The sequence below is a fragment of the Pipistrellus hanaki genome, assembly GCF_964339955.1.
Source record: "Pipistrellus hanaki genome assembly, chromosome: 6".
NCBI lineage: Eukaryota > Metazoa > Chordata > Mammalia > Chiroptera > Vespertilionidae > Pipistrellus > Pipistrellus hanaki.
Genome location: NC_140508.1, coordinates 8,169,137 through 8,302,857, shown reverse-complemented (window position 1 = coordinate 8,302,857; position 133,721 = coordinate 8,169,137). Strand labels below are relative to the sequence as shown.

Genomic DNA, 133,721 nt, shown 5'->3' with positions numbered 1-133,721 from the left:
AGGGCCAGGAGCCCGAGTACTAGCTCTAAAAGCCCCACCTGCTCCACTCTGGTGGGTGGAAAGGAATTTCCCATCATGCCTCTCTCCCTGCAAAGACTGGCGTAGGTTCCATCCACTGAGGAGCCGAGTGCGGTGGGGCGGATGGCTGCATGACCCCCGTTACCTGGGGGGCTGGGGCCAGGGCCCGTGGCCGGGGCGTCGAGCAGGGTCATCTCGTTGCCGTGTCCCAGCTGCACCCGTCTGAGCACAGAGTTGTCTATGTGGATGTCCTGCGCCCCCCAGGGTCCAGCCGGGGGCTCCTGAGCCTGGGGACCTGCTGCGGGTGGTGAAGGGAGGCAGAGGGGAGCCTCGGAGCCTGGCAGGAAACACAGCACATGACCTCTGACCCTCCCTACACCCCCACACAGAGTGCTGGCCGGGTGGAGGGGACAGGCCTCCTGCCTCTTCCTGGGTCCATGGGAGCGGTGGGCCCCGCGGGACAGTCGGCACGGGGCCCCAGGGTTTGGGGTGTCACTGGGGCACTTGAAACCCAGACAGTGAGCCCACCCTCCGCCCCCTCGTCGCCTCCGCCCTCGGAGCCCTCGGGAGAAAGTCCCTCTGGTGTGAACGCGTCTAACCGGCTCAGAGCCCCCCACGCTTCTCTCCGAGTTTCCTCCTGGTTTCCCACGTGAGGTGACGCTGCACGATTTACTCAGAAGTGCATTTGAGCAGAATGAGAGGGAAACCCATGTAACATGGAGTCTGCGGTCAGACACGGCACAACTGGAATCGGGGGCGGCTCGGAGGATTGACGCTGGGCAAACGTCGCTCTAGATTTCCAGACAAAGTTCTCCTCCGTCTCACAGTTGGGGAAACTGAGGCCCAGAAGGGGGAAGGGTTCTCTAGAAGTCGCAGGGAGTGTTTCCCCCGGGCTGAAGTTCTCGCTGTGTCCCACGCTGGGCTGAGGGGTGGCCCGCCCCCTCTCACCGGCCCGCGGGCCGTGTTTCATCGTAAGCAGGCGCCGCTGGGGAGACGCCTCCCAGGGCTGAGGGTGATAACGCGGAGAAAACCGCGTGGCTCGGAATAAACAAAAGGCTGCTGTGACCCCGCGCCTCCTGCTGAGGAGAGTGACCTGAACTGCTTCTCACGGGCAGCGATGGGGTCTCCTGGAGCATGAGGCTCTCAGCATTGGAATGAGAGGGAATCAGGAAGGGTTTGATCCAGGCACGAGAAAGACGTCCCCGTTCTCGGAGGCCAGGAAGGAGGACCGTGGTGCTCCGAAAGCCGCCCTTTCTCCTCGGAGGGTGGATTGCCCTGACCCTCCCAGTCAGAGCAGCCGCCCCGGCCCTCCTCGGCGTCTCAGGAGGACTCACCGCTCTCCGCAGGGGCCACATGCTTCACGATGCTGTTCCCGTGTCCAATCTGGACGGCGTCGGAGTTCCCGATGGAGATGTGGTTGTACGGCCCGCTCTGGCAGATGGTGACGGCGGTTTGCTGGTAAAGGATGGCGGGGGGCTGACTCCCTCCCCTGGGAGTCCCTGTGGGAGGACACGCCACTCAGCCCCTCCACACCTCCCCACGGAGCAGGGCTCCCTGCCCCCCGGGCACCATGGCTCCTGGCAAGCCCGGACGCAGAGTCCAGTGCCCGCCGGGGCTGGCCGGAGCCCAGCTGGAACTGGCATGTCTGACAAATGCCACCGGCATCTCGGATGACCCTCCCATGGCAGGTCACCCTACCTGAGTGTCCTCTGCTCCCCAAGAGGGTGGGGGAGCGTCCTGCTCGCCCTGCCCTCTGCCCCTCTCCCTTCGAGCAGCCACACGCTGGCCGTGAGCGCCCCCGGCCAAGGCTAGGGCTGTCCACAGGCTGCTTGTGGCCACCAGAGAGCTTTGCTTGCCTCCCAAGGCATTTGTAAGAATTTGCCTTCGTGACAAGTGTTTACAATCTGACGGCTGTCACATTAAAAATATTATTTTAATTAAAAAATATATTTTTTTAATTACATGTTACGACTGCATTGGGATAAAGACATATAATCTAGGCAGGAGTCGTTATTATGATTATAACATTCACTTTTTTCTTCTGGTTGTAAGAGAAAGGAGGACATTTCCGTGGGCCTGTAAAAGGCTGTGGGCTCTATGCCTGCGGCTGCTGCACCTGGAGGATAAGGCGCCCTGGGACCCCGCCCCCCGCTATCTGAGCCCAGCCCGGTCTCCTTCAGCAATGCCAACTCCAAGTTGGGCCAAGTGCCCACAGAAAACTGCCAGCAACCAGCCCTGTGCCCAGGCTAGTACAGTCAGGAGTACCCGCCCCTCCCAGCCCCTGGCCTTCTGCAAATACAGCCTCGGGCCCCGCCTCCAGGAAGCCCTCCCTGGTTACTCCCCCGCCGTGCATCATGCTCCACCCTCCTGGAACCCCTTCCAGTGACTGGTGAGCAAGACAAGTGCAAGCTTCTGGAAGGTTCTGAAGGTGGAGCAGGCAAGAAACACATGTTGAGTGTCTCTTTCCCTGCCCTGCCCAGGTGTGGGAGCACATCAGGGCCTACCTGGTTGGTAGATTTCCCAGATCTTTGAATTCTTGTCGAAGTTTAGCAGGTGATCTTTCTGCATGTCATACAGGTATCGTTTGACATCGCTGGATGCAGTCATCCCCAGGGCCCGGGCGATGTCGATGGCCCTCATGGGCCCCCGGCCGGCCAGTAGCCTGCAGATCTGCTCCTGCACCTGCACCGGCCCTGTGGGAGGCAGGCGGCGGGTGGCTAAGGGGGCCTCCGGAGAGTGTCCGCTCCACTGCTGACTATAACCGCGGCCCCTCTGAGCCCATCCTCGTCCACCGGACGCACGTCATCTCCGTGCCCAGCGAGGCTGTCCTGGGCCGGGATGGGCACCGAGCTCCGGGCACGCCTGGCACACGGGGCTGCACACTGATGGCGGCTCTCGCCCGGAGACAGTGATTCTCGGGCAGTTAGCTTCTCCTGCCGCAGAGCCTGAGCTGCCTCTGGGGGCCTCGTGGGACCCTCTTAGGGGGGTGCGAGGGACCCTCTCAGCACCCCCTGTGGCTAAGGAGAGCTGGAGGTCAGAGGAAGGGCCCCTGTCCCAGGAGCTGCAAAGAGGCCGGTCACCAAGCGGAGGGCCCGGTTTCTGGGACTTGCACCTGCTCCTTGCAGGGGCCCCTCTGCCGGAGAGAGAGGCCAGGGGTGGCGGGGCAGGAAGGGGACGGGCCTCCACGGGTCGCTGGGTCGTGAGCTCTGGCCCTGCCCTGCCTCCTTCCCGCTGTGCGGCGCCCTGCTGCCTACCTTCTCTGGGAAAAGGGGGTGAGTACCGCCTCTCACCACCGGGGGAGCCCTGGAGCGCCCGGGCCCATTGTGAGTACCTGACAAGTGTCAGCTCTTTCGGTCTGTGGGCTACAGAACTGGCTAAGGGGATCTCGTGTGATGTGAACTTAATTCTATGGTCATCACCATCGTTGTCATCGTTCCTTTCGGATGTTATCGTACTTTGCTGAGCACCTACTATGTGCTGGCGCCAGGCTGAACCCTTTGCCTCTAATCCTCCGGAAACCCCACGATGCAGCCCTGCTCCTGTCTCCATTGGCCGGAAGAGGAAGGGAGGCAGGATGAGGGGACAGTATGCACCCCAAGGGGCAGAGCCTGTATTCACACCCAGGCCCCAATCCAGGCTTGTCCGTTGCCAGGACTGCTGGTGCCGGGTACACCCCCCCCCCCAAGGTTGGCAGTTACCAAGGCTGAGCTGGGCAGGCGCTCTGGGAACCAGTGCTCCAGCCGCACCCTCTCTCAAGCACCACGTCGAAGAGCCAGCGTCATGCACTTGCAACTTCTCCTTCATCCGGTAGAGAGCTTGGTTGATCTTCTTCTTGGGCACTTTGCATTCCTTTGACAGCTGGACAGCCTTCATAGGGCTGCCAGCATTCTTCAGCGCCTGCAGGATCCTCTGCTCAAGCTCTGGGAGAGGAGAAAGGGGCAGGGAGAGGACTGAGTGCCAGGGTGGAGCCTGGGCCAGAGGCTCTGGGGTAGGGGAGGCCACGGGGGAGGGCCCGGAACAGAGCCCGAGCAGCCATCCACCAAGGACACTTCTGTTCAGTGAGGGCTCGTGGGCTGATCAGAAACGGCCTTGGCTGGACAGCCTGGTGGCCAGGGGGGTGGCCAGGCCTTCCAGTGGCCTCCACTCGCTGTGAGTGGCCAGAATGCAGGTGGGCGCTGAGCTCTCAGGGGTCCTCTGAGCAGAGGGGCGTGGAGTGAGGGCAGAAGAGCAGGAGAAGGGGGGGCAGGGCAGTGGGCCAGTTGCCACTCTGTTCCCAGATCCCAGCCGCCTCCTCCCTTCAAAATCTGCCCTCCTGGGGCCCGCCATCCCTGCCTGTGTGGTCTGCCCTGGGAAGGCCGTCCCTGGCTCCCGTGAGGCCCCTCATTTCCTCCTCTCTGCTTCCGCCTCCTCGGGGCAGGGTCCCCCAAACCACGGGGATATGAGTTCAGGATGCGGAGGGAGCTGTGGGCGGCAGCCCCACCCATCAGCAGGAAACCTGGACCCCAGGAGCCCCGAGGGAAATGCAAAGCAGGGCCCTGCTCGGGAAGTCGGGTCCCCTTTTGGGGAGGTGACCCCAGGCTAGCGGGTCCTCTGCCTGCTGGTCTCTCTGGCTCTGCGGTGGCAGTGCTGGTGGGGATGGGCCATCCGGTTCCGGCTACAGCCCGGGCTGCAGCTCGCCTTTGTCACCACGTTTTCACCTGCCGGCAGGTGAAGCGCAGCTAGGATCTCTGGGGGTGCCCACTCCTTCGCCCCAACTCTACCCCAAGCAGTCATCAGCCACCAGAAACCCTCATCCAGTCAACCACGGGCTCTGCCTTGTCCTGAAAAGAGGTTTTGTTTTTGTTTTTGTTTTTAAATATATTTTATTGATTTTTTTACAGAGAGAAGGAGAGAGGGATAGAGAGCTAGAAACGTCGATGAGAGAGAAACATCGACCAGCTGCCTCCTGCACACCCCCCACTGGGGATGTGCCCGCAACCAATGTACATGGCCCTTGACCGGAATTGAACCCAGGACCTTTCAGTCCGCAGACGGATGCTCTACCACTGAGCCAAACCGGTTTTGGCCTGAAAAGAGTTTTGATTCTTGAAAAGCCAGCCCTGGTAAGCCTCCCCCCGGCCCCTCCTCCCTGACTGCAAAGGCCAGTGAAGGGCTTGAGCCCCAGCACCTGGAGGCTGTGAGATGGACGAGGTACAAGCAGCCGTGACGAGGAGCAGAAGCCCCAGAGAAGTAGCCCGGGGTTACCCAGTGCCCCTGACAGGTACCTGCGTGTCCCCCTGGGGAGCTGACAGGAAGCTGGGCCACACCCTGCCCTCCCCTCTCTGCACCCCTTTGCCTCCTTTTTGTTCTCTGAGGCTGGCTCCCCAGCTCTGCCGCCTACTGGCTGTGTGACTCTGGGCCCCAGTTCGCCACCTGTGAAGTGGGGTAATAGCAGCTATTTCCAAGATTGTGGTGAGGATGAAATGAGCTAATGAGAACAGAAACAACAACTAAAAGCCAAAACCCCACCGCAGCCCGCAGCCCCCAGGGCACCCTGGAGCCCGGCGATGGCTCAGGGCTGGCCCCTCCACTGGGGCCTGGGCGGAGCTCTCAGAGGGAGAGGCAGCCGGAAATGTGTGTCTCATCCTGTATTATCATAGTGGCTTGTGCTGCTCTCAAAATGGGTGTGAATACGGCACTCAGCATCAGCGACCCCCTGAGGTTTGGCCTCTGGGGGCCTTGGCGGTCTCATGTGTGAAATGGGAACATCGCGGTGCTCAGCACTGAGGTTCCTGTGAATGTATGGGGCGTGGGCCAGGCACTCTCTTCCTGGGCGCCATGTCGCTATCACTGCTATAATCAGCCCCCCCCCCCCCCGAAAGTCCCCACCATCCCTGGGAGGGAGTATTAGTACCTGCCTCGTCGATGTCTGCAGAAGCCTGGGCCATGCTGACAGCGTGGCTAGGGGCCCGGGGAGATCTGGGGGCCTTGAGAAGGCGGGTTGGTGGAGGCTGGCGTCCCTGCGAGGCCGAGGCTGGGGCTGCCGGCAGCTGTGGCGGGAGGCTGGCTGCACAGGCGTGCACAGGCGGCACCAGCTGTTTATACCCCGGAAGCAGGCCTAGGGAGCCGGAACTGATCGGCAGTGTGGAGAAAAAGAAAATGAAACTTCTGTGTGTGGCTTTCGAAGGAAACGATATCGAAAGCAGAATTGATAAGTAAGAGGAAGTGGGCTAGCTGTTGGAGGGAAGAGCAGAGTAACTTCCGAGTGCCCACCGATGCCCACCCTGACCCTCCACACACAGAGGCTGGGACACTGGGTGCCCACGATCCTGTACACTTCAAAATGACAGCTCTCTTTAGTGAGCAGCTACTGTGCTTTCAAACCTCATGGGCCCCTCCAACTCACCGACAGGGTAGGGACTAGCACTGGCCTCTTTTCTCAGAGGGAAACTGGGGCTCTGGTCAGTGCGGCCACTTGTTCAAGGCCACAGATGTGCCTGGGCCCTAACCCAGCCCCTCCCCACCCACACGCTTACTGGCTCTGTGACCCTGGGCGAGTTGTTTAACCTTTCTGTGCCTCCGTGTGCTTCCAGCTTCACTTACAGTCATGAGCACAATTGGGCACCAGCATGTTCCAGGCGAAACACCCCATCGCTTTCCTAAGTGACCCTCAAGCAATCCAGAGCCACGGTTCTCTTTCAGGTCACGAAGGGGAAACTGAGGCCCACAGAAACGAAGGGCGTTGTGTGAGGCAGCCAAGGGGACCAAGAACTCAGGCCCAGAAGCCCCTGGGCCCGAGGTTCAGCGCAGAGGCCTGGGCGGGCTGGCAGGCGGACATGGCCACTCCCTCGGGGCACTCCCGGTCAGCCTTGCTGCCAACACAGGGGTGAACAGCGATGCAGGAGGGGATGGGCCCGGGGCTCGCCCAGAGGCTGCCTTCGCAGAGCAAGCAGCAGTCCTGGTCCCCAGCACATCCACCAGCTCCCACCTCTGGGGCGGGGCCGGGGTCCCAGTGATGGCATTGGCAGGGTGCCGTGTGGAGAGTGACCACTCACTAAAACCAGGGAGCCACAAGGCCGGGTGCTTTTGTTCTCTTTCACGTAAAACTGAAGATTCACGTATCTCTATATGAACTGACTCTATATGGACTTTAAATGCAAGGTGGTTACGGGTGTTGAGGAAGATTGTGGGAAGGGCCATGGGTGAGCCCCAGTGGATGCTGGGAGGCTCCGTGCCGGGGCCGGCCACCAGGTGGCGCCCGCTCACCAACCCGGGCGCGGGGGCCCACCTCGGCCTGGTCCCTCTGATTGAGGGAGGACCTCCCACCCATCGTCTCCCCAGGGAAGATCTGGCCTGACCTCGGCCTCTCCTTCTCAGGCTCCTTAACTCCTCCCAGGGTGGAAGCAGCAAGCCCAGGCCTTGGCTGCAGGCATGGTGACCCAGCACTGACTGCTGGCCTCCTGGGCTTGGGGGCCAGGCGGAGGGCGGGCTTCACCCTGAGGGTCCGGTTGGCTTCTGGAAGGACCGCTTGTGTCTCCGTGGTGACGGCTGGCCACCGGGCAGTGTTTGGATTCCCGTTCCCTCTGCCCCGTCCTGAAGCCACGTGTGGCCTCGCCCTGCTCTCTGAGCGGCCCGGAACCTGCGTCAGGAGCCACCGCGCGGGAAAGGCCAGGCGCCTGGGAGTGCCGCCTGGGCGAGGCCTCCGTCTGGCCTTCTTCTCCAGGGCGGCCCTGCCTCTCGCGGGGGTCAGGACGCCCTGAGACTCAGTTTCTTCAACGGTGAAACAGATACTAAAGAAGAAGAAGCGTGTCTGTATGATACTCGGTAGGTTCTCACACATTGGAAAACGTGCTGGATGCCTCTCTGCCAGGAAACTGTGGGCACTAGGCAAAAGAAAAAAAAAAGGTGCGAGAGAAAGAGAAAGAAAAACAATTAAACATGTGTGGGTTCCAACTTCCCTCGCTCTCACAGCACGTCTAGAATTCAGGGGAGTCCTGAGCCTGCTGTGAGGGTCTCGCCGCGCTGAGTGGGATTCTCACTTTTAAATAACCCAAAGGATTATCTTTTATTTCTCTTCTCCGTTTAAGAGATTTTCAGGGTAATTTTGACTTTAAAGATTGCCTTTAACCCAGATATCAGTGGCTTACGCCAGCGTTTTTCAACCGCTGTTCCGCGGCACACTAGATGTTGCCTGGTGTGCCGTAGGTGCAGACAACACAAGAATTTTATAATTTTTCACTATTTTGTTTACTTAATATTTCATAATAAAGTAATTATAAAATACTTTCTTTGTGTTTATTTGATTCCTATTCAAGAGAATTACTTTATATATAGTCAATCTAGGCACAGAGTTAAATTTTTTAACATTTTCTAATGGTGGTGTGCCTCGTGATTTTTTTCATGAAACAAGTGTGCCTTTGCCCAAAAAAGGTTGAAAAACACTGGCTTACGCCATCCAGGCGCTTCTTCCCTTTTTTCTCCTCAAGCAGTCTGTGGGTGGTCCAGGCGTGGAGTGGCACATCACGAGGTCAGGACCCAGGCTCCTTCCATCTTGTTGCTCTGCCATTTGTGGCCTCCATCCCAAGACTGGCCATGAGTTCCAGAGCGGCTGCTTCAGCTCCGGCCATCACTTCTGCCTTCCTTCCAGCGGGAAGAAGGAAGGGGAGGAAGGGCATGCATCTCCCTTTTAAGAAACTGGCAAGTTGCACACACATCCCACTGGCGTCCCACTCATCTCCTCGCCCGGCCAGGGAGGCCCGGGGGCAATGGTCTTTGTTCTGGGCCGCAATGCACCCCGCTGAAATGGGGGCCCCTGGTGCTTAACAGTACGGGGCCACAGATATTGGAGGATACCTAGCTGTCCCTCCCATTGAGGGGCGCAGGTGTTCGTCCATGGAAGGACCCGAGGGGCCTCCTCTGTGGCCATTAGGTGTGGGCATTCGTGGGCCTATTTATTGATAGGTCCGCGTTCCAGGGCAGTCTCCATGCTCTCAGGGCCTGCCGCCAGGGGGGAAGGCAAAAGGAGAGAGAAAGGGAGACAGGGACACCGGGGTCCCCTTACCCGCCTGGGAAGGGCCTCACAGGCCATAGGAAATCCCAGATGGCACCGCTGACTGCTGGATCCCGAACCTCCCTTTGCCCCGAAAAGCAGGCTCATTTTCTATGGCTTGTATTTTTCTAGAAACTGTTAAGAACTCTCCGCCCAAACCAGATGATAATAACACGTTACTGATCTGAGTCTTTAGGCTTCTCCCTCACGCTCTTTGTGAAGAGAGATATTTTTACCGCACACAGTGTTGTCGAACCCAGTCTCCTTCCTCCCAGGCAGCCTGGGTGTTATCTGCATTTCCCTGTGCATCCAGAAGGCACCCAATGTGGGAAGTGACATGTCTTTGGTCAAGGGCAAAGGTCAGAGAACTGGCGGTGGCCAGAGAGGATCGCACAAGGTCCCAGGAGGCAGAGGAGGAGGGAGAGAAACCCAGACCAAGCAAAGCTGCTGCGTCGAAGGCTCTGTTCACTGCCCTTCAAGACAGAGCTTGGCCACCCATGCCCCCAGGGTCGGGCAAACCTGGGGCTCTGGTCCTGGCACCCCCACCTTCTAGCCACTACTCCTCTGAGCCTCAGTTGTGGGGTTGCTGTTCAGTGAGGTCATGGCTGACGGTGCTAGCAGAGTACTGAGCACACAGCATGTGCTCATGAAATGGGAGCTGGTTATATCACCATCATAGGACCTCCAGCTGTCCCTCTCTCTGGTGACAGAGCAGTCCCATTTATCCGGCCGGTCATTCACCAAATGGCTTTTTGTGCCTCCTTAACCCCAGGCCACACGTGGAAGGGGGAGCAGGAGAAAGGCCCCTCACTGGTTCCTGGTCCTGCTTCCCACTCTGGCTGCAGAATAGGCCACATTGCCCAGTCCAGGGCTTGCCCGGGGGTTCAGGTTGAGTCCCGGGCCCTCCGATCCCCAGCTCTCCGCAGGAAGGGTAGGCAGGCGGACCGGCAGGTGGTGCTGAGTCAGGGAGCGGGGCAGGCCGGGAGTGAGCCCTGGTAGGAACCTGAGATGTTTCCTGGAGGATTTCACCCCAGGGGGGGTGGGGGTTGGGAAAGGTGTCCTGGGGCTGGAGGTGGGCAAGGGAGAGGGGCGTGGCCGGCACTGGCTGCTCGGGCTCCTTCCTTCCCACCAACTCTTTTCAGAAAGCCCAACAAATGCACTGGGATGAACTCACATCTAACTTTTACTTTCATAATCACATGATTTCTAAGAATAATTTCACCTCTAAAATTATTTGCCTACAAGAAATTCATTTAATTACAATTGGCCACCAATTCTTCACCGAGTGTCTGGGAGTCTCAGGAATTCTCTCCAAGTGGGGCGACTTTGCCTGTAAATTTGTTTCAAATAATGAAATGTGATGCAATTTTTAATGATGATTAAATGGAACAATTGGTGAACTTGACATGTTAGGTTTTCTAGGCTTTCAGTTAAATACATATGGATTCCAAATTTGCGATGTTCCCCCGCCCCTATATTTTGCAGCTCAAACATGTTCAAAGGCACCTGGAAGCCAGAGGTGCTAGGACTGCCCCGTCCCAAAGGGAAAAGAAGGAAATGGGGAGACACATCATCAGAGGAGGAGCCCCCGGGACTGTGGCCCGGTGAGTGCGGGAGGCGGTTTCAGAGGGGCAGGATTAGAACCTGGAGCAGGCAGCCACGGCGCCAGCCCAATGGCCTCATGCTCCGTGGCTCTGCCGGCCACCCCTGAGAAGAGCAGACAGGAGAAGCCGAGCACCGTGGATCTAAAACAATCCGGTTTTAAACTTGTTCACTCAATCAAGTTAGATGCTTTTAGAGACAAATTTAATTACTCTGAGCTCAATGAAAGCCTTTTAATAAGCTGAACACCATGATTTCAACCTCAGCCTGCAGCACAAGGCAAGGAGGGAGCACAGAGGGGAGGGGGGAGCTGGTGGAAGGGGGCTGGGAGGAAATGTGGGGAAGGGGCACAGGGTCCCAGCAGGCTCACGCACATGCTCACGCACGCACACAGACACACGTGTGCACACGCAGATGGGCATTTGTTTTGGAAGTGTATTTGCACATTTAAACCCATCATTTGTTCCAAAGCGTCTGATTGTGAGGCTTTTTATAATATTTTGTCTTATTTTTAGAAGCAGCGCTTTTTCTCGGGGACAACTGTACAGAGTGCGAAAGGAAACGCCAGCCGCTTGGCAGACGCCCTGTGTGTGCTGCCTCCCTTGCTGGCTCGCACATTCTCCTCGCTCCGAACGTTCCGTCAATGCCTGCGACAGGAAGCCAGACACACATGCTGAAATAATTTCAACAAATATCAACTCAGAACCAGTGCGGAGGGCTGGTGCAGGCGCTGCTGCCTCCCCTCTGGTGCAGAGGAGACAGCTCGGAGGCGCAGTGCGAGAGTTGCTGTGTTTATAAACAGCTTTCTTTGCGGCATTATCGCATTCACTTGTCCAGTGTAATGGCTTCTGCTGCTTTTGATTTTATGATCTACTTTTGTTGATTTCAGAGAGGAAGGGAGAGAAAGAGAGAGATAGAAACATCAATGATGAAAATCATCGATTGGCTGCCTCCTGTATGCCCCCTACTAGGGACTGAGCCCACAACCCAGGTGTGAGCCCTGACCAGGAATCAAACCAGAACCTGGGTCATAGGTCAATACTCAACCACTGACCATGCCAGCTGGGTGGCATCTGCTGTTTTTAGCTACCCGGTTTCCCCGAAAATAAGACAGTGTCTTATATTAATTTTTGCTCCCAAAGATGTGCTAGGAATTATTTTCAGGGGATGTCTTATTTTTCCATGAAGAAGAATACAGTACACATTTATTGTTAAATGAAAATAAAGGAAATTTATTACCTGTATGCGGTACGGTAGTACGGTAGTTGTCAACACAAACCAGACAAACTGTGAATCCTACAGTATCAAGAATTTACTCATTTATTCAATGACAATCATGTCATCATCTTCTGGAACATCATCATAACAATCCAATTCCTGAATTTCCTGGTGAATTTCTTGTGACTCCATTTCTTTCAGAATCAGTGGACCAAATCTCTCATGTTTAGCCTAGGGGTGGGCCTTATTTTCGGAGGGATGCCTTATATTTCACTCAGAAGGAAACCTATAAGTAGGTCTTATTTTCGGAGGATGTCTTATTTTCAGGGAAACACGGTACCTAGCACCCAACCTCCTTCTTCTGGTAAAATTGCTCCAATTTTCCTTTTCTATTAAAAGGGAGAGAGGAGAAGTGGGGGTGGGGGGAAGAAGAGAAACATTGATCTGTTATTCCATTCATTGGCTGATTTTGTATGTGCCCTGGCCAGGGATTGAACCCACAGCCTTGGCAAATGAAGATGACACTCTAACCAACTGAGCTACCCGACCAGGACTCCCAGTTTTCCTTTTGAGAATCACCTCTCTCCCTTCTCAATTCATGTGGATGGAAGGGAGCTAACCCCACTTTGCTCTGATTGGCCAGGTTTGGGCTACATGCTCTGGAGTATGTGACCCAAACCTGGCCAATCAGAGCACTAGCTTCTTGTGGCATGTGCATATCTATCTGTACCTGTTGGTGTGTGTTCTAGCCCAGCTCTGAACTGTTGCTTTTAAGTTATAAAAGTCAACCTTTCAGACCTAGTAAACATGTTCATCAGGATTGCAGGATACAAATTCCTAATATATAAAAACCCTGGGTCCGCAATGATCGGGAGGCTGGACCAACTGGAAGTCAGTCCTGCAGTCAGCACTGGGTTGCAGCAGCATGGTGGCTGCAGGCATGGTGACCCAGTACTGACTGCTGAGGGGTCTTTGAACCAGGCCCAGAGAGAGGCCTGAAGAGAGAAGCAGGGTCTTATCTGTTGATCAGCTCTTGCCTCTTTCGTTAGCTCTGGGCCTGGTCAGCAGCTGTGCCTCCATTTCTCTCCAGGCCTCCACTGGCGCTGCTGATCAGCCCCGCCTTTCTGATCAGGTCCCTTTGATAGGCCCAGAGATGCTGATTGGCATAGAAACCGACCAATCAGAACCCAAACTGGGTCAACTATTAGGAGCCAATGGCTGCCTAGGAGGCGAAGCTTTTGACACTGACTGGCACAAAAACCAACCAATCAGAACCAAATTGGCCAGCAGAGGAGGGAAGTTGGGGGCAAGAACAGGCCTGCAGGGGAGGGAAGTTGGGAGCAATCAGGCTGGCAGGGGAGGAAGTTGGGGGAGAGATAAGGCTGGCAGGGGAGGACAGTTGGGGGAGAGATAAGGCTGGCAGGGGAGGGCAGTTGGAGCAACCAGGCCAGCAGGGGAGGGGAGTTGCGGGGGAACCAGGCTTGCAGGGGAGAGCAGTTTTGGGGAACCAGACCAGCAGAGGAGGGCAGTTGGGGGAGACCAGGCCAGCAGGGGAGGGCAGTTGGGAGCAATCAGGCTGGCAGGGGAGCAGTTAGGTGTTAATCAGGCTGGCAGGGGAGTCGTTAGGGAGCAATCAGGCAAGCAGGCAGGCAAGAGGTTAGGAGCCAGCAGTCCTGGATTGTGAGAGGGATGTTCAACAAACGGCAGTCAGACATCCCCCGATCTCGGGGTCCCAGGTTGGAGAGGGTGCAGGCTGAGCTGAGGGACACTACCCCCCCCCCCAGGGCATGAATTTTGTGCACTGAGCCTCTAGTCATTATATAAAAATCAACTGCATTCTTACAGACTAGCAGTGAAAGATTCAAAGTAAAATTTTTGGGGAAAAATTCCATTTACCAAAGAATCATAAAGAACAAATTACTTAGAAATAAACTTAGCAAAAAATCCCACCACCAATAGTTCAAGACCATCGCCGAAAGTAGTTGAATAAATTCTCCCTAAGTGGAAAGGCCTCCTGCACTCGTGAGTCGGAAGACTTAATCTCCTGAAGGCAGCCATAGTCCCCAAACTGACCTCTACAGATCCAAGGTCATCCTTATTGATACCCACCTGGCTGTTGTGCAAAAACTGAAAAGCCAGTCCTCAAATTCATAAGAATCTTGAGATATGCAAAACGATCTTGAAATATGAGAACAGAATTGGAGGATTCGTGAAAGTTCCTGCAAAGTTACCATAACAAGGACTGGGTAGAGCTGACGTAAGGGGTCACAGCTCAGTGAAATCGAATGGAGAGCCCAGAAGTAAACCCATACCGTTGTGGTGGGTTGATTTTTGACAAGGATGCAGAGGCAACCGAACAGAGCAAAGAAGAGTCTTCAACAGATGATGCAAGGAAGACGGGACACCCAGGTGCAGAAGGCAGGGTTTGTACTGCTACCTTGTGCCAAGTGCAAGAGTTAACTCAGAACAGATCGGAGACCTAAATAGAAGAGCTAACCCTAGAAACCTCTTAGAGGAAACAGGTGTAAATCTGCATAAAAACCAGGGTTTGGGCAATGGTTTCTTCAATATAACACCAATAAACTAATGAATAAATAATTCATGAAAATTAAAAACGTTCGTGCAAAGGAAAACACGAAGAGTGGGAGCGTTTTCTGTATCTAGGAGGGATCTAGTATCCGGAATACAGACATATTACAATTCAACAATAAAAGGCAAGTCACCCAATAGAAAATGGGCGAAGGGCCTGCTGCGGCTCAGTTGGTTGGAGCGTCATCCCTGTTAGGGTTCACGAGGCAACTGACCAATGTTTCTCTCTCTCTCTCTCTCTCTCTCTCTCTCTCTCTCTCTCTCTCTCTCTCTCTCTCTCTCCTTCCTCTCTTTAGGATCAGTTTAAAAAATGGGTAAAGAGCCAAAACCTCAGAGTGTCGGCCTGTGGACTGAAGGGTCCCCGGTTTGATTCTAGTCAAGAGCATGTACCTTGGTTGCGGGCACATCCCCAGAAGGGGGCGTACAGGAGGCAGCTGATCCATGTTTCTCTCTCATTGATGTTTCTAACTCTCTATCCCTCTCCCTTCCTCTCTCTAAAAAAAACCAATAAAATATATATATTTTTAAAAATTGGCCAAGAGTTTGAATGGATGTCTCCCCAAAGAGGAAATGCAAACATTCAGTAAGTAGGTGAAAACATGCTGGCCATCATTCATCCTCAGGGAAATGCAACTCAAAACCACAATGAGACGATACCTCACGCCCACCAGATAGCCTTAAACGTAATAATTTTAAGAAAGGGATCCTAACCGGTTTGGCTCAGTGGACAGAGCGTTGGCCTGTGGACTGAAAGGTCCCAGGTTTGATTCTGGTCAAGGGCATGTACCTTGGTTGTGAGCACATCCCCAGTGGGGTGTGTGCAGGAGGCAGCTGGTCGATGTTTCTCTTTCATCAATGTTTCTAACTCTCTTTCCCTCTCCCTTCCTCTCTGTAAAAAAATCAATACAATATATTTAAAAAAAAAAAAAAAAGAAAGAAAGAAAGGGAAAGAGCGAGTGCTGGTGAGGATGTGGGAATTGGGGCCTCATTCATGCTGGTAGGATGTGAGTTGGTGCTGCTGATGAGGAAAACAGTTTGGCAGATCTTCAAACAGATAAATATAAAACTACCATGTGACCCAACCGGCTAGTTCCTCTCCGAGGATAAGTGAAAACATATGTCCGCACAGAAACTTGTACATGAGTGTTCAGGGCGGCATTACTCAGACTCACCAAACGTGGGGTCTACCCCAATGTTCACCAACTGAGCAATGGATAAACACCTGTAATAGTCCACCCACACGATGGAATGGGACTCACCGAAAAGTGTATTGATGCTCGCGACACCATGAACGAGCCTTGGAAAACATAGGCTGAGGAAAAGCAGCCAGACACACAATCTAAGAAAAAGGTCACAGATTGCATGACTCTGCTTATACAAAATGTCTGAAGTAGGCAAACCCACGGAAACAGGAAGAGGACTGTGGCTGCCCGGTGCTGGGGAAGGACTGGAACGGAGCAAAGTTTCACTGGGGAGATGGGGACGCCTGGAATTCGGCCCGGGGATGGGGGCACAATGTTGTGCCTACACTAAGCCCACTGGGTGCTACCTGTGCGTTCCATAGGGTGTAAGTCTAGCTCACCTTCTAAACAAAGAGAACTTTTATTTTTACAGGGAACTTCTGTTTCCAGTGTGAGGTGCAAACAGCCTTGAAGTCATCATTCTCACAAGAAGAAACAAGTGGACATACTAAAAGCCAACGTGCCGGAAACTGTTTGACTCACTGAAAGGTCCCGAGTTCGATTCTGGTCGAGGGCATGTACCGTGGTTGTGGGCACATCTCCAGTGGGGGTTGTGCAGGAGGCAGCAGATTAATGTTTCTCTCTCATCGCTGTTTCTAACTCTCTATCCCTCTCCCTTCCTTTCTCTAAAAAATCAATAAAATATATTTTAAAAAATAATAAAAATAAAAACCAACAACTTCTCTTCACCCACCAGAGAATGGAGGCCACGGGACAGCCTCCACCGGAAATCTGCCGACAACGGAATCCGGACGGTCACAGCTGAGCCGCGTCCCGGGCGCTGGCATGGGGGCTGGCCCGTGGGACCGGCTCTGAGGGCAGGAGGGCAGGCTTCGGCCCTTCTCCCGGCCGCATCGGGATGGCCTGGTACGTTCCCAGCCATGTGCTCGGTGCCCCACTCCATACAGGCCTCGCCACGCCCTCCCTGGTCGCTGTGCAGTGCGGCTCAGCCTCTCCTCCAGGGCGCCGCTTTACGGGTCAGCGCGGCCTGCCGAGGCCCTGGCGTCCGGTGCTCACGCAGCCGCCGGCTCACCCTCTCCCTCCTTTTCTTCCTCATGCCTCTGGGCGCAATGACGCAGCCTTCCCCAGCCGCCCTCTCCTCTGACAGCCCACTCTTGCCCTCTCGGGCTGTGCTGTGGTCCCAGTGAGTTCCTCCATGTCTGGAGTTGGGCTTGATGCACGGGTACCCCAGGAGCCTCCTCAGCACCCCAATGAGCAGCCACCTTAGCATCTGCTTGCAGTCTAACAGATGCTCCCAAAACGCCAGCTGTTCTGAGGTCAGCCACTATTCTGGACCAGTGGTCAACAGAGCCAAATATCAACAGGACAGCGATTGTAAAACTTAAACTTCTTCTAACGCCACTTCTTCAAAATAGACTGGCTCAGGCTGTGGTGTTTTGTGGAAGAGCCACACTCAAGGGGCCAAAGAGCCACATGTGGCTTGTGAGCCGCAGTTTGCTGACCACAGCTCTGGACGGACACGGCTGTACTGCTTGGGCTATTCTCAAGTGTGTGGGGGGGGGGGGGAAGGGGGGGTCTCCTTCCCATTGGAACCCAGGCTCCCCTCCCGCTGGGAAAGGCTCTTCTGTCCTGACTCCCTGGGGAGGTGCTGCCTGTGAGCTCAGCCCCAGACCTACACACCGGCCCAGAAGCTCCGGGGGCACTGGGTTACTGGAAACCCATCCTTGGAGCCCGTAACTAACTAACAAAAGTGGCTCAAATTTGCATGTGACAGGCACCCTTTCAGACACCAAGCGTGACCAGCTCACAGGTACCGCCACCAACCCATTCTACAGATGAGGGGGCTGAGGGTCAGCGAGGGAGCCCTGGGGCTCCAGAGACAGCGCTGCGGTGCCCGCCCGGCTCCTGCCCTGAAGCATGAATGAGCTCTTCAGGTTTCCCCCGAGCCTGTGCGATCGGAGGCTTTGGTACACCGGAGGGAGATCCGTCCCCACACAGCGGGGCAGCTGTGTGAGCCTGTGGCCCAGACGCTTAGGAAACCTTGGGGCTGAGACCAAACTGGTCATCGTTCGGGTTATGGCCTCTGTTTGGGCTGATTGAAAAGCAGCCCTTAGATATGAGAGAAATAAGCAAGTTTCTGTCGTGGGCACTGTGGGTGCCCCACTCAGACCCCTGAGATCCCTTTTGGGTTTCTGTGATCCACTTCCGACTCCCTGGTTTCCCTGGGAGACAACTGTGACACCTCCCTTCACCCAGAGGCACGTCTCAGAGTTTACTCCTAGAAGAACCCCACCTCAGTTTCTCGCAGACCTTATCAGAGCCTTTGTCACGCTTTGGTGATTTAAAAATTTCCCAAAGAGGAAAAGTAGGTAATGTTTTGGAAATTCCTTTAACCCAAACACCACCTCTCTTGCTAAAACCACCCGCCCGAGCTCGCGTTGCACGGGGCCCCCTGCCCTACAGCAGGGGCAGAAGGAACTGGCCAAGGTCTCCGGCAGCTCTGTGGGGCAGCTCCGCAGGGGCCGGGGGTTGTTGCCGAGGGCAAAGGGGGCAGGGGAACGACCAAAGAACTAAACCAGCCTCGTTCCAAAGATTGTAAAATTTATTGTGTAAGTATTGCAGCTCTTCAGAATGTCATCCTCGTCACTGATTATTGATAACAAGCCATCATCGGGCCCGTGGCCTGGCGTCGAATACAGAGTGAGCCCGGTCCAGTCCAGTGACACGGACAGTTTGCAGTTTGACGGAGTCGGGACACAGGCGGCAAAGGCGAGCATCCCGGTGCCAAGGACACCGGTGGGAGCCGCCATCGCACACCGCTGCGGGGTCCGGCGGCCTTCGCCGCCCCACGGTCACAGCAACGTCTGAAGCCCAGATTCCGGAGGAGGACAATTCTTCCCTTGTCACAGGGATGTTTTATGGGCCCGGAAGCTTTGCGTTACATGTAGAAACGAGGAATCTCTGAAACACAGAATTCACAGACAAGACGGACAAGGACGGGGACGGATGCGGTGCTCGCCGCCCGGGGTTGGGGTCGCTTAGCTCTGAGCACAGACCCTGGGCTCTGAGGACGTCGACGGCTCACCGTGGATTTTGCCGAGTCCGTGTGCCCGGACCAGGCTTGGTGGGAACGGGGTGCGGGGATGTGATGACTGACAGGCAGGAAAACAATGAGCATTAGAGACAGCCGAGCTCCACCCCTTTTCTGAGCCCAACCCGGTGGTCCCCTCCAACCAGCACTTCTAAAGACCCCCCAACCCTCTACCGGCAACAGGGGGCCTCCTGAGGGTGCGCAAAGGCTTTTCAAGGGTAACAGCCTGACAGTGGAGACCTAGAGGAAATCGTGCCCCCCGACCCCCACCCCAGCTCTGGGGTTCAGAGAAACCCAGAGCTTAGCTACGGCGCCAATTTCTGGGAACACACACCACTGTTCTCTTGCGATGCATGCCCCAGCTGTCACCTGCTGGGCTCGAGCCCAGGGACAGGCCCGCATGGCGACCTGGCCTGCAGGACCAGCACTGACTGGGGCTGATCAGAGGAGCCAGCTCTGCCCTCCAACCCGCTGAGGTCGGCTGCCAGCTTCCTCCTCACTCCGCAAGTACAGCAGCTCGGACCAGACCGGTAAGGAGGTTCAGAGGACCGGGGGCGCTGCACGCTGGCTTTTGGCTGATGCCGCTCACACAAACGAGGCCCACTTCCAGGTTTCCGCCCTAAGGGGATGGGGGGCAGTAAGCACAGTACTCGGCCAGGGAGGATGGGGCAGCAGGGGCCGCCTGGCCCAGGAGGAGGCAGGTGGAGGGCAGTGGGCTTGGATGAGGGAGGGCAAAGGGGGTGTGAGAAGCAGCAGCCCTTTGCGGGCCAGGAGCGGGAGGTGGGTCCGGGCGACCGGAGCCAGTGCTTCCTCAGTAAGGCACTAGGGGGCTCCCGGGAAACGTACCTTTAAAACCGTTCCCTAGAAACTGTCCCTGTCCTGTCTGCACAGGTGGCAGGGCGTCTGCGCGGCCCTAGAAAAGAACCCTCTCGGAGGGCAGCACGCTCCAGTAAGACCACGGAGAGGTGGGTGCTGTGAGGCAGGCGCCCCTGCCAGGCTGGCCGAGGACAAAATGGCCTTGCCTGGTGCTCGGCTGTTTGTGAAGTGTGCCTATAAACAGAGTTCAAATGGTCAGAACGTCAAAACTGTTCCCCGGTTTTCATTTTTCAAGTAATAAAATAGTTGCTTAAAAACAATAGTTATGGCCTCATCTCTCTCTTACGTCTGCCGGCTAGTTGGCATTCTGTCGGAAATGAGGACACCTCCGTGGGTGGGGGTGGGGGGTGGGGGTGGGGGGCTGCCGGCTGGGGGGTCACTTCTCATGGAGATTAGCGAGTCCTCACCGGGAGAAAGGGCTCCAGCTCCAGCCACCGTCCTCGGCAGACACCAAGGGACCCCCAACTCCACTTCCTGCCATTCAGCTCCACTCGCACACACGTGTGCCCACGCACACCCACGAGGGCTCTCCCCACACCCCAATCTACTCAGTGGAACCCGGTAAACAGGAATCACGTCTGAGGAAGATGCTGAGGGGAACACAGGGAGAGAAACACATGGAACAGGACTGCGTCCAGGAGGAACGGGATGGAGAGAAGGCGGAGGACCCGCTGCCAAGCAGGGGTGGGGAAGCTTTATTCATCCGCGGGCCATCCAAAATCACCCCTGCTCGGTCAGACATTTAACTCGCTCACCCCTGAGGCCTTGGCAGGGCCAGACCCAATGACTTCCCGGGTCTTACAGGGCCCCTGGGCCGATGTCCCCAGCCCGGGCCCACAGCCTCAAGCGCGGGGTGCAGAGGCTGTGACGGCCCCTCTGCTCGTCCTGGGAGTGTCGCTTCTTCACTTCTGACCTTGTGTTTGGCCCGTTAAGTGGGAATCACACATGGAGAGCAAGACAGGGAGGAGCACAGGACTAAGACTCTGGGCCTTTCCTGTAGCCAGTGGACTGCACAGGCCTTAACCGACCCATTATGGGGCCACCACTGAATTCTGCACACCAAGTCATCTGCCCCCTCGGCGTGTCCATAGCAGCACCTTTGCCCCCGCCTACGGGGACCTTCATGATTAAAAATGAAAAATAGGAGGGAAAACTCAAATTCCTTCAGTAACAGTTTATTTCATTTGGGGAAGCAAAGCCACCACCTGGAACTCGGTGCCTCTATTTCATGCGATTCAAAGGCTGTTCTGACCCCGAGGAGGAGGCGTGTCCCCCTCGGGCGGGAATGTGTGAGGAGGGAGAGCCTGCCCCGGGCGGGACGGCTGCACTGTCCCAGCCTCTCTGCCCGCCGCAGTGCGCGACATCTCTCCCTCAGAGTCTCGACAAATGCGATAAGTTTCCGTCCAACAAGCACTGACATAGTTATATTAAAAAATAGTGCAAAAGCTCAACATTTATATAAATAACTCTAGACCCCTGCTCTGTCATCGCTTTCTTTACAAGGTGAGTACACACGCTCGGAGCCGGCCCTCCGGGCGGCCGCTCCTCTCCTCGCGCAGGAGACGGCCTGTGTGTGTGTTCAATAGGACTCTTCTAATACAAAAATACTCCTGCCCTCAGACATACAGCTTTTCTTACTTTATATAGACTTTTATATATAATATTGCAGATCTTTAAACAAAGGTTTTGTGCAAATATGTTTTTCTTTTTAAAGTTAAGTGAGATCGTCATGAACAAACGAAAGGAAGCCTTCACGAAGCTGGACTAGCAACAGAAAAAAAAGACTAGGGTAGAATTGTTTCTTCTCTTTTTTTTGCCTTCAAGACGGGGCTCAGCAAAGAAACATGGTCTCTGTGTGTGTGTGTGTTGGCTGTCCTGCAAGCTTTCGGAGCTTGTGCATCCGGACCAGACAGACACGTGACTATTTATACACGGGGAGGGGGAAGGGGGCCTCCCCTCTCTCCTTCGAAGTGCGAGTGTGTGCCTCTCACCCACCACGGCTGGCGCCGGGCCTAGAGGGGGTGTCCCTTCTGCTTCTCCTCGGGGCTCCAGGCGGCGAGGTGCGCGGGGTGCAGCCGGGCCCCCTCCAGCAGGGCGGCCGGCCCGCTGCTCGGCTGGTGCTGGAAGGCGGCGGCGCCGGGGTAGTGCCCGATGACCTCGCTGTAGGTGGGGGGCGGCCCCTCCATGCGCCCGCCGCCCCCGTAGCACGTGGCGCTGATGCCCGAGTTGCTGCTGGGGGGACAGGGGCCGCCCAGCACGGCGCTGTCCATCAGGTCGCTGTCGAAGATGGTCCTGTTTGGGGGCGCGCGCACCGACTCGCGGTTGAGCTCCAGCTGCTGCTCGGGGTCCCGCAGCTGGAGGGTGCAGGGGCCCTGGTAGGGCGGTGGCTCCTCCCCGTCCGACAGCGAGATGGTGGGCGGCAGGTCGATCTCATGCTGCAGGTAGGGGTAGGTGGGCTGGAAGCGGTGGAAGCGGTCCCGCTGGGCGAAGGGCGGCGCGGCCAGGCGGTCCGTGGGCCTCGGCGGGGCGTAGACCTGAGGCTGGAGGGAGCGGAGCAGAGTGAGGGTCCCCAGAAGCAGGACCCGAAGCAAGGATGGGTGCGCGGCCCTGCTCTCTGGGGAAAGGGAGGGCGGGGTGAGCCTGGAGCCTGCCTCCACCTGAGCACCGCAGCCTCCTGCGACCCTGGCCTGGGGTCCTCAGAGCGGAAGGGGCCGCCTGGCTGGTCTGGGGCAGACACGGACTGCTCCCGGGGGACGGGCATCCTGTCCGGGCAGGGAGGACAGCCACCATGCATCTCTTCAGAGAAGGCAGAGGGTGAGCCTGCGGCAGCCGGCGGTTCAGGCCCGGGAAGGGCACCGCTGGACTGGGGCCTCTGGTCCGCTGAAGCACTTTGGAGGGCAGGTATGGAGGGCAGGAGGGGGAGAGGGTGGCAGGCGCACTGCATGGGGCTCACCTCGGGGATCCCACTGCCGGACACGGTGCTCTCCGAGGGCCAGAGGCATCCTTCCTGTGGGAGGAGAGAGGCCGGTCAGTGGATGAAACAGCTGAGAGCCAAGGGTCCACCCGGTTCTGACCCCGGGACCTCCGTTTGGAATGAGACCTCGCACTAGCCACCTCTCTCCAACCCCACCGGGCCCCGGACACCTCAGACACCCATTTCTGGGCTCCCCCTCTGTCCCCGAAAATGCATCCTCCAAACTTTCTAAAACATGCACTGACCCTCCTTTCTCTGAACCTGCCAGTGCCTCCTGCAGACCTCAGAATAAACCCAAAGTCACCCAGCTAGCTGCTAAGAAAGCCTGGCTGCATCCAGCCCTCCTGGCCTTGCCCACCCCCTCCTGGCATGTGCCACGTTGGCGAGAGGCTGGATTCCAGCCTGGAGGAGTGGAGCACACAAACCGCTCAGAGTGCACGGCGCCCTCTGCGAGCACATGAAAACACTGGACCCATCACCAGCTGTCTCCAGCCCTGCTGACTGCTACCGAGTGCAAAGAAATGCCGTGTGCACCTCAGGGCCTTTGCATGGCCAGCTCCTTGTTTTTTCTTTTTATCCTCACACGAGGATATGTACATTGCTTTTAGAGACAGGTGGGGAGAGAGAAAGGGAAGGAGGAGAGAGGGGGAGATGTGTGAGAGAGAAACATCGATCTGCTGCTTCCAGGATGTGCCTGACTGGGCATCAAATCTAAGACCCTTCTTGCACGGGACAATGCTCTAACCAATTGAGCCGCTCAGCAGGGCTCCTTGCTTTCTGATCCCAGTGTCCCCTGCAGACTTCCTCTGAAACCATACCCGGGAGGCCCTCACCCATCACCAATCCTGTCCTCTAATGAGCTCCGTCACAAGACATCTCGTCTGCTTGTTTATTTAGCTCTTGACTGTCTTGGCCTCCCCGCTGTGAGCCCAGGTTACAGGTGAAGGAACACAGGCTGTAACCAGGGAAGCCCCACCTCGCTGCTTTGCCATGACATGATTCAGTGAGTCAACAGACGTGGATGTGGCCCCACTTCTGTGCCAAGCTCCGGGCCAGGTGCCAGGCATGTCGCTGCCACCTCATGAGGCTTATGCCCTCTGCCCTGAAACTCTGGGTGGGGCTGCAGCTCCCCCGGGGAGCGGACAGGGCTGGCTCCAGACTCCAGTCTGCGCACAGGCAGCCAGGCTGCACCGGCTCGGTGTGAGTTCCAACCATGCTGCTGGCTCCCTCATCCCTACTACCTGCTGTGGGCAGCGTCTGTTCTGCTCAGGCCACCCTGACCTTGGCCCGTCAGGGGTTAGACAGTGAGCCACCTCAGAGGGCCCGGGGACAGGAAACAGCATGCTCTGCAGACATCGGGGCCTTGGCTCCCAGCGAGCCGGAAACCCTGCCCCAGGTTCCGGGTCCCCTATCCTCTGACGAAAGACCCCTCCCTCTGAACTGAGATCCCTGTTTCATGAGGAGAGGCCTGAGGGCCAGGGAAGTGGGATCCCCACACCAGGATCAGTTCATCTGAGGGGCAAAAAAATCTAAAAATTAAAGCTAGCTTTATGGAGATGTACCTGACATATCATAAACTGCACATATTCAAAGTATATAACTTGGTTAAGTTTTGGCATATGTATATACCAGGAACCCATCACCACCATCAAATACCAAACACACCCATCATCCCATTAATTTCACTGGGGGCACTTTTTCTGGAGGGGTTTCAAGTTGAGGGTTCCCTGGAGGGCTTCAATTTCCGACATGGCCACTAGCGGGCCCTGTGTCCCTCAAAACTGTCCCAACAGGAATGCACTGACTAAAACCATGAAGACACATTGGGGCCTAGCATGTTCCAGGCATGGGGGTGCAGACAGCAGACATACATGTTACTGTTAATACGGTCGTCAATGGCCATCTTGGTACTAATATTAATTAACAATGCCATCTCAATTGCTGCCTTGGTGTCAGGCACTGTGATAAGCTCTTTAAACATCATTTCAATTCTCCCACTAAACCAACCACCTGCTCCCAAGTGGAGTCAGGAGCCCAGGGGAGGAGTGCAAGCAGCCTTGGGTTCTTGGATGAAATGTGACCCATACAAGCCTCCCTAAAAGCCTCCTGTGAGGCCCTCCAGCCAAGCCCCAGCAGGACATGGCCACCAACACCTTTCCCCCCACTTCCAGCCCCACCGACGGAGCCCTAGCCCAGAGGTTCTCCACCTGGCTGCAAATGGCACCACCCCGGGAGGTTACGAAAACACCCATCAGCGCCTGGTTGCCCCACGGCAGACCCAGAACCACCCACCATCCTTGCCACTGACTACGCCACTCGTGCACCTGGAGGGCACCTACTCCTTCAGAATTCCGGGAACCGCCCACCGGCCAGACGCCTGGCTGGAGGTTCCCACAGCACCCCAGCTCCTTACCAGCCTGGCCCTGTGCACAGTAACCCACTGCCAGGGCGGCCCTGCACTCAAGTAGAACCCCTGCCAAGCGGCCATCTTCCTTCCTCGCCTTGTTCCCCAATTCAGTGAATGGCCCCAACATCTTTCCAGATGCAAATGCCAGACTCTCAGGGTTGTTCCTGACAGTGCCCCTCTCCCATCCCCTCCACATCCAGGCTCCATCCTTTTTTTTCTAGAAGCTTCCCTGTGGTGAGCCCGTCCAGCCTGGCATGGCTTCCCCATGTAGAATCAGGGGTCTGCAAACTGTTTCCTTAAAGGGCCAGAGCCCTAACCGGTTTGGCTCAGTGGATAGAGCGTCGGCCTTTGGATTCAAGGGTCCCAGGTTCGATTCCAGGCAAAGGCATGTACCTTGGTTGCGGGCACATCCCCAGTGGGGGCTGTGCAGGAGGCAGCTGATTGATGTTTCTCTCTCATCGATGTTTCAAGCTCTCTATCCCTCTACCTTCCTCTCTGTAAAAAAAAAAAAATCAATGAAATATATATAAAAAGTAAATAAATAAAGGGCCAGAGAGTGAGCTAGTTTCTGCTTGGTGGGGCAGACGGTCTGTTACGTCACTAACAGCGTTGCTCTGGGGCAGACACAGCCACCGGGGAAGATTCCATGGGAATGGGTTTGACTGCGTGCCAGTGAGGAAACAAATACCCAGAAAGTCACCCCGAAAAGGGGCCACGGCAGGGCAGCCAGGCCCAGCCCCAGGCAGACGGTGGCAGGGTTTGGGTCTCTCTGGGAGGTTGCTGGACCAGAGATTCCTCAGACACGCCCTGTCTGGCAGGGGGTCCCCCGGGGAGCTGCCACCCTTTCATCAGGCCTAACAAGGCTGTGTTTACCATCCAGGCGCCCCTGGGGACCCGTGCAGGTGGTGGTGGTGGGGGGCGCCTTTCTTTTTGCCCCGGGTACCCTGAATCCTGAAGTCCCAGGTGCTGCCACAGAGCTGCCTCCCCGGAGCCTCTGCACCTCACACTGTGGCCAGCTTCACCCTCCAGGACCAGAGGCTGGGCCACGGGGCGGCGGGAGAGAGGCCAGCTCCCCTATTGCACAGGTGCGCACCCGGGCTAGGTAGGAAGGGGACCTGCCTGGAGCAAATCTACAGGGTCAGCCTGTAGGGCTGGCGCATTGTCCTTTGTGCCAAAGGCCCTCACGGGCTCCAGCCCCGAGGGAATGACAGGGAGGAGGACAAAGGGGCGGTGGGCTCTTCCAACCTCTCAAACGGCCGCCGAAAAGCCGTGAGGCCTCAGAGCTCCTTGCCCTGGCGACCTGGTGGCACACGGAGGCTGCGGCCTCATGGAAGTGGAGATGCCAGCACCTGCCGGGCCAGGCCTGCCTGCGGGCTTGGCTCAGCCGGGGACCCAGGAACCGGAGGCCACACCAGCGCCGCTCCTGTCCCCTCGCTGTCCTCCCGGAGCCCAAAGAACACCGCTCAGATGTGCCCGTCTCCGGCTGCCTGTGCGCCGCCTCCTTCATTCCCAGCTGCCCTCGGACCCCAGCGTCTGCCCCATGCTCTCACACGGTGGGACTGAAGCCCCGAGTCATGAAGGAGGGACTGGTCCACGGGCACCCGGCCAGGACCAGGGACTGGGATTACACTCGGTCCCGGAAAGGACCCTTCCCCCGTGACCTGCTGCCTCCAAGGTGCCGGGTCGCTGCCCGGAGGCGCTGGCTGAGAGGAGGGCTCTCCTGTCTGGGTCACCAGCGGGCTCGGCACCTGAGTCCCCGCCCGTCTGCCCAGCCTCTGCCTGAGCCAGGAGCTCCGTCCCCTGCAGGTCCCGGGCCCGGCGTGGGCCCCCGCGCCCCGAGGGCGGCACTCACCGAGGACAGGGCGTCTTCCCTCCGCCGGCCCTGGCTGTGCCGGCCGATGAAGGAGCGCGCGGACAGCTTGTAGTGGCTGAGCAGGCACGTGATCACCACCACCATCACCATCACCACCACCACGATGATGGTGATCTCCACGAACTCCAGCTCCGCTGCAAGAGCAAGGGGACGCGTGAGCCCTGGAGCCAACCCCACACGGCCCCCACACCCAGCCCGCAGAGGCCCCGGCTCCTGCAGACGCCCCCACGCAGAGACACACACAGTCACACCACACAGTCACACCACATGGTCACACCACACACACTCACACCACACACACAGTCACACCACACACACACACAGTCACACCACACACACACACAGTCACACCACACACACAGTCACACCACACACACACACAGTCACACCACACACACACAATCACACCAGTCATACCACACAGTCACACCACACACAATCACCCCACACACACAGTCACACCACAGTCACACCACACACACAGTCACACCACACAGTCACACACCACACACACACACACAGTCACACCACATACACACACACAGTCACACCACACACACACAGTCATACACCACACACACACACAGTCACACCACACACGGACACACGGACAGGAGTGCTCAGAACAACCAAGAGGCTCAGAACCACCAGTCACCGCGACTACAGGTACTGCAATTCTTTTTTTTTTTTTTTTTTTAATATATTTATTTTTTTTGCAGAGAGGAAGAGAGAGGGATAGAGAGTTAGAAACATCAATGAGAGAGAAACATCGACCAGCTGCCTCCTGCACACCCCTACTGGGGATGTGCCTGCAACCAAGGTACATGTCCTTGACAGGAATCGAACCTGGGACCTTTCAGTCTGCAGGCCGACGCTCTATCCATTGAGCCAAACCAGTTTCGGCGGTACTGAAATTATTATTCCGGGTTTTGTTTCGTTTCCCCTCGTAGACAGAAAACCCCTCAAGTTCTGGGAAAGGAAGGGTGTTTTGATCTTGCTGGAGGTTTCTGCTGACTCAGCAGGTCCCTGTTGAGGGGTTTGGCAGGTGGCCATGCTGGTGCCAGCAGAGCCTCCCCCTCACCCCCCAGCAGGTGACACTGGTGACAGACCTGCCGGGACTGGGTGCTGACATGCAGAGGGGCCACCAGCCAGCAGGTGCCAGCCTCCCCAGCCTGCTGGGCAGAACGCCCTGCCCAAGAAGCAGAAGATGGTGCCTCCTGACCCAGACGGACAAGGAGACTCCCCAATGCCACCGGCACTCCAGAGCCACTCTCTGAGGGGCCCCAGGGCAGGTTCAAGCTCACAGCCACTTGGCTCAGCGTTTTCGCCTCCAAGACAGAAGACAGAAGAGTGAGTGGGTGGGGTGGGACGGGCTGCAGTGAGGCGTGGCTGTTGCTACAGGTGAGGCGTGGCTGTGGCTGCAGTGAGGGGTGGCTGTGGCTGCAGTGAGGGGGGCTGTGGCTGCAGTGAGGGGGGCTGTGGCTGCAGTGAGGGGTGGCTGTGGCTGCAGTGAGGGGGGCTGTGGCTGCAGTGAGGGGGGCTGTGGCTGCAGTGAGGGGTGGCTGTGGCTGCAGTGAGGGGGGGCTGTGGCTGCAGTGAGGGGGGCTGTGGCTGCAGTGAGGGGGGCTGTGGCTGCAGTGAGGGGTGGCTGTGGCTGTGGCTGCAGTGAGGCGTGGCTGTGGCTGCAGTGAGGGGTGGCTGTGGTATGGCTGTGGCTGCAGTGAGGCGTAGCTGTGGCTACAGTGAGGGGAGGCTGTGGCTGCAGTGAGGAGTGGCTGTGGCTGCAGTGAGGGGTGGCTGTGGCTGCAGTGAGGGGTGGCTGTGGCTGCAGTGAGGGGTGGCTGTGGTATGGCTGTGGCTGCAGTGAGGGGGGCTGTGGCTGCAGTGAGGGGTGGCTGTGGCTGTGGCTGCAGTGAGGCGTAGCTGTGGCTACAGTGAGGGGGGCTGGGGCTGCAGTGAGGGGTGGCTGTGGCTGCAGTGAGGGGTGGCTGTGGCTGTGGCTGCAGTGAGGCGTGGCTGTGGCTGCAGTGAGGTGTCGCTGTGGCTGTAGTGAGGGGGGGCTATGGCTCTGGCTGCAGTGAGGCGTGGCTGTGTAGCACTCTGTCTCTAATGGGGCCCACCCCAACTCCAAGCCCTGCAAGGCCAGCCCCTCTGGACTCCAGTCTGTTTTCTGGAGGGTTCCAGCGCTGAACGTTGCTGTTGGCCCAACCACGGAAGCCACTCCACACACAGCCACACCCTCTGGGAACCCAGCCCATCCTGCGGGTCTCCAGGGTGCCCACCTCTCCTTACATATCTGCCCACTGGCACTATTAGCAAGTCAGTCAGGCAAGTCTGCCCCCTCCTCCCAGGGGACATGTGGCAATATCTGGGGACAGTCACAACAGAGGTGCCCCTGGCATGTGGTGGGCAGGGGTCAGCAGTGCTGTGCAACCTCCTGCATGCACAGAATGCCCAGCGATGGGATGACCCGGAGCAGTGGCACGGGCATCCCTGTGTGGGCCGAGTGCAGCCCAGGCTCCTTTGCCAGCCGCCTCGGAGGTCAGGTGACAGACTCCTGTAACCCAAGGGTCCAGGAGTGGTGGGCCCTCCCACGGTCACTGCACCAGGAATTTAATCTGGATTTGGGCCTTGGCGCTGGCCTGTGGATGGGACCGTGTCTCCTTTTCGCTCTGGGGGGGCAGGCGGGAGGATGGCAGGGGCTTTGGTGCGACACAGATCCCTGAGAAGGCTGGGGCCCCGCCAGGCAGACTCGGCAGCCGCCGCCGCCTCCGGACACCCTGAGTTCCTGCCAGGAGGGCGGGCCTGGGTTGGGCAAAGGCCAGGCGTCTGGCCTCAACTCAGTCACTGTGGCCACACCTCCTCCCCCCCAGACAGGCTGGTCCCGGGCCTGGCCGCCTGGCTCCATTCCACAGGGCCAGGTCCCGGCGGTTAGGACCCAGGATAAAGCACCCATTCAGGGACACACAGGCGGCTGTGTGCAACGCCATGGCCGCCCCCGAGGGGCCTGGGACCCGCCCCCCGCCCGGCCCACTCTGCCCCCCGCCAGACAGCAGCAGTGGCACCCGTCTCCCTCCCGGCTGTCTCAGGGGCCCCGCCCCTGCTGGGCCTGGAGGGGTGTGGGCTGCCTTTGTCCCTGCCCGGGCGGCCCGCAGGGCCCAGGCCCGGCTCTGCCCTCCTGCCGGTGTGGCCAGGTCTGGATGGCGACAGTGGCTGCGGCACAGGACCATGGATGGGCCCCTGCAGACCGAGTGGACGTGAAGAACCCCCACAGCTCCACCGATGGCCAACACGGACCCAGAGGACCTGGTTTCTGGGGTTCCGTGTCCAGAGAGAATCACCTCCAGAAATGAGCACAGGGGCTCCTGACAGCACTGCTGTGCCCACCCAGGTGCCAGCCACAGCCCACGAGGGCACGGGCCACAAAACCCCCGTGGCGGGAGAGGGAGAAACTCTCAGAAAAAGCAAGTACGGCTGGTTTGGGCTCATATTCTAGAAGCCAAGGCATGGGGTCTGCTTGTGAGAGTGCATGGGTGCTGTCCAGAGCAGGGGGGAGACTGGCCAGGGTCCCCGAGCCTCTCTGTCCGGCTCAGCCGCTGGCCATGGCCTGGCTCGAGTCCATCCCTGCTGCCCAAGCTGAGGGGAGGGTGAAGGGCACTGCCGGGAAGCCTGCGGGTGGTGAGGTGTCCGCTCAGGGAGCGTGCCCTAGGGTGACCGTGATTACTGGGGGGCTCACTAGCACCCCAGCGACAGCAAAGCAGGGGCAGCCCAAACCTACCAGCCCAAGGAGGAAGAGGGAACCTGATGCCCAGACCCCGCCCAGCAAAGGCTCGGGCTCGGGCGGGCAGAGTGTGCGGGAGCCCAGCAGCGGCCCCGGGGCCGGAGGGCACGCCCTGGCGGGTCTGGCCTTGGCGGTGGGCGAGGGGACTCCGGTCCTGCTGACAGCGCCCATGCGCTCTCACAAGCAGAGGACATGAACCCCCTCTCTGGGACGTGCACCCCGAAGGCACCTGCCGGGAGAGGGTGCACCCACAGTCCCCTAGCCGGGTGGCGGCCACCCTCTGCACAGGCTGGCCCATTGCTGGCCCAAGCCCCTCCCGGCCCAGTCACCGGCCTAGCCACTGCGGTAGCTTGGGCCTCAGCGTCGTGTGACCCTCACTCTGGCTCCCTGGAGTGTGGGAGGGGGGGAGCACTCACAGCATGAGCCCTCTCCCAGTCCACACACCCCTCCGGAAGGCGCTGCTGCTGGGACCCCATGGGCCAGAGGGGACAGGGCCCAGGCGGCTCCCCAGGGGGCACCTCCCCATCCCCGCAGACCTAGGGAGCCTCCAGGAGGCTGCCCGCCTCTAGTGCCAGTGACTCGTCCGAGAGCTTTAAAGACACCGGGAGGCCAACACAGGGCGGCGGCTTCAGGACCTCCAGCCAAAGCGGAGTCCCAGGTCACTCAGCTGCCAATGGTTATGTGCAGGGCCCTGCCTCAGTTTCCCCAGACTGACAGTCCTCCCTTTACCCGGACAGCAGGCCAAGTGGCCTGGATGGTACATGCAGAGGTGGGACCAACCACTGACGTTCGACTTGAGCCCCCAAATTTCCTGTGGCCTCAGGACTCAATGCCAGGGCCCGGTCACAAAGGGAACAGAGCGAGACGGGGCGGGCGGGCTGGTCCACAGCCCCACCCGAGGTACTCATGGCAACTGCTCGCTGTAACCACGGTGATGGTGCTATCAGCTGCAGCACGGCAGGCCAGCGCTGGGCTCTTTCCCCCGGGGGATGAGGTGGATGCCATCCAGTTTGCAGACCAGCACACTGAGGCTCGGGGAGCAATGCCTTTGGCCAAACCTAGAAAAAGCAGGGCCAGGCCCTGAACCCAGAGCCTCCCTGGGAGCTAACGTGGGAAAGGGCCTCGTCCTGCCCAGTTCTCCTGGCTCTCCCACACGCCGAGCGCCTCCGAGGACCTGGGTCTGCCAGCTGCGAGGTGTGACCACACCCGGGCACCCGCACCTCTGAGAGCCCGGGACAATGGCACCCCGCCCCCAGGCTGGTGCCCAGGGGGTGCTGGCTCTGTCCCAGGGTCCAGGGTTTGGGGCAAGGTCATCCAAAGGCCGCCCAGGCTGGCAGCTTGGGCTCTTGTCCCTGCTGCGGGGACCGGCAGGGAAAGGAGCCCTCGGGAAAGACCACACTTCCTCACTGTGTTCGGGCATCAGGTCTGCTGGGTGGGCGGCGAGAGTGGCTGTTCCTTCACTCTGTCCCCGCCTTGGGGTGGGTGACGGACGTGGCAGGCTCCGGGGTGACCTGGCCCTTCAGAGTAAGGCCACTCTAGTTTAACTTAACATCCTCTTTCCTTGTGAGGAATTTCAGACGCCCAGCGCCCTCTGCGGCCCCGAGTGGTAGACCTCCCGGCTTTTGTCTTCTCTGCCACAGACAGACGCAGTGGCTGAGACGGTCACACACACCTCGGATCCCCTGGGTGTCTGTGCGGCCCGAATCCCACGGACATCGCTTTATCGAATCCTTTGTCACTCTGTGACCTCCCCCGGTTACTTGGAGGCGGAGAGGTGAGGGGCTGGAGGAAGGCCCTACAGCCCACGGGCCCGATGAGGCCGCCTGCCCACACCCAGGCCTGAGTCCATGGCTCCAGTGTCGCCAACAGCCGGGCTCAAGCAAAGGCCTCGTGTTAACGGGCTGGAGCGCCACCCACCACGTGGTCCTGGAAGCCAGTGGCTGTGGCCGTGGTGCCCGTCTCTCTCCGCCAACACGGAGGACAGCGAGGGCAGAGAGGAAGAAACTGTTTGCCCGGCACAGGGAGCTGTGGGCACCACCCCGGGCATTTCATAAAGACACTAGCAGCTGCCCTCTCCACTGCACTGTCTGGGTGCCAAGCACCTCGCCAGGACAGGACTTGCCCTTTAACTCCCACCACCACCCGGGCGCACACCAGCCCCTCACAGCCAGCGGCCGAGACGGGAGCGTCCCGAAGCCACGGCTGCCAGGATGCTCTCTCAGAACCGGTTTTTAAGGTTACATTGAAATCGTGGCTTAAAATCAATTATTTCAGAATGGTTATGAAACACTCAGCCAGACCTGTGACATAGGAAGAATACGCAGGGATACATTTCCAACACGACCGCGTTAAACTGGGGCTGGCAGGTTTCAATGGGGATCGGACCTGTGCTTCCCACTGACCACAGCGGGTGTGGTGGCGCCACTGTGGTCTGGAGCACGTGTTCCTGAGGGGTGAGTGAAGGGAAAGATGGGATTTTCTTGAGTCTGAGTTTATGGTCTCCTGTTCTTGGTGACAAGAGTTGTCACCTGAATTTCGGGCAGGAGCCTGAGCCACTTTCCAGCTGTAAATGGGGAGGGGCTGGTGTAGGATTTGCTAATCTGTGCCAAGAGCAGGCCTGGCTATGCAAGTATTATCCTACATAATAAAAGCCTAATATGCAAAGCAACCAAATGGTGAACAACTGGTTGCTATCACTGGTTGCTATGATGTACACTGACCACCAGAGGGCAGACACTCACAGTAGGAGCTGCCCCAGCCTGCAGGCCCCAGGCCAGCCAAGGCAGGTGCCAACAGGGGGCCCTCCCCCCATTGCCCTGCTGGTCACCCGCAGATAGGCCCTGGTGGCTGGCCAGGCCTGGGGACCCTGTCCATGCACGAATTTTGTGCACCAGGCCTCTAGTATATCCTATCTAATAAAAGAGTAATATGCAAATTAACCATCACTCTGCTTAAGCCACGCCCACCAGTCACACTCACCAGCCAATCCAAGCAGGTATGCAAATTAACCCCAACCAAGATGGCTGCAGCCACAGAGAGCAGTTAAGAGGCTTGGGTTTCCTGGGCAATGGAGGAAGCCAAGCTTTCCACACACCCTGGCCAGTCTAGGCCTCCACTCAAGGATACAAAGTTTCAATTATAGAAGATATATAAAACCAATTTATAGAAGATAAATTCAATTATAGAAGATAGAGGGGTCCCAGAAAAATGGCGGCAGCCACAGAGCTGGAGAGAGCAGGATAGAGTTGCCCCCGGCAACGGAGGAAGCAAAGCTTTCTACCTGCCCTGGCTGACATAGGCCTCCACTCAAAGATACAAAGTTTCAATTATAGAAGATATATAAAACCAAACAGAAATGGCAGCTGCCATGGAGTGAGCATGGGGTTTGGCTCCACTCCAGGCTACGAAGTTTCAATTGTAGAAGGTAAATAAATTCCAGATACTAGGGCCTCTGCTTGGGTTGCCAGGGGGTGTGGCTGGCCTGCAAACCACCACAGGCCCCTTGCTCAGGCCGACCCACACCCCAAAGGAACCCCCACCCTGATCCGGAACACCCTTCAGGGCAAACCAGCTGTGCCCCCACCCATGCACCAGGCCTCTACCATCACTCCAACACACAAGATGGCTTCTCCATGTGGTCAAAGATTCTGCCCCCATGTGGACACAAGATGGCCAGCAGGGGAGGGCAGTTGGGAGGTATCAAGTCTGTAAGGGAGGGCAGTTGGAGGTGATCAATCCTGAAGCGGAGGGCAGTTAGGGGTGGCCAGGCCGGCAGAGGAGGGAAGTTGGGGGCAAACAGGGTGGCAGGGGAGCAGTTAGACATCAATCAGGCTGGAATGGGAGTGGTTAGGGGGTGATCAGGCTGGCAGGGAGAAGCGGTTAGGGGCAATCAGGAAGGCAGGCAGGTGAGCAGTCCTGGATTGTGAGAGGGATGTCTGACTGCCCGTGGGATCGGGTCTAAACGGGCAGTTTAACATCCCTTGCGGGGTCCCAGATTGGAGAGAGTGCAGGCTGGGCTGAGGGACACCCCCACCCCCACCCCATGCACGAATCTCATACACCGGGCCTCTAGTATATATATGGGTGGGAGGCCATGGAGATTTTGGACAATCATTTGAGTGGAAGTGGGGTGCTGGGGCTCATTTCTCTCTCCTCAGCTGGGGAGCTGAGCCAGAGTTCACTGGCTCCTGCCAGCCCACGGGAGCTTCCAGACCAGACGACCCCCCACCACCCGTGTCTGCTCCGGGCGGAGGGGCAGCCCACACGCTTTCTGGCTGACAAGCAGCCCGTGCAGGCTGCCCCTGTCTGGCCTCCCGGCCGCACACCGAGGAATTAGGAACTGTCACTGTCTGAAACGTATGAAAATCTAATCTTGTTAGGCCTGCCTGGTGAGACCCACCAGGGAAGGCCTCATTGTCATTCCACGGCACCTCAGCCTGCCTGGGCTCCAAGCCACTCCATTTACTGTCCCTCCTCTCTCCCCACCACCCTGCATTTGAATGAGAATGCAGCCCCCCCCCCCCCAAATTTCAAATAAAATTAAACCAGACATCAAAGAAATAACTTTCCAATCACTCCCGGCACCTTTTCTTTTCTTTTCTCTTTCCTTTCCTTTTCTTTCTTTCTTCCTTTCTTTTTCTTTACTGAATTTATTGGGGTGACATTGGTTAAGAGAATTATGTAAGTTTCAGGTGTAGCATTCTTTAACACGTCATCTGTATACTCCTGGTGCCATTCATTTCAGACTCCTCTACGGCAGGGTAATTTCATGGGTAAGATCACTTATAGGTCACAAAGAAATGGCTACCTTCCTCGAGTTTTGGGGGTGAACAACAAACCTGAGCCCATTTTCTCTCTCTCTTTTTTTAAACAAAATGTTTAACACCGGCCCTCGCCGGTGTGTCTCTGTGACTAGAGTGGAATAGAGCAGCCCACACACCGAAGGCTCTTGGTTGGATTCCCAGTCAAGGGCAAATACCTCGGTTACAGGTTCAAGTCCCAGTCCTGGTTGGGGTTCATTAGGGAGGCAACAAATCAATGTGCCACTCTCACATTGATGTTTCCCTCTCTCTCCTTCCTCCTCCCACTCTCTTAAAAAAAAAAAAAAAAAAAAAAAAAAAAAAAAAAAAAAGCAATGGAAAAATATCCTTGAATGAGGATTAAAAAAGAAATCCTATATAATAAAAGGGTAATAAGCAAATTGACCCTAACAGCGGACAGACCAGAATGCCCGCTGGACCAGTCACTATGAGGAGCACTTGGTCCCTTTCCCTGGCCGCAGGCTCCAATAGCCTGATGGCGAATGGGGAACTGGGGGTGGGTGGCACCAGGAAGGCACACAGAGGGCAACCTGTGGCAGGGCAGGGCCAGTGAGCAGGCGGGCACAGCTGATCTCTCCGTCCCTTCCCCTGGCCAGCAGGCTCTGGTCACCCGACGGCGAACAGAGAACTGGGTGGCAGTGGGGGGCCAGGGGCCGGCTTCGGGCACCTGGGGAAGACGGCCCTGATCACAGGCCAGGCCCAGGGACCGTACTGGCACGCGAAATTCGTGGACTGGGCCTCTAGCAATAACAATAAAAGAACAGACTGTTCTGCGTATCAATGCTCACTCCGTGCCAAGCACACAGCTGAGCGTTTGGCCCCATTGGTATTTTCCGGCGTATAAGACGACCCCCCTAATTTTACAGTTAAAACATAGGTTTAGGCCTATATTCGCTGTATAAGACTATCCCCCACTTCCGAGGCAACACCAGTTCTTTTTTTAATAGACCGCCTCTCTGACTCTGGCCAATCTGAGCAGGCTTTTTTTTTCGTTTCAAAAGTCGTCTTATACGCCGGAAAATACGGTACCTGAGCACACAGCCTGAGACGCTGCCTGGTGTGCTGTGTCCGGGCGGGAGCAGGTCATGTGCCTGCTGTGCCATGCCTGGCACCAGGGCCGAGGCTCCTGCCCGCTGCTCACGGCAGAATTGAGGGTGCAGGTTCAGAGCATGAGGTTTGCCCCCAAGGCCCACGAGTCTGAATCCCAGCCTTGCCACTAACTGTGACTTCAGACCAATGGCGTCTGGGGGGGAACGGAGGGCTGACGCGGTCCCCACTGCACACCGCTGTGCAAGGAATACACGAGCTCCTTTGGAGTCAGTGTCTCCAGGAAGGCGCCCGGATGCCCGAATCCACCCGCTGTGGCTGGAGAGGCGCGGAGTGGTGCCCTCTGCCAGGGCCGGGGCTGGCGGACAGCATGAGCTGGGGCTCGTACCCCTGCAGAGCAAAACTCTCCTGGAACCTTTCAAGCATGAGCCTTGACCAGGGAAAGCAACTTCTGGGCTCCACCCCATGCACATTTCTCCTGGAATTCTCTCCCTTCACTCCACGCTCTGTGACAGGGCCTCCCCCAGGCAGACCATGGGGCCTCGGCCCTGGCCCTTCCTGCTCCCCAGAAGGACCTTTCCCCACATCCAAGTGCTCGCTGCCTCCTCCCCTCGGCCTCTGTCCCAACGTCACCTCCCCAGGACGTGCCCCTGAGCGCCATGTCTGACTGTCCCAACCCCAGGACCCACGTCCTGGGCCTGCCCTGTTGTCTGTGGCACTAATCTCAACGCCATCTGTGACCGGTCTAACCGCGTATTTCCTGCCGCCCCTCCCGGGACATCTGTCACCTGGAGCGACTCAGCCTCTGCAGCCCCAGCACCGAGGACAGCGCCTTCCCCGGAGCAGGTGCACGGCACAAACCCAGCCAATGATCCGTTATTCCCTCAGGTGCACCGAGTGTCCAGAGGCCCACGCAGGTCTGCACGGAAGGACAAACTCACTGGGAGCCCCGTCACCGTCCCCCAGGGGGCGGCACAGCCAGGGAGATGGCGCACCAACTCGAAAACCACCCGGCTCTGAAAGAAGCCACCAAAGAGGACTAGCCCGTTTTTGTTTACGGAAGTATAAATATATAATATATATCTTAACATACAAGTGAGTGCTGCACACCCATGTCTATGGGTATGTAGGGACTGGGGGCCAGCGGGCAACACTCCTTCACGTGGCATGCATGTTGTATGCGCACGTAATTCCACTCCAAGTGCAAGAGACAAGAGCTGAGCAGCTCCTGTCAGTATCCGGGACAGACAGAGGCCTCCCACGTGACACTTCCCCGCACGTTGGGGGTGGGAGATGGGGGGTGAAGGCCTGTACCTGGCAGCACTTTGGGGGGATGGGGAGAAGCCCAGACACTAGGTGGCCTCTGGCTGGCCCTGCCCTCTCGCTGGAGGGGAGACACATGTGGCCAGACTCTCCTCAACCTGGGCTGACTGGCGGCTTCACAGGAGGCAGTGCCCTCCCTCCGGGGTGTTCCTGGAGAGCCAACGTGACAACCGGAGACAGCCCAGCACACCCCATCCCTCCGCCCCACGGCCCCTCCCAGACTATCCTCGCCTGGCTGGCCGTCTGCCCCTCCCGCCTCCCCGGTCAAACACACGTGTGTGCACGTGCACACACTGTACTTCCCTCCGGGCTCCCAGCACCTGGGCACCACGGTGAATCCTAACTCATCTCCCCTCGGTCTGGGCGTCTCAGGATGGGCACCCGGGACTCAGCTCAGCACTCCCGAGGCCACTGAGAGAGAAGGTGCCACTGAGGCTGCCCCAGCTCAGCTGGAAGCCTGCGGAGCCCAAGGGTCCAGGCACAGTCCAGATAAGCGATGAGCGACAGCATGGGCCCTAGACCAAGGACTCTGAAGGTAAACCATTCCCTCCACCTGTCCGGCCTGCGCATTCTCCTTCCCCCCAGGGGACACCTCCCTCGGCGGGGAGGGACCACCAGACTGACACTGACGCCCCAGTGGCAGCTGTGCAGTCACCCATCTCTTGGGAGGTGGCCCTGGAGGGGGCGGAGGGCGGGGGTGGGTCCGAAAGCACTTGTGGGAACTGGCTGGTGGGCTCCAGGGACCGCAAAGGGCTATGTAATCATTTTAGAACCTCATGATTAAAAGCTCCTTCAACAGGAAAGACAAAGCAGTGCTTTTATCTTTCTTGCTATTATCCAAATGGAAAGAACTAATGGGGTTTTTTTTTCCATTGTCACCGACATCGAACATCTTTAAACACCCACTGTCAGCAGGATATCACTCACCACGCGCGAGCTATCGGCAGAACGGAATGAACTTGCAGAGAAACACCTGGTTCCGTCAATGGACCCGCTGGGGGTGCAATGGAAAGTTACTTAAAAGGCCTCAAACAGCCCAGCCCATGTGGCTCAGTGGTTGAGCGTCGACCTATGAACCAGGAGGTCACAGTTCGATTCCTGGTCAGGGCACATGCCCAGTTGCAGTTCCATCCTCAATGTGGGGTGTGCAGGAGGCAGCCGATCAATGATTCTCTCCCATCATTAATGTTTCTATCTCTCTCTCTCCCCATTGCTCTTTGAAATCAATTAAAAATATTTTTAAAAACAATAACAATTAAAAATAAAGTATATCAAATGCATTTTAATTCAGGAGAGTAGGTAACAATGGGAGAGGTGGGTGGGTTGGGGCGTTATCTGCCGTTGGTAGTATTGGCCATAGTAATCTTCTTTGGCGGTACCTACCAAAACTGCCCTGGCCAGATGGCTCAGTGGGTTGGAGCATCGTCTGGTGCACCAAAAGGTTGCAGGGTTGATTTCCGGTCAGGGCACATACCTAGATTGCAAGTTCAATCCCCATTTGGGGCACATGTGAGATATTTCTCTCTCCCTTTCTCTCTCTAAAATCAGTAAGAACCTATCTTTGGGTGAGGATTAAAATTTTTTTAAAATACATGCTACTTTTCTAACCCAATGAATGTCACTTCCACGACTGTATCTAACAGAAAAGTCACAGAGGGACTGGGAAGCACGGGTGCACAAGGCGACCACTGCAGCATTCCTTACGTGAACAACCAGCGGCACCTCCATCCTACAAAGCACACAGTGAGTCACATGACAGATATGACGGGGCCACTAAGAACGTGCAAACCTACAGCATCGGGGCTGGGCCCCTCCCCACGGGGGAGCCGCCCTGTGCCTCACAGGGTGCTTAGCAACACCCTGCTCTCTGCCCTCCGGGGCCAGGAGCACATCACCCCCACGGTGTGACACCCCACAATGTCTCCAGACGTCGCCCAGGGTCCCTGGCTGAGCACTGCCCGGCTGAGGCCCACGGGTCCACCGGCTGGCGGTGGATGTGCCTGAGATCACTGCTGGGCGGAAGGGAGGAGACTGGAACAGTGCGTGTCATACAGACCCACTTCCACAGCAACCATGACGGTCTACAGCCAATGGTTAGCCATGATTCTCCTGGAAGAGGGGGACTATACTCTGTATTTCTACAGTTTGCATGTTTGGTCGTTTTGTTTAAAAAAAGAAATCTTAATTAGCATAGGCGAAAGACCCAGGCTGCGCGTGCCTGTGTGTGAGTGCGTGCGGCTGAGGCCGACAGCGCGAGGCACGCTCCCCGCACGCCAGCAGATGTTCCTCGCTCTCAGTGACCCCTCCAGGAGCTGGTGTTTCCCCACATGCGCCAGGAGGGGAGCTGGGCCGGCCCCGCTCCAAGCCTCTTGACACAAAGCGAGCGCCACTCGGAGCCGGCGGCACAATGCGGTCCCTATTGAGTCCCTTTTCAATGGCTCCTCAATCAGCCGCCACGTGCTGGGCGCCGCCGGGTCGGCCCGGCGGCCACCATCTGCAGGGCCTCCTTGCTGACCCGGGCTGCCCTCCCCTTTCAGGGCGGAGAGGGGCCCAGTCATCTGGGTCTGAGCCAGGGCAGAAGCCGGGAGGTGGACGGATGGCCAAGGTCAAAGGTCAGGAGGCAGGAGAAGGTGGGGAACAGGCTCCCTAGGCCCCGGAAACTGGGCGGCCGGGACCCAACCCCAGCTCTGCCAGTGGCTGAACATGTGACCCGAGGAATGATGTCATTCTGTGCCTCAGTTTCCGCAGCTGGAGAAGGGGCACCACGAGCACACACCTCTCTGGCCCGCCTCCCACCGTCAGACCCTGGGCTGTGCTGGGGGTCCTTTGTGAGACTCGGTGGGGAAATGCGTCTCGGTGCCAAGCGCACAGTAAGTGCAGAGGAAGCCCGTTAGTGAAGGCGGCTCAGGAGGCTGCTGCTCGCAGAGCCGCCTGCAGGGCTGGCTGCTCTCACTGCCTCCCAGGTCCCCCGCCTGGGCCTTGGGAAGGGACCTGTGTTGGGGACCCCGAGGGTGCCTGTGTCTGGAGACAGGGCCGCTGAGAAAGCAGTGAGGCCGTTGGGGTGAGCGCTGACCCTGCAGGGTGCGTGTCCCTAGAAGAGACGCTGGCCGCACACATCGAGGGCAAGCCTCTGACTGCCGACAAGCAGGGAGCGAGGTCTCACCAGAACCTCAACGTGCTGGGCCCTGCCCTTGGACTTCCAGGCTCGGCACAGGGAGGTCAAGCTCTGCTGCGTAACCCCGTGCGGTGTTTGGCTGGGGCAGCCCCCAGCAGACTGGTGTTCCTGGAGAGACAGACACAGGAGCTCAGGCAGGGAGAGCACCTGCAGTCCTGGGGGAAGAACCCAGTGGGGGCAGAAGAGGCCGTCCTTCGTCTAATCTACCCTGGGGACTCCGCAGTCCCGCCATCACTCACGCAGCACACAGGGGCTGTGCACCTACTGCGTGCCAGGCGCTGGGCTCACAGCGGACTGGAAGCCGAGGTTTCCATCTTCCCAGGACTGGTCTCCTCTACGGCACGAGATTCGAACCCGTGCCCCTGCCAGGGTTTATTTCTGGGTGGACGCTGGATGTGGAAATCTCCCAGCGCCATTCTAACCAGGAAGGCCTGACAGGCACCTGTGCCCTCGCCCTGTGCCCTCCCCGGGGTCAGAGGTCTCTGTCATTCACCAAACCTTCCCGGAGACTCTCCAGAGGGTCCTTGTCCCACTGTCCCCGTTTCAGGGACGAGGAATCTGAGGCTGCCGGAGCTCACACAGGGTAGGGGGCTGGCCTGGTGTCCTGACCTCCACAAACTCAACACAGAGCCACACCATCACCTGCCCCTTTGGCAGCCCCGTGAGGACAGCAGGGCCAGCGCCTCCTCTGTCCGCCCCCTCAGCTCTGAGAAAGAGCAGCGACAGAAAGGCCCGCGTCCCCCAGAAGCCAGCTGGGCGGGAAGGCCTGTGACAGAGCCCCTCACTGGTCCCTGGGCCGCGCTCAGCTCATCCTCCACTGGGACCCCGGGTCCCTCGGACCGTCCCCCGCCCGGGCTGGGCATTCCTTCCTGCCAGTGTGTTTTGTGGGGAAGGTTCTAGGGGACAATGCTGGATACAGTGGCCCCGGCCCCTGCATGGCACCTGGCCGGGCAGGAACAGGGAGGCTGGGGGAGGCGCCCAGCACTGCGGGGCCCCGGCCCCGGCCCCGGCCCCGGCCCCGGCCAGGGGAAGTGAACGTTTTTCCGTCTGCCTGAGTCCGGGTCTGTCCCCGGGCATGTGTGTGCCTCCCCTCTGCCTGTGAACGGGTCTCCTTCTCTCTCGGGGTCCGTTTTCCTGGTGTCTCCGTGTGTGACCGGCTGGGGTCTTTTCCTCACACCCTGTTCCAGTCTCTCCCCCTCTTTTCTCCAGGTGACAGGCACCGCGAAACACCCAGAGAGCAGTTACGGGCCTCCTGCCCTGGCGCCTCTCCTGGTCCCCCCTCCCCAGGCTGAGACTTGCAGCCTCGGTATCACTTCCCCTGGACACGGCACCTTCCAGAGGCAGGAGAGCATCTTCCAGCATTTCCCGGGCCAAGCGCTGGGAAGCCCCGGCTCCGCCGCCTCCTCCCGGAGAGAAACAGCAGCTCGCGGGGCCTCTGCTCCGAGCTCCGAGATGGGGATGTGACAAAGCTGTGGGCCCGAGTGGCCTGGCTCCGGATTCAAAACCTGATGTGAGACCGTGGTTCCCCTGCCTTAGTTTCCCCATCGTAAAGCATGGATCCGCCACAGCATGACCCCCAGGACTGCCGAGCAGCCACTGAGCTGGTGGGTAAACCCGCGCTGCCGACACCAGCTGGTGCACAGCAAGCGCAGAGCAGACGGCGGCCACGGAGTGCTAAAGGCAGGCACGGCTGCAGGGCACCAGCACACGCTCATTCAGGATCGATCGGACCGGCTGATGCCACCCAGTGAGTTCCATTCCTGTGCAAACAACCGGTGTGGGCAGAGGGAGAAGAGCAGTGTGTGCAGAGGGAGAAGAGCAGCGAGGCAGGAAAAGCCGAGAGACCAGGAAAATCCATCAGGGGCAGACCTCCTTGGGAACACACGGTGAGAGGCTGATGACCGAGGTGGTGGGGCCGGGTCTCTCTCAGTCCTGGCAGGGCAGAGCCTCGGATGGCAACTCAGGGGCCCCGGCCACAGAGAGACCTCACCCTGGGCTCTACTCCCAAGGGACGTGGGGTGACCCGGGCTGAGGCTGGGCAGACGCAGCAGCCATCCTCAGGAGCAAAGGTTTGATGGGCACAGACAGCATGGTGGAGAAGGCCTGGGGGAGGGAGGCCGGGCGGAGGAGGGCATCAGGGGAGGTAAGGGAGGACGTCTGTAATATTCTCAGCAACAAAGATTAAAAAAAAAAGGCAAAAGGTTTGCCTGCGTGTCCTCTGTCTCCGCCCTGCACACTGGTCCCCCTCCCCCATCTATTCTTTTTGTTAATCATCTATTGAATTACTGACTCGTGCTCAGATTAAAACTCTACAAGGCCCACTCAACCTCATTCTTGTACCTTCCGCCTCCTTCCCGTGCTCACCACTCTGGTGAAGCTTGCCTTTTTCCTATTCCTACCCCAGGACCTTTGCACATGCAGTGTTGTCCTGATATCTTGGCCTGGCCCACCTCAGGGATGCCTCCTGGTCACCCACCCCAAATGTACTCGCCTCCCACCTCACTGCCTCTCCCGCAGGCCTGTCTTGCCACAGGGACAACGCCGTATGGGGTGAGGAGCTGGACTGGGCCGGCTCTGTATTCTGGCTTTCAACACCTCTGCTTTTTCGTCTGCACCGTGGTGGACATTAGCCCCGTCTCAATGGCCTGTGTGAGGACTTCAGGTACCTAGAAAGTGCCTAGAGTACAGGAAAGCGCTGTGTGCCTATTGGCTACTCTGAGAAACTACCCTCTTTATTAATTTGTTTGCCTGTTTATTACCGACTTCACCGGACCAATGACAAAACGCCCCGGGAGGGCCCTTGCTTCTCCTGGTCTCACTGCACCTCGGGTGGTCAGCACCGCGCCTGGCACAACATGCTGCCCTCGGTGAAGATGTGAAGGCAGGAGAAATCCAAGTCCCGGGCCCACCCACCAGGACGCACATCTCTACCCAGAGGTCAGAGGACACAGTGGTGCTGACAAAACCAAACACCCAACAGCCGTGTAACCCGGCCACTGCACACCGGGGCTCCCTCCCAGAGAAACGAGACGGGCGTCCCCACACACCTGGGTGCGGGCTCATGGCAGCTTTGTCAGCGACTGCCCCGGCTGGAAGCAGCCTGAGGCTCCCCAGCAGGCGAGTGGGCAGACCGACCGGCACGGCCCTATCGAGTGTGCTTGCCCCGGAGGAATGATAACCCGGTGGGGCCGTCCATCATGCTGAGTGAAAAAGCCCACACGAAAAGCATGCACAGTCTAGGATCCCATGTACACAATGTTTTTGAAATGACAAAATTACAGAGATGCCAGTCGCCAGGGGGTAGGGAGGGAGTGGGAAGGAGATGGGTGTGGAGAGAAAGGAGGGATCCTTGTAATGGGGCTGTTGTGTGTCTAGTCTGTGGTGGGGCCACACAAATCTACATGTGATGAAACTGCACAGAACTGAAGGTATGCACACACGTACGCACTCAGTGAGCGCACGTGAAGGGGCACCTGAGTGAGGTGATGCCAATTTGCCGGCTATCACCACCGGGAAGGCTGAGTGATGTGCACAAAAACTCTCGTACAACTGCACGCAGTGCTGCAGAAATCCGAAAATAAAGGCGTGTTTTGTTTATTTAAACAAAAGTAATGAGTCTGGAGGGCCCTGTCCCTTGGGGCCTCGAATCACACTGGCAGAGGGCACCGCCAGCGGCTTTGAGTGAGCCGAGGGTGCAGCCCGGGCCTGGCACTGGGAGGATGGAGGGGGAGGGAAGAGCCGGGACAGAAGCAGCTCCCCCCCCCCCCCGCCACTCCCCCCAGCCCCCGCTCCGGCAGCTGCCACCTGGCCGCCGCAGCCAGCCAAATGAAACCGTCTCTCGGCTGTCATCTCTCCACTTGCTGGTCTGGCTCCAGGTTTGAAAATTACACACACCATTTAAAATGTAGAAACGAAGAAAGAAGATTTTAAGTGACCTCTAAACATTGCTCCTACTGGCTCCCCTTCAGCAAGGAACCCACGCTTCTTTCCCAAGGGGAGGAAGAGCAGCTGGGGTTCCCTAACATCTCGTATCACTATATCCCGATACAATCAAATATCCTATACAATGATCAAATTGTCCTTCTATCCCTGATACAATCCAACACCCCAATGTATCCAGGTGTCCCTGTGTCCCCAACACAAACACCCCACTACAGTATGCCAAAGGGTCCTTCCATCAGTGTCCGGTGTCACACCTTCTGCGGCCACGGCCAGCACAGGCCCAGCAGTGGGCTGCATGGGCAGCTGAGGACACCCGCGCACCCTCTACTTCCATACACACTGCTCCCCTGCCTTCTCGGAAACCTGGGCTGAGCTGGATTTGGTCTGCCATGAGTACGAGTCCCTTCCTCTGCATCTGGGGGTCCATGCCAGGGCCCGCGCTAGCTTTGGTGAGGGCGGGGGGCACTAACCCTAGAAAATACACAAGTAAGCGCTCAGTACCAGTGGCTCTCACACCAGAAAGGTGATGCCAGAGGGGCTAAGCGGATGTTTCGTGAGAGGGCCCCTCAGATGGGCTGGCAGGGTTGGCAGGTCTGAGGAGGGGGCCCTGACACGGAGACCTGAAAGCTGGGGGAAGATGGGGGCGGTCCACTCCTGGCCAAAGGAATGGCCAGTGCCAATGTCCTGAGGTCGCAATGCCGGCCACATTCAAGGACGAGAAGGAAGACGGATGCCCTGGGGTAAGGAATGAGGGTATGAGGAGGAGTTAGCTGCTTCTGGGCAAGTGTACATCCGACTCCGGTGCCTGTGTGCCAGCGGAGGCTGTGCAGAAAAGGTGCGTTTGAAAACGATCCAGGTATCACTTTCCAGTGTGATTTCCAGACAAGGCCGCTATCAAAACCGAAGGGGGGTGGGGGGGGTCTCCTTAAACACAGCACCCTGAACCCCACGGCCTCTGCATCCAACAGACAGAGGACACCTTTTGGGGGCCGGTCCGGGGACCTGCTGGATTTGGTATTTTTTGCAAGTGGCCGGCTGTGGATCAAATGATCTCTGGCAGGCTTTCACTCCTTCAGTGGAGAACCCACCAGCTCAAATAAACTTGTATGTGCCGTAGCCAGTTTGGTTCAGTAGCCAGAGCATCAGCCTGTGGAGTAAAGGGTCCTGGGTTCGATTCTGGTCAAGGGCATGTACCTCGGTTGCAGACTAGATCTCCGGCTCTGTCAGGCATATATGGGAGGCAACCAACTGACGTGTCTCTCCCACATCGATGTTTCTCTCTGTCTCTCCCCCTCCCTTCCATTTTCTCTAAAAATCAATGGGAAAATATCCTCCAGTGAGGACTAACACCAACAAAAAGAGCCTCTTACACTGCAGCCCCAGACAGAAAAGCGAATGCTGGCGTCTGACACTTAAACCCATTCGGCGGGTGCCCGGCACCTCAAGTGGCTCAGAGACCCCTGGAGCCAGGGCTCCTGCACAAACCTGGGCAAACAGCAAGCGACTGGGTGCTGGGTGTCTGGGGGAGGCAGCAGCTTGGAAATCCCCTGACACGGGTCAGATGCAAAAGGGATGGGACCAGAGAGGGAAAGACAGCTGCACAGAGTCACAGAGCCACCCGGCAAAGCTGGACAGCCAGGGCCAGCCTCTGGTCTCCTGGGCAGTGGCCACCCACACGGGAGCACCTAGCCAGGTCCAGGCGAGAGTCTTTGTGAGGTGGGTCTGGCCTGTGGCGAGGCGGCTGGAAGTGAATGGAGGAGCAACTTCTGCCCCTCAGACCTCAGCGGGGAGCGTTCCGGCCACTGTGGCTCAGCCAGGCTGTGCTAAGAACTCTGAGTGCATTCTATCATTCAAGGCTCCCGACCGGCCTCGGTGGGGAGTCTGTCATCACGCACATTTGACAGATGAAGGGGCTGCCGGCCTGCCCACACTCACAGCTAAGTCAGGCAGGCCGGGGTTAGAGCAGTGTCCTCCCTGGGGCGATTCTGTCTGGAGACATCTGTGGTTGTCCAGCTGGGCGGGGGCATGACATCAGCTGCCAGCCCCCTCCTCCCCCCGAATCTGAGCTCCGTGTGGCTGGCCGGGGCCTCTCCTTTACCACTGTCCATCTCAGCTCCTTGTGGCACAGAGCAGGAGCCTAGCTATTGGACGGACAAACAGGTGACAGCCGAGTCCCTGAACGCCCGGCCCACCTCTTTCCCTGCACAACCGCAAGTCCCTGTGCACATGGCAGCACAAAGCTGAAGAGGGCAGCGGGGGGTGCCGCTGGGACTGAAGGCTGAGCAGAGCCTGGTGGTCCGGGTGCTTCCTGGGTCCTGCTTCCAAGACAAGCCCAGCCCTGCCATCAAATCGTCACATGGCCTTGGGGCAAGGTGTTTCTCTTTGAGCCTCGGCTTCTCATCCATAAAATGGGGCAAAGACGCCCAGTTCCTTTGCAAACCAAAGCACAAACACCCCACTGAGGAGGGGCCCAGGTCCTGGGTCTTCCTGGAGAGTCCGGGGTGCCACCTGCCTGCCCAGAGGGGTTCCCCCACGTTCACCCTCCTACTGCTCCTCCTGGCAAAGAGGTGCTAACGCGATGGGAAAACAGGGGTCTCTAGCCAGCACCCCACAGGCTCGGAAGATGAGAAGACCCCCGAGAGGTGAAGCCAGGAACCCCATTTCCCCATTGAAGACTTTCCAGCCACTGCAACAGCGCCCACTGCCTATCCACAATCCACGTTCCCGTCGCCACAGCAAGCAGCTCCTCCGGACGGGGACGTGCCGGGGACGAGCTATAAATACTCCTGCTCGCTGCGGGCTGGGCTTTCCGCATGAGCGGCCCCGCGCACGGGAAGCGGCGCACAGATTTGCTTCGTGTTATGGAAATAGACGTTGTCTCCTGGACACATCTGTTTTGTCTGACAAACGAGCGGCAATTTGCCTCCTAAAAAAGGCAGCACACCACGGCCGCCTTGAAAGTCTGGCTTCTCCAACTCCTGAGAAAAGAGCAAGGAGCCCAGGCCCCCCGATGGGAGCCCTAGAGGAGCCATGTTCCGGCTCCACAGCGAGGCCGAGGGCTGCTGAGCGGTGCCATCCTTAGCGGCTTCAAAGTCACATCTTCCCGGGGGGCCCGAAGCCGCTGGATTAGGGGGAATGGGACCCCACTGCTCTTTCGAAAGAAAAAGAAGTCCAGGAGATACGCAATCAATTATTCTAAAAAGAAAAGTCTCCCAAACTCAAGCGGAGAGCACGTTTTTTATGTGTGGAGAAAGGCCAGCTTTCGGAAGGAAAAATCAATCCCGGTGCCACTCCTCCCTCCGTGCTGCACCGGCGTGGTGACGGGTTCGTGTCACCATCTCCTTTAATGACTCCACGCAGACCAATCACCGGGCAGACGGCCCCTGGCCGGAGGCTCCATCACGCAGGGCCCATCGCTCCTGCCCGGAACCTGCTAAAGGCCTGGGCCAGCACGTGCCCCATTCAAACCTGGCAATGCTGTTTTGGGCTCTCTTAAAAAAAAAATATATATATATATGTGTGTGTGTGTGTGTGTGTGTGTGTGTGTGTGTGTGTGTTTGGTGATTTTAGAGAGAAGGTAAGGGAGGGACAGAGATAGAAACATCAGTGAGAGAAACATCGATCGGCTGCCTCCTGCATGTTCCTTTACTGGGGATCGAGCCCACAACCAAGCACGTGCCCTCACCAGGGATCAGATGGCGACCTTCTGGTTTGTGGGCCACACCAGCTGGGCTCCCTCTCCTCTTTTTAAAAAAGATCCTTATGGCACATTTGGGACGTTTCTCCTTAAACACGGGCATCGCAGAAATGGGGGAGGGAGAAACCTTACTGACTGTGTAACTCAAAATATTAGACTCAGTCGCCGACTTCTCCCTTCTCAGGCCAGGAACTGCAGGCTTTCAGGCTAAAGCGATGGAACGGCTCAGCTCAGAGCCCCCAGAACCCAGCGCTGGCCTCGGCTCCGCGCTGAGGGCCCACACGGAGCCGGTCCTGAGCCTGTGCTGGGCCTGCACTCGGGAGGATCAGGGTTCGGACTGTTCTGGGGGGAAACCCGAGGTCAGGCCCAGAGCCAGGTTTGGAGGGGGTTCCTCGGCACCCCCTCGCGCCGGTGGAAGGCCGGGTCCCCAGAGCCGGGCTCGCGTGGCCGGGCAGAACTGAGACGCAGCGTGGGGCTCCCTCGAGAAACCTGGGCTGCCTCCCCCCGTTTCGTGCCCTCTGCCATGTACACCCCTGGAGGGCAGGTGGATGACTTGGGCGGGGGAGATGGAGTGTGCTGCTGGGTCAACAGCCAGGGCTCTGTTGTTGAACGGGGAGAGGTGGTCTGGCCGGGGGGCAGCAGGCCCGGGCACCTCTCCGGCCGCAGCTCCTGCTCAGAGGGCGCGTTGGCGGGCCTGACACCCAGTGGGACGGGAACAAGCCAGTCCCTGCTCCCGGGGGAGGGGAGGGAGGCTCCCCACACACTGCGGAGCCGGAAGAAGGCTAAGCAGTCCCTTTCCTGGTCACCAGCGGGCCGGTGCGTACCTGAGGCTCAGCTCCTGCAGGGACGGCGATGGGGGGACTGGGCCCGGCGGGGGCCCTCCACGCCCCCTTTTCACCGGGCAGCCGCCACCTGGCCACTCAGGCAGCAAGGTTAATGAGGCACCTACAGTAGGTCCTCGGTTACCTCCTCGGAGATCCTTTCCCGTCGATTTTCACCTTAAGTCGGAACCCACCTCCATGAGCACCAAATCACCCACATGGAGCACACACACAGAAGTAATGAAGTGAGTCAATAAAAAAAAAAATTAAAAGATAGCATTGCCTAACTTTTACTTGTGGTAAATAAATAATAAAAAACATAAAGCACATATGTACATACGTTGACATGACGGAACTTTTTTTTATAAATAATTGGGAGATGGCGACATAACCACAAAAGGACATAGGTCGAGTCCGCCGTAACCCGAGGACTGCCTGTATTTGGAATAACTCAGACCTCAGACCCATTCGGGTGACCCCAATATTATCTGTAAAAAGCCAACCTCTGGCGCGTTAGCGGTCTACGTGGGCCACGGAAGAAAAAGACTGCAGAGGGACAAAAAGGGGGAGTCTGCGGAGGCCATGAGGGTCTCTGCGGTCCTTCAGAGAGACACTTTCTCTCTTTCTTGGTGGCGGATAAAAGGCGCTGTCAGGGGATGTGTCAGCACACAGGGCGGCTGGAGGAGGTGCAGGACTAGCTGCAGGGCGGGACAGCGTGTGGGGGTGGGGATGGTCCGAAGGCTGGAGGGGCGGCGTCTGTGCCCCTGTCTGCGCCTCCGCACTGGGTCCCCTCGGAGGAGCCCCTGAAAATGCACATCTGCGGGGTGTCTGGCCGGGCAGAAAGGGGACAATTAGAGAAGAAAGCCGCAGCCCAGCCGCCCCTCCTCTGCCCTCGCAGGGCACCCGGCCGAGCCGCCGGACCAGACGCGAAAGGCCAGGGCAGCTGGGGGAGGCCGGGGCCGTCTGGGCCGAGCGGTTTATGAGCGAGTGTTTTGAAATTCTGCTTTAAATACGCCGGTAAATGAATTCAACCTTGTCAGATCTTTCTCCCTCGCGCAGACCAAATATCCCGCTGGCGTGCTGTCTAGACACAGATAACAAAGGACTTTTTACAGCGCCCAGAGACCGCTGACAAAGTAGCCATTTAAAGACGCAGTATTGCTCTCTCCGTCTAGAACGATTTGTCAGATGGACTTAAATGAAAATGCTAAGTTATCGGTCTGGTCTGGGGGCTGCCGGGGGAAGGGAAGGGTGGGGGTTGTCGAGGGGCTGGCTGCCGGGGGGGAAATAGAAAACAGATCGTCTCTGATTGGGCTGCACTCCAAGTTGCTCTTAAAATAGGACTGTGCGTGGCTGACCTGCAGACAATTCTCGCTCTTCTTGTTGTAAGAGGTCGACTGTTAAAATGTTTCTAGCACCTAGTGTAACTCTGTTCCATTTTAAAGGGGTTAAATTAAAATCCTTAGGGATGAGATTTGTCTCCACCTGTGGGGGGTGGGGCACTGAGAAAAATAACCGGGAGAGCAGGAATTCTGTGCCACTTCCAACTGTGCGTTTGCAGGAGGGCCCCTGCTTTCACAAAGGCACTGCGAAATGGCCGTTCTCTCTTTGGGGGTGCACCCTGGGACACACTCACTGTGACCCCAAACATGCCCTGAAGCGGGGGATGGGCCTCTACTCGGCCAGGTCAGGCAGAACAGAGGAGGAAACACACCCGTGAGCTCATGGGCCTCCCCCTGGCCAGGTCACAACCTGGAGAGGCTGACAGGGACAGTCCCTTGAAGGGGGTCTCTGTGCTCTCCATTCGGGGTTGCCAAGGCCTGATAAGCGCCCACCAGGGCCATTCTTTCCACCCTTCACTGCTGCTCTGCCAGGGTGCGGGCTACACCGCCACCCCCTCTCCAGCACCGCGCCCCCCCCCCCCCATGCTGTGCAGTCAGACACTGGAGCCAGACACAGCTCACACTCCAGCTCCATCCCTTCCAGGCACCCAAGCCAAGTCACCGCCCTGAGCCTCAGTTTCCCCAACTGTGAAGGGTGTCCCGGTCACTCGCCCTGACACGCTGTGCTAAGCATTCAATGCCTGGGCGGGCCCACGGCAGGCACAGCCCCTTGCCCTCACCTGTGAATGGGTAGTGGCGACAGACAGCTCCAGGGGCAGAGCTGCGCTCGGGGCAAACACCAGCGGGCAGGACACGAACTGTCAGACCTCATTACAATGACCCCGAACCACTCAAACAGGGGGGGCTACAGGCTGCCTGTCAGGACCAAGGACCCGAGTGCTCCCCGTATTCCTTCCAGTTTCTTGCTCTCGTTTTTCGTAGCTGTGGGGGCAAGGCCGCTCCTCCCGGGCCAGTGCTGCCTCCTACCAGCCGACCCCCTGCCAGAGGGTGCCGCTTGCCCAGGTGACCCAGCAGGAGTGGGAAGCACCCACTGGTGACGGCCTACGCCCACCGGGGCAGCTATCCCTGGCAGCCGGGCGGGTCCCCTCACCCATGGGCGCGCTCCCTCTCGGCTCAGCGCTGATGCCCCCACCAGCCAGGGGACGGCTGCCCATCAAATGAACGAACGTTCTCTTGCCAGCTCTGGCCTGCGGGGAGGTGAGCGAGAGGAGCCTGAGGAGGTACAGAGTCCTGGGGACACAGTCTGCGGCCCAGGTCACACCAGAAGAGGCTGGCTCCAGGCCGCCCCACCATCCACAACCACATCCAGCGCCCACACCCCTGCCCACACGGGACTCCACCCTGCCTGCCTTCCTGGGTCCTGTTCTGCTTTCCCACACTCACCCAAACCCACAGGCCTCCCAGACAGCTCGCGGGGCCTGGGTTCTCTGCCAGTCCCTCCTCGGGCCCCCATGGCCTCTGGCCCTGGCCTTTCCGGTTCTGTGTCTGTCTAGCTTCCTTCTCAGCTGTGAGTGCTGGGAGGTCAGGTCTGCTGCTCCAGTCCTACTGCAACCTGTCTTCACCACCTTGAACCCACCTGCCTTCCACTGATCTAGCACCATCAGCAGTGCCCTGGACCCTGGCAGGGGCACCCCTGCTGCTGCTCTCCCTGCCTCCAGCCCCATCCCCACAGTGCCCATCGGGCCCTGATGCCCCTCCCCTGCTCCACACCCTCACAGGGCTCCCCAATACTCCAGCACCAACTCCAAATGCCTCCACACCAGGCACCTGCCTCTGCCGGCCACGCCTCACCCATCAGCGGCAGCCACTGGCGCTTCGACGGTCCCGGAGGCACTGCCCGCTCCCTCTGCCTCTCCTTCCGCCAGGCTGGTAAGGGCCACACAGCACCCCATTCTGGGGGCTTTCCCAGGACAGAACTGGGAGGGCCTTCTGGTAGAAACCGGCCACTCACAGAGGGCAGGCGACTGACCACATCGCAGAGCAAGGCCTGGGCAGGGTCCCCACACGGTGCCCGCTGCACTAGCTTCGGCCCGTGCTCTCTACTGAACTCCGCAGGAGTCCTAGACAGAACAATGCCAGTCATCCACATCGGGAGTGGGGCACTCACTGTGCCAGGCGGGATGGTGGCTTGGCTCAGGAAATCACCCCGTCTTCCCCAATGGGGATTTCCGGTGGCCATCAATGTCCCCGTTTCACAGATGTGGCGACTGACCTGGAAGCAGAGCGCCCCAGTGCACAGCCTGCATCTCTCCTTGGTCAGTGCCAGCTCCCGGGCAAACAGCCACAGCCAGGGGACCAGGTGATTCTGGGGTTCCCCGTAGGGAGGTCTGTTTGCCCTGCCCTTTACAAAGCACCGGGCTGTGGCAAGGATCCCCGGGCGCTGAGGTGGGGACGTGGCACAGCTGCACCCCTTCGCACGGGGTTTCCTGGGCTCCGGCCTGGCTGGGCGCTGCCTCTGGCCCAGACCCACTGGCACGGGCAGCGGGTTTTATTTAGATGTGTCAGCTGAGCGGCTCCGGGCACAGGCCTGCGTGGGCGTCAGCTGGATTGGGTTTCACCGGCATTTCTGCCCGGAGCTGCCCGGTCATTACCATCAGCACATGCTCTGCTGGGCGGGCTGGGCGCCGGCCGCCTCCTTGGAGACTGGTGTCCTTTCACACCCCCCCTCCGCCCCCCACCTTTCTTCTCTCGGGGAGGTTTCTTCCTGCGGGGCCCCAATCCCACTCTCTGGGGCCACTCCCGACCCCTGACCCTCCAGCACAAAAGGGAGCGTGAGCGTCTAGACCACCCGTCTGGACGTGAGAGGGGGCATTGTGTGCGCACCGAGGCTGCCCTCCCGGGGAGAGGTCGGGCACAGCGGTGGGCGCCGGAGGCTCTGGCCGGGCCCCGTGCCCTGCACTTCCTGCCTCTCTTGGGACACACACGGCTAGCCCAGCTCCCAGAATCCAGCCTGGGCCACAAAGCTGGGCACATTGAAACTCGGGGACTCCTGAGCCGCCACTACAGCGACGGGCGCCCAGGAAGCCCTCAGGAAGTCCGGGACCCCAGGGCCCCAGGCACATCTGTGAACTCTGCCGTTTCCTTGTCAGATCAGTTTAGTAGCTTCGTGTGTGTGTGTGTGTGTGTGTGTGTGTGTGTGTGTGTGTATGTGCGTGTGTGTGTGTGTGAGCAATGGGGTCTCCTGTTTCTGGAAGGCCCTGCTCAAGTCCCTGGCACATTCCTGGACACGTGCCTGGCTGGTGGCTGTGTGGCCCAGGCCTGCCCACCCTCTCTGGACTCTCAGACCTGTTTTACCAGCAGAGGCTTTCAATATACCAAATGGACCGGGAAGGGAAGAGGGGAGGGGGTCTGCACCCATCTCCCTAACCACTGTGCAGCCTCTGTCAGCCTTCCGCTCAGACGCCTGGAGGCAGGCCTGTGGGAGTGATCAGCCGGATAACCGACCTCCCGGTAGGACGGCAGGCATTTTTACTTTTGTCTTTGCCATTTATCAAATTCTTTTGGATTTTGGTTAAATAAGGAGCATCTATCACTTCTTACAATCAGCAGAGTCACAGCATTTTCATTGTGACTCAAGAGGCAAAAATGCTAGGGGTGGTGTCCGCAGCCCTGGGCACCTGTTAGTCCTGGGGTCCCGGACCCACTCTCAGAAACAGGCCAGGCTTCCAGGGCACCCCCAGGACCATCGCACCGCGGGGGCCCCAGCCGACAGGACCCAGGACCTACAAGAAAATGGCAAAAGCGCAGCCCCTGGGCCTGGTCAGCATGGCGGGGGAAGCCGAGGGCCGCCTGCAGGTGCGCGTCCCGCTCAGAGCGTGGCCCTGGTGGATGCTGTGCAGCCACAGCTGGGACCCGGCTCGTTTACAAGCGGCGTCCGGCCACCTCTCCCCACTGTGCCCTGTCTTTCTCACGGCTGCACGTTTCCAGAACCCGAGGCCCAACACAGAGTAGGTGCTTCATAAATGTGATGAGTTCGCGAGTGAAGGAATGAAACAGGGAGAAAAACTGTCCATCAGTGAGGTCCCCAAATTAGCACGAACGTACACGACCAGCCCGGCCTTCCAGCCCCAGGTCAGTCTGGGACAGGGACCCCCCTTCCCTGGCCCGTCTTCTCAGGAGCCGGGCTGGGCTGGGGGCCCTGGGCAGGCGGAGGGGAAGGGTGCTCAGGGGAGGGCAGGGAGGCCCAATGGGACGGCAGCAGCTCCCACCCCAGACCCCCTCTTCTGGTCACTCGGGCGGGATGGGGCGAACTTCTCCCCAGAAGAAACACTGCCCTGCTGCGGGGACTAAGCAGGGTGAGTGGAGAGGGGCAGGGGCAGGGGAGGGACGCTGGGTCTCCTGGCCTTGATTTGGTCCACCGCACCTGCCCCCACTTCCGGTGCCACAGCCTTGGTGACCTGCCCTGCCACCTGGGAATGGAGAGCAGGCTCTGCGGGTGATGGGGAGGGGCTGGTACTTGTAACCCCACTCAGCAACCTCTCCCTCCGGGGCAGAACTCCTGCTCCAGCCTCAAGGCCCAGCTCGCGTCCCCCCCGGGAGCTAGGGGCCCCAGCCCTCCCTCCCCGCCTCTCCCAGGGGATCCCGGGGCTTCCGGAGTGTGGCTGCCTCGGTGGGACCATGTCTTTGTAGCAGAACAGGTGGCATTTCCTGGGCATGTCCGAGGCACTGGCAGGGAGCCAGGCTCTATTCTCTCACTGATCCCCGCTCTGAGCTACGAAGCAGCTGATTCTCAGGCCGTCCAGCTGACAGACAAGGCAGCAGGCTCACAGGGAGAGCAGCCCCAAGGACACTCTCCGGGGTGGGGGGTGGTCCAGGCTGCTCGGCCCATGCCCGCCTGCCTGCCGCCATCCCCGCTGGGTCCAGGTCCCCCGCGCCTGCTCACTCCTGCACGCGGGCTGCCTCTTGGAGGGTCCCACAGGCTGGGCTAGATCCCCATCAGGGCACCCATGAAACCATGCGACAACGGGGCTGCCGAGGCCAGCGGCAGGAAACCACCCACAGCCAGGAGAGGGGAGGGGGCCCGGGCTCACCATCCTGGTGCCCGGCTGTCCCTGGGCCTGGCCCTCCTCCCCAAACCCTCTGCTCTGCTCAGCCCTGTTCCTTCCCAGGAGCCGGGTCTCTGGCTTCAGCTGCAGGGGACACACGTTGCTCCTGGCCCAGGAGAATTCCTTGAGGGCAAAGGCTGCCAGCTGGAGAAGAGGTCAGCACAGGAGTCAGTGCGGCCCGGGGCCCTCTGTCCACCCCACCTCACCGGACACGCAGGGTGGGCACCCCTCTCCCACGGACGGACGGCAGACTGGCAAGGTGGGTCAGATCCGTAAGGGCCGCAACTGTCCCCGCCAAGCCCACAGCCCACACTCATACATCGGAGCCGGGCAGCCCTCCCGCCAGGGTGGGAGGCCGGGCTCTGCCACGACAGCCATGAGACCAATTAAACCTGTGAGCACATCTGTACAATGGGACCCACCGTAGTATCGCAGTAAGTACCACCAGAGTACGAGGACTCCATAGTGTGTGTGTGTGTGGGGGGGGGGGGAGGGGGAGGGGTGTTAGGGACACAATGGGGCTGCCTGGGAGCTCTGACCCTCAGGCCCACTTTCCCGGCTCTCACACCTCATCCTATCAACTGCTGATCCAGTCCCCGGCGTGAGCCAAGGTCTCCGGGAAGTGGTCAAACCCAAATCTAACCGGAACCAGCCAGGCGGAGTTAAACACAGAGCCCAGACAGTCCCACAGGCAGAACCACGGCCACCTGCTGGGCCAGGAGCCTTCGCATTCCAGCGGGGCTGAGAGGCCTCTGTGGGCTGCAATAAAAATTCCCAGACAGGTAGTCAGGCAGGAGGCAGGCCCAGGAGCTGTGTCTCCCTTACCCCACAGGGAAGGCCAGTGGGTGGAGGGAGGCACCTCCTGCCCTTTCCTCTCAGTTCCGGGACCAGCCCCAGGCCAGCATCGGAGGCCCAGGAAGGTCTATGAGTCAGGAAGGCGGCCGTCTCAGCTGGGCCAGGCCGGCCTGAGGCCGGTTCCCCAAGGGGGCTCTGCTCCTCTCAGAGGCTCCACTCCAGTCTCACCAGGGGGTCTTCAAGCAGCTCTCCCACCCCCACCCCCACCATTTTGAAAATAGCAGAAGTAAGCAAGTTCTGCCAACCCCCGTGCCAGGCGGTGGCACGCACAGCCCCGGTGCCACACCGCCATCGCCGCAGCTGCAGCCGGGACGTTCCCCAGCAGCACCACTGATGGGGGGACCACCAGGAGGCCAGAGCCGGGACAGACCTTTGCTCACTCGCTTCCCACCGTGTCTGCTCTCCCCAGAGCCGAAAGGTATTGTACATGAGGAAGCCGGCTAATAAATCACAGATCTATCCTGTGAAATATCAAACCATGTCAGGCACCGAGGCAATTAAATAAAGGTGATTTTTTTTCCATTAAAAAAAAAAAAAAGGGAACGCAGAAATCTTGGTTAAAACACAGAGTCCAGCCCTAGCCAATTGGCTCAGTGGATAGAGTGTTGGCCTGCAGACAGAAAGGTCTTAGATTTGATACTGGCCAAAGGCACGTACCTCAGTTGCAGGCTCGATCGATCCCCGGCCCTGGTTGGGGCGTGTGGGAAGCAACGGATCAATGTGTCTTTCTCACATCGAAGTTTCTCTCTCTGTGTCCCTCCCCCTCCTTTCCACTCTCTCTGAAAATCAATGGGAAAAGACCCCTCTGATGACAAAGAATCCACACCCAGAATCCAGACGACACAGCCGTGACCGGGCAGGTCACAGACCCCCGAGCCTCAGCGGAGAGGCCAGTGGGGCAGAGAGCTGGTGTCTTGCCATCAGTGCCATCCTGAGAGGGAAGCTGGACCCATCGCTGCGGGGGCTGCTCTGGGCGGGGGCTGGAGGAGGCGCGGGAGAGAGAACCTGCTCACCGGAACCGCTGTCCACGGACTCTCCCCCTGGGTTTCAGAGGGCGGCAGCATCCCATGACCTTGATGCCATTAGAATCGAGTTGACCCTGACCTTCGAGTTGACCCTGACCTTCAAAGGCCCAAGAGTGAAGCGCTTCCACGCTGTGATTGCTCTCTGAGGCCCCCGAAGACGCCGTGGAGGCGCCCTGGACGCTGCTGCCCACCAGCCTTCCCCATGGCTGCCGTTTCCAACACCCACGGAAGGAATTACAATTCCTCAGTACGCTCATTTTACATCTTCAAAAAATATTCAACCAACTCGCTTTGGCTACTGAGCTCTGTCTTAAACAATAACATTCAGGAAATCAATGAGGTGCCTGTTCGGTTTTTTCCTCACGTACATTTAACACTCGAGGGCGTGACTATTAAACGTGAAAGGCCTTCCAGAACTTTCTCACGGGCTACAGTTCACTTTGGGTCACTGGATGCCTCCAAACCTACAAGGAAGGGTAGTTATGATGCAGGTGCCAGCTCAGCCAATTACCATTCACGTGCCCTTGGGCAAGTGACTTCTATCCTCTGAGCCTCAGTTTGCCCATCTGAAAAATGGGCTAGATCCAGTAGCTCCCGCAGGGCTGGCATTCAGCAAGAGCAGTGAAACAATGTTGTCTCATAACCTTCCAAAGAAGTCAGAACACATACTGGTATCTGTTTTATAGATGAGGACTGGGGACCACAGAGCTGGGAAGCAAAGGAGCCAGGATTCCAGGCACCACAGCCACCTGGCTACTGTGTGTTCTCCAGAGAATTCTAGAGTCGAGGAGATGGGGACCACAGCCTCCAGCTCCTCGTGTCCCAGAGGCAGCCCCAACCCCCACGTCACACGCTCCCTTCCGAGGTCCAAGCCGACCACCAGCCACAGGAACTAGGTCCCGAGCTCCCCGCCTGTGAGTAACCACCTCCCCCAGACATGATTCATACCTGTCTGGAGTCACCCACATCCTCATTCCCCGAGAAGGAATGCAGGCCAGGTGAGGCGACCAGGCGGTGGGCATGAGCAGCTGGGGGCCCCGGCTGTGGGCTCTGTCCCCACCCTGAGACTCCCGGGGGGGCCTCGAGTGCCTGGGTTTGGGCCCAGAGTCAGGTTACAAGACCTTTCCCCATGGAAGCGCCTGGATTCCCACATGGGACAGTCACTCCTCGGGGCCCGCCTGTCCTGTCACACACAGTCCCCCGGCCCTTGTGAAAGCTCAGGAATGACAAGGCCCTCCGCAGGCACCCAGCACGGGTGCACCTGAGTCGGAGACGGCACGGCAGCAGCCAGACAGCAGGAGGGAGCACAGGGCGACCCCACTTACACAACATCTCCCCCAGGAAAACGGCGTCTCCGGTGGGCGGCTCAGGCAGGAGAAGGCGGGGCACGTCTGGGCCGTTGCCCCCCATAGGCTTGCCACAACCCGTTACGGTACTTACGCCTGCGCAATGCGACTGTAAATTACACCTCAACCCACTGGCACAGCGAGGACACACAGGCCCCGAGAGGACGTCTGACGACCGAAGGGAAGGGAAGGGACAGTGTGAGGCTTTCCTTCTTCTCCCAGGTTCAATGATGCCCACAGAGGGAAGTTAGGAGGGGGTGGTGTGAGGGAGACAGAGACGCATGGGCTCATCGGGGACAAGAAAGCCCGTGCCCTGACCATCCCGCTTCCTGTCCCTGTGCCAGGAAACCCTGCAAGCAGCGGCGAGCCTCCCGGTGGAGCAGAGAGCCAGCTGTGGCTGCCGAGAACCCGGAGGGCCACGGCGGGGGCAGCTCCAGCAAAGGGCCCGTTTCAGGGCCGGGCCGGCCAGCCTCGGGGAGCAGAGCAGGAGGCCGGCATCCAGCTCCGGCCCGATGCTGGCGGAACCGTGCACCCACCCAGGCTGCCCCTGCCGGCAACAGAACTGAAGACTGAAACCTACAGCCCAGGCGCCACCTGCCCACCAGCCCCAGTTCCCTGGCCCCACGCTGCAGGGCCCCCGTCACAGCACCTGATCACGAACAGGAGAAGGGCCAGCCCCGGCTGGAAGCCAGGACGGGGGTCCAGCCAGGACGGGACGGCACGCGGGTCCCGGTCCAGGAGAGGCACGGGGGTGGGACAGCGGCCAATCGGAGCCCGGGCAGTGGGTGGTCTCGTGGTGGTGATGCTGCAGCAGTTCTCTGGCTATGGCCAGGGCTCGGGCTGTGAATGGTCTGGGTCCCTCCTTCCCCTCTAGCCCTCCCTGTGCCCATGTGCCTCCCTCCGCCAAACCCTGGGGTCACCAGCAGAGCTGTAATTAGTGCGGCTGCCCTGCCTCACGCCCAGGACTGGCCCAGGTGCAGCCTGAGGGTTAGGGTTCCCGGTCAGCCAGACTGAGGAGGGGCTGGAGGGCCCTCCTGTCCTGATGGTCTCAGGACTCCCCTCACCCCTCGCAGGAGGCACCTCTTGGGGAGCCCAGCCCCCACAGGTCACGGTGACCCCTTCCTCCCTCAGCGGCAGCCCGATGCGGGACACATTCTTGCTCTCTGCAGCTTAAGCCTCAGACCACGGCCAGGTGACCCTTCCAGGAAGGGGAGTGTGGAGGAGGGACTGGATAGGACATGGGCCCAGCCGGAAAAGCCAGAGGGCAAAGGCACAGAGCCTTACCGGGGGCTAGGTGCTTCTGAGGCCCAGGGGACGGTGGGCAAAGCACAGGCATCGGGGCCCCGCAGCCCGTTTGAACCCTGCTCTGCTCCTGGCGGGGTGATCTCCGCAGCCACGTGTGGTGCCGTAGCTCTGCCCCCGCCCACGTGCACGAGGCTGCCACGAGACTGACAGGAGGATCCGCTGGGGTTCAAAAAGCCTCGCTGCCACCAGCAAACACCCAGGAAGCCGTAAGTAAGCGAAAGTGCTGGGTGCTGAGTGCTCGTGCCTCTCAGCGCCTCCCTTTCTTCTTCTTCTTCTTCCCGAACCCCACCCCTGGTCACGGCCTGAGTCTATTCTGGGGAGAGCGTCCAGAGCTCATTCTCACTGGAGTGTAAAGGACTGCTACACTGGGCTTAGGTCGGGCTCAAGACATCCGGGAAAGCGACTGCAAGGCGAAATGGGGGCTTCTGTAGCATTCGGGTTAGTGGCTGTGATTCTAAAGAGCAATGAAGTACGTCGGGGGCTGACTGCAGGAGGTGGGGTCTCACTCCCCATCTCCCCACGCGCAAGCCCAGAGGTCCGAGAGGGACCAGGCCTGCCAGCCGAAGGCAGGGGCTGCGTCCCTCCAAGCTGCTGGCACACCCTTGGATCTCACGAAGGAGCTGACCCTGCCCGTTAGGCCGCCGCCGTGTGACAGGAGGAGCAGCAGACAGGTGGCTGCAAGCAGGAGCCGCTGCTCTCCTCCCGGAGCCCCGCAGCCACCCTCCCGCGGCCAGTTCTGCGGACAATGCCGTGTTCCCAGCGAGGACCACCTGCACTGTGATCTCACTGCTGGAGACCACCCTCACCCAGGCCGGGGCTGGGCATGGGCGCACCACCTCGGAGGGATGGGAGCCCGGCAGGGGTGGGCGTGGGATGGCCATTGTCTGTCTCAGGCAGGAAGGGGTGTGCTGAGCCGAATGCCAGGCATTCATTCCCCACCCACACCTTAAAGTCACAAAGCAGCTGGAGAAATCTTGGCTAGCTGTCCCTGCGACTAACAGTGCACAGGAGCCGAGGCCTCCCGGGGACGGGGCCAGACTCCTCTGTTCGGCGACGCCGAGGGCAGGACACCTCGGAGCACGCACTGCAGACAGAGAACCACCCAGAGGGGACGGCAGGCGGAAGTGGCCGCAGGAGGAAACCTTCTTCAACGAAACACAGCCACTCTGGCCCGTGATTTACGAGTCGGGCCTAGATCCACGTGGGATTGGAAGTTGGACTCATAATTGCACCTCGGCTGTGCAGCAAGCACTACTAATTACCTCTAGATGGGGGGACGGTGACAATTTTATTTAGAGCTCAAAGTAACTAATAAAATTAGGTAAAACCAGCAGCTCCACGGGTAAGCAAATGAGAGGGGCGTGGGGAGTGGCCCCTGACCCCGAAGCAGAGAAATTTAAACCGTTACAAGTAGACTTTTTAAAAGCCAGCATCCCTGCATCAGTGGCTCCCAGCTTGAAACTCTGCTCCAGGTTAGACGGGGCATCCCTGCCCACAGCCTGCTCAGAGACCGGGATCGTGAGCAGCACGGCGAGAGACGGGCGTGTTCAGCTGTGGTCTATCTTAATGATCTACAGCAGTAAGTGGAGTGGTGTTTAAGGGCTGGTTGGTGTTATTTAATCGGTGATATTCACTAATGTAATTGACACCCTCTCCATCATCTCAATACACCCACCTCTTTCTCCCATACCATAAATAGATTAGAAAAAAACCGCTTCCTCCGATGGTCATGACCCCACGGGCTGCCGAGCCCAGCCCGGGATGAATCACGCCCGGCTCACCGAGGCGGCATCCTGGAATGACTGAACGGCGGCGGGGCGGCGCAGACACCAATAAATGAATCATGCCTTCTGCAAGCCCAAACCTTTGGCTTTTACAGACACCAATTACCACGTAAAAAAAAGGAACAAAGAAATTACTCAGGGTGTTTGCGCAAAGTTGATTCATAGGTTTACAGAAGTAGTGCTGGCTATACTGCTTTTCGGAAGGCAGTTAGAGTTAGACCTGTGAGTGGCTACTGCGCATGAGCCCTACGATTTGGGAATTTGTAAACGGGGGCGGGGCAGCCACCAAATTCCTGCAGGGCTCCTGGGACAGAATGGACCCTCCCAATACCTTCCCTTTCTACAATACTTTGCTCCAGATGACTAAGGCCTTCAGGAAGTCCTTCTAATGTGCAGCCAGTGAGCAGTGTAACGGGAGCGAGCATGGACATACAGAGTTCTGGTGACAGTTTCAGCATTAACTTTTTTTTTATTTTTTTATTCCTTCAATGGAGGGGCCATAACAGAACAGAGATTCTCCCGGCTGTTGAAACACATCTTCGACAAGAACCAGACTCTCACACCACATTTCCCTAGACATCAGCTGCAGTTGTAGCATCAGATCACAGCTATTTCACCTGCTTTAACTTGGGCTGGTGAAGAAGGGGTGTTTGCTGTGGCCACATGCAAATTCTGAGCCTCCCTCAAGGCGGTGTGGCTGCTGGGATGAATCCCCCTCTCCCCCCCAGGGCAGGGGCTGAGCCTTGCGGGCAGCACTAGCAAAGTCTGGGAGCGTCCTGTCAGGGACATCCAGCCCGCGTGGACACGCACAACAGGCAGCGGGCCCACGGCCTCTCACTGCAGCACAGCCTGGGGGTGCACAGCAGTCAGGGTGTCTGAAGTGGGCGACCAGACCACTGGGGGTGAACACTTCTTTGGGGAAAGGGTAGTGGGCTTGCCCCAAACTTTGTTGAAACTGACTCAGCTCATTTAACTTGTTTCTGAGGACAGAGCCTGGGAACACGGGGGTCAGCTTCCTAGAGAGCCCAGGGCCCAGGGCCAAGCCTGGAGAATGGGGGTGGGAGGCAGGGGCTGGACCTCTTCCCGCCGACGGGGCTGTGGGCATCCCGGTGCCGCCCCTCAGAGCACCTCTCGTGGGTGCAGAGGCTCAGGCGCAGCTTCCCACCGAGGAGTGGAGCACCCACATTGCTCCTCTGTGCGGGCACTGTCAGTGCTCGGGCTCCTGCCCGCACCCTGTGAGGACCGGAGGGATTCTGCCCGAGGGACCCTCGTCCAAACCCAAAAAGGACGGTTCTCAGAGTCTGTATCTTGACTACCTCCTCTCCTATCTGGAATCTTCTGTGAGCCCATCAGCCTGCCCTGCCCACTTTCTCCCCTCCTCCTACACGTACGAGCTATCTGCCAGGCTGGGGGCACCTCATGCTGGGTGACGGAGGGAACGGGTATGGCACACTGATCACACGGTGCTCAATACTGTGTGCCCCGTCCCATGGAGACTCTCGGGGGCTCAGGGGCCCAACAGGATGGCCAGTCTGGGAGCTGGGGGGTCTCAGCACCCCCCTCCCGGAAACGAGCTCATGTCTTCCATTTCCTCACCGACGTCAGCTCTGCTGTGATGTCTTCGGATGTCCCGGAGCACCTGGAACAGCTCTGGAACAGCCATAATGGCAGGCATCAGAGGCAACCTCGAGCTCTGAGGTCTGTTAGTGTTCCTCCCGGAAGGCAGGTCCAACATGGGTTTTGGTCTTTGGCCACAATCGAAAACACAGCTGTAATGTCAAGTCTGACAAAGAAAATGCCAGAGCTCGGGGAGGCAGTGTGGCCTCATGGGAGAGACATCCTGGGAGGAGGGAGCTTAGGTGTGAATCGCAGCAGAGCCTCAGTTCCTGGCTGTGTGACCTGCAGCCAGTGTCTCACCCTCTCTGATCCTGTGTTTGCATCTGCAAATCAGTGCTAGCAATGGCTCACTCACGGTGGTGTTTTGAAGACTGAGAAATGCATCACTAGTACCTGGCACATAATAAGCTCTCTGTATCCAACCAGGAAAGGGAGTGGAAGCAAAAACCCATCAGTCACCCTGGAAACAGAAGAGAGAAGCCGTTCTGTGGCTCTCCGAAAGCTTGGCAATGCCCCAAACCGTTTGAGGCACACGCCGGGGTCTGAAGCCCCTGCTCCGGTGGGCAAGCCACTCCAGAACTTTCCCAGCTTGGTGACCGGCACTTCTCGCCAGAGGCTGACAAGGCCCCGAGGAGACCCCAGGCGAGGCTGGCTGTCAATGCTCGGTTATCATGACTTCGCAGAGGGTGTGCCCGCCCCGAGGGGGAAGCAGCGCAGACATGGGCGCCCCGAGGCCGCTTATTCACAGCCCACGGCACCCAGGCTGCTGGATCCCACTTTACAGACCGGACACGTGACGCAGCCGGTGACTTTTGGAACTGAGTTGGGCCTCGATCCCTCTGGCCCGGGTCACACTCTTAATCCAGTAGCACACGGGCTTCACCGGGTGTGCGGACAGCGGTGGGCCCTCGTAGTGAGAAAAGTAGGCTGCTGACAGTACTTAAACCCCCAGTTTTACATCAAAATCCAGTGATCCAATCCCTTGAACCCGAAGATCTGGCCACGTGGGGTCCAGGTGGCAATGGCGAGCCCAGCAGCCGGGCCCCTGGGGGCAGACCCCGTCCTCTGCCGCCACCCCAGAGAAAACGCTCCACGGGACCCATGCTCCCGGCACAGGCACACCCAGAGCAGGGGGCACACCAGCACAGCCCAACATGTGTCCCTCAATATGTGTGCGCACACACACACACACACACACACGTGCGTGCACAGGACATCTTTACAAAATGGGCCTCAGCTTTGCTCTCCTCCCATCCGCAAGTGCACAGCTCCCAAATCCAACGTGAAATGACGGCCTCTTTGGGCAGGATCCCCGCGGCCACACTGCCTGCAAACTTGTCCGAAACAAAACGCTACCCGGACCCTCTGGTTTGGGCCCCCCCACCAGGACCCTCCTCTCAAACCCTTCCTCACGTCTGAACACACCATACGTTTAAAACCCATGGGGGGGGGGGGGCGAGCGGGCAGCACCCGGGTGCACTTGGGCACGTGCCTGCTCCGGCGCTGAGGCCAGCAGCCCCGCAGGACCCTCCCAGCAGCCTCCTCTCCGGTGGCTCCTCCTGTCACTCCGTTCCCCCTTCTCCCGAAGGCAGAGTGCACACAGCGGCACAGCTTTCTCTCCATTTCTTTTCCTCCGTGCCCAGGAGAAGTAACCATCCATACCCAAAGGGAAGCTGGCGAGGGGTGTGTGTACATGTATGTGTGCGTGTGTATGGGTGCAGGCACATGGGATTGTGCACACACTGGTATGCATGGATACGTGGGCAGGCACCTGGGGGCACTTGTGCAGCAGGAGCAATTAGATCTTCTGTCTTGATAAGACTAATCGCGGGGCGGTGTAGCTGGCTTAACCCAGACCTCCTGCCCGGCCTGAGGTCCCGCCAAAACTCAACCCCTAATCACACCTCAAGCCAAGGTCAGCCAAGATCAGCCGTAGAATGCTGTGGGTTGAAAAGCCCTGCTGAGAGGGCCCACCGAGGGCACAGCGGCCCTCGGCACCAAGATCAACCCAAACCCTGAAATCCCCACTTTCCACAGGTGCCGGAGCCTCTCCTCCAAAGAAACGCAAACGCAGGATGGAAACGGGGCCTTCCTCGAGGGAGCCCCAGCCCTTCCCGCACAATGGACGACGCCAAGCTGGAGAGCGATGGCGCAGTCTTCACAGGGACTGACTTCTGAGGGGACAGGGGATCTGGCAGCTCAGATCTGCCTTCCTGCCCCCCCGCCCCTTCCCCACAGAAACCAAGACCCGTTAGAGCCTGCGCCTCAGCCAGGGGCCCTGTCGGGGGCGTCGAGCATAGTCTGCAGGTGGTCTGGGTTACACTGGGTTGGGGGAGTGGAAGCTGCTCTTTCTGGCCTCAGTGGGGACCGGCCAGGGGTGCTGCCGAACCTCAGCAAGCAGGACCCCCTCCCGCCCTCCCAACGGGATCATCTGGCCCAGGGCGGCCCAGCGCCCAGGCTGAGACACGGGGACTTCAGTGTTCAGCGGCACAGCGTGTGTCAGGAGAACAATCAGAACACGGCGCCCTGCGTTCTGAACGCTATGTGGGACTACTGGTTTGGAACCAGCTGGAGAAGGGGAATCAGAGGCTCAAAGACTCCGATGGTGTTAAAAACCCAAACTGCCAAGCAGGTCTGCCCACAGGGGTGCCAAGGTGCGCCTCCCAGGGCCCTCCAGAAATGTTGTCACAAGAGCCAGCGGCTGTACGGCAGACAATTCAGTCCGCCCAGAGAGCTGTCGGCTTCTACCTGCCGCAGGAGCAGAAGCGGGTGGAGGAAGACGGGGTCATTTCTAAAAGACACAGAAAAAAGATCAACAAGAACACTGAGAAAAAACTGTAGCAGGAGAAATCCTCTCAAAGGAAGCGGAGCGAACCCCCTCCCTGGCTGCCTTCGTGGTGGGCTGTCACTTGAGCCTGCGGCTTTCAATCTCAAGACCCCTGCCTTTAAAGAGAGGTGTGTTTTTCTGCGGACTGGGTTTTGGGAACAGCGAACTGCATCAGACTCTCGGCTCTCAGAAAAGATGGAGCATCTTGTTAAAGTCAAGTCAAGCCCATTCCAGATGTCTGGCCTCAGAGGGACCCCCCCCATCCCCCTCCCTCCATGCTGCAAAGGGATGCCACGGATTCCTTCCAGCCCCCCAAGTTCAAGGTGGGCCTACTCTGGAGCCCAAGTTCCAAATTCCAGGGACAGTGCGTGCACTCCACGAGAAATGAGCCGGTCGGGGTCTGGTGTGGGTGGGGGACCCGGGGCGAAGCTTTCCATCGCACCCTGCCTCATCTAGAAATGATGGCGCGGATCCTGAGCCCAGAGGGAGGACCCAGGGCTACTGGAGCAGGACCACTTCTGCCATGGGAGCCTCCAGCCAGAGTTCGGAGGGCAGAGGCCCCATCTTGAAAGATGGTAGCATTTCAACCTCATGGTCACGTTTACCAGGTGAGGAACCTGTGGCCAGGTGGCTTAAAAGTCAGGGCAATCCCCTCTCATAAAGAGCCACCTGGATGCTGCCCGGCGGGCCCTCCAGACGCATCGGTAATGTTCCCAGCGCTGTTGTGTGAACTACCCAGTGGCCACTGCTCAGCTTCTTTCCCCCCTTCAATCTTTCCTTCCTCCCTCCCTCCTTCCTCCCTTCCTTCCATCTCTTTGTATAAAAGGACTCCAGACCCTTGGGCTTCCTCAGCAGACCCTTGACTGAAATCTGATTAGCACTTGCAACAAACGGTTACATTATACCTGGTTTTAAAGCTGCTTCCTCGGCCCTGGGCTTTCTTCCCGTAAGCAGGGGGCCCTGTGTAAAAAGTACAGGGAGTAATGGGCCGCCCCGGGCCAGCTCTGCGCCAAGGACCAGGGTTCTGGATGCTACCCTCAAGGGTCCCTGCAGGCCACGGTTTTACTGACCCTTAGTGTCAGTCGAAATATTAGCCAAAGAAGGGGCAGAAATAAGAACGAGTGCCCTTTAAGTCCTGTACCCAAAGGATGGACAAGAGCAGAGTGTCAGACAGAGCCCAGCCCTCAAGGTGACAAGTTCAACACGACGTGGATCCCTTGGGCGGGAGGTCCCCCAAGCAGCTTTACAGAAGGAGGGGGTAAAAACAAGGCAAGCAGGAGACCTAAGCAGCAACCCACTTAGTACTGGGAGACTCCAAACATGTGCAAACATATTTTAATAACATCCCCATGCATTTCATTAGCCTCCCGAGTTCACAAAGGGCCTTTGGGAAGCAATCTGGTTTAAATGCAACTCAATTCCGAAAACGCTGGCTGGCTCGGAGCAGGTCCTCCTGGCACCTCGCTGGCCTGGCAGGGCAGCTGGGGGAGGGGAGCAAGGCTCTCAATTGCCTGGAGGGAGTGGGGCGAGGTGAATGGAAGGACCCCCCACCCAAGCCCGCCAGCCTGCCCCAGCGGGGCGGCTCATGGGCTATTTTTACCTCTTGAGCCTCACTGTACAGGCTCAGGGGCCGAAAGCTGTGGCAGCCGCCTTTGGAAACTGGCTTATGAGTCACCTAGTGACTGCCCTGGCTCTGTGGCAGCTGCCTTTTGGCTCCTGGTCCCAGCTGGAAGGCTGGCCGTGCAGCGGGCTGCGTGCCCCCTCGCCTGAGGTGTCCAGGGGCGAAGATGGGAAATGAAGTTCAGAGAGACAAGAGGTCCTCCAAAGGTGGCTGGGGGAGGGGTGTTGGCTGGAAAACGGCCCCAGGGGGTGGCAGCTAATTCCCCATCCAGCTATACCTCCACCTGGGTGGGCGATAGGAGGAAAGTGCCGGGCAAATCAGGCTGAGCTTCAAACACCCCCATCCCTACCCTCCTCTACCTCCCTCTGCCAGGGCAAGGCAGTCCCAAACACAAACAGCCCCAAACTTTGACTCATTTGTAACCATCGTCCCAGTCTGACTGAGCCAAGCTGTCCAGACAGGATATTTATAGGTACGTCGGGGACAGACACTCACACAATGACACACATACTCGGGATCCACCGCTGGGCCAAACCCACCATCGGGAGCCCCGGATCCAGACACCTGGGCACAAACAGTCCCCAGACCCCCAAGAGAGGCGCCCAGCCCCACGCAGACCTGGGAAGGCTCACAAACACGTACTCCTGGGACAGACCGCGACCTAGACACACAGACACACACAGAGACGCACACTCCCATCAACACACCGCAACCCACTTACAGGGACCGAGACACACACAGAGACGCACACTCCCATCAACGCACCGCAACCCACTTACAGAGACCGAGACACACAGTGCCACGCACACTCCAGACAGCCGCTCGGAGCCCCAGACACCTCGCAGGCCAGACAGTGTCTCACACGCCCGCCACCCCCCTCCCAGCCAAAGTTGATACAGAGCCGGCCTAATTGCTCCAACGCGACTGCCCCTTAGGGAAATAAAATGGAAACTTCACGCATCCACCCCAGCTCTCTCCCGCCGGGCGCCCCGCCGCCCTCTACCACTCGGCCCCGGGTCCGAGTCCCCGCGGGCAGGGCGCGAGCGGCGGGGGCCGTGCCAGGCTCGCAGCGCCGCGGGACAAAGCCGGGCCGGCCGCCAGCTGCCGCGAGCCGGGAGGGCGCGCCTGGGGCGCGGCGGGCGCAGCCGGGGCGCGGGGCTCACGGCCCGAAGGGGCGCGCACAGCCCGGGTCCCCGCCCGCAGCTGCGCCTGGACTCGGGGTCTGAGCCCGACGGGGCCTCCGGGGAGGGGGGCGCGGGGTCACTCACTGATCTCCATGCTCTGGAACAAAGAGCGTTTGCAGTTGCACGTGCAGGAGACATTGGGCTGCCCGGCGGCGGCGGCGGCGGCGGCGGTGGCGTTGACCCCCATCAAGCGGTGCATGGACGGCGTGGCGGCGCGGCGCGGGGTGCGAGGTGCGCGGGGGCGGCCGGGGGGGGCTCCGGCCGACGCCCGGCGCTCGGGCCCCGCATGCAGGAGGCGTGCGGCGGGGAAGGCGCGCCCCGGCTCGCCGGGCTCGGGACGCCGCCAAGTTTCCGGGGCGCCGCGGGACTCAGTGCGCGGGGCCGCGGTCCCCCGCCACCCCCGGCCGCCCCTCCGCGGCCCCCGGAGCGTCGGCAGCGCCCGCGGGTGGCGTCCGGGAAATGGGCCGGCAGCCGGGGCGCGCGCGGCCGCCGGGGCTGAGCCTCCGCCGCTGGCTTTCCCCGGCCGAGCGCCTCCTCCGCCGCCGCCGCCTCCTCCTCATTCAAGTCCAAGGAGATCGGGTTTCGCTCGGAGACCGCGGTCGGAGGCAGGCAGACGGTCTGACGTCAGCGCTAGACGGGGCTGCCGGTTCCCACCGCGCGGGGGCCGGGGAGGGGGCGCGCGCTGCGCCAATCCCCGCCGAGGTTCCCCCGCACCCCCTCCCCGGGCCGCGGGGCGGGGTGACGGGGAAGGGGGCGGGTTCTTAAAGGGCCAGAGCGAGGCGGCCCGCACAGAACCGGAACCCGCGCAGCTGAGGGGCGTTCGGTCCCCTTTCCAACCGGGTCCGTGTGGGACCCGTGCCCTGCACACCGGCCCGGGGAGAGGGGACTCGGGTTAGCAGCGCTGCCGGGTGCTTTCCCCGCCCCCTCGGCCCGGCGGGTTCTGGACCTAGAGTTTGGGAGGAAGCCTGGGTCCCCCAAAGGAGCACGAGGTTCCTGGGGCTCAGGGCAGGGGAAGGAGAGAAGGGGAGTACTCCAGGTCACCCAGTACCTGATTTCGCAGGAAGCTCCCCAACTCCGGGTTTGCAGCCCCAGGAGGCCCCCAGCCCACTTGGCCCCCGGCGCACTTTAACCCGAGCCCAAGGAGGTTTAGGCTGGGCCACCTGGAGGTCCCGCAGGCACGCCCCGGGCAGCGCCGACAAATGCCCCAGAGCCCTTGTCATGTAAATACGAGTCCGGGACCGTCGTGGAGTCCCAGCCCCAGGGCCCCGGGTGAATCCACACCCATTGTCTGCCGCCCCAGGGGCCGCCGGCGGGGGAGAGGCGCGGCTCGCGAGGACCAAGGGGTACTTTTGTTTCATTAAATTTTAATTACTCAAATGCCGAGAACGTCTTCTGGTGTAAAAAGGTGTTGAAATATTATGTAAGAGCGCCTCCCCACCCCCCACCCCACCCCCACCCCGCGAGCCTTTTGGCAATTTGGGGTGTCCCCTCCTAGACGCTTCCCTAAGTCTGTATTTTACATGGAGGGCCTACCCCATGCCAGAAGCTTACCCAATATGAACTCAACCTGGCACTCTCTGGGGGAGGCAGGGTGGTTATTATCCCATTTCACAGACCCGAGACTGACCTGGAGTCGCTGACTTAATCTAAGCTCACACAAATGGTGGAGCCTGAGCGGGACCCAGGCCCTGGGGCACCTCCCCCCTCACCTCCCGCAAACACACACACACACACACACACACACACACACACCCCTAGTTCTTTAAGTATCCACACGCCCTGTAATGCCTGGAGTTCCAGTGAAGAGCAGGAATTATTTTTGTGTGGGGGGGCGGGAGGGGGAAGGGGTTCTAACGTTATTACTTCCTTTCAATAGACTGGAACCAGCAGAGCGTCCCAGAATGCGGAGAAAGAGGCCTGGGAAGTGGGTGAGTTTTCCCACTGCACTGCTGGCCAGGATGCCTCTTGCTCTCCTAGCAGGAGGGGCGATGGACTGGTAGGAGCTTTATGAGGGAGCCGCAAGTGTCAGTACCGCAGAGGTCAAAGGCACTGACCATCATTTGTTTGCAGAAGTCCAAGCCTGAGGCTTGGATGGGTGAGTCCTGAGGGCAGACGCAGCCCCCACCTTGAGGAAGGGTCAACTTCACCTGCTGCTCCACAGAGGGGCAATGGGGGGGAATAGGTTTTGCTGCAATATGGCCTTTGCAGTTTGGAGAAAGGCTGAGGAGGTCCTGAAAGTTCCTAGGGGACCCTGAAAATGACCCTGGGCCTGAGGCCAAGGAGACCACCACTGCCCCTCCTCCCAGCCATTTTTCCATTCATTCAACCAACAAACTGTCACTGGGCTCAGCTCTGAGAGCCGGGAATCCAGCCATGCCAGGCAGAACCCCTGCCCTCCTCCAAGTCCCTCGCAGACATCTGTCCAGTCTGGTGAGCGGAAATACACACACATTGATTGTTTGGGAAATGAGGCAATCCAGGTTAAACCGCCAACAGGCAGAAATAACCAGTTAATTCAGTAGATTAAAACACACACACACACCAAAAAAACCCTACCCACATTGAGCTCTGGCCGATGGGTCTGGGGAAAGAGCACTGGCCATATTTTATTGAGTACTGACAATGTGACACCACTGTTTTGATGATGGTGGCACCTGGAACTGGTTAGTGGTCTCAGCCCTGGTTCCAAAGTTGGTTCTGCCCGGAGGCTAAGACAGGGTGCCAGGCACGGTGGTCACAGCTGTATCTCCAAAGACGGGTGCCAGGCACCACCCTGTGTGGTGCTAGGGATCAGCGATGCAGGGGCACACCCACCATCAGGCCACGAGGTGTTACTGGCCCGATGAGAGCCTCACTCGAAGGGGGTTGGGGTATTGGGGAGGTACGGGTGTTGGCTCACCTCTGCTGGGCCAGCCTGAGCCCATGGGAGGGAGGCCACAAGTCAGGAAAAGAAGTTTTATTACTGTCAGTAAGTATTATGTTCCCCATTCAGGGCCAGACTGTGCTGGGCACTGGGCACCTTGTCCTTGTGTGGCATCGTGGGGGGCAGGAGAGACTAGGAGCCCCCATGCAAACTGGTAGCTACACTAGGTCATTTCAGATATGGCGACCATGAGCTAGCGGCCTGGAGGGGGTCAGGAAATATGTGAAGAGGTGGCTTATTTACTCATATTTACTGAGCATCTGCCTGGGGCAGTACAATCCCTGCTCTCCTGGGACTCATTCTTGTGAGTCTGTAAACACCTAAGTCCAAGTGATGGCTTCAGAGAGGAACAAGAGCTGGGAAGAATACAAACAGCCCTGGCTGGACCCAGCTGGAGCCCAAGGGCACAGGGTGGCCTCTCTGGGGAGGTGGGACAGCTGATAGGGAGTCTCATGCCAGGGGGCACAGGTGCTCAGGCCAGAGCCCTTCGTGGAAGAGGAACGAAGGGATCCTCACGGTCCCAGGAAGTCTGGGATTGGGGACACATTGCCCAACCTGGCTGGTTACGGGTCATGGGATTGTGAAAAGCACGTGTGTCCCCAGACAACTGCTGGGGACACGCCTTTCTGGGCCTCCAGACAGCACGTGTCCTGTCTGCCCTGAGTGTGGGTTGGATCTGCCACAGGCCTTTGGAGAGAGAAAGTCCAGTCTAAGCCAGTCGGGAGGCCTTGCTGGGCTCAGAGGCAAGGCCAGCCGGTGCAGGTACCGTGCCCCGTGCTCCGTTTAATGTTCTACTGTCACCATCTTGAAATTCTTAATAATTAATCATTTTTGAACAAGGAGACTTGCGGATCCTGCAGTCGGTCCTTCTGGGATGCGGGCCCTCGTTGGCAGCCTGGCAGCAGGCCGGGAAAGCTGGGAAGCCAGCATGGGTTTTGGCCCCCTCTGGGGGTGGTTGGCCATGTCCGACTGCATCTGCTGGGCACTGTGGAAAGTGCTGGCTGAGTCCACAGAGGGCGGCAGTGGTACAAAGCAGATCTCAGCCTCCTCTGGGCCAGCCATGTCCCCTCACCTCCCACCGCCCCAGGCCTGAGGACAGAGCTGCCTTTTCAGAAGCAATGCCAGCCCTAGGGCTTAGGAACCTCCCTCTCCTGCTGACTGCCCAGCACCGGAGATCCAGCCCGCTGACTCATTTTTCCCCAAGTCCTGCCTGTGGTTTAATCGGCCTGTCAATTTTCCCAGACTTGCATCTTTGGACTTCATGTTTTATTTTTTTGTCTTGTTTTACTTTTAATCAGTATCAAGAGCTAATAATGTTCGTTGGATACTGCCTGGATGGCAGGCCCTGCCCTAGGCCCTGCATATTTGCATATTCATCTGCTTCATCATTCAACATATATGCCTCGGATCCTATAGCCAGTCCGCAGTACCTCAATGCATCCCCACCACAGCCCTGTGAGGTCCCAGCTACTACTATTCCCATGTGACAGATGGGAACACTGAGGCATGAGTGAGATGGAGTGGCATGTGACTGCTGGTACTTTTTCTGCCCTCCTCGCCTCTGCTGGGGTCTCCTGACCTTTCTGCTGGCCTCATGCAACTCTGGCCATGGGCTTCCTGGAGGCTCCAGCTGACCGCTGCAGGGAGGGTCAGGTGGAAGTGGGCTCAAGTGAAAGAAGTGAAGACCAACTCAGAGGCAACTCCATATCGGAACCTTGTGTGAGTGACTTGGCGGGTCATTTTGCCTGGATAATCCTGAATCTCCTCCATGCCAAATGGGGGTGGAAACAGAATTGCACAGAGTGTGTGCGCATCAGCACAGTGGCCCACGGCACTGAGCATGTGTGTTTGAGTGTTCACTGTCTGTCTGCCCTTGGTTGGCAGCCCCAAGGGCCAAGACAGTCTGCCTTGTCCAAATGCATCCCAGTGGGTGGGATGATCAGGGGGCTGCCGGACCGTGGGTGCTCGGCAAACCTTGGGGGATTCATGGACAGCACCCACTCACATGAGCAATTGGGGCTACCTTAATTGCTAATAATTCTGTCTTCCTTTCTTGCTCGCTCCCTCCACCCCATACATCTCCTTTTGTCCTGTCCCTTGAATACCCACCTAATGACAAACTTCTAAGGAAGTATTGGCAAGCCAGGCACCTGGGCCAGCACCTACCAAGAGCAGGTACTTGCCTGGTACCGGAGCAGAGCCAGACAGTCTTAACCATGAAGTTGATTTGTGTGTGTGTGTGTGTGTGTGGGGTGGGGGGGTGGTAGTGTACTCTGTGTGTTGTGGGTCTATGGATGCCCATATGTGTGTTGCATATATATGTGGGGTGTATGTGTACTCGCGCTGTGGGGGGTATATGTGCATTGTGTGTTTTGTTGGTTGTCTCTATGTGTTTAGGTGTTGTCACAGGAGCTTAGCACTTGGACAAACGCCACATGGTTGCGCTCTCCAGCAGCGAGCCAGACAAGCTCTGCCACACGGTCACAGGTCCTTACCCCCACCCTCCCACAGGAGCCATCTCCTTCTCCTTCTCTCCCTCAGCGTCTCATTCCCAGCAGGGAACTGGTTTCCACAGAGAGCACAGGGCTTTGGGACCAAGGCAGAGAGATGAGGGGCAGGCAGAGGGAGATGACAGTGGAAACATTGGAGCCAAATCCTGTCTTCTGACAGATGGGTAGACTGAGGCCCAGTCAGGGACAAGGCTTAGCAAGGTCAAGGTGCTGGTGAAGGCAGAGTTGAGCTAGAAGACTGTCCCTGACTCTCAGCCCAGGCCCCGCAGGGCACCACGATGCCCCATCAGTCCCTACCGGGGAGTGGCACACAGAAAACACCCCTGCCATCATGTTCAGTCCCCAGCCAGGGTTAGAGATATGGCCCCCTCCCCTCTTCTCAGGGAGCTGTGCCCTTAGGGGGCTTGGGAACACATGTCCAGGAGCCCACCTCAGAGGTGAGGAATGTCACTGCCCTGTTGAAAGGGCCCTGGGGACCCACAGCTGAGAGCATCAGCAGCTCAATGCACATCTGAAGGAATGCAGGACCATTTTGCAATGGGAATGAGGCCCTTCAAGTGTGAGTGTCCTCACGCTCTAGTACCCGTTCTACAACACATTTTCAGGAAATAATGAGAAGTGAGTATTGAGGACAAAATATTGATCCTATCTTTATAAAAGCAAAAAGGCAATAAAATTAATGAAAGGGGGGCGGGGGTGGGGGAGCTGGTTAAACAAAGACGGTCAAAGATAATCCAATTGTTAACAAGGATGTTTTCAAAGATTATTTGGTGTAAAAGAGAAAAGTCCTTTATAAAGTAAAGTTTAAAATAGGCTGTAGAACTGATCCCAATTTTGTACAAATAAAATTATATTTTAAAAAAGACTGAAATGATATATGCCAAAACGTTAACTATAGTTCGTTTTGTGGGATGTACATTTCTCTTATACTGTTTGCTGTGTTTTCTGCAATGAACGTTAATTTAAATTTTTTTAAAGGTTACTTAAAAGCGCCTCTGAAGCGACACCGCCCACGTCTTCCCCGTGGTTCCTTTAACTCCAGTCAAGACACCGGAGAGGCGGGGGTGCCAGACGCTTCTGACGTCACGGGCAGCCCGAAATGACACAGCAGGCCGGCCAATCCCAAGTTCGGGTTCCGGGAGCAGTTACTTGATTGGACGCAAGTGCGGGCGGCTTCGCCCAATGACGGAAGAGGGGCAGGAGCCCGGGGCCAGCGTGGGTTTTAAATCCACGTGGTGGTGAGAGGGCGTGGCCGCGGCGGCTCCGCTCCTGGGCGGGTGTCCGCTCCCCGCTTGGAGGTGCGGGGTGCCGTCCTCCACGCCGCCCACCGTCGCAGGCTGTTTGTATCTGCAGGTGTTTTACAGGATCCTCTGAGGTCCAGTGGCATCCGTCCATTCGCCGGACGTTTACTGAGCATCTACTCTGTGCCAGGCAGGGGCCAGTGGGATAACGGAATCCATGAAAGACGCTGTGAATCCCACCTTTCTGAGTAAACACGGGCAAATTTTACTCTCCCCTTCCTTCTCCCCCGCGTCCCCTCCTCCCCCAACACACCTCTGCTCCACCTTAGTTTCTCCTCTGTCTCCCCTACCTGAGCTCCGCAGGGGAGGTGATTGGGGGTGGGGGGGCGCGTACATTGTACCTTGTGAAGGATCTGCCCCGTGTTTCATGCTCCATATATACTTGTTGCATTATTATGTCAAAGACCAAGTCTTAGCACAGTACTAATAAAAAATGGCATCTTATAAAACTTAATACTCAAAAAATTACGCTTTTCTTCTCTAATTCGATATTCACACAAAAACAGGTTAGGTGCTGTCAGTATCCCTGTTTTACAAATGTGGAAACGGAGGCAGAGGGAGGCCAGGTAACTTTTCTAAGGTCCTGTGGCGGGAAGGTGGTGGGGCTAGAGTCAAACCAGGTCTGTCTGTTTCCAGAGCCCTTGGTCTGAAGCACTTCTCCAGCACTCACCAGAAACTCTCCAGCCAGGCCTGTGCTACTGGGAAGCAAGAAAGCGGGGAGGCATAGGAATCGTGTGGGAAGGGCACAGCCAGGTGAGCTGGGGTCCTGCCACCCCCTCATTGCCCAGCCTCCGGGCTGGCTGAGGTCAGAGTGGTGAATAGACTGTCTGCCACTGGGGCATACCAGGCCCTGCTAGGCTAGGACGGGAGTACTCTGGTGGGCACGACAGGCCCATTCTTGCCTCATGGAGCCAGCCCTCTAAACCAGCAACCACTAAGGTGGCTTCGGGCATCTGCACGGGTATTTCCATTGTCACTGACCGGAAATTGTGGGATTCTCGTTTGTTTACATCAACCTGCTTCATAGAGTCCATAGCTTCATGCTCCAGAAATTGAGGAGCAAGCTAAACATCACGGCTTTCCATTCAAGACAAGCCACGCTCTTTGTGGAGCCCGGTGCAGACTAAAAATGTAGCTCAGAACCATTGCGTGTCAAGGTGACAGCAGCAGATCCGCTTGTGGGGCAGAGTTCCATATGATTGCACACATCCCACCCCATGAAGCAGGCCCTGACCCTGCAACGTCCTCCGGAACCTCCCTGGCTGGAGGGGGTCTGCTGGGAGCCCACGGAGCAGGGCGTGTCCGGCTGGGCCAGGGAAAGCACCTGTGGGCGTGGTCTGTGTGCCTGCCGCTCCCTTGGGGGTTCAGGTCCACAGATCCCCCCTGCCGCCTGCCACACAGCTGTGGGCTGTCCCCTGGCCTTTCTGCGCACGCACTGCCAAGACGGAGGCTCATCCTCGCTGCGGGCACAGTGCTTTGTTCCTCTCGCTCTGCGGCACCTGTGACCACTTCGACGCTCCATTCACCCGATGATTACCTGATTGATCTGGGCTGTTTCCAGCTGTTGGCTTTTTCAGACAGGGCTGCCAGGGGGACTCGGGTGCCCACTGCCCTCAGATTCTGGTGTCCTGGGAGGCAGCTCCCACGTGTGGGGCCTCACCCGGAGGGGTGGACGAGGAGGCGCTGAGGAGGCGCTTCCCCGAGGCCTGGGGAGGAAGTTATAACGCACTTAAACCTGCCCAGTGACTATAGGGCCTGGATTTGAATTCAGACCCTTCGGGCCCTGGGGTCCACCCTGTCAGCCCTGCACCGTCCTGCGACAGGAGGAAGAGAGAGGTAAGCCCTTGTCTGTCCCCGAGCCCGGGGTGTCTGATTTTTAAAAGCAGCAGCGATGTCCTGTGACTTCTTTCTTGAAAATCTTTTATTTTTGGCCTGAGACAGCTAATGCGTGGCCAGGGTAGCCAAGGAAACCAGGATGCTTGGAGCAGGCTGTGCCAAATCTCCATGCTGAAACCATCAGATGGCTAATCTGGGCCTCTCTGGTTATTAATTTACTTTACGTCCCTCTGTGTCATTTTACACTCTCCTGACCAAGAGACCATCAGATACCCGCTTTCAGGGTGTGCGGGATGGGCCTGCCCTTTCAGAGCTCGCGGTCCCTACCTGTGAGCTCCCCAGGTGAGGCATGACACCCTGGGTCTGCCTGTCACCCCACAGGGGCAGATCCCGAGTTTCACCCCAAGTCTTGCTCCATGTCAGGATCTCTCAGTGGTGTCATATTGACATTTGGGGCCAGATAACTCTGTCTTGGGGCTGTCCTCATGCTCAGCAGCGTCCGTGGTCCCTAGTCCCTACTAGGTGCAAGCGGTGATGGCCCCTGCCTGAGCCCACCCAGCCTGGCCCACTCATCGCCACACACCTGCGCGGAGCAGGGCTGCCTGGTAAGTGCAGGACACCCAGCTCCATGTGGATGTCAGCTGAACAACGAGTCCTTTTAGTATAATTATGTCCCAAACGGGTGCATACGTATGTCTCAGGCAATATTTGAGACATATTTATAGTGAAAAGTGTTTCTTTGTTTACTGAAATTCAAATTTAACCTCGTGCCTTGTACTTTTATTTGCTAACTCTGCCAACACTCACTAGGAGGCAAAATCACTCCAGGGTGGAAACCTGGCTCTCGAGCTCGAGTTCTTAACCGTCATGCCTCAGTTTCCTCACCTGTAAAGTGGATGCAGTATTAGTACTGATCTGGTTAAGGTGTTGCAGGCACTGATGGAGCCCAGGCTGGCAGCGGTAGCACGTGGAGCAAACGCCTGCTGTTCTTCTCTAGGGGATATGCGGGGCCTTTGTGATACCAGCCAGGCCTCCCTCTTTCCCCTGCTCTCTGCCCCAGAACTGGGGAGGGACTGCTACACAGCAAATACACAGGAGCAGCCCCCCAATCCACCCCCCGCCCCTGTGCTGAGTACCAGGGGGACAACAGTGCCCAAGTGCAGGCCCGGGCACCGCCTTCCAGGAGCCGGGGTGGCATGGGCAGTAAATGACAACTGTGATGCAGGTTCTATCCTCCTGCCCCACTGCCTTGTTCTAGGAGGCTGGGGTTGCTCTGACACCTCCTTGATGTCCCTCACCCTCCACATCCTGGCCAGTGGCCAATCCTGGGGTTCCGCCCTTACATTTAAAGACTAGAGGCCCCGGTGCACAAATTCATGCATGTGTGTGGTTCCTCGACCTGGCCAGTGATTGGGGCCAATCAGAGCTGTCTCACTCAGTCTCCATTGGGGCCATCAGGGCTAGCCAGCCGGTTGGGAGATGGGGAAGGGAGGATAAGGTTGGCTGTGGGAAGCACTGGCCCAGGGGGCAGCTCTTGTGTTGAACATCTGCCCTCTGTGGTCAGCGAGCATCATAGCAATCAGTCGTTTGGTCATTCGGTTGCTTAGGCTTTTATATATAGAGGTAGTGTTACTGAGGCGCTGTTGACACACATCCTTAGCGTGGGCAATGTGGTCAGGGGGGGCTTATGTGCATATAGGTGAAGCCATCCTCACCGTCAAGAGACTGAGCATCTCCGTCACCCAAAAGGGCCCTCTGTCCCCTGGTCATCTCCCTCCGCCTCCCTCAGAGCAACCGCCGGCCTGCTCTGTCACTGTAGGTGGCTTTATGTTTTCTACAGTTTTATATAAACCGGATTCGCACAGTCCATGCTTTTTTTGGTCTGGCTTTTTTCACTCAATATGATTGCTGTGAGGTTTGTGCATGTTGGGTGTGGCTTCCATTTCTGGGTGGTATTCTCTGGCATGGACCCACCCCAGCTTGCTCACCCAGTCACCTGTCCATGAACCTACCTCTTTTTTACGATGCGATCATTGACTGCAATATGGCAAGCACACAGAAACGTACTGATCACACCCGACCACAACGCAAGCACACACTCCCATGCTGCCAGCAGCCGGATGGAGAAGCGGCATGAGCAGCGGAAGCCCCTGTGCCCCGCTGGCCGAGGACTCACCCTCAGAGGCCGCCCCCGCCCTGTCTTCTAAGACCAGGAAGAAGGTGCTAGTTCAGGAACTCTGTACACATGGCTCATACAATACGTCCTTTGTCTGCCTCTGGCTTCTTCGCTCACATCCGCCCTTGTTCTCCCGTGTGGCGCAGCTTGTTCCTTTCAGGGCTCAGGATGCTCTGTGGCGGCGTGGCCGTCCCCGACCTGTTTACCCAGCCTGCTGCGGAGGCCGGTCGGGCTGTTTCCAGTGCTGGGCTGTCATGAATATTGCTGCTATGAACATTTTTGCACAAATGCCTCTCTTCCTCTCTCCCTTTCTCCCTCCCTCCCTCCCTCCCTTCCTCTCTCCCTCCCTCCCTCCTGTCACCTACTGGCCCTAATCCCCTTGAGGAATAAGACTGTCTCTTACTTACCTTTGTAACTTGGTGCCAGGCCCCTGGCAGAGCTGAGTGGACGAATGACTTTATCTCATTAACCAGAAGAGCACTCAGTGTGAGGCTCCAGCCCTCACTTCCGTGCCGAGTCTGGGTATGCTGTGGCCCAGGCTAGCCAAATGCAGGGCACTTCGACTGAGGGATGGTGACTTGGTGCTGAAAACTTGGTTACAAAAGGGAAACTTAGGATTTGGCTCCCATCTTTCGCCGTTTCCAGGGCGTTCCCGGGTCTGCCGCACAGGTTTCTGAGCAGAAGGCAAGGATTTGCCAAAGTCTCTGCTCAGCATCTTTCCCGTGAGGTCTAGCCATGGAGCCGCCAGGTGAAACAGAGGACACCCACTTACATTTGAATTTCAATCCAGCAATGAAGAAATGAAGTATGATCTGAATGCCACTGAAATCCAAACCTGACTGGGGTTGTGTGTATTTATTTGCTAAACCCGCTGCCTGGGTAGCAGAGCTGAGAAGGATGAATGAACGGATGAGCTTGTTATAGTTAGCTATTGCTGCGTAACAAACTATTATAAATGAGCAGCTTAAACAATAAGCTTTATTTTATTTATTTATTATTTTTATCTCACAGTTTCTATGGGCCAGGAGTTCGGCATCTGCTTCAAGATCTCACCTGGCTGAGATGCACGTGCTGCTGGGGTTTGTGGTTTCCCCTGGATTCAAGGTGTGGGGCTGGGAAAGAATCAGCAACAAGGACCCTCAGGCTATTGGTAGAATAGATTCCTCGTGGCTCCTGTGGGGCTCGTGGCTGCTTCTTTCTTCAAAACAGTAGAAAGAGCAAAATCTGGAGGAGTCTGCTGGGAAGATGGGGGTCCTTCAACATAATGTGGTCACTGGAGTGACTCCTGTCCCCTTCACTTAGCAACGGGCTGGTTAAATAAGCAGGGGTACCTCCGTTCTCCGGAGCAGGTGCCGGAATTACAACGGGGCTGTGATTTCTCTGGACCTAGAGAAAGCAAACTGCACAATTTTCTTTCTTTCTTTCTTTCTTTCTTTCTTTCTTTCTTTCTTTCTTTCTTTCTTTCTTTCTTTTTAAAATATATTTTATTGATTTTTTTTGCCCCCCTCCCTCCCTCGCATACACACCCTCCCTCCCCAGAGTTTTATGTCCATTGGTTGTACTTATATGCATGTACACAAGTCCTTCGGTTGATCTATTATCTCCCCCAGATCTTCCTCCCCTCCCCACTGTAATTTGACAGTCTGCCTGTTGCTTTACTGTCTCTATATCTGTCTCTTGGTTCATCACTTTATAATGTTCTTTATCATCCACAAATGAGTGAGGTCATGTGGTGTTTTTCTTTCATTGATTGGCTTATTTCACTCAGCATGATAAACTGCACAATTTTCAAAATGAAAAGTAGCCAAATCATTTTTTTTTTTTTTTTTACATCTCCACCAGCCCCCAATTATAAAAACAATCCACGCTCATGGCAAAATAGAAAAATAAATAAATAAATAAATAAATAAATAAAAAGGAAATTGTAAGTGGAGAGAATGCAGACTGTTACTGCCCATGAACACTACTTTTCAGATTTGGATGCATTTTCTTCCAGTTTCATTTCTGTGCGTATTTGCACACATGGGGGGATGTACATGTATATTTAAACAGATATTGAAGCCAAAATAGAATCCCCGCAGGTGCCGCTCAGCCCTGGCTCTGCCCTCTCGCCTGTCCCCGCCCCGTGCTGATGAGTGTGGATTTATCGTCTTTGAGGCGGCGGAGCATGAGAGACTGGATGCAATCCCCGATGGCTGGACACGCAGGTTGTGTCCGGGTTTCAGAGGACACCCCTGGGTACCGCCCTTTGTGTCACTGGGGCTTCTAGAATCGAGGGCATGAAGGCGAGTTTGGGCTCTTCCCCTCACCCGCCGTTTCACCTGGGACACGTCCTTAAACCTCTTGCTGCCTCAGTCTCCTCATCTCTAAAATAGGAACAATAACTGGATTTACCTCCTGGAGCCATGAACATTTTTGCACAAATGCCTCTCTCTCTCTCTCTCTCTCTCTCTCTCTCTCTCTCTCTCTCTCTCTCTCTCTCTCTCCTTCCCTCCCTCCCTCCCTTCCTCCTAGTGGTCCTAGTGATCCTAATCCCCTTGAGAAATAAGACTGGCTCTTACCTTTGTAACTTGGTGCCAGTGATTGGAAAGTCTGAGGACTGCTGACAGCCAGCCCCGGAGGCACTGGGGTCCGGTTGGATTTGCTGCAGGGAAGGTGCTGTGGGGACTTGAGGACCTGCTAGAAAGTGGAGAATGGGGATAGCATGGCGATGGCTAACACTGTTCACCTGCCTGGGGCTCTGTTCTAACCCTTTTCCACCATCCAGTGCTCAGTGAAGCATAAAATAAATTTTAAAAATAAATAAAAATAAGTAAAGCATGGCTTGGTACCATTCAAGGGGCACCTCTCCTGTCCCTCAGCAATCCCAGCAAATCTCCAGCAATCTCAGCAAATCCCGAGACCTGGTGTGAGACCTGGAAGCTCTGTTTGAAAAGTCACCCTTGGGAGCCGACCTATATGCCCTGTGACCAGGACCTGGGTACTTAACAGGACAATCGCACGGGGTGCACCGGGGAGCTGGGTGGGGCTAGGGCTAGGCTGGGGAGTGCGGCCCACTGCTTGCTTTTGTAGGTAAAGTTTTATGGGAACAAGCTGTTCTGTTTACCTCTTGTCTCTGTCTGCTTTCAGCTGCAAGGGCAGAGTTGAGTAGCTGCGGCAGAGACCAGATGGCCCACGAAGCCGAAGATAGTTACTGTTTGACCCTTTTCAGAAAAATCTCGCCACATCATATGCACCGTGGTGGGAGGCTCTCCTGGTTCGCTGCTGCCTGGGAAAAACACTGACAGCAGGGGGGCCGCAACAGCAGCGACAGCGAGATTTCTGCTTTGTGAGGAACAATGTGCGACAGCAAAGCCATGGAAACGTGCGTGCAGATGGGTGTTGTAGGTGCACAAACGTCTGAAAGGACACACCGATCTGCTGGGAGTGTTCCTGCTGAAGTTTGAGAGGCAATGTACTTTGGGGAGCGTTAACTAGTTGCTGAGCACTATGCTGGAAACACACATTCTCTCACTTTAAAAAATATATTAATTAACTAAACTAGAGGCCTGGTGCACGAAATTCATGCATGGGAGGTGGGGGAGAGGTGTCCCTCAGCCCTGTCTGCACTGTCTCCAGTCTGGGACCCCTCGAGGGATGCCGGATTGCCCAGTGGGATGGGGCATAAATGGGCAGTCGGACATCCCTCTCACAATCCAGGACTGCTGGCTTCCAACTGCTCACCTGCCTACCTGCCTGATTGCTCCTAACTGCTTCTGCCTGCCGGCCTGATCACCCCCTAACAATTCCCCTGCCAATCCAGTTGCCCCTAACTGCCTTCCCCTGCTGGTCTGGTCATCCCTAACTGCCCTCCCCTGCTGGCCTGGTGTCCTGTCGTGTGTCCCCCCCCCCCCCCCCCCGCTGCTGCTGGCCATCTTGTGGTGGCCATCTTGTATCCACATGGGGCTGGCCATCTTGTGTGTTGGAGTGATGGTCAATTTGCATATTGCCCTTTTATTGGATAGGATTGATCAGGGTGACATTGGTTAACATGTACATATAGGTTTCAGAGGTGTCTATTACACAGTATGCCCACCACCCAAAGTCAAATCTTCTGCCACCTTATATTAGGACCCCCTTCTAATCCCCCCCTTCCCCCCCTCGCCCCCCCCCCCCCCCCCCGGCCAGATTCTCTCACTTTTACAAGTAGACTATGAGGTTGGTGCTAGAATGATGTTCTCTTTTACAGACAAGACAATAAAGGCACAGAGAAGTGAAGTCACTTGCCCAAGGTCACACAGCTTTCAAGTAGCAGAGCTGGGATTCGAGTGTGGGGGAGAAAGGCAAACACTTCTTTTTTTTATTTATTATAAATTTTATTGATTTTTTACAGAGAGGGACACAGGGCCAGAAACATCGATGAGAGAGAACCATCGATCAGCTGCCTCCTGCACACCCCCTACTGGGGATGTGCCCGCAACCAAGGTACACGCCCCTGACCAGAATCGAACCCGGGACCCCTCAGTCCGCAGGCCAACGCTCCATCCACCGAGCCAAACTGGCCTTGGCAAACACTTCTTATTTTTACAAATGTTTCTATTGTTTGACAAGAAAAAAAATAAAACATGACTCAGTTGACACAGTTCCTGCCACTGATCGCAGGCCCTTCTGAGGCCTGCCACCTGGGCCATTCTTCCAAGTGGGGCTCACAGCGATTTCTCAGGAAGTCTCGGCAGGACCCTAGACCTGTGCCCCTTTAATTCAGGGCCTCCCAAACTGAGGGTGCATCTGCAGAGAAGCTGAGAGCTCCCCTGCTCTGCCCAGATTTTCCAAGGCATTGCGTTTCATGAGTGTTATCAAACGGTGACATTTCGGAGTGCAAGTGGGGTGGTTGTTAATATGGATTTGATGGTGCTAAAATGATTAAGCATGGCAGGCTTTTAAACAATGGGTTCATAAAAGGTGTTAATAACTCCTAAGTGCCTCGGTGATATCATAAACTGCTCCCAATTAGGTCTCCTCACCTCTCTTTACTCAAGGAATGAGCAAGGACTTGCTGGAAGGCTGCCTGAGCCGCTGGAGCCTCAGGAACAGCGAGGAGCTGGGCCCAGTTTGGGAAACTATTTAGCAAGGCCGGGAGTGTGCTTGGGCTTTCTGAGGGAGGACCCACTCCAGGCTTTCCAGAAAGAAATGCCCAGGAAACCCCAAGGATGGGGCGAAGGAGTGAGGGTATGACTCGAGGTCCTAAGGCCGGTTCAGGTTGTGTCCTGCAGGCTGCCCTCCCCCCACAGCCCAGGCCGCAGTGATGTGGGGGGGCTTAGGGCGGAGGTTGCATTTGAATCTGGCTCCGCTACAGTCTCTGGGTCAGTGTGGGCAGCTTGCCTCCCTCTGTCTGTGCAAATACAAATGCCCTGCCCCTCGTTCAAGGGTTAGTAAGAATTTCAAGGTGAGACAGCACCGCGCCAAAATAAGCCTGGAGCCTTTCTGAGCCTGGGCTCTGTGACTGCACGATGCATGCCCATGATGCTGGTCCGCCAGAGCCCTTGATCTCCCCATTTGTGAAATGGGCTTAGACACAAATGTTACTCAACATTTCCTAACAGTCACATTAGAAAAGTAAAAAGAAACAGACATTTAAATATAACAATGTATTTAAAAGTTACGTTTAACCTAATGTGTCCAAAATGTTACCATCAGACATGTAATCACATGAAACATGATCAGTGAGATACTTCCCATTCTTCCTTTGTTCCTATCCGGCAGTGGAAATCCAGCAAGTATTTTACACCGACGGTTCACCTCATTTCAGACCAGCACGTTTCCAGGGCCACACGCCACTGCCACACAGCACCACACGGATCAAAGGAAGGTCCCCCCCCCCCCCCCCCCCGGAGTGTTTGAAACTTAGCACACACTCAGGTAGCAGACCCACCCCTCTCCGTGGCCTGGTATGCAGAAGGCGTCTACCAACTGTACCACCTCATGGTGGGGGGCAGGAGAGGATACAGCACAGGACACAGTTGGTGCTCAATAGAGCTCAGCTGTGTGTGCGTCTCTGGTCTATTCTCGCTGCGCCCTTCCCCTCCTGGGAACACACTGGGTCCCCACCTGAAAATGGGGTGATGGTCCTCCTCCTGATGTGGCAGTGCTAAGACTCCTGGGAAGTGTCATTCTCTGTCCTGTGTTTCCAGCTTCCAGAACAACTCAGACTGCAGGAGGTGCTTGTTAAGTGTCAGTTAAGAAAATGAATGAACGAATCATGGATAGCTGAATGCCCATTAGAAGGAGGCATTTGTTGTTTGGAGTTTGAAACTACAGTGGGAGCCCTGCTCGGGAGGGGCCCACGGGGACAAAGGTGGAGATTTGGGACCCTGGGTGGGGACTCTGAGGCCTCTCACACCTTCTTCTGATGGGCTCTTGGTCTCTGCTCCCAAAGTCCTAGCCTCTCAGGCCTACCCCAGCTCCACTGTGGGAGCCCGCCCTGAGTCTGCGCTCTGGGTCGATCGTCTGGGTGGGGCCTGCAGCCGGCCTGGGAGTGACCTGTGAGAAACCCTCCCCTGAGCCAGGCCTGCCGACCCTGATGCATTGATTTCCAGATGGAATCTTTTCAGCAACACTGCACTTCTACACCATTGAGGGAGAAAGATGCAAAGGCAGGGCCCTCTTTCCTCCCTTCCTCCCAGGGTGGACAAGGATGACACCAGACCACGGGCCTCTCCTGTTCCCCACCCCACCCCCACCCCAGGCAGCCTGTGGGAACCCCAGGTACCAGCGTCTGCACACCTCACTCATTTGCACCTCATTTTTATTGTTTCTTCCACATCTGAGTATCTACCACTTTAGACTATGATTTAACCTTTTTCTTAAAACAGATTTCTTTTAAAAATGTTTATATAGAAATAAAAGAAACTCTTTTCCAATGGGGAATTTCAAACATATACAAAAATAGCCTGAATAACCGAATATGTAATATTAAATATATTGCAATGGAATATATTATGTACTAGAGGCCCGCTGCATCAAATTTGTGCACAGGGGGTAGGGGTGGAGGGGGTTTCTCAGCCCGGCCTGCAATGATGCCAGTGTCCCACACCCTGGTCTCTGGGTGGGTTCCTTCAGAGGCCCCTCCCTACCTCTGCACAGCTGGGGCATAGGATGCTGGGCTTGCGTCACCCCCAGAGGCCCCTTCCTCCCCTGCATGGCTGGCGTGTAGGACGCTGGGCTCACATTGCTGAGGCAAGACATCCAGAGTCCCACCCCAGCCACTATGGGTGCCACCATCTTTGTGATGGAGTGATGGTTAATTTCCATATTACTCTTTTATTAGGTAAGATAAGTATTTATTATACTATATTAAAACATCATTTACACAGTTATATATAATCTATATATATAAAAGCCAAGAGACTGGAACAGCGGAATGACTGGACCAACTGGTCTTGCTATGATTTGTACTGCAGTGGCCAACTGGCCCATTGGGGGCCCCAATCACCCCTCCCCCCATAACCTCCTGCAGCCTCTCCACCCTCACTGGCCTGGCCCCAATCTGGGCCTCTAGTTTATAATGTAATGTATAAAATGTATTAAAATTGTATGTAAAAATCATACAAATAATTATATATATATAATGGATGTATAATTATATATATCCATCAGCTAGCTTAAAAAAATGTCAACTCATGGCCAATTCTGTTTTTTTCTACATTTCTACTCCCTGTCCCCCCACTCCAGATTATTTTGAAGCAAATCCTAGACATCATGTCATTTCAGCCATAAATATTTCAGTGTCTGTCTCAGAAGACTGGCTTTTAAAACCAAGTTTACCCTAAAAGTGAACTCTGTATCGCTGCCTTAAGGGGAGTGCCGGGTCACTTTCCGTAGAGGTGGAAGAGAAAACGGAGGAGGGGGCAAAGCGGTGCCCTTGGCTCAGGGCGGCAGGAGCCTGCGCCTGGTCTCAGGGGAGCCAGCAAGTGCGAGGGGTGTGAAGGGCGTGTGGCGCCAGGACACTTGCTCGTGGCAGTCTCCTTGCAGGGGCTGAGGAGGATGGGAAGGGAGGAGCTTTCCCTGTGCAGTTTGCGTGATTTGATGCTGGGTCCAAGGACCCCGAATAGCCTCACCTCTGGCCGCACCCCTGCCCTGAGGGAGGCAGGCCACGCGTAGGCTGCTCTGCAGGGGCTGCTGCTGGGGGAGGCAGGGCCCGGGCCGTGCAATGTCCCCCTGGGCTCCCATCCTGGGGTACCCCTTCCTGAGTGTGACCTTCGGCACAGGACGAACTCCCCAGCCTCAGTGTCCTCAGCGGTAGGACGGGAGCAAGAAGAACTGGTACCGCCAGGTTGTCAGGAGGCTCAGTGAGCGATGCCCAGCAAAGGATTTAGAGCGGGAATGGGAAGAGTGAAATCGCAGCGAAGGTAGCTGTTATTCTTTTTGTTGTCACTGAGTTTGTTAGCATTAACTAGGTATGCCACCCCATCGATTTCTCAGTGTCCCCTTGGGGAGTGGGGTTCGGCTTTCCTCTTCTCTCACTTTCCCGGTGAAGGGAGGAGCATCCCTGATGGTAGAATCCCCCAGCCCCGCAGGGCCTTTGGGGCCTGAATTCCTGAAACCTTGGGCCCCATCTGGGCTCTCCTGAGTCCCTGAGCCCAGCTTGAAAGCCCAGGAGGCCCTTCTGCTGCCTGGGGGAGACCGACCAGACTCCCATGGGCGTCCCAGCTGCCCGCTCCTGGGGGCAGCGCCACCCCACCCCCTTCCCTGCCAGACAGCCCGGCTCGCTGCCAGGCCTGCGATTCACACCCTGGCTCAGCAGACAGTCGCAGCAGACAGCCCCTGGAGGGCGGGCGGCGGGCGGCGTGTGGCTTCCCCCTCTCCGAGGCTGGCTGTGCTCTGGGCTGCACGTTCATTTCTAGATCCCAGCCTCCCCCCTCGCCATCTCCCGCTCTATTCTCAGAGAGCACGCTGGGATGAGCTGGGGCTTCGTGGGGAAGCCAGACAGAGTGTGCCGTGTGCCCTGGCCGCCGGAGACACGGAGTTAATTAAACAGGAGGCTCGGCGCGGCAGGCTCACTGGCCGGGAGCACCGCTGCTGGCACCGGCCGCAGGGGCGATGGCGCTCTGCTCACCCTGGCCCTCCAGGCCGGCGGGGTGCTCCTGGGAGGGGGCTGCCCTCCGATCGGCTGGGTTGGCCGCGTGTCGGTTAAATGTGAACTCTTCCAGCATGTTGAGCTGCGGAGAGTTTTAATTAGGTAAATAAATTTCAAAGGGCTCGGAAGGAGGGTTCCTTCAGGAGCCTGAGCTGCTGAATGTGCTTTGTCTGCGGAAGGACGGAAGCTGCCATCCCTCAGGGCCAGCCCCCGCAGTGCCTCGTGGAGGGCAGGGGGTGGGAGAGAGGAGAGGAAAGAGGGAGAAGTGTTGGGGAGGAGGAGGGCCATGGTGGGGGGCTGCTGGCGAGAGGGACGCCTGTAAGGAAAGCCGTCTGTTGAGACAGTGAGGTCTGGATAGAGAGGAGCCAGCCTGCTCGGGTCCAAGTCTGGGCTGTGCCCCTCTCAGCTGTGTGATCTTGGGCAGTCACTTACCCTCTCTGTGCCTCCAGGTGTGTACTCCGCATATACTATCTGTAAGGCCAGAACAGCGCCCTTGGCAGTGCTCCTCCCTAAGTGAAGCCCAGGTGCTCCAGCAACACCTGCAGGGGTGGTGATTGTTAACCCGCATTTCTTGTTATGAAGGAGAGGGATGCCCAAGACAGGAAAGGAGAAGCAGGGACTCTGCCTTGGCCCAGCAAATCCTATCGGCTCTGGAGGAAGGAGAGGCAGGCCCTACAGGACTCACTCCTCTTGCTACAGAAGCAGGTGAGACCAAGCAGAGGGGCCCTCTTTAGGGCCGCTCCTTTGTTGACTCAAGGAGAGGAACATTCTCTGAGAGCTCAAATGCCTCCTCCTCCAGGAGACCTTCCCTGATGCCAGTGCTTTAGCTGCCCTCCTCTAGCTTCCTAAAGGCCTGGGCTCCCCTGAGCTCACATCACACTGTCTGATGATTCCTCTTGTTTAAAATGTATGTTTTCTTATCTAAAACATCTTCATAAATATTTTGCAAACATTCTCATTATAAACAAATTAAGAATTCCAGATTATGGGGAGTAACATGAGGTCTTCCTCCCCCCTAACCCTACACCCCTCCCTACGGCATGCCCCTCCTCACCTTCGGGAGAACGATTGTGAGTATGTGTATCACTTTGTTTGTCTTTAAATGTGGTTGCATTATGTATATTAAGCAAAATAAGTAAGCATCAAAACAACATCTTGGCATTTTCCTGGGACAATGCTTATTGAACTTACTCTTTTACTAGGGGTCCAGTGCATGAATTCATGCACCTTGAAAGGAACTGTGGGCCATGAGGCCATGGTAGGCACAGGGTGGGTCTTGGCCCATCCTCTGTGCCCCCGCCCAGCCCCTCCTGCTGTGGTCCCCAGTCCCCTGGCTGCCAGCAGCCCTGCTCCCACCATTGCTGCTCCCATAGGCTGATGGTGCCAGCCCTGCTCACACCCACTGATGGTACCAAGCGATCACGACTGGTGCCGGGCACTGGCAGCGGGTCTGAGCAGTGGCTGCCAGCCCTGAGAGCCCCTTAGGAGCAAGGAGAGGTGAAGAAGCCCTGAGGGGCCATCGGGCACTGGCAGCAAGTGCAAGAGGAGGTTCTGGTGCTGGCAGCAGGTGTGAGCAGTAGGTGCAAATGCCATTGTGGGACCACAGCACATGAGAAGGAAGGGACAATGGTTACATGAAGTCAGCCAGGAGTGTCCGTGGTATTATTTTTCATGCAAAGTTTCTCATCAACACCCATTCATCCATTCAATTAATCAACTGACATATTAGTATCTGGTGCTATGTAACAAATGATCTCAAACGGAGTGGCTTAAAGCACTGAACATTTATTATCTCAGAGTTTCTGTGGCTTGCCTTTGGCTGGTGGCTCTGGCTCAGGGTCCCTCAAAAAGCTGCATCAGCGTGTTAGCGGGAGCTGCACCATCTGAAGGCTGGACCGGGGCTGGAGGATCTGCTTTCTACATGGCTCATTTGATGGAGGTGGGTATGAGGCCTCGTTTTTTGCCATGTGGACCCCTCCATAGGACTATCCGAGTGTCCTCACTACAGGGCAGCATCTTATCCTAGACCAGTGGTCGGCAAACTGCAGCTCACGAGCCACATGCGGCTCTTCCACAAAATACCACAGCCTGGGTGAGTCTATTTTGAAGAAGTGGCATTAGAAGAAGTTTAAGTTTAAAAAATTTGGCTCTCAAAAGAAATTTCAATCATTGTACTGTTGATATTTGGCTCTGTTGACTAATGAGTTTGCCGACCACTGCCCTAGACCAAGGGAAAGAACAGGAGGCAGCCGTGTGCATCCTGTGCCCTAGTTACTTCTACTCTATTCCATCTGCTAGAAGCAAGTCACCAAGCCCAGCCGTCACTCTGGGGAGAGAATGCAGCCCCACCCTCGAAGGGAGCAGGGCTTGCGGGCAGGTTTTAAAGCCACCACGGGGCTCGCCTGCTCTCCCCTCTTTCCCTGCGGAGGTCTACAGAGCAGACCTGCAGGCACAGGCTCTGTGCCCTCGGGGCTGGACCCAGTCTTCACACAGCTCCATACTTTCTCCGGGGGAGGGCTTTCTGCCACAGGCCACCTGCGGAGCCGGAGAGGAAAGCCCAGAGCCTCATGGGGTCTCCCTGGAGACTTCCTCATGCAAGTCTGCAGGAGCCCAGCTCCCCAGCAGGCAACTCCTTAATCCAGCACCTCCCTCTGCCCGTGGTCTGCACGTCCATCCTCACCCTCCCTGCGGGGCATTGTCACTGCCCCTGCAGAAACTGGGACACACAGGTGAGAGGGCCACCCAGGCCGCCTGGTCCATGAAATAAATATCCCCTTGTCCTCTCTCCAGGGGTTTGATCCTTTGTTGGATCTTCAAGAGGTTTGATCCTTTGTTGCTGTTGCTAATCCTTACCTGAGGCTATGGTTCCCTTTGCTTTTCAGAGAGAGTGGAAGGGAGAGAAGAAGGGAGGGAGGGAAGGTGGGAGAGAGTAAAGAAGAGAGAGAGAGGCCCATTGATGTGAGAGACTGTTTGCCTCCCACATATGCCTGGACAAGAGGCAGAGAGCGAACCTGAAACCCAGGCATGTGCCTTTGACTGGGAATCCAACCTGAAACCCTTGGGTGCAAGGCCAATGCTCTAACCATTGAGCATGCCGGCCAAGGCAAGAGGGTTTGATCTATATTCCAGTCTTCAGGAGTCCCCTCAGCCCCACATGAACTACCCTCCACATTTAAAAATGTCCACACACTGTTTACAAGGACTTGCGTTGCTCTGGGTGCTGTGTGACAGTCTTCACCACATCTCATCCGGTCCCCACAGCAGTGGCCGCGAGGTGGGTTTAAAGACATTGAGCAAAATGCCGGGCTGGGTCTCTATCTGGGGCCTTGGGCTCAGTTCCCTTGTCCTAACGGCTGCCTAAGAGATTGGCAAAGGCAGGGGCTCCAGCACAGCTGGTCCCTCATCCCCAGGCGGCCTCATCACCTCAGCTGGAGCCGCTTTCCCGTGCCACATCTCTATTAATGATGTGACTGACAGACCAAAGGGGATGAGGCTTCCTGCCTCCTGGCTTTCCTTTTGTCGCCCAGTGATCTATTCTGTCTGGGCAAAGGCAGCGGCTCCACGGAGAGTGACAGGTGTGCTGGGGCTGGGCCGGGCACTCGGACCTCTCCTGCCCTCTGAATGGCCAGAGATGACCAGAGCTGGGATGTGCACATCTGGGGGGTGGTGGTCTTCATTCTCCAGCTGCAGACTCTGGCAACCACCCCTCCATGTGCCCAGCCTGCTCCAGAGCAACACTGCCCAATAGAACCCTCTGGTAACCAGCATGTCCCTCTTCTCTATTGCTGTAGCCACCAGCCACCTGAGGCTGTGCAACTGAGTTTTTCATTCCATATAATATTAAGTAATCTATACTAATAAAAGAGCAATATGCTAATTAGACCTGGTTGACCGGCCATCTTCCGAACAAAGTCATGCTGGTGGGGGCTGAGGCAGAGGCAGTTAGGGGTGATCAGGCCAGCAGGGGAGAGCAGTTAGGGGTGAGATCAGGATGGCAGGGAAGGACAATTGGGGGTGCCCATACCTGTAGGGGAGGACAGTTTGGGGCAACCAGGCCAGCAGGGGAGGGCAGTTGGAGGCAAACTGGCCTGCAGGGGAGGACAGTTGGGGGCATTAGGCAGGCAGGCAGGTGAGTGGTTAGTGGTCCTGGGTTGTTAGAGGGATGTCTGACCTAAACTTGAGAGATTGGGCCTAAACTAGCAGTTGGACATCCCCCGAAGGGTCCCAGATTGGAGAGGGTGCAGGCTGGACTGAGGGACACCCCTCCTCCCCACCCCACCCCTGTGTACGAATTTTGTGCACCAGGCCTCTAGTTAAATATAAGTGCAAGCAGCTGCCTGTGGCTAGTGGTGAGACCTTTTCACAGCAAACCCCCCCACCCCCCTGCCCAGCCAGGTGAATTGGTGCCCCTGGACCTTTGGGGATGGAGGGACAGCCCTGAGCAGCACACGTAACAGGAGCCAACACCACTCTTTACTCTCTTTTCTATTTATTTACTCCAATGCCCCTAGTCCCAGCAGTCACTCAGTGTTTGCTGTGCCTCTTTTTGCTGTGTGTGTCCCTACAAAATACATCGTACTATCTGGTGTGTGCATTTTATACTTTGGAAATGATACATGCCTTAGAGATCTCACTGTTTCTTTTGTTTTTTATTCAACATCATGTTTTGAAGCTCATCCATGTACACATACATGCACATCTGGACCATTGCTCTCAATGCTTTCTGTCTGTCTGTCCATGGCATTCAGAGAACAGACAGGTGGTCTCCAGGACCCACACCCAGTGGGTCTGTGGTGAGCATTCTCAAATGTGTCCCCTATGGACCTTGGTGAGCAAGGTCCATAAGATTCAAATTGCTGAAAGTTTATTGGATGGACCCCCCCACACACAGGTGGGGAGGGCAGGGCACAACGACACCTGCACCCTATGCAGCCTTCAAACCCTCTGTACTAACTGCCTTTGAAATGAATGTCAGACGATGTTTTCATTGGCCTAACTCTAGTTACTAATGGATATCAACGTCTCTTCCTTTGTTCACCAGCTTCATGAGTTTCCTTGTCTGTAAATTGCATTTTCATATCTTTTGTCCGTGTTTCCATTGGGGTTTTTCTCTCTTTTTTTGTTGTTGATTTGCCAGAGTTCCTTGTATTGTTCCTTGTTTGTTCCTCATTTGTTCCCTGTTGGAGACTGAACGCTCACTAGGCGGACTCGGCTCTGCTCTGTTCACCGCTGTGTTCTGGGCACTGAGTGGGCAGCCCGGGTGCAAAATCGGTGCTGAATGAATGCTTGGCAAGCAGGTGCGTGGCTGGGGAGGTGGAGGAGTGAGGGGGAAATGGCGCATCGCCATGCCGCACATGGAGACCTGTGAATGCTAACTGCTTCCATCTGAGCCTCAAGGCCCTGCACGTGTAGTTTGCAAGAAGCAAGCCTTCTCTCTCCTCCCCTGGGCTGTGGGGACATCCGCTGAGACTGTGGGGTGGGATTTGTGAAATGAAATTACTGTGCACATTCTCCACGCTGCTCTTGGGCTCCGGTCCTTTCCTGGAGGCCATTGGCTCTCACCTGCCGGCACCTAAGGGCTCACCTGCAGATCCCTTCCTCAGAAGCTAACACCACGAGGAAGGGAGCACTCTGCCCCACCTCCCCACTGCTCTGCAGCCCATGTGAGCTTGAAAAAAGTTAACAGAGCACCTGAGATCAGCAGCATAAAGTTCAGAAGTAAAGATTTAATTTGATTTTTAATGGGAAGGGAAACAACATCAATATTTGTGTGGAGATTGGGAACAAAAGCTAGGAAACCATGAGCACTTGGGCACAACTCAGTTGACAAGAAGGCTTCCAGCATGTGGTCCCATGGAAGACCCCCGCAGACCCCGGGCCCGGCACTGCTTCTGCCCACCCAACACTCCCCTCTCAGTTGTGGTTGCTTGCAGGACAGGAAAACCATCTCCAGGTTTCTTCTGACAGAAGTGAGAACAAATAACCTGGGTGATGCCCCAAATTGCCTAGAAGTGCCTGGTTCAGCCAGAGGAAGCTCCTGGGGAAGCAACCATTCACTCAGCCAAGTCTCCTGCAGGAAATACTGACATCCAGTCACAGCAAGAAAACAATGAGGGACAAGTGAGTCCCGGCAAGAGAAGGCCACAGTGCAGCCGGGAGGGCCCAGAAGCCCAGCCAGCTGAGGGGAGGCAAGGATTGTCCCTGGGCTGGGTGTGACCACTTCCACCCATGGAAACCAATCTGGGCACTTGTAGCTGGTCTGCACTCATTTGTCCATCCCTGTATCCACACATCTACTTCTCCATTCATGAGTTCATCTATCCATCCATCCATCCATCCATCCATCCATCCATCCTGCCATCCATCCATCCATCCATCCATCCATCCATCCATCCTGCCATCCATCCATCCATCCATCCATCCATCCATCCATCCATCCATCCATCCTGCCATCCATCCATCCATCCATCCATCCATCCATCCATCCATCCATCCATCTATCCTGCCATCCATCCATCCATCCACTCACCCACCCACCCATCTTGCCATCCATCCTGCCATCCTGCCATCCTGCCATGTATCCACTACCCAGCTAACCGACTATACTCTGGGAAGGAGCGTATGAGGATGTTTGCTGTGGAAGCAGAGGAAGCTGGTACTCGGTCTAGTCACTGGCTCGAAGCAGGTGAGGCCAGGGGACACAGATCCAGAAAGGGACCACATCCTTCTTTGCTTCCTTTCCCAAATACTGAGCCCATTCATTCATTCAACCTTTTGTTCGTTCATTGGGTACCTGGAACCTCCTCCCCATCTCCAAAAGACAACAACTGTGCCAGGCATAAGTGACATGGAGTGAAGCTGACATCCGGCCCTGCCCTCGTGGACTTTCAGTATAACAGGTGAGACACATAAACAGGCTAAACATGCACACCTGCAGGTTGAGGTAAGAGATTTGCACAAAACAAATAAGCAAGCATGTGTGACAATCCATCTTTAGAGAGCAGTGTCCAGGAAGCCTTCCCTGGGAAGACGAGGATGAGCGGCTCTGAGGTCAGATAGGGACAGAGAGTCCTGTCTGTGGGGATAGCAAGTAAAAGGCCCTGAGATGGGAAGGTGCTTGCACCCACAAGTTGCTGCGAGAGGGTCTGGCAGAGGATATGTGCCCAGCCAGCATCAGGATGTGTAGACCGGTAATCTGAGCTCCCACAGGGGACCTCCCGCCGTCATTCCCAGATAGCCCTCTCCCATCTCCCCACCACAAGGAGTCACTTTGGATTTGGGAGTCCAGTTCAAAGGCTTCCCAAAGCATCATTAACATTCAACAAAAGGAAACCATCAGGCTGTCGATGCAGGAAGGTCACAGACAGCTTGCCAGTTATCAACTGGAGATAATTAAATCATGAGTTTGCAATCGTCCCCTCAGGACCAGGCATGCTTCTTTCCTTCCCTCCTGGTTTGTTGCCTGCAGTGTGGACAGGGAAGTGGGCTTGCTCCCAGGAGACAGAGGGAAAGCAACACATTCTACCTGGGAGAAAAGTGAAAACCCTGAAGATTCCGCTCCTTGTTTGATTTCCTTGTCAGCAGGATAGTGCTGTCAGTCACCAGGGATGGGCGTGTCTTTGAGGCGTGTCCTGCTCTGAGGAGCCTTGAACTTGTGTGTGTAAGTGAAGTCCACAGGCCATTGTGTGCAAGCAGAGGAGACAGTATGAGTTTTCCCTTCCCTGCTGTCCCGTTCACAACACCCACCGGCACAGAATCCCGAGAGGCTCCTGGCAGCTCAGTGAGACTCAAGCAAGTACAAGGTCAGGGCATTCCATCTGTGACTGAGGTAGAGGGGCATGGGCACCCCGAGAGCCCACAGTCCCTGTGAGCCAGAGCTTGCTTCTAACACGGAAAGAAGGCAACCTTGTTCTAAGAAACAACAATGACCAAAGGAACCCTATCATATGCTTTCTTATGTCACTTCCCTGGCCCAACAAGTCCCTCTGTTAAAAACAAAGCCATAGAGGAAAGGGGAAGAGAGAGCAACCTTCCAGTCCTTCCTGAGTCACCAGCGAGCCCACAGGAGGGTGTGTGCAGAGTGTGCGCTATCTAGAGAGAAATAAAACAGCTGAGTCAGTTTTGTGCGGAGTTTCTATGGTTCCGGAAAGAACAAAATACATATGCATGTATGAGCAATGAAATACAAATAGTGTAATTTCGGTGATTCCGCATATGAGTCAAATACTCTCATATTTGCATTTAAAATTGACATTGCATAATAAAAAGATGAATGATCCAATTCATGCTAATAATTAGACCTGCATTCTTAGGACAACTTCGAATGGCAAATAAAAAATAGGTGACAAGTCAAGAGTCTGCAGAAGAAAAGAAGGCTGCAGTTACGATGGCAGAGGCACTTCCCCTTGCTTTTGAACAAGGGGCCATGTCTCTATTTTGCCCTGGCTCTGCAAGCTACAGAGCTGCCTTGCTCCCAGGTGGCAAGGAGGGGCCTGGGTCTTTAGTACTTGTGAGGGCCTCTGACCTGTGGCTAGCAACTAAGCAATGTGCTTTGCAAGAATCACTTCCACCGAAACTGGTTTGGCTCAGCGGATAGAGCATCTGCCTGTGGACTGAAAGGTCCCACGTTTGATTCCGGTCAAGTGCATGTACCTTGATTGCAGGCACATCCCCAGTGGGAGGTGTGCAGGAGGCAGCTGGTTGATGTTTCTCTCTCATTGATGTTTCTAGCTCTCTATTCTTCTTTCTCTTCCTCTCTGTAAAAAATCAGTTAAAAGAAAAAAAAAAAAATCACTTCCGTGTCATCCTCCCAACAACCCTAAACAGGTTACTGCTTTGATCTGCAACTCACAGGTGAGGAAGCCAAGGCTCAAGAGGTGGACTGACGCATGCAAGCTGGAACGTGATCAAGCTGGTCCTGGGATACGATCTTTCTGTCTCTAAACCCCAAGCTCGCTCGGCCTCAGGCAACCCTTCCTGCAGATGTGCAAGCAGCATTCACTTGGGCCCTTTGCTTTGCCAGATGTGCTTCCTCCGTCAGTCTTTCAATCCTCAAGTCCCTGGAACTCTGTCTCCTCTCCCTGTTTCCAGCCCCGCTCAGAGACATTCCCACATAAAAGTTTAGAGAGAGACAGGATTGGAAGGAGAAACTGGAAAAAGGCAGCAGATCCTTCATGTTCTGTTTATCTCTCGATGTTTCCTGGGTTCTGGCCCGGGTCCTGTTTGCTTGGCTATGCAGATCAGAGCCCAGACACCCATCTCCAGGGACGGAGCGGCATTGAAGTGTTAATTATATTTTCTATCTGCCTCTAAACTCCTGTTTGGGAGAGCCTAGGCGTTCTTAAAATAAATGGCAGTATAAAATTGAAAACAGCTAGCGTTCCTGAATCAATTTTCACGTCTTATGGCTTTGAAGCATAATTCATTCTCCCTCTTGCGCTTCGTGGGGACAGGGATGGCTTCCTGCTTGCTGTGAAATTTCATGAGGAGCCAATCAGTTCGTAATCTGCAGCGGCTCCGTGGCTCCCACCCCTCAGAGCCTTTAACCACAAGCAAGAAGTGCCCAGTCTCCCCACTGTATTCATCCACGTGGGCGAAGAGGGTACAGCATAATTTATTTTGTGAACAGAAGAGACAACTGCAAAGAATTCAACCTGTAATTGTGAGGGTAATGGCTCCCATTGCCTGAGTGGCGGCTGTCGACTGCGTGGGGTGGGATGCGGGCACTGAGCTTGCACGTGCCACAACTGTGGCACCAGGCAGTGCCTGGCACACACCTTAGCTGCCATGTCACTTAGAAGAGGGTTTTATTTAAATATGCATATACTTAAATTGAAGTATAACCAACATCCAGGTGCGTGCACAGGTATTGTAACACGTCCACTCCGTGTGGCTTTGCACGCTGAACACGCACATTTTGCATTTTGCACAGATGCACGCTTCTCTAACCCCTATTGTGATCAAGATGCAGAGCACACCAGCCTCTATCTGTACCTCCTGACAGGTAAGGCTGTTCTGCCTCCTATCACTGCAGCTTCGTTTCTCTTGTTCTTGAACATGGTGTGGGTGGAGCCATCCAGTACACGTGTAACCTTTGGTGCCATCGTTTTTACTAATCATTCCTCTTCATTTTATCCGTGTTCTTGTGCATAGCAAGAGCTTGTCCTGTTCATCGCTGCATACTATTCCATGGCGTGACTATGTCACAGTTCATTCCTTCTTTTATGGATGGGCATTTGAGTGATTTCCATTTTGGGAGCTATTCTGAACCAAACGTGCTGAGTACCGGGGGGACCTGTTTGCTGTTATTAAAAGCTGGTTCTTCCCTCCGGAGTCATACGTTATGCACCCTCGTGTGCACACTTGAGTCCTTACCACGTTCCCACTTGTTTTTAGTCCTTAGTTTTGACAGAAGCAGGAGCCTGGGGAGCACACTCAGCGCCTGGCTGGAGGCTCCGGCCTGATTCTCGCAGGAAGTGCGCTCATCATTTCTGAGCCACTGGCTTCTTTCTCTGAAGTCGCCGAGTCCCGGGGAGGTCCCGCTTCCCTTCTGGGTCCTGGCCTCCTGTGGCCTGAATTCTGAGTTAGCTACTACACTACTTAAGCAGCTCCGGCTCCTGCGAGCGGCAAGTTTCCTTCCCCTCTGAATGCAAATGAGAGTCCCGTGCCGTTAACATTCAGGTCAGTTCATCACAGTCAGCGGCTTTCCAACTCAAAGGCCAAAGTGGTTTCAAAGGCAGTCACCCACGTCTGCTGGGACGGCCGCATGACCACCACAGCTGATCCCGCCGGAGGAGCCTGTGCGGGAGGAGCTTGCTCAGACCGAGGTGGCGGGCCAGTGGCTTCGGAGGGTCCATGGTGACCGGGGCCGGGGTGTGGTCTAATCAGTCTGATATCACACCCACCCCTGCTTAGCCGAGATTCAAAATCCTCTTTATTTCGTTTATGGGGTCACTTCATGGAGCAAACCTGGACCCAGCACCTTCCACGGGCCAGGCACTGTGCTGGGCCCGGGGGCTGAAGCTCACAGGACACAGGTGTGCGGGGGAGAGGGGAAGCGATCAGCACCCACAGGGTGAGTGCAGCTGCTGGGGCGTGGAGGCGAGGAAGGACAGGGCTGTGAGCAGTAGGGCAGCGTCCTAGTGCAGGTGGAGGCTGGTGTGTTGTAGGCAGACCCTCAGCTAGACCCTGCTCCTTCTGTGGAATGTCGCCGCCGGCCACGGGATCCTTCTGGCGGTAAACTCTGCCCTAGAAGGCCCAGCTATCCAGTCTTGGGACAGTGTGGCCCTCTTCCTCGGGCAGGTGGTGCATGGCGATGCCCACGTCGCTGGAAGAGCAGGGTGAGCTCTCCGGGTGCCTCTGCCATGAGATGAAGGGGAGCCATGGTACCCAGCAGCCTTGAGAGCATCAATGGGCTCCGGGACCTGTTCATTCCCGGTGATGACTCCTGTCCCCTCTCAGGGCCAGCATGTTCCTCTCTCAACTGTCTCCTCCAAGTCCAGGTGTGATAAGTAATACAGATGGGCAGCGCAGGCTGGCCTCTGCTGGTCTGATGGAGGGCAGTCCTTGTAGGCTCAGGTTGAGAGCAATTACTAAGAGCACAATAAAGGGGTGCCCAGGGGCCTAGGGATATGTGTGCCCCCTGGATGCATTTATGCACATGCAAAGCCAGCCGGGCCTGGCTGGGGAGGGTCTGTTGTGTTGCCATCATTTGGGGCACAGGAACAGTCCCCCTGTCCTTGAACGCGCCCCCCCACCCCCAACCCTTGATGGCCAGGCCAGGCCTGCTATTGATCATGCCAGGCAGGGGTCAGGCTCCCTGCACCCACCTGGCCTCCGTGGCCTCAGTTTCCCCATTTGTGAATTGAAGGGTACAACACTCATGGCTGCCTGCTCCCAGCAGCCTGACTGTGTGCAGGGACCACCCCTCAAGTGGCCTGAGCTTCAGCCCGTGCAGCCCCAGGGCCTGAGCAGCCCGCCCTCCCGTCCTGAGGATGACCCTGGACTTTCTGAGGGTTTGGGTTGGGGTCTTTGATTAGAACCAGGATGTTTCAGTTCACTGTCTTCTAACAAAGCTAATATTTAGCATTTATTGAGCGCCTTTAGGGGCCAGGCTCTCAAACCAAGCTTTCTACTTGGGCGATCTCAGGGAAGTCCTTCTAGAGCTTCAGGAAGGTCTGCTTCCCATTGTGCCATTCAGTGCCTGAGGACGTGCAGGTCATGGCCTTAAGGTGGCTTTCTCAAGGTTACTCCATGTTAAGTGATAGGCTGGTTTTCACTTCATTGTTGTTGTTATAAAAGTTGTCAAATACACAGAAGAGTTGGAAGAATGGTACTTACCTCTGACCTTTAACGCAGTTACCTTTGGGCCGCTCTGCAGCATCGATGTCGGTGGGTGTGTGTGTTTGTGCGTGAACTATTTCAAAGGGAGTTGCAGGCATCCATACAGCTCCATCTCCAAAGGAAAGGGCCATTTCCCTTGATGTCCACCCCACTGTTTCTTACCTAAGAACATTAACCCTAAATCTTTACTATTATCTGCTGCCCAGTCCACAGGGAAACTTCTCCAATTTCCCCCAAACATCTTTTTAGTTGTTTTGCTTTTGAACAATGAATGATCCAACAACTTCCTCACATTGCACTTAAATTCTCACATCTCCTGAGTCTTTAGAAATCTAGAACATTCTCCCTCCATCTTTCCTCCATGACCTCTACTTTTTGAAGTGAACATCCAACTATTTTGCAGGCTGTCCCCCATTCTGGGTTTCTTGATCTTCTCTCCCCTCTGTTTCCCATGAAAACACAATGTTGGGGGCTCCACTCTTGGAGATGTCACGTGTGGTCTCTGGGAGATGGTGGCCACTGACTTTTCCTCTGGGAAGTTTTATTTTCCCTTTGAAATTACTCTGTAGGGAGAAATTTGGGCCCTTTTCAAAGAATCTGTTCTCCCAGCACCCTTTCAGCTCACAAAGAATCATTTGTGCCCATTAACGATTCTTTCCTGAATTAATATTTTACCGGCAGTTGCAATGGTGAGTTTGTTCATGTTCTCCTTCATCCCGTATCGATAAGCCGGCATTCAGCTCCATACCGTTCCTGGATGGTTGCTCCTGAGAAGGCGGGCGCAATGGCTGACACATTGGCTGCCAGAACCCCAGGTTTCCTCTTACTCACACAGTGGTTTAAGAGATAAGAGAGTGTCTCTATCTTTTTGGCTCCAGCACAAGTCCCAGAGAAGTCTCTCATTGGCCTTTTGTGTGCCATGGGCACATCCCTGAACCAATCACTGTGGCTCTAGGGAACCAGTGTTCTTATTGGCCAGGTTTGGGTCTGACAACACCCTTAGACTCAGATGTGGGTCAGCTATATTCTCTCAAGGAAAATCGAGTGCTGTTTCCAGAGAAGAGGGGATGAATGCTAGACAGATGAAACCGTACTGACCACTGTCCTTGGGTTATGGGAGGACTGGATAATAAGGATGGATGGGGGAGCACCCACAGGTCCAACCAGCATGAGGCAGAAGAGCAGAATCACCCCACAATGTGAGGGGCGAAGACCACCAACTCGCACTGAATTTTCAGCTTAAAGCATGATTTATATTTAGTACCAGGAAAGCTGTTGAGCTCTTAAATATGCATGGGGCTGGAAGAGCCGGGAGGGAGAGAAAGTGCAGATTCTGCATGTGCCAGCGAGGAATTAATTAGAAATAAACCCCAGACGAGAAGCTGCCGGAGTTTAATTCTGCTTTTGATCTGCCTGCCAACCCGTGACTTTGGGAATTCTCTGCCAAGCAGCCAACTCCCGGGGGCCTCCAGAGGCCACTCTGGCACACACACCCTGATAGGGGGAAGGCCTTCCTCCTGCCCCGCCCCTTGTCATCTCTCGGCTTGTGGGTGACTCCCTCCAGTGAGGCGTTGATTGAGGGCCCCCCGGGAAGGTGGGGTTGTCCATGGAGGAGCCAGGGGCCGGGGACAGGCAGGACCCAGGTGCTCCTGTGCAGGCCACCAGCAGCCCTCGCTTTGCTGCTCTAGTGGCCCAGGATGCCGACCCACCTGTGATGGGGCCCTGGCTCTCACTGTCTCTTCCCACTGACCCTCACTGGTGTCCAGTTTCACCACCCAGATGTCAGATCTGGTCTCTCCTGGGAGCCAGAGGGAGTGTTTAAACACTAAAAATCCTCACGTCCTGGCTCTGCCCAAAAACACTTCGGAGTGTTTTGTTATTGTGTATATATATATATATATATATATATATATATATATATATACACACACACACACACACACACACACACACACACACACACACACTAGAGGCCCGGTGCACAGAATTCCTTCATGGGGGGGGTCGGGGGGCTCAGCCTGGCTTGCACCCTCTTGCAATTTGGGACTGCTGGCTAACTCCTAACTGCTTGCCTACCTGATTGCCCCTAATTACTCACCTGCCTGTCTGATCACCCCTAACCACTCTGCCTGACTGCTGGATTACCCCAAACTGCTTGTCTTCCTGCCTGATAACCCCTAATCACCTCTGCTTCATCTAGAAGGACATCCGGAATGACGTCCGGAAGGTGGTTTGGCTCTCTGGTCTAATTAGCATATTATGCTTTTATTATTATAGACGGGCTTAATGTATATTTTTGAATAAAAATAGTTTTATTGAATCCTTGGAATAAGTTAATAAATAAATAAAAGCATTCAAAGGTCAACAAGCTCATCCTACTTTTTAATTATAATTTATAATTAAATATATATGTATACATACATATTTTTTAACTGAGATTATAGATTCAAATACAAGTGCAAGAAATCACACTGAGACCCTTTGTTGCCTGGTGGCTTGAACCCACAGTGCCCGCTCCTGTAGCCTCGTCTCTTCCTCTCCACCTGAGTTCTGGGTCCCTCTGGGACAGAAGCCGTGGCTGTCCCCTGGAACATCTCCGCCAGCAGGTTCACACACGCCCTCCGCAGAGCCCAGCTGTCCCCACCTTCCCACAGGGAGGTGATTTATTCACACCCCCTCCTGGGGGTCTGCCTACTGCAGTTCCGAGAAACCTGCTCAAGATTCTGACTTCATCCCTTCTTAATTTTTTTCCCTTGTGAAGCCTGGAATTCAGGGATACTTATCTCGCTGGGTGTGTGAAAGCTTAAATAAAATAAGCTTTATCTGTTGGAAGCTGTCAGCGATAAAAAAGAAAAGAATTAAGTGTGTTCCTGTTGGAGGAACTCCGCAGAGGCAGCTTTCTGCCCTGGGCTCAGCGCTTTCTGCAGACGCAGCCGGTGCGTCTGAGAACCGCCCTGGGACGCCTCTCTCTGCCCCAAACCCGTCTAGACAGAGAAATTGCAGGCGGCAACGGCAGCGTGGAGGAGGAGGTGTTTGTCATGTTGGGGGCTGAGTGAAGCTTCACGGCAGAGTGGCCTGGGGACCAGCAGGTTCTACCCCTCCTGGAGCTCTGCCCCCCATGGGGCTCTTCCCCCCTGGGGCTCAGGCAGCAGGGCTTCCTTCCCTCAGGGACCTCCTCCCCCTTTCCAGGGCGGCCTCTCAGGATGCGGGGCCAGGGGCTGGCAGCCAGGGAGCTGTGGTGCTGGGTGCTCCATGGAGAATTCCTGGGAAATGCTCCTGCTGAGAAGACCTCTCCCAGCCAGGATATCCAGTCAACTCAGCTTCTGGAACCTAGGCAGATCACACCACACCTGCCGGCTTCACCCGAACTAAGGCAGTGCCCCACTCCCAGTCTCACCACCGTTGTGTCCACCCCACTAAACCCCCAGTCCTAGGGCAGGGCCTGTCAGGTCTCTTCAAAACCCTGTAACGTTTGCATTTTTGTTTCGGTCTCTGATCCATTTGGAGTTGGTTTTTGTGAAATGTGTCAGGCCTGTGTTTAGGTTGAAGTTTTGGCAAAAGATAAAGATGATGATGATGATGAGGACATGATAATGTTGATGATGACAATGATGGTGACAGCTGCAGCAAATGCTAGCAGGGGAACCTCACTGCTGTCAGCTTCTGCTCTCCCCTGCCTCAGGGTTTCTCTGACCACAGGAGGGTTACTCCGGGGGGAGGCGGGGCTGGAGAACAGGTCACGAAGCAAATCAGAGCTCAGCCAGGACCAGAGTCACCTGCCCAGTCCTGCTGGGACAGGGGTGCAGACACCTGTGAATCAGGAGTGTGCAATTGGTGACTGTCTCATTCACTCACCCACCCTTCACTCACAGTGTGTGTGCATGCGTGTGTGTTCCTAATTCACAGGTGAGGCACCCAAGCACCCACCACAGTCCTTGCCATTGTGGGGTTTGTGTCATGGGAGACAAACAAGGGTCCAGGCAGGGACACTATGGGGTCAGTGATGTGATGAGGGAAGTCCAGGATGCTGGAGCTGGGACAGGGCTCTGTCACCGGCCTGCATAGTCAGGATTGTGCTACCAGGTCCTGCAAGCTGAGTGTCTGGACAGTGTTAGGGGGAGACCCTGGGTACCTGCTGTGTGGGCAGAGGGGGGCGGGGGGCTCCCTCTTCTCTTCTTGGCTCTGCTCTGACTTGTATTCTGACCTTGACCACATTCCTCTCTCCCCTAACCTCAGTGTCCCCAGCAGTGAAGTGCAAGTAGGACCCGAGGTGCCTGCTGACACCTGTCCCTGGTGGGGAGGGGCAATTCTTGTCCTGGGAATAGCACTCTGCCCCGGCTATACTCAGCATCTTGGGGGCGGGCCTTGACCAAAGGGTTGACCCAGGATGGGGCTGCGGCTGCGGGGCAGATGGTCTAGCGTCTGGCCTGGTCCCCCCAGACCCTCTGTGGTGGGTTCACAGCTGGTGACACCTTTAGGGGGGGCCGCCTTGGTGCTTTGTCAGGCGGCTGATGGGCTTTCAGATCCTGGTCCCACAGCCGTGAAAAGACGCGCATCCTCAGGCAGGGAGGCCCCACCGCCCACTGCAGAGACACCGCGCGTTTGAATGTGGGAATGAGGTGGAGGGGCGGCGTGTAAATGCAGTCTCTGTTTGCTGCTGGGCCAGCCGGCCCCCTGCCCCACCGGAGACACGGAACACAGAGTTGATGTTGGCTCTGAGGGTGCTGCAGCCCTGAGCTGACGTCTGGCAGAGCCGGGGCCGAGTGCTCCCTACAGTGCCTGGCCCAGGAGCTTGTCTGAAAGGGGGGGGGCGGGGGGGAGGAGAGAGGGAAGAGGGGGCGATAAAAAGGAAACATACTGTTTCCAAGCCCCTCACCTCTAATCTTTGTGATCCGCCGACGGGAGGAAATGTCCGCTGTGGGAGGCCGCTGGCTGTCCTTTCTCCTCTATGTGTGCCCACCAGGGTGGGGCTGATCACCTGGTGAATTTAGAGTGAGTTGGGGACCAGCGTGGGCAGAGGGAAACTTTGCCCACGCTCGTCCCCAACTCACTAAATTCACCAGGTGCATTTTGTGGGTTTTGGTCCAGCTAGCTTAGTTTGCCCATTCCGTGCATTTTGTGGGTTTTGGTCCAGCTAGCTTAGTTTGCCCATCACACATCTCAACCAAGCTCTTCCGTTGAGCAGAACACCACCAAATTGTTTGTAATAATAATAAAAAAAATCCCTAAAAATGGGATATATCTGTAATACTATCAACAGTAAAAAATATATTTAAAAAAACCCACAAAAACAAACAAACAAAATCCCTATCGTGGGGAATGAGTGACCAGCCCATTTCTCCTCATAGGCCGCCCCACTCTGGAAGATAAAACCAGAACCATGGCAAGGGAAGTGCCTTCTTAGTGGACGGGAATCCTTCCCAGCATTGACCGAGGACATCCTAATAATGTTCCATTCAATACGTACTGGCCAGCGAGTCTTAAAAAGTTTACATACTATCATATTTAATCTTTTCAACCACAGGAACTTTGCTTGTGACAAGGTCAAACCCTCCTATCACAGGCCCTTGTCATTGTAAAATTTATCACAATCATCCTATCTAATAAAAGGACAATATGCAAATTAACCATCACACCATCACAAAGATGGTGGTGCCCATAGCCACAAGATGATGGCACCTATTCCCCTCAGCCTCACCAGAGTCCCCCAGTCCTGGGTCAGGGGCAGCTGCTGAGAGTGGGCAGTGTGAGCATTCTGCCCCAGCCCCATGGAGGGCCTCTGGGCAGCGGGCATGGAGCAGCCAGGGCCTCTGGCGGACAGAGGGGCCAGCCTGCAGCCTCCGTGGGCGAGTGCAGGCTGGGAGAGGATACAGCAGGCCTGCCTCCCATGGAAGCAGCGTGGCTCCTGGCAGTGTGCTCCAGTTCCCGCCGGCTCCCACAGAAGTGGTAGGCTGCCTACTACACGAAATATTGCACAATAGGCTACTAGTCCTATATAATAAAAGGGTAATATGCAAATGGACCAAATGGCAGAGCAACTGAACAACCAATCAAAGTGTAATATGCTAATGATACGCTAAGACTGCTCAACCACTCACTATGACGTGCACTGACCACCAGGGGGAAGATGCTCTGACTGATAGATTAGCTTGCTGCTGGGGACCGGCTGATCATGACTAGATGGCCTGGACATGCCCTGGAGCCCTCTGATGGTCCCTTCCTGGCCCAATCATGCACCCATGAGGCCCCTCAGCCTGGCCTGCACCCTCTCACATCCAGGGTCCCTCAGGGAATGTTGGAGAGCCGGTTTCAGCCCGATCCCTCAGGCTACTCCCCCTGGGAGGGCGCCAGATGCAGGGCTGATGGCTGGCGAGCACTGCTGCTGCAGCAGTGTGAACCTCTCCCGATCAGGACTGATTGGGCACGAGCCCGCGCAGGCACAGTGGGGCCGGGATGAGCGGGAGTGGGCAGGTAGGAGCTGCAGGTGGCACTGGACTGTGGGTTTTGGTCCTATCCCTGCAGGCCACTCAGGGACTGGGAGGGTAACAGACGTTCCTGACTCTCACTGCCCCGGAGCATGCCATGGCAGGGTGTTGGAGAAGGTTTGCACTGGCTCACGCAGGCCTAGCTGGAAGTGCCCCGAGGGAAGGCAGCCTTCGGTGTGAACAGGAGTTGGGGTAACGGGGAGAGGCGTGTTCTGTGGGAATAGATCGCGGGGTATTTGGAGAGGCGTGTTCTGTACCATCTCCCCAGGTCCCAGCAGGATTGAGCTCATGTTGCCCACAGTCTAAGCTGTTTGTCAATGTGCTCTGTGCTGGCTTCCTTTCTTTCTCAGACTCACCTTCCCACTGCACGACCTTGATAAAACCCATTTGCACTTGAGTCCTTGACTTGGGGTTGGCTTGTGAGGAAACCCAGTCAAAGAGAGGGAGGGGACCCAAAGGGGCACCCGGCGTCCCCCCGCCTCTGAAGGAACCCCCTCCACAGTCCCACACTCATCTCAGTGCCCAGCTGCAAGGTCAGCTGGGAAATGCCGCCCATTAGCCAGGTCCCTTGTCAGGAGGCGACAGGAGCACGGCTGTGGGAAGGCAGCCAGCAGTGCGCTGTGAACGGAGGAATAATTAGCGTTTCCGCCTTCAGCTGGGACCAGATCTGACAAGGAAGTGCCAGGTCCCCTGGCCCCTGCAGCTTCCTGGGAAATGTATTCATTTATTCCACTCCCGGTGCTGACTGAGCGCTCAGCTCTGGATGCCTGGAGAACAAGACGTGCTTCTCACTCGCGGCTCCTGTTGGCAGCACAGAGGAGGCAGCGGTGGCTGAAGGCCGGGACGGGCCAATGGTGGGAGACGAGGCTGGCAGCCTTCCCTGGGCCGGACATAGCCTGTCTGTCAGGGGAGGCTGGGTTATTCTGCAGCAACGAAGAATTCAGCTCTCAAGGGCTCAGAGCCACGTGTAGGCTGGCAGAAGCTGCCATCTTGAACGTGGTGGTCATTGTGCCCGCCCCACCTCATCCACATGCAGCTTGGAGCAGCCACAGGACACTGCTGCTCACAGTTCACTGTCCTGTGGTCACAGCCCTGCCTGTCCCACCAATGCAGGTGGTCTGGAAGGAGAGTCGAGGCCACCACACACCGGGATCATTCCGTGCATTTCCGTCCGGGTGTCTTCCTCTGAGTTTGCACACGTACATAGGTGCCCCAGAAACATACACTGCATCCCGTGAAAGTCATTCTGCACCTCTTCTCATTGTCCTGAAAAATCATCACAGGGCTTCTGTGTTGGGTGTGTAACCGTTTCATGCTTCTAAGGCCCCATAGTGTATTCTGCCAGCCTCCATGGGGACCCTTGTAGGGGTGTCGAACTCAATCAGAGAAGGGGCCAAAATCTAAAATCCAGCCTAAATCGCGGGCCAAATGGTTTACTGAACAGTCATAAACTGACAATGTCATAAACTGACAGCGGAGTGCAGTGATGACAGCGCGGTGCGGGCCACATTGCAAGGCCTGGTGGGCTGGATTTGGCCCGCGGGCCTTGTGTTTGACACATGTGCAGTTTAAGGTGTGAGTTTTTGCACTAACAGCCCCCACAATGGATGTTCTCACCCGTGCTCATCCCTCAGAAAAATGGAACTGCTGTGTGCTGGTTGTTATTGAACATCTTCAGACATTGACAATCCCCCCTCCAAAGGGACCTGGTCCACAGGTGCTCCCACCGGTGGTGTGTGGCGATTCCCCACAGATCAGCCAACAAGCCGTATCACACAGGTTGCATGTGTTCTCCCTGTGATGGGAGATCCCCGTTTGATTTTGTAAATTATAAAAAGTTACCTGCAAAACATTGAAGCAGTGGAGAAATATGCACGGGGCACAGAGCATTTCTCCTTTTCCACCCCGTTCCAGGGGGAACATAGGAGAGCGAATCTTCCAGATTTCCTTTATGCATTTACACAACAGGCTTTCATATATGTGCATATATATCGACTCATAAATGTTACCACTATTTTACTTTGCTGCACTAACAGTCCCTTTGCTTTGCTGACTTCCTTGCCCCTTCCCTCCCCCCTACATTTTTACCATCTTATTACACTCATTTGTATGAAATAAGAAAACCCTTTACTGGTGCTCGGGTTTCCTTTCCCCTGTGTTTCTGTCTTTTCGCACATGTAGGGGTGGAGGGGCGGGGGGCAGGGGAGGTGGATTCCGGGATTGTGTTTTCTCTTCCCATCCTGAGCTCGAAGTTGCGTAGGGTGAGGGGCCCGCTGTGGAGAGGGAAGGAAGGCAGCAGCCGCAGAGTCCCCGGGGAGAGAATGGGCGTGGGGGGCAGGGGTGGGCACTGGGGGGCATGGTGAGGAGGGTGTGAAGGGCAGACAAGAGCCCTTCCAGATTCTGGTGGGGACACAAAGCTCTCCAGTGGCAGATTTCAGCAAAATGCTATTAAAGATACATTTTTTTATTGTTCTGTCCTGCAGGCAACTTGGGAAAATACTGTCACCTCAGCATAAAGGAGTTCCTCTGTCTTATTTTATTTTTAAGTGATGCTTCCAGCACCAGTTCTGACTCTGGAACATGGAGGCGTCCCTGTGGCCCCACAGCAGTGGCGCTGGGAGCCTGGCCTCCGGGTGGGCAGGGACACGCAGCTGGTGGATCTGTCCTCCCCTCCCGCCTCCACGCCCCTCCCACCTAGGGCTAGAGGAGGGCATTGGAGCAGCGGACTGTGTAACTGCCCAAGGAAGATCAAATAGACCGAATGACAAACCAGCCGGTCTGGATTTATCTACTTATTGACAGACTCCTCTGTGGTGCTTCTTATATGCCAAGCACTGATCCTAGTGCCTTAGAAACAGTCATGTGTTTGTTTTACAACCACAGGGTGTGATGCCTGGCTTGGTGTAGGGATGGTGCGTGGGTATCCATGAAGCTGGTACACCGTGTGAACACCCAGCCCAGCTTCTGTCATTTCAGTTCCCCTATGGCCTCACTTACGCCCTGGGCCTGAGGCTTTCCCAGCGAGGGAGCATTCTGTCCTCAAGACCATAGACCATCAGCTGCCTATGTTGTCACATTTTTGTACCCCTCCCCTCCTCCACTCCCTCTTCTCCCTATGATGGTCCAGCTTTAGCACGGCTACATCTTGCCCTAGTGTTGGGGTCACAGCTGCTTCGGGCCTCATGCATACCTGGAGTGGACTCTTAGATGCTCTGGTTTCTCCAGGAGCCACCCCAAAGGGCAGAGCAATGTATCCTAAGAGGATGGGGAGCAGGCAGCACCCAGCAGGCCAGACGTTGGGCCATGGCGGGGAAGGAGCCAGGAGGTAGGTCACTGGCCGCCTTTCTCAGCAGACTGTCCAGGAGCCAAAGACCCCTCTGGCCTCGCTGGGACATCCTGCCGGACCCCACGGCCAGCTGTGTCTTCCGGGCCAGCTGTGCCTCCCTCCTGCTGCCCTGGGACCACACTCCTCAGGTGAGCGGCGTGCGGAGCTCGGCCTCCAGCCCTGCTTTCTGCTCAGCCGGGAGAAGGAACCGGCATCAGTGGCCGCCATGCCCGAGGCACGCTCTCGCCAGGTCCTGCCAAGCTTCAGGCATATCAGCTCCTCCTGTCCTCTCGGCAGCAGGTCCTCTATGTGGATGAAGAGGCTGCGGCCCCTCCCGACTGTGGGGGAACCCGGCTGTGAGCTTTACAACTGGCCCCATTTAGTGACTCCTCCTGTTGGTTCCATTGTTTGGATGCCAAAGGATTCCAGAAGTGGGAACACCTTCCCTGCCCCCAGCCTCCTGGCCCGTCCCTCGTCTGAGCCCATAAGGCACATTTCCTCTTGTCCCCGCTTCTGAGGGCTTATGGGGCTCAGAGATGTGTTTCCGATGCTCTGTCCCGAAGCCCGGGCCCCAGACCACAGGCAGGCGGGCGATTCTTCCGGAAGATTAACCCCGAGGCAGGGTGGAGAGCAAGCATGGACAGGGCTCCTGGTTGAGCGGAGTCTCCCTTGCTCCAAGTACAGCTCTCCGAGGGCAGCTAAGCCCCAACGAGGAAGGTCAGGCCCAGGCGGCCTGGTTGCTGGAAAAGCCTGTGGGTTCCGGGGACCCAGTGACTTTAATTCTGGGACTCACCTTTGTTGCTAAGGCCAGGGTTCGCTCAGCGCCTCGTGAGCTTAGTGGCTTGGGTTGGCTGACATAGAAAACTCAATCCAAACTGACGTTAGTGACCGAGGGGAGTCCTGGGGACCTGCTGTGACTGGACAGGATGGCCAGGCTGCGCCTCCTCGCCCTCCGTGCCCACGGCTGGGCTTCCTCCTCAGACCACCCACCTCTTGTTTAAGACCACAGTCAGCGTGTCTTGCTGCTGTTGGCTTCTGGTTTAAAATCAGTAGGAAAGAGAAAGTTCATTTCCTGAGAGCTCAAGCCAAGGTCCCAGGACTGAGACCTGCTGGCACCAGTGGGCCTGTCTGAGGCTGGGGCCCATCTGGGTGGCAGTGCCTTGTGGTCAGACCGGACCTGCTGGCCACTTTGGCTAACTGGTCAGGGCTTGTCCCAACCGAGGGCATGGGCCATGTTCATCTAGGCTGGCCTGGGTCAGCAAATTAGAATGCAGGGTCCTGCCCTGGCCGGTGTGGCTCAATGGAATGAAGGGTCTTGGGTTTGATTCTGGTCAAGGGCATGTGCCTCAGTTGCATCTCAGTGTGTCTCTCTCACATCAATGTTTCTCTCCCTCTCCTTTCCACCCTCTCCAAAATCAATGGAAAAATATCCTTGGGTGAGGATTAACAAACATAAATACATAAAGAAAGACAGAAAGAAAGAAAGAAAGAAAGAAAGAAAGAAAGAAAGAAAGAAAGAGTCTTCAGTTCGACTTGAATTTTGGATAAATAAAAGTTTTTCAGTATAAGACTTAGTAAGCCTCCATAAATTAAAAAAAATATATAATACAGGTTATGCTATACATGTAATACTGTGTATCATCCTATATAATAAGGAGGTCATATGCAAATTGACCCTCATGACCTCACACAAGATGGCCACCCCCATGTGGTCAAAGATGACTGCCACAAGATGGCTGGCAAGGAGGGCAGTTAAGGGCAACCAGGCTGGCAGGGGAGGGCAATTGGGGGCAACTTGGCAAGCAGGGCAGGGCAGTTGGGGGCAACCAGGCTGGCAGGGGAGGGCAGTTGGGGGCAATTGGGCTGGCAGGGAAACAGTTATGCCTTGATCAGGTTGGCAGGGGAGTGGTTAGGGGGTGATCAGGCTGGCAGGCAGAAGCGGTTATGGGCAATCAGGCAGGCAGGCAGGCAGGCAGGTGAGAGGTTGGGAGATAGCAGTCCCAGATTGTGAGAGGAATGTACAACTGCCAGTTTAGGCCCAAAATGGGCCTAAACCATCATTTAGACATCCCCCGAGGGGTCCCATATTGGAGAGGGTGCAGGCTAGGCTGAGAGACAACCCCCCCCCCAAGTTTATGAATTTCGTGTACTGGGCCTCTAGCAATATATACATATATTTACCAGTATATTGAGAGTATATATAAATGTAAATATATATGTAAGTGTATTTAAATTATTGCTTATCTGAAATTCATATGTTGATATCCATATTTTGTTGGGAAGCCTGGAACTTTGAGGTCCAGAGAGCTGGGACTCAGTGATGCAGGGTGGCAGCTGTCCACTGTCACGCATGAGGACATTCCTCCTGCACATGGCAAGATTTACTGCAGGAGGTAGGCTCAGGGGTGCTTGTCCACACAGGGTGAGACGCCACTCATCTGTGGATTGATTGATCTAACTGCAGATGACAGGGAGCTTTGACTGCAAGAACCTCAGCTGCTGGGGTCACCATGACTAAGCGGAGCTTCCTGGAGGGGTGATGGTCCCCATGCCGCCCCCATCTGAGGAGCAGTTGGCCTGGCCGCAGGCTCTCCATCCGAGGCTCCTGCTCTCAGGGTCATCTGGACTGCCCCATGGGCACCTGAGCTGGTTTTCCGGGCAGGTGGCTGGATGGTGGGAGCCCCATGACTCCCCTGGGCACAGAAGTCTTCCAGCTGGACTCAGCGGAGGTCAGCCCCCAGGCACGGGTGGGCCCAGCCCTGCCCTGGAACTAGTCACCGGTGATGAGGTGGGACCTGAGGCAGCTCCGGAATGTCACCACTAAGTTTTAGCTTGACAACTGGCCTGCAGACCAGGTGTCAGCATGGGGACTATTCATAGTAGCCCCATCCCTGGCTTCTCTGCCATGTGGGTGGGACTCAATTTTGATTAATGACCAGATGGATTGAGACAAGCAGATTTTTAGACTGAACTATGCCAAACAGCCCTAGAGATGATATTCACTATTCAATCATTCATTTAGTTGTTTGATGGATATTTTTTGAGCAGTGACAATGCACCGGGCAGTGTTGTAGACATGGTAGAGACAGGACACAGATGCAGTCCCAATTCTCACACAACTTACACGGCATGTAGAAGAATAATTGAACATTGCTAATGCACCTACTAGGTGCAGGCAGTGTTCCAGACATTGGAGAGAAAGCAGGGAAAAAGGTAGAACCATTTCTAATCCTGACAGAGCTTATAGTCTATTAGAGACCTGGTGCACGAAATTCGTGCACGGGGATCTGTGTGTCCCTCAGCTCAGCCTGCACCCTCTCCAATCTGGGACCCCTCCAGGATTGGGCATAAACGGGCAGTTGGACATCCCTCTCACAATCTGGGACTGCTGGCTCCCAACTACTCGCCTGCCTGCCTGCCTAATCACCTCCTAACCACTCCCCTGCTGGCCTGATTGCCCTAAGTGCCCTTCCCAGCCAGCCTAGTCACCCCCAACTGCCTTCTCCTGCTAGCCCCGTTGCCCCTAACTGTCTTTCCCTGATGGCCTGGTCTCCCCTAACTGCTATTCCCTGCTGGCCTGGTTGCCCCTAAATGCCCTCCCCTGCAGGCCTGATCATCCCCAACTGCTCTCCCCTTCTGGCCACCTTGTGGCAGCTATCTTGTGTCCACATGGGAGCAGCCATATTAAACCACATGGGGGTGGCCATCTTGTGTGTTGGAATGATGGTCAATTTGCATATTGCATCTTTATTATATAGTCCAATTTGAACAATGGGTCTTTGATAAAGAGCCTACTGTGTGTCAGGCGACATTCTATGCCCTAGGAGAAAGCTGGGAACAAGATACAACTCACCAAGCTCAGAATCTATTCAGCCATTCACATGAACACGCTTTGATAAAGCACCTACTGGGAGCCTCTGAGGAAGGAACTGGGCCCTAGCTATGGAGGGAAAACCCAGGGAGCCTTGGCCCAGGGAGCCCAGACACAGACACCTGATTGTGGTGGGTAGAGGTGGGGAGGGGTCAGGGAAAGGACCATCTTTGTGTGCCTGCCTAGCATTCTCTCTGAACTCTGGGCAAGGACAGGCACCAGGGGGTGGAGGAAATGCTTGCATGTGAGGTTGGCAAGTCACTTAGGTTCCTGGAGGCTCAGTTTCCCCATTTGCAAAATGGGTAATTGTCACCTTTAGATTTCAAAGGTCTGTTGTGGGCATGTGCTTGCCTCTGCCAAGTATTTTACAAAGCTCTGTTATTTTTACGCAGGTGTATTAGTTTCACAGGGTTGCTGTAACAAAATAGCACAGTTGAGTGGCTTAACACCTGAAGTTTCTTTCTGACCTTGGTCTGAAGCTGGAAGTTTGTAGTGAGGGTTTGTGCAGGGCAAGGTCCGAGGGCCCTTCCTGCCTCCTGTTTTTGCTGGCATTCTGTCCCGTATTGGCTTTTAGGCACCTCCTGCTAACCTCTGTCTCTGTCATCTTGTGGTGTCTTCCCTCTGTGTTTCTCCTTTCTGACGTTATGGGCTGAATGTGTCCCCTCAGTTCATGTGCTGAAAGCCTAACCCCCATCTGATGGCATTTGGAGGTGAGGCTGTGGGAGGTGATTAGGTTACGAGCTCACAAGGGCAGAGCCCTGTGACTGGCCGCCGTCTACTAGCCAGGAAGTGAGCTCCCTTCAGACTCTCAGTGTTAGCGCCCTGATCTCAGGCTTCTGGCCTCCAGAGCGGGGGGAGGGGTGGACAAATGTCTGTGGCCTAAACCGCCCCAGCTTCGGTCTTTGTTCTGCAGCCTGAGCTGATGGTAAACGTCAATGTCTATCTCTCCTCATCTTCTCGGGACACCAGTCACACAGGGACGGGGCAGCCCTGCTCCAGTGAGCCCTCACCTGAGCTCCAGAATCTAGTTCCAAACAAGATCACGTTTTGAGGCTTCAGTTGGACATGAATTTTTTGGGGGACACTTCAACCAGGTACACTGGCTGTCTTGCTTATTGCTTCATCTAGTCCTATAATAACCCAGTGAGGCCATCCCATTTCTCCAATGAGGAAACTGAGGCTCAGAGGGCCCAAACAGCCGCCAAGTGACAAACGCAGGTCGTGCCCCCAGACACTTAGACAGCAGGACCGGAGGGAGAAGGCAGGGAGTGTGCGGCCCCGAAGTTCAGTCGCCTCTTCAGCTCTGCAACCGACGTAATCAGCAAACAAAACAAAACAAAACAAAAAAAAGAGGAAAACAGAGAAAACTCAGCTTGTCTCTGTTTACAGCCCAGGGGTCTCTCCTGGGAGTCAAGGCGGAGACGTTAAGGCCTTAGGCAGGCAGGCCGGGCTTCTTGTCTAGACACGGAGAAGCATTCGGAGGCAGACTCCTCCCGAAGCTCAGCGGAGACCGGGCCGTGCTGCGCCCTGGGGAGGGTGCCCTGTGCTTTGCCGTTGGAAGCAGACAGGCAGAAGCCCCAGCGCCGCGGAGGCCCTGGCAGCAGCGTTTTGTCACGTTGCTGGTGGTGGGGGGGGGGGGGGGGAGGCTGGCTGGCAAGCGCCTTCTCGCAGGCAGCTGAGCTGCTTACAAATCAATGAGAGCTGCACGAGGCTTTATCGCACTGGAGGCTGGCACCGCGGTGCGAGCGAGGCGGCTGTGCAGGGGGATCATTAAACCTGTAATTAGCTCTCAGAAACACTGGACAGGGCGGGGGGGAATGGAGGGGGTCGGGCTGGTGGTTCGTGTTGTTTTGCCTTGTTTCTCTCTTATTAGCCACCTGGGGAGGTACGCCAGCGGGGGTCTGGGGCTGTGGAAGCCGGGACCGGAGCAGCAGACCCACCCTCCGTGTGTCCTTCAGTGTCGCTTCCCCTCTGGGTCAGCTGCCGCCTTTATAAGGCGGGCTCCGGCGCCAGGGGCTCGCTGAGTTGGTAGAATTGGTCTCTTAGAGCTCACAGTTTGCACAGCACTCAGACCGGAGGTCAGGAGGTGAGGCCTGGAGGCAGCTATGGCCGTTTAAGAAGTGCCCATCACGTGGTCAGAACCAAGCGGTTCTCTTGCCTGCAGATGGGGAAACTGAGGCTCAAGCTAGGTGGGAACCAGAGTTGCCCCCACAAATCTGACTCCCCAGACATTCCCAGCACCGGCTGCCTGGGCCGATGCTGCCGGAACCTGGTGGCACCACAGAGCCGACAGGCCTGAGCAGAGCAGGTGGGCCCTGGCTTCCTCTGAAACCTCTCAGGGCAGAGTGCCCAGAGAGGGCTGTGGTGGGCACCTTTGCATGTTTAGGCTACTGTGGGCTTTTCCTTTTCCCTGTGCCCACACCTCGGGTGGTGTCCCACCTTGTCTGAGCAGTGGCGGCAGAAGAGGCATCAGAATGTCGGGGTCATGTGCCAGGCCCTGTGTTGAGTTGTTCCTTTATTTTACACCAGGGGCCCAGTGCACAAATTCGTGCACCTTGAAAGGAACTGTGGGCTGCAAGACTCTGGTGAGCACAGGGGTGGGTCTTGGCTCATCTTTCACACCCCTGGCTGGTCCCTCCTGCCACGGCCCCTGGTCTCCTCTCTGCCAGCAGCCCTGCTCCTGTTGCCGCTGCTCCCACACGCTGAGGACACAGCTGATGGTGTGGAGTGATTGGGGCTGATGCTAGCAGTGGGTATAAGTAGGGCCAATGCCGTTAGCAGGTGTGAGCTGTGGCTGCTGCCCTGATCGCCCCTCAGGAGCAGGGTGATGTGGAGAAGCCCTCAGGAGCAATCGGAGCTGGCAGCCATGGCTCACACCCACTGATGATTCCAAGCAATCGGGACCAGTGCTGGCTGCTGACAGTGGGTTCCAGCAGCAGCTCCAGTGCCAGCTGTGGGTGCAAGTGTCCAGTGGGACCTCAGCTTGCAGGAGCAAAGAATTTTCAGTAACCACCGAGGTTAGCTCCAATGATAGTGACCGGCACCCTGCCTTGGTCTGGTGCCCCTGCTCACCTGCTCCATCATCCTGCTGGGCCAATGCCCACCATGTTTGAGCACACTCCCTGGTGGTCAGCACACATAGCAACCAGTGTATGGTTGTTCGGTTGTTCAGTTGTTCAGTTGTTTGGTTGTTCGGTTGTTCCACTGTTCGGTCTATTTGCATATTAGCCTTTTATTGTATAGAATTATTCATTGCCCAAACCACATGCTGCCTTTCTTCCAACATAACTGTGAGCACCTCCAAAATGCTGGCCAAGCACCACCGACACTGCTGAGCTGGTGGGTGTCCCCACTGCTGTTAGGCACTTACTGCTGGGCTCTGTGCTCAGGACCTCTCAGCCTGATCCTCGGAGGGAGCAAGGCCATCATCCCATTTCACAGGCGGTGAGAGTGAGGACTGGTGAGGCGAGGGCAGATGGCAGAATAGTGGCCCCGATGGTGACCCTCAGAACCCGTGGACACGTCATGTCTCGTGGCAAAGGGAGATTAGGGCTGCAGGTGGCATGAAAGTCACTAATCAGCTGACCCGAGATGGGAGAGGATCTGGCGTGTCCGGCACCCTGTGGAGCACAGGGTGGTCCCAGGTGAAAGCGGGTGCAGGATGGCCAGGGGTCAGAGATGCATATGAGGCAGACGTGGCCGTTGCTGGCTTTGATGTGGGAAATGACAAAGAAACAGACATCCCCCCACCCCCCGGCTTCCAGAAGGAACACTCCTGCTGACCCCTGGGTTTTAGCACATGACACCCATTTTGGGCTTCTGACTTTTGGGACTTTAAGAAAAGAAATTGTGTTGCTGACGTGTGTGGACATTTGTCATGGCAGTCACAGCCTATAGATGTGGCTGCTCACCCAAGGGCACACACCCAGCTGGCTGTGGGCTGGATTTACACTGAGGCTCAGCAAGTGGGCTGGGACGGGCACGTGACAAAGGGTGCAAGTCGGAAGCCATCCTGGGAGTCCTGCTGGGACAGACAGGAAAGGACAGCTGTCCTTCTCAGGGAGGCCAGGCAGAGGTGCGTCCGGAGATGCCCCCACTAGGTAAACGTGTCTTGATGACAGAAGTTGGGGAGATGTTGCTGGAGCCCCTGGGTACCACCATGCCTGACGTCAGTCAATGCCTTTCCATTCCCGGAAATGATGAATGCTGGCTCTGCGGAGGGGTATGAACTGGGTCCTAGCTTCTCCTGGGCAAAGCCTCCCTTTCAGTTCTCAGACGTGAGTTGAGGTCAGATGCTGAGGCTGGAGTCACATGCTTCTCAGCGGCCTGGCCCCGGGAAGTGCTTCCCTTTGCTTCATGCTTTTCACTCGGGGGCACAGAGGGGGAGGTGACTTACCCACGGACACAGAGCTGTGAAGCGGCAGCTGGGATTAGGTCTGGGTCTCCTCCCCTCACGCCCCCCTTTGTCCCTGAGTTCCACAGGAAGGGGCTCTGGTGCGTGATGTCCGGACACTCTTCCCGCTGTCGGGACTCCCCCAGAGCCAGGCTTGTCCAGCCTCGAGTCTGCCGCACTCGTGATGTGGCTCTCGTTTGCTTGTGGTCCAGGCCTGAGAAGTCAGCATTCTGGCTGAGCCCATCTCTGGCCCAGGATTTGTCTGGAAGTCATTTGTGGGGCTGCCCACCTGGTTAGCTGTGGTTGTGCAGTTACTGTGTCCCAGGCTAGGCGTTCTTCCTGGTTCCTGGCTCTCTGCCCCCTCAAGGCTCTGCGAAGAGAGGGACGTGCCCCAGGCAGGTCGCCCTGGCTCGCCTGATGGGTATCTGCCCCACTCGGGGGGACCGATGGCTCCAATAAAGTGCAGCTCACAGCCAGGCTCTCCGGACCGAGGTGGGTGAGGTGGGGAGGTGTATCCAATGCAGGCTCCTGCTCGGTCCTCTGCTTCCTCCCTTCACTCACCTCCGTCTGCTTTTGTTTTCTGTGGGCAGCCCCACCATGTTCATTGCTGAGCCCCCACCTTCTCCACTTACTGCGAGCTGGTCCGCGCAGACGCCCAGTCTCTACTCCTGAGCCAGAAACGTACTGAGCACTTGCTACGTGCCAGGGAGTTGCAGGTCGTATTAGTTCAATGGCAACCCTATGTGGTTGGTACAACTAGTGTCCCTTTTAGACACTAGAGGTGCAGAGTGGCCACCCGAGGACAGCACGGCTGGGAAGAGGCGCCAGCGGGGACCAAGGTAGCACGAATCTTTTTGCCCATTTTTCTGTTGAGAGAGCTGAGGCCCAGAATGGAGAAGTGACTTGCCCAAAGGCACACAACGCAGGAGGGGCCCGTTTCCTGACCCCCGGTTCTCTCTCTCCCCTAGGGGCTCCACGGGCACCACGGGCACCAGGCTGTGTGTGGTACGTGGATGGGCCTTCACCATGGGCCACTGTGGGCCCCTTCGGAAACCTGCCGTGGTCATGGGAGCCTTGTCCTCCAGCGAGAGGTCCTGTCCAGCCCATGGATCGATTGCAGTGACCCCTGCCCCTGACATCCCAACCTGCCTCAGGATGACCCCCAGGAACTTCAGTGGCTCCTCGGGGGTTGGGGAGGGGGCAGTGGAGTAACTCAGCTTGATGCATTGCTGGAAGCTTTAAAACAGGTTCCGTTCAAGGTACCGCCTCTCCCGCCCAGAGGGAAGGCTGCTTCCTCATGTCTTTGAATGTGAGCGGAGCAGGCTTCATTCAACCCAAATTCTATGTGCATCTGCTGTAGCCCAGGCATTGTAGTAGGTGACGGAAAGGTGGCATTGAGATACGACCTGAACAAGGATGAGGAGGTGGCCACGCCATATTTGAAGACAGGTTCTGGAGGGTTCCAGGCAGAAAGCATGGCTGGTGCAAAGGCCCTGAGGTGGGACTGGGCTTGTCTCACTGGAGAAAGCAGAAGGTCAGTGAAGAGGGGAGGACGGTAGGAGAGGAGGTAGAAGAGACAGTCTCCCTTAGGGAGGGTCGTAGCCAATCAATGGCGTGTTTTGCAACCCAAATACCCAGTTGCCATTGGGCCAGGGGGAGGGAGAAGGGAACTTAGATGTGTGCAGTCAACTGTGCGCCATGGACAGCATCTCACGCCGCCCTCGCAGAAAGGGGCAGCAAGGGCTCTCCTGTGCCCATTGCACAGACGAGGAGCCTGAGACTCCAGGAGGTGGAATTGCCCAAGGAAGCCATGGCTGACCCGCTGGTCTCCGACGGGCCTGGGGGCGAGGAGGCTGGGCTCTTTGTTAAAAACAGGAAGCCTGGGCAGGAAGCTTGCGGCATCTCAGCTTTCCTCCGTATCACAGGGCTCCACTCTTCCCATTTCAGCCACACGTTTTGGAAACTCTGGGAGGTGTCAGCCCCTACAGTCCGGGGAGCCGCTGCCATAGCGGCTGGCTCTGGCTTTCCGCCAGCCCCTCGCCCAGGCCGGGTGGGCGGGGGAGCGGGAAGACTGCAGCTGCAGGCTCCGCGGAGAGTCTGGAAAGCGGTGCTGGCCAGGAAGGAACTGAAAGCGGGCGCTGTTTGGGCAGCGCGGCCAGATCCGCTCCCAACTGGCCGGGCAGGCCCTGGTGCCTGCGAGCCCTGGCACCGGCCGGGAGGGCTGCCGGCACCCCGCTGGGGGCTGTCACCCACGAAGCTTCCTTGAGCCCTGTCTGGTGGCATCTGGGGTCTCTCGGGCATGCTCTGTGCGGGCTCAGGTGTGATGGGACTCAGGACCACCTGTGTAGGAGCTTGTCTCGGTCGGAGGCAGAGTCTGTCCTTGGCCCTGAGGCCACCCGGGCAGGACTGAGAAAGTCTTTTCTCATGAAGCTCATGATGCCCTGGAGAGCCACACACCACACAGAGAAACAAATACAGGCATACTTCCTGTGAGTGACGAATGATGGGGGACCAGGGGGACTAAGGGGACTGGCAGGAGAGCCACATACCACACTGAGAAACATAGGCATACTTCCTGTGAGTGACCAATGACGGGGGGGCAGGGGGACAGGCAGGAGAAGGGGTCAGACAAGAACACCGTGAGGAGGCGGCCTTGAGAGACCTGAGTGGGGACGGAGGATCCTGGGAAGGATAGGATGACAGAGGGCCTCACGCTCCACCTTAGTGCTATCTACCAGCTGTGCCCGCGTGGGGGCCCATTTCACAGGACAGGAAACTGAGGCAAAGAGAACCTAAGCGACTTGCCAAGGTCATAAAGCTGAGGAACAGCACAGGTGAGACTCGAGCCCAAGCCTCCTCCCTCCAGGGCTGCACACATAACACTAGGTACACTGCCCCCTGCAGACACTGGTCCCCACTGTAGCCCCAGGCTCCAAACGGAGGTCCCATGCACATCCGAGGACCAACGGGAGGTGGCTCTGGGCACTACAGCCTGACTGATGAGCAGCCGTGCCCATCCCCTCCTGGCCCCCCCCCTGCCAAGGGTCCCCTCCATGTCTGGGCGCTGTCGATGGGGCCTTGAGCACGCTCACTGGACTGCAGCTGCCCACACGTGTGGCAAAGGGCGCGATGTTTCCTCTCCTGTGTCAGTCCTGGGGGTGGTCCCACTGCGCGTGGCTCTGAAGCTCCCGGGACACACGGCATGGCCAGGCCCGCTAGGCTGGGCCCCCGCAGGGTCTATCACTGCACCCCTTTCTGAACACTGCCAGTGCCTGTCCTCTCACTGCGGGCGAGTACAAGAAGGCCCAGGCCGCGAGGCGCTGAGCTGGCGTCACCACACAGCGTTGCCCCGACCCCCAGCGCCTGACCAGAGTCCCCTCCGCCGCCTGAGGAGCCACTGGCTGGTCTCACCGATGTCATCGCAGGAACGGCAGTGCCAGGCTGCGGCTCTTCCCCAGAGGCCTCCCGAGCCCTGTCCCCTGGTCGCCAGGATGGTTTGTGCTTCTGGGGAGGGGCAGGGCAAGGCCCGCTGCTCAGCTCTGTGCTGGCCCTTCTGAGGCTCGCAGCACAAGCGGAGGCCACGGGCCTGCTGACCTGTCTCCCAGGATCACACCTGCTTCTGGCCTTTCAGCTGCTGCCTGCGTCCCACCCATCCCTGCCCCTGAGCCCCCAGCCCTTCTTCCAGCTCTGGCTCTCCCAGAACCACCCGCCTCAGGAACACCCACAGCTGGCCTGTCCTGGGAGGCCCAAACCTGTGCTGCTGGGAGGGGTGGCTCAGGCCACCTGCCCCTGCCCAGCCAGCTCAGAAGGCCTCTTCCTTAAAAAAAAAAAAAAAAAAAAAAAAAAAAAATATATATATATATATATATATATATATATATATATATATATATATATAATTGATTTTTTTACAGAGAGGAAGGGAGAAGGATAGAGAGTCAGAAACATCAATGAGAGAGAAACATAGATCAGCTGCCTTCTGCACACCTCTTACTGGGGATGTGCCTGTAACCAAAGTATGTGCCCTTGACCGGAATTGAACCTGGGACCTTTCAGTCCTCAGGACGACGCTCTATCCACTGAGCCAAACCGGTTTCGGCGGCCTCTTCCTTTGAGCCCGGTGGCCAGCAGCAGCCTGCGGGCCGGAGAAGAGGGTGGAGGGCGGGCTCCCTGCAGCCAGGGCAGCAGAAAAAGGAGAAGACGCAGCATGCTGTGTTAAGCTCAGGCAGGAAAAGTTTCCTCCCTCCCTGCCTTTATTTTTCTTTCCAAAGCAATCACCAGACTCTTTCCACTTCCAGTCCCCAAAGCTCATTACATCCTCTGTCAGGCTGGGGTTGGCTGGGAGCTCAACTTCAGACATGCTTTGTTCTGTTAGGCGCTTTGCCTCACCAACCAGGTTGGGGTTTCTCAGGTTTGGGGTCTCCGCCCTTTGCCCGACTTCACCTGGGTTTTAGGGTGGGCAAAGGGAACCCCTTGAGCACGGGCTCCTGGGCGGTTTGGGGCTACCGCTAGTGTGGCTTGCTCTTGGTGGAACCCTGACTGCTTCGTTTTAAGAAGCTAAAGGTCACAGGTCACTGAGTGACGGTGGGAGAGCTGCAGAGGCCCTTCCATTTGCAGCCCAGGAGGCACGTTGTCGCCGCGTCCTCTCTGGAATGGCCACCAGAAATAGGCGACATTAAGATGCGAATCAAACTGCAGCCAAAAACCACGGTATTTTCCCCACTATGACTCTTCCCTTCCATCCCCAAGAACAGGAAGGTATAAACCCCCGCAGGCCACTCCGCCCCCTGGAGCGGCTCTGCCTGCTTTTGCCACGCGTGGCCTCTCCTAGGCCCAGGCCTCTCCCGGGTGGGGCCCCGGCTTCATGCAGCTGGAAGCCCAGTGTGTGTAGTTAGGCTGCACCAGGAGGGAACAGCCCGGCCCGGGGAAGACCCGCGATGCATATTTGGGGAATTTGCAAAAGGGAAGCTCACGGCTACTGCTGGTGAGAAGAGCAAAAATCATCACACCTGTTCTGAGTGATTGGACGGGCGTCCACGCTGCAGAGGCCCCGAGGACTGTCCCTTCTCTAAGGCGCCGCGTTTTGATTGGGTCCTGGCTCCCTCCGGCCTCTGGGCTGCCTCCGCTCAGAGGGGAGGGACCTGATCGCAGGCAGTTATCTGGAGAAATTCCTTGCGCTCTGTGCACGGTGTGGGAGCAGGCATGCCTCATTTTTCTGGGGCACGTGGTTCAGAGACAGCCCGAGGGCCTGAAGCCCGGGCTAAAGGAAGCCACTCCCCGTGCTGCCTGTCTCCGTGGGCCACGGTTTAGGACAGTGGTCGGCAAACTCATTAGCAACAGAGCCACATATCAACAGTACAACGATTGAAATTTCTTTTGAGAGCCACATTTTTTTAAAACTTAAACTTCTTCTAATGCCACGTCTTCAAAATAGATTGGCCCAGGTCGTGGTATTTTGTGGAAGAGCCACACTCAAGGGACCAAAGAGCCGCATGTGGCTTGTGAGCTGTGGTTTGCCGACCACTGGTTTAGGGTCTGCAAGAAAGTAACTGAAAGACACCGGCTGAGATATAACTGCACAATCCAAGTTCAAGGTTAACTCCCTTCCTGACAGTCGAGAAAGCTGCCAGGCCTGGGGAGGAAAACCGACCGTCTCCAGCCTGAATGTACGTGAACCTGCCTCGTCTTCACAGACATGTAAAGGGTTTCTCAGATACCAACCAACTTCTCTGAGAGCAGGACTCCGGTTCAGCCATTAGGTCAATTTCTGGACCAAGGACCCTAGGAGGGACCCTCACCTCACCTCCTCTGTGTCTTATCTCCCGACTGTAAAACGAGTGGTAAGAGAACGTACCTGAGTATTAGTTCAGGTGCCATTCCTCAAATGTTCATTTCCAAGCCCTGGAGAGAAAAATAAAGGAACAAGAATGTCCCTGTCCTCCCGGAGCAGTCCTTCGGGAGCAGAGCCTGAGGCCAGGATGGGAGACCGAGATGCCAGGCCCGGGGGGGGGGGGAGGGAGGGGGGGAAGGGGGGGCAGGTGAGGGCCAGGGAGCGAGGCAGCGAGGTGGGTATGACCTGCAGGGGCCCTGGCTGCCAAGCCCGGACACGCTGAGGGTGGACACCCATAGGGGCACTCACTGAGCACATGGACTTCACTGGAAAGGCCACGGGGACACACACCTGTGAGAGCCCCCGGAGAAAGAGTGCAGAAGGAATTCTGCCCGGCTGCCTGTCCCCCTGGGAATGAGTGTCTCTAGGTTTCCCCACCCAGCCCCTCGGTGGCTGCTCGGAAGCCAGCGGCCCCGCCCCGCCCCTCCCCGCCCCGCTGTGTGGGGTCTCACCCACCGATGAAGGTAGAGATGGGGGTGGCGGAGCAGCGCTGCCCACGAGGGCAGGAAGGAGAGATCTGAGAGGTGTGCCAGGTGTGAGACCCCGTTCAGGAAGGCAGGCCAGTCAAGGGGCAGGGGCGTGTGAAAGGGGGCAGGGCAGCACAGAGCGAGCAGACGGACACAGTGTCTGTGGGGCCAGCAGACTGGCTCCAGGAAGGAGTGTGTATCCTGACACCAGAAAGGTGAGGAGGACTTGGCCAGAGGGGGGATGTGGGGTGGGGACAGTGTCTGGGCAGCTGGCCTAGGAAGCGAAGCCAGGAGGCTGGGGAGAGCATGAGCTGGGAGGAGCCTGGGGATTCGGGGACAAGAGCTGGGACAGACAGGGCCTGTCAGCGGGCTAGGTGGGACTGTACTCCCAGGACAGTGGGAGCTCCCCTGCGGCATCCAGCCTGGCCCATGACTCTCCAGAGTGGCCACCTGCTTCTCATCCACCTTTCCTCACCCTCTGTCCTTTCCTCTCTCCTTCCTCCTGGGTGGGGAGCCGAGGCCTGGCAGCCTCCTCCTCTGCTGGCCAAGCAGATGGAAGCGCTCATTTACAGCAGGATGACCCTCCTCGTGAAATTGCTTGCTGTGTCGTAGGGTCGCTGTATGTTTGTTCGTAATTCTTTCTTGGATTAATCTATCACTGGTTGCATTTCATTGTGAAAAAGTTCAATTTTCTTCCAAAAAACCTCTAGTCAGGGAGTTTTCGTCATGGGTGTGAGACGCCTGAGTGTCCTTGCAGCTTCCTGCTGTGTTGATGTGATACCTGGACCATTCATAATGCTTCCAGAACATTGTGGAAGCTGTTGGTGGCTTTCTGCGCCACACATGGCTGCAGAGAAGTCTGAGGTCAGCGTGCCATTACCCTGCTTTTCCATGACTTGTTGTCCTGACTCAATGTTTAAAGCCTTCCTCTATCTTTGAAATGCAATCATTCCATTAGGAAATGTCTCACGAGTTGAGCATTTTTCATTAAATTTTCTTGGAACATAATGAGAGTCTTTAATGTAATTGTAAGAGAGTTTTCTTCATTTCAGGGAAACTTCTGTTTCATGGCTTTGGGTCCTTTGTCCTTGCCGAGCTCTGTACTTCAGGGACACCTCACACTCCTCATTGCCTGGCCTTAGCTTTGTTCAGCCCTGACTCTTTGCCTCTTTCATATTTACTCATTTTATCTCAAGCCTTTTTCTATCCTATCTGATAAAAGATAATATGCAAATTAACCATCACTCCACCAGCTAATCAGGAGCGAGTATGCAAATTAACCCCAACCAAGATGGCTGTGGCCATGGAGTGAGCAGGAAGCTTGGGTTTCCCCAGCAATGGAGGAAGCCAAGCTTTCTGCACACCCTGGCAGGCCCAGGCCTCCATTCAAGGCTACAAAGTTTCAATTATAGAAGATAAATAAATCCCAGATACCAGGGCCTCTGCTTGGGTCACTGGGGACAGGGCCAGCCTGAAAACCACTACAGGCCCCTTGCCCAGGCCACCCCACACCTCAAGGGAACCCCCACCCTGATCTGGAACACCTTCAGAGCAAAGCAGACGGCCCCCACAGTGCACCAGGCCTCTATCCTATCTAATCCTATCTAATAAAAGAGTAATATGCAAATTGACCATCACTCCAACACACAAAATAGCTGCCCCTTTAGTTAAATAATTGGATTTTCAACTATAACTGTTGTGGTCAAAGATGGCTGCCCCATGTGGATACAATATGGCTGCCACAAGATGGCCAGGAGAGGAGGGCAATTAGGAGGGACCAGGCCTGCAAGGGAGGGCAGTTGTAGGTGATCAGGCCAACAGGAAAGTTGTGAGGGACCAGGCCTGCAAAGAAGGGTAGTTGTGGGCCATCAAGCCTGCAGGGGAGGGCAGTTAGGGGTGACCAGGCTGGCTGAGGAGGAAAATTGGGGACGACTGGGCCTGCAGGGGAGGACAGTTGGGAGAGACCCAGGCCTGCAGATGACAGCAGTTGGGGGGTACCAGGCCTGCAGGGGAGGGCAGTTAGGAGCAAATAGGCTGGCAGGGGAGCAGTTAGGCATTAATAAGGCTGGCAGGGGAGTGGTTAGGACGGTGATCAGGCTGGCAGACAGAAGCAGTTAGGGGCAATTAGGAAGGCAGGCAGGTGAGCAGTTGGGATCCAGCCATCCTGGATTGTGAGAGGAATGTCCGACTTCCCATTTAGGCCTGATCCTATTGGCAGTCGGACATCTCTCAAGGGGTCCCAGATTGGAGAGGGTGCAGGCTGGACTGAGGGACACCCCCCCCCCCCCCCCCCCGCCCCATGCACAAATTTCATGCACTGGGCCTTTAGTTAAATAATTGGATTTTCAACTATAACTGTTGTGTTCTCTATCACTTAAAATTTTATTTCTTAGTAATGTAATGATTCGTTTTTAAAAAAATATATTTTATTGATTTTGTACAGAGAGGAAGGGAGAGAGATAGTTTAGAAACATCGATGAGAGAGAGTCATCGATCAGCTGCCTCTTGCGATCAGCTGCCTCTTGCACACCCCCTACTGAGGATGTGCCCGCAATCAAGGTACATGCCCTTGACCGGAATCGAACCCGGGACCTTTCAGTCCCCAAGCCAACGCTCTATCCATTGAGCCAAACCGGTTTCGGCTCGTTTGTTTGTTTTAAAATCTGTTTCCTTAGGCTAGTTTTTAAAAATCTTAAATAGGATTTTTTAAAATTTACATCATTTTTTCTTTGAGCATTTGTTTAATTGAATTAATAATTTTAACTAAGGTTTTCTATATAGTGAAGCAACTGGAAAAAATTATCTTCTGTTTCTGGAGACACGTTTTCTTTCTAATTGAGCTTTTACTTTTTGCACTTCTTCCTTTTGTATTTTGTTCTTCCCTCTTCCCCTCCCTTCCCTTCCTCCTTCCGTCTCTCCCTCCCTCCCTTTCTCTTCCTTCTCTTTACTCACCTCTCCCTCTCCCTCTCCACTCTCCCTATTGTAAGTTTCCTTACTCCAAAGTCTGCTCTGTCTGAATTAAAGTAGCTACATCTTCCCTGTCTCAGTGGCCAGAGCATCATCAGCCTGTGCACTGAAGGGTCACAGGTTTGATTCCTGCTCAAGGGCATGTGTCTAGGTTGTAGGCTTAACCACTGGCCCCGGTCAGGCCACCTGCAGGAGGCAAACAATCAATACGTCTTTCTTTCCCTCCTCTTTCCTTTTCTTTCTCCCCCCTTCTTCCCTACCTCCATTCTCTCTGAAAATCAATGGAAAAAAAATATTCTCAGGTGAGTTTAACAACAACAACAACAACAACAACAACAACAGAATAGCTACACCTACCTTCTTTTGATTATTGTTAGCAGGGTATATCTTCACTTCTTTATTTTTAATCTGTCTATGTATTTGTATTTAAAGCATCTATCTTGTAGACAACATATAGTTTGGTCTTATCTATGCTGTCTGTCTTTGTCTTTTAATTGGTATATTTAGACTATTAATGTTTGAAGTGATTATTGATTTGGTTAACTTAATATCTACCATATATTATATTTCTATTCATTATACTTATTATTTTTGTCTTCTCCTTTTCTGCCTTCTCTGGTTTTTATTGATAATTTTGCTTTATGCCTTCATTTCTCTCCTTTCTTAGTACATCAATTTTGCTTTAAAAATTTTTAGTGGTTTTCTTAGAGTTTATAATAATATGTTTACAACTAATCAAAGTCACTGTCAACTAACACTCTACCATCTCATGAGTAGTGAAGGTACCTGACTACAGAGCATTTTCAATCCAATTCCTCCTTCCTTTGCTTGTAACATTGCTGTCATTCATTGTATTATAAAACCCCAATGCACTTTTGCTATTAGTATTTTGAACAAAGTTATCTATTAGATCACTTATAAAATAAGAAAAACAAAACATTTTATTTTACCTCAATTTATTCTTCCTCTAATATGCTTACTTTATGTTCATCTGAATACTTCTTTTCTTTGAAGAACCTGTTAAAACAGTTCTTACAAGCCAGGACTACTGGTGTTAAATGCCCTCAGCTTTTATTTGTTATAAGAAAATCCTTATTTTTCCTCAAATTTGAAGGATAATGACAGAATTCTAGGTTGATTTTTTTTCTTTCAACACTTTAAATATTTCACCCTGACTTGATAATTTCTGAAAAGAAGCTGATGTAATTCTGTCCTTGTGTCTCTGTAGGCAAGGCATTCCCTCTCTACCAGCTTCTTCCAAGATTTTCTCTTTGTCTTTGGTTTTCTGCTGTTTGAGTATGATATGGTTAGGTGTAGATTTTTTAGTATTTTTCCTACTTGGTATCCTTTGAGTTCCTGGTATCTGGCATTAATTTTGGAAAACTGGAGCGCAGCATTTCCTTTTGACTCTTTTTTAGAGTTTCCATTTCTTTGCTTAAATTATCCAACTGTTCTTGCATGTGGTCCACTTTTCCCATTAGCATCCTTAACATATAACCATAATTATTTTAAGTTCCTGGTCTGATAATTCAAAAATCTCTGTCATAGCCAAGTCTGCTTCTGATGCCTGCTTCATCATCTCTTTTTTTCCTTGCCATTGAGTCTGCTTTCCTTGTAACCTTAGGTTGAAAGCTGGACAAGTTGTATGAGTAACTGGAACGAGGAAAGTGGACTTGGTGTGAGGATCTCTGTCAGTCTGGCTCAGAGCTTCATGGTGGCTGAGGCTTCAAAGTCCTCGAGTTTGTTTTTGTCTTCCCTAGTGTCTTTGGCTTTCCCTGGAAATTCCCTCTTAAATTGAGTTTGTGTCTTGCACTCTCTTGGTTGTAATCTACTGCCGTCATTCTGGAGCCCTGTTGCTGTGATGGTAAGGTAATGGGGAGAGAAAGACCTTTATAATCTCGTATTTAAATCTTTTCAGTGGCCACATCCCCTGGGGTGTGACATTCAGAGGACTTTCTTAGTCTCTTTTCCTTTCTCCTGAAGTGATATGGAAAGCTAGGAGGGGCTCCAGCTGTCTGGCTGTCGGCTTGGGTCAGAGGAAGCCCAGGAAAGGTGTTGCCGTTTGAGTGCAGTCCTTTGTTAAGAAAAACAGATGTTTGGGAAGTGACCTATTTCACAAAGGTCACTGTCCCTCCTCTTGCTGGAGGCACAGGTGGAGCTCTTGAGGGAAAACTCATGGCAGTGTGGGGCCCCTCCCGAGACTGGGCACCTTGAAGTTTTCGTCGTAAGCTAGTCACACTCAGCCCTCAGCAGTGACTCAGTTACTGCTCAGAGGTTCCACCTGCTCCCGGCTCCAAAAGCTTGTGACTCCGCATCCCTGCATCCGGCCACCTGGGTGGCAGTCTGCCCTGTGACCTCATTCTCTGGAGGATCTAAGAAGAGATGTTGATATTCAGTTAAGACACCCCCAAGCTGTACGAGTTGGAGCAGAAACTGGAAGTCTACTGAGTAAACTTTAAAATCAAATTGCAATGTATTTTATTACCAGGTACTTACGCCTCTTGAAACACACAGATCAAAGGGACGAGTTGTTTCTTGCATAAACTATCTGCATAATTGTCTCAGTTACCCCAATAGCCTGCTGCATGTGGATGCATGTGGCCTGTGGTCAGCCTCAGAACCAGATCAGCACTCCCCCAGTTCACCTGCAGGGGGTGCTCAATGGGCAGAGGTAGGGTTGTGGGGGAAGCTCACCCAAGGGAGCAGTTTGCAGAGTCCTGACCAGGGTGAAGCACCCAGGTTCAGTTAGGAAGGTCTCGCTCTGGGGCGCCAACCCTCCACCTGCATAGCGCTGAGGGGACACCCCCTTGGTTTTGCAGCCTGGGTGCCTTGCTTGATCACCCTTGTCCCAGGCTTCGTTATGAACACAAACTCCCCGCACTCTACCCCACCTAAGTGGCTTTGGGTGAAATAGTTACCTCTTTGTGCCTCAGTTTCCTCACTTGGAAAGAGGAGATAAAGCTGGTCGGGCTATTGTGGGGTTTAAATGAATTAACATGGACAAAAACTGGATGTCTGTGTCTCCTAATATCATTGTGTTGAAATCCTAATCCACAATGTGATGAATTAGGAGGGAGGGGGGGGGTTGGGAGGTGATTAAGTCATGGGGGGTGGAGCCCTCATGAATAGGATTAGTGCCATTTGAAAAAATTATTATTTTCGTTATTTAAAAAATTTTTCATCACCATTTATCCCCACCACACCCTCTTTCACCCCCCCTCCCCACATTCTTCCCCCCAGGACTGTGCTCTTTTAAAGGAGGCCCCGGAGAGTTCCTTCTACAGGGGAGGACATAGTGGAAAGATGGTCATTATGAATACCAGGTCTTCTGGCACCCTGTTTTGGGCATTCAGTCTCCAAGACGGTGAGAAATTAATGACTGTTCCTAAGCCACGCGGTCTGTGTATTCTGTTATAGCAGCCCAAATGGACTGAGATGCTAGCGAATAGAGACCTCAAACATGTCACCTTCTTTTTGCTCTCCTCTCCTGATTCTTGTAGCAGAAGCTGCTGGACCAGAGGGTCCATTGGTGCCTCAAGTTCACCTGCAGTGTCATCAGCCCATCTTGCTCTCCACTAAGCAGCCTGCTGGCTCTTTCCTGCACCCGTGGGTTGCCCAGCCCACATGCAGGGGCAACCAGGAAGTGCCCATGGCAACCCTCCTCCTCCGTGCCCACAGCAGTCGGTGGGTGAGGACCCGGCTACCCAGCTAAGGCAGTGATTTTAAGAAGTCTTCCATGATTGATTAGAGGGAATCGGCTCATACTTCAGCTTTATCATCCTTTAGCCCACCCTTGCTTCCTGCAGCCACTGCCCGAGGAATCACCGCACCCTCACCCTGTCTTAGAGCCTGCACAGTGGGAGCCCAAATGAGGCCATTGGTCACAGAGGTTGTCCTCCCTGGAAAAGCCCCTTGTTTCCCAGGACATCTGTCCAGAGTGTGCACGTGGTGATGATCCGTTCAGTCGGTCAATAGCACAGACCGTACACCTGCTGTGCCCTCAGGCTCCGCCAAGGCTGGGGGCTGTCACCGTGGGCCATCAGGTCTCCTTAGTGCCCAACGCGACAGAGGAGGAGGCTGGTCAGTGAGGAAGGGCATGACTTCTGGACTGGGCTCCATCCCTGTGGTCATGAGACCCCCAGCAGGTGAGGGATGCGGCTGATGCCTCAGGTTGCCCATCTGTGAAGTGGACAGGAGGTCTGGGGACTCTGAGGGCTTCAGTGAGCCTAAGACGAGATGATGCCCAGGAAGGCCCATGCTCATTGGCTTGCTCTGTATCTGGCCGGGAGAAAAGAAAAAGAGAGTTAAAGGGGCCTGAAGCAGTGACGGCTCATTTCTTGGGGTTGGAGGGAGCTGGGTATACCCTGTGCCTTGACTTGGGGGCTAGGTATGTGGGCGAGTTCACCGAGGAAGCCCATTGGGCCGTGCACCATCATGGGTGCATAGTTCGGCGAATGAGTTACAGTGCACGTAGGATAGAGTCTAACAGGCCGGCCCCCTCGGCCTCTGGATTCCTGGATGAATTCTGCTTTGTCGACATAGAAACAAACTAGCCTCCGTGCCCCTGAAACCAGACCGAGTTCCCCTCGGGAGAGAAAGGTGATCACTGATTTACAGAGGCCCC

The 133,721-nt window shown here is 56.2% G+C and overlaps 2 protein-coding genes and 1 long non-coding RNA gene across 6 annotated transcripts in view; 1 reads left to right on the top strand and 2 right to left on the bottom strand.

Annotated features, from left to right (window-relative positions):
- Positions 1 to 6,109, bottom strand: part of ZBP1 (Z-DNA binding protein 1) — a 244,968-nt gene extending 238,859 nt beyond the window's left edge. For 2 of the 3 annotated variants that reach the window (XM_084886786.1, XM_084886785.1), the window contains exons 1-5: positions 5,912 to 6,109; positions 3,717 to 3,938; positions 2,523 to 2,711; positions 1,353 to 1,517; positions 164 to 355 (exon numbers count right to left, since the gene is read on the bottom strand). In XM_084886786.1, coding sequence (XP_084742912.1) covers positions 164 to 355; positions 1,353 to 1,517; positions 2,523 to 2,711; positions 3,717 to 3,938; positions 5,912 to 5,945 — 802 coding nt within the window. In that variant the 5' untranslated portion in view covers positions 5,946 to 6,109. Of the gene's footprint in view, positions 1 to 154; positions 356 to 1,352; positions 1,518 to 2,522; positions 2,712 to 3,716; positions 3,939 to 5,911 lie in introns of all 3 variants that reach the window. The other variant, XM_084886787.1, reaches the window with a different exon arrangement.
- Positions 6,110 to 20,783: 14,674 nt separating this feature from the next.
- Positions 20,784 to 70,088, bottom strand: PMEPA1 (prostate transmembrane protein, androgen induced 1). Its single transcript, XM_084887272.1, has 4 exons — positions 69,581 to 70,088; positions 26,858 to 27,012; positions 22,578 to 22,631; positions 20,784 to 22,164 (listed from the first exon to the last, which is right to left on the bottom strand). The coding sequence occupies exons 1-4, from the start codon at positions 69,693 to 69,695 to the stop codon at positions 21,637 to 21,639; spliced, it is 852 nt and encodes a 283-aa protein (XP_084743398.1). The 5' UTR covers positions 69,696 to 70,088; the 3' UTR covers positions 20,784 to 21,636.
- A 157-nt stretch (positions 70,089 to 70,245) lies between these two features.
- On the top strand, positions 70,246 to 76,645 carry LOC311624276. 2 transcript variants are annotated; one of them, XR_014795276.1, is made up of 3 exons: positions 70,246 to 70,336; positions 71,373 to 71,424; positions 75,908 to 76,645. It is a non-coding gene; the product is annotated as an uncharacterized lncRNA (long non-coding RNA). The 2 variants fall into 2 exon arrangements; XR_014795277.1 differs by lacking the exon at positions 70,246 to 70,336 and adding an exon at positions 70,403 to 70,485.
- The last annotated feature ends 57,076 nt before the right edge of the window (positions 76,646 to 133,721 follow it).

What these genes read in the sequence shown, in the direction of transcription:
- PMEPA1 (XM_084887272.1), bottom strand. Translation starts at nt 69,695, where the DNA reads ATGCACCGCTTGATGGGGGTCAACGCCACCGCCGCCGCCGCCGCCGCC. An exon ending in GGGAAGACGCCCTGTCCTCG is followed by an intron (nt 22,632 to 26,857) that starts GTGAGTGCCGCC and finishes CTCCTCCCACAG; the next exon opens with GAAGGATGCCTCTGGCCCTC. An exon ending in CCGGCAGTGGGATCCCCGAG is followed by an intron (nt 22,165 to 22,577) that starts GTGAGCCCCATG and finishes CGCTCCCTCCAG; the next exon opens with CCTCAGGTCTACGCCCCGCC.